The sequence below is a fragment of the Triturus cristatus genome, chromosome 1_1, assembly GCF_964204655.1.
Source record: "Triturus cristatus chromosome 1_1, aTriCri1.1, whole genome shotgun sequence".
Classification (NCBI taxonomy): domain Eukaryota; kingdom Metazoa; phylum Chordata; class Amphibia; order Caudata; family Salamandridae; genus Triturus; species Triturus cristatus.
Window position 1 is genome coordinate 242,707,250 of NC_140579.1, and position 144,179 is coordinate 242,851,428.

The window sequence follows — 144,179 nt, forward strand, 5'->3', positions numbered from 1 at the left end:
GTGCCCAAATACCCTGCAGAACAAGTACCATATGTGTGCTAGGCTGGGATTGCACACATGCATAGTGCGGAAAAGGGAGAATTACTCCCTGAAGGCATGGCAACATACTCAATACACAAGTACAGCGACTAGCAAGGATGGCACAGACGATGCATCCGGAGACACTGCTGAGCAGGCATGGCCATAGTTGAAGGGATCCATCACCAACAAAGGGAATGTATACACAGGTCAGCACAACAATTGTGCAACTCCCTGCAGGGAAGATGTCAGGTGCCACGGAGGAAGGGACACACCTTGGTACAATGTCTCAAAAACACAAATAACACACACAACCAAAGATCCTTTGCAGAGACCTTGTGATGGCACGCAGATCCCATGGCCCACCTCCTGACCATCAGACTCGAACCTTTGCCCGAAACATAACATATTACCACAACCCCAACTCCTGGAGCATCAGCACCAACATCAATACCTGAAATGCAATAGTGTGCAAAGTCAAAAGAAAATGCTTTAATCAGCATAAGATAAAAATTGTATCAACAACACTATATACAAAGGCCAATGGCCAGTCCAGAATAGAAGTCCTTGGGGGGGACACATGGGCATGTGTCTCCCCTAGCCTGCCTGCACATTAGAACCCTCAGGTTCGTCGACTGGCGGGGGGCATCATGTGGGGAAGGACCAGGCACCCCAGGGACAGGAAGTGGAAGGGTAGGTGTGGTGGGTGCAGGGCTGGACGCCTCCACCACAGGGGGTGGGGCAGCGCCAAAGGTGGAGGTGAGCTCGGCACTGCACACTTCTGCCAGGTCGTCCAGAGTATCCCCTGCACCGGAAGAAACCACAGGCACAAAGGAGGGGGTGGGGTCGGAGGGATGGGGTGCAGCGCTACTGGGGAAGGGGGTCGACAGGGGGGGGGGATCAACTCCCCTAACCGGGGAGCGCCTTGCCCGTTTTCGGGCTGGTGAGCCAGTGGGGCTGAGGCCCAGCAGAGCCAAGTAGCTCTCCTTGTCTGACTGTGTGGCAGGGGAGCCAAGGGGAGTGTCTTTGGAGGGACTGGGTAGTGAGGCATGCGGACTCAGACTGTGGCTGTGAGTATGCCTGTGTGCCCCAGACCCAGTGGGTGTGCCTTTATCCCCCTGAGTGTGCGTGCCAGGAGGTGTGTGCTTGCCCTTACGTGTTTGTGTGCTGCCTGTGTCTGGCGGGGTGCGTGCTTGGGAATGTCCGGGTGTGCATGGAACAGGCATGGGAGTGTGAAGTGTGGATGGTGCAGGGGTGGGGAGGACAAAGCGCTGCAGGAGACTCACTGCTGCCGTCAGTGAAGAGTCCATGGACCTCAGCAACATCCGTTGGTCAGAAATCGCTGCTGACATGCCCTCCATGAACGACACCATCTGTGTCAGCAGTCTGGTGTGGCCATGGAGGACATTCAGCATCGATGTCTGGCCAACCTGCAACTGCCGCTGAATGACCACAGACTCTGCAGTGAGGGCAGCAGGGGGGACAGGGGCAGGGGGTGCGGTGCTTGGCACGAAGGAGACACGGTGGTGCCCTGCACGGACAGAAGGGACCGGAGCAACTGGGAGGGCGGTGATGGGAATGGAGGAGGCGGTGACAGATGTTGTGCTACTGCCAGGTGTTGTAGCAGCCTCCGCCCCCTCGAGGAGTTCAGCCTCAGACCCGTCAGCGTCGTAGTCGGTGTCGCCACCAGACAGGTCCTCCGCCTGACTCCCCTCGCCCTCCTTGCCACTTGCTCCCGCATACTCCCCAGCAGTGGTGGCACCGGTGCTGGATCCCTCCTCAAGGTCCATGCAGGTGTCTCCCTCGGTGTCCTCCGATGATGCTGTGGGCAAGGTGAAGATACAGAAAATAATCAGTCACCTGTATACATCTGACACATGAGTCCCATAGGTCCCAGTGCATATCAGGAAAAGCATCATGAGTAACATCTACATTACTCCGCACATATGTAAACCCTGCACTCCCCAGTTGGTTGACCCACCATGCCACTTGGAAACAAGGAAAATTAGGACACAACAGCAAATGACTTGATATCGAATTATACTGAGAAGCTAGTGTCTGGGAACAGTTGAGCACAGCAATACTATGAAGACATGCCACCTCTTGTTTACTGTGAACGAAACAGTATTGGTGCACCCAAGGCTAAATAACAGACCGCAATGCTGAAGGTGTCCCCACAATCAGAGACCTGTGAGTACTTTGGAAACCCAAACGAAATACATTGTAATCCCTTGGGTATCACAACGCTTCACACAATCTACATGTTTAGAATGTGTGAATGGGGTTTCAGTAAATACATATACATGGCCCCACGGCGGTCTGGAATACTTGACACTCGTAAGTTTGTATCAGCAACAACCAAGGACTTTCCCAAATGCCACCACACTGTGGGAACATGGATATGTATTACCTTAAAAAAAGTGTTATTCGAACTGTGCCTTTCTTTAATATGTGCCAGCGTGTCCCCTGAAAGTGTAAAGATGGTTTCTTGTGCACTTCCGTGGGAGACATCTGTCATGCAGGCACATTATTGTCCTACACAACAAAACATCAAAGTCAAGCATTGAAAACATGAAGACATGTTGACAAGTGTAGTGAGTGCCAGGGTACAAGACTTCTTGACTAACAACTTGAATCATGCCACCTGTCACATGGCCATCCGTACCATGATGACACAGTTGCCAACACATCTGACCCACTGTCTGTCATGTGGAGTGGCACACATGTCCAAACACAGGACAATGCATAAGATAATGGGCCTGCAATTGTGTTGGAATAAGGAGCACCTGCAGTGAGGAGACACACTCATGACAAGCAAGAATGTCCACACAGATGTAACCACACAAAGAACAAACTACGTAGCATCTGGACCACACACTGGTGCCAAAAATGGATGAGCAGGAATCATGTATTTTAACTTTTGACACATGCAGCAAAGCACTGCACAACATGACTGGGTCACTGCATGTCGAGTGTCTGTCCAGACAATTATCACACACAGGTCAGACCTGGCAAGGAGCCATAAGGTTTGGGCATGTAGGCCTTGCCCGCACAAACCCCCCATACCTGACACAATGTGATTGAGACAGATCAAGAAGTTACACCTCTTAATCTGGGTTTACTCAAATGTGCATCAAGAAATCCCAAATGTACTCCACATCACCTCGTGAGGCTACCAAAACATATTTGTGACAAACAACCATCAACAGATAGTTGTACATAGACACACAGGCACTGCCCAGTGTGAGGATGCACAAGCCAAATGGGGTCACCCTGTCCAGTGGACACATGTAGCACACTTTACATTAATACAAATGAGGCCAGAGAACAATGCCACAGAGGCCAACCTATGCTGAACACACAGAGAATGGGCACAGTGTTGGATGACACACATGAATCAGAGGCAAGGGTGTCTCAGGGGACTGTAGTGGGCACACTGCTCCATGGTCTTGGAATTATCTGACTGTAACATGAGCAAACGTCCCAGCACTATGCATATCTCCCACTCATGCACATCATGTCTGAGGCCACAACATCGGTCCTGCATGCTGCAAGTCTGTTAATTTGAATCCTCACATTCCTATGTTGAGACTCCGCATCAGTGCCAACAAATATGGACCCCCAAATGACTGAACAGGACAGGGCACAGGCAAGGTACCCACACATGTCACAGACCACCCCCACACATGATGCAGAAAGCAATGTGCACGTGGATTAACTGGCAGCCTAGATGACCATGTGCAATAGTGTTTACACACAGACCAGGGAACACATGTCAAGGAGGGGAAGAGAGGAAGAACAGCACCGGTTGACTTGGGAGAAAAGGATATGCACTGCACATATACACCCTGGCAGTGTATCCAGGCGACTGAGCACTTCCAAAATCTGGTGACACACAACAAACACACATGTACCTACCCCCTTGCTGCTGCTGCTGTTTCTCCTGTAACCGTCCATCCATCTCAGGGAAGACCACCGCCAGGACACGCTTCATTGGTTGGGTCAGGCGTCGGCACCCGCCGTGGCGGTGTGGAGGTGAGTCCTCCAGCAGGACCCGGGCGATCCTCCGGGTCCAGCACCGGATGTCCTGCCACCGTTTTCTCACTTGTGCTAGGCGCCGACTGCGACCCTCCACCGATCTCACGGCCCTGACGGCCTGCTTCCAGATCTCCCCCTTGGCGTAGGCAGTTACCTATGAGGATGACAAAGTGAGATACCATCACTACACCTGCTCCATGTCAGAGAGACACACATATGAACATCTTTGAAATGTTGAACAGGGCATAGGATGCTGCCAAGAAATTGCATCTTAGTCGTATGGACATTGGCCTCTGTGGAAGCCCCAATGCACTACATGGCATGTAAAGTACACAGGTGGCATGAGGGGTGCGACACACTCCATGAACATGGCACACACTGTGCATCACAAGAGACACCAGGCTGATGGACAGCACCTCCAAGCAGTTACATGCCCCAGGCCACTGACGCAACCTCAGCAGAGTACACACACACACACACAGGCACAGATCAATCACATGCCATTGGCAACAGCGGATACAAACCTCACTCTGCACATGTGCCACTTGTCTGTGTGGTGTCACAGGTGTGGGGCTAGCTCAGCAAGTCAGACACACAGCACGGCTTACTTCTCACATCAGATGGGTAGAGCTGTTGCCTCCTCCATGCAGCTGTGGTGCAACACTTCACATAGATATTCACCAACATGACAAGGAACATTCACACACATCAATGTCCAGGGGGCGTACACATCACTTGGACACTCTCACCACAGCTCCACTCAACTCACACACATCTGTGGTAACAGTCACCTGTCACACCAGGGGGACCACTGAATCACCTCAGGACAATAGACAAAAAATGCCACAAAGGATTAGCCAGGCTGAATGTGTCATGCACTATGCAGTGAATGTCACAGTAATCACAATGCAAGTGAGTGCACACATGAACTACATCATGCTCTGCATGGGAGACATAAGCCATTCCCCCCCCTGGGACCCACTCTAAGCAACATTGCATGTCTGTCACACCAGGACACAATGCCAGAAGTGACAGTCACAAAAAAGGTGCACAGTCAAAGCTAGTGGAGTCAGCACTCACCTGCTCCCCTGGTCTCCCATACAGGCTGGGGTACTGTGGGAGGATGACATCCAGCAATGCCTCATTCTCCTCCTGGGTGAATGGCTGGGCCCTCTCCACAGACCTTGACATGGTGCCAGAGGAAGCACGGACAGCAGCAGTGTTGTCGACAGGAAATTTGTGCAGGCAAGTGCCCTCTCATGGGTTCTGGCTGACTTATATCTGTCTTGCTGAGGGGCATTCATTTGGAGGAGTACATAGTGATTGGTCAGATTCATTCGCATCTTACGTTTACTCCAATCCCTTTCCACATACACCAGTGACAGCATTTGCATCGTTCAAAATTTCTGAATCATGTCAAGTCAACAACCACTTTGAAACATTGTATTTTGTGGCCAACTGACTTTTCCAGGCCACCTGATGGAAAATTTGAACAGAAAACTCTGTATCCATGACAACCAGCATGCATTTAGTGCCTAATACTTGTCCCTTATGTGTCCCCTATGTAATTTTCAAATCCACACACAGATAGAGTGCGTTTCACATGTACCCCTATGGCACCAGTTGCACAGTGCCTTTGACACGTACGTGTAGGCACTGGTAGTACATGTATGTGTAGGCACTGGTAGTACACGTAGCATGACTTGATAGTCTACCTTCGTGACAGTCATCTCTAATGGTTAGTGGATTCTGATGAAGGCATCAATGTGTGTATAACTTCCCTCAGAAACATACGGGATGCTACGGGTGGACATGGTGTGGGACATCCCCATAACAGCCTCAATGGGGAATTGCAGCCTCTCTGTGTGCAGAAGGGGGTGTTTGGCTCATCCCCTTAACTTGTGTGCCAGGCCATTAGGATATACTACATCTGTGTTGTGAAGGGGGTGTCCAGTGTAGGTCCCACATGTTCAGCAAAATGACCTGTGTATCTGTTCATATTGATGCTTTTCCCTTAGTGTGAGCATGAGTAATAAAGGGGTTCCTCACCCTCCAAGGTGCCTCATCTCTGTCAATGCAGGTCTCTTGCCACTTTGCATGCGGCATCTCTGGCATAGTTGTCAAAGATTGTGCATATGAGTCTATGTGTAGTTTGGCTACATGCATGCAGGTCTTCATGGGTCAGAATCTCTATTGTGCATGAAGTCCATGGTTGTGTATGTATTTGGGCATGTTGGTCCCCACGACGGGCCGTCAACGCCTGCTGAGGGTGTGTCTCCTGTGCGCGGCTCGGCCTTCTGTTTTCTGATCCTGTGTCAGTCAACTTTGGAGATTGTGCATCCATGTTCTCTGGGTGTTCCATGGGTAACCGGACACTTCTTCCTTTACTTACGCCTGTTGCATTTGTCCTTTCTGACATCCTTGTCTTTGTGTGCTACTTTTGGCATAGTTTCAAGGACATACCACCTGCTGCTGCGGCACCTGCAGCAAGGGCCCACAAAGTGGCGGGATTCTGCAATACACATGCCTCAAAGATGCTCCTCCCTGCCTACCTCCAGCCATTCATTTGGCTGTCATCACCTTGTCTGTGCCATATTGGGTACACGCGGTGCCAAAGGCAGGACCGTCAGCACATGCAACGTGCACATTGCACGACCCTCATGTCCTTGCATGACCCACATCACACTACAGTCTGAGGTTGTAGCCACCCTCCAAGCAATGTCTATCCGAAACTCAACCGCCTGCTCTCAGCCATACCCTAAGCGCACACATGACACCTTTGCATGCACAGCTGCCTCTCCTTCCAGGCCCTGTCACATCAACCAGATCATGTCCCTCCTGCTCCACACCGGCTCCGTACACCAGCAAGGCCATGGGAGTGGGACTCAGGCCTTCAGCATGTGGTATAGTGGCGTCATCTGGCACATGGCCCAGGGCTCATCTCTCAGTGTGTCAATCTTCAATGTGTCCAGGACCCCCCTCTCCACCATCACATGCGCACACAACCTCATCATCATGTCGTATGCCATTGACACCCAGGTGCTCCTCACCCTCACCAAAGACCCAGCCATTGCCAGTTCCAACGTTCAAGAAGGCATGAGGTCCGTGGATGAATGGCTGAACATCAGCCACCTGAGGCTGAACTTGTACAGGACTGAGGTAAGCATCGGAGGATTGTCCCCTTACAGCTGGCTCAACTCCTTGTGTCCCACACGCAGGGTCCCTACACAAACACCCAGTGGCCACGCACACAAGATGTTGTGCATCATGGATTTGTCACTCACATTTGCCATGCAAATCACCATCATCTGTACCTCATGCTGCAGCACCCTCTGCATGATGCACAGGATCCTCTGATAGATCCACTCCAAGGAAAGACAGACCATCCCCCAGGTCCACGACACCAGCCGTGTCAACTACTGCCCCGCCCTCTACGGAGCAAGTACATCCTAACTCACGGGAAAATTGTCCACATCCAGGGTGCATCTGCACAACTCAGCTTCAACATGCCGCGGCCCATCAACATCACCGTCCACCTGAAATAGCTGCAAGGATCATTGTGTGCTGCAGGATGACCTTCACACTCCTCATACACACTCAGGAGGCAGTCAACAACCCCAGAGCCCAATACCAACCTTGTACGTCTGTCATCCAAGACCCCGTTGGCCCAACTCAATGCATCCGAACTTGGCCTGGCCACCATTCCTCACATCCACAACACTCCAGCATGAATGAGATGGGTCTCCCACCTGGCCAAACATACCTGGGACTCACTCCCCGGGAACCTTCACATGAGTCATGACCTGTAGGCCTTCTTCATCGTCTTCCTGATTGGTGTGTGCGCACAGTACTTCAAGCCCCCCCTCAGCAGCTTGAGGCCATCACGGGTGAGTATTGGGCTCGGTTGTATTGGATGATACATTGTGGCCCATGTGTGTCCTGTACCGGACTCAGATCCCAGGGTATGGATGGCTGGAGTTGGTTCCACACTGAGGCATAGTTTGACCTTAACACACACGTATGTTGTGGACTAATGCAAAATGACGTCAACATCTCACGACAAAAAAATAGTTTTATTCTCGGTGGGGTGCGTGTTTTGGTAGAAGACATAAGGTGCTCTAACGGGTGCATAGAATCCAAAGTTCACAGGGGGAGATGCTATCCTTGGCATTTGAAGGCATCAGAGTCAAGACCACAGTGTTGGTCATCATTGGTCAGACTGTGACCGGCAAGTCCATGTGGCAGAGAATGTCAGTGAATGATGTGCTGCTGTTGCGCATGAAGGCCAGGTGCCAGTCCAGGTGACCTGGGAGATGTGGATGGTACGCTGCCTCTCACGGTCTTTTCCGTGGACGATCCACCTTCCTCCGGGGACCCTCAGATGCAGGCCTTGACGATGTTTGGGACGCTCTGTCGGACAAATCCTCCTCCTCCTCCTCCCTCCCTGTGGCTGGTGCTGGTCTGCGCCTGGTGTCACAGGGAGGGTTGCCCATGCTTTGGGTGATCTGACGGAGTGATTGGCTCATGTCCCTGTGCACCGCCAGGAGCTCAGCCAGTCTTGCCTCCATCTGTCCTTGGTGTTGTTGATGACTGGCATGATGCTCGACCTGCAGGTTCTTAATGTCATCGAGGGTCCCCTGCATCTCGGAGAGTCTTGACACGACCTGGTTGATGCCTCTGGTGTCACGCCGGTATGAGTCCAGGATGTTGCGTATGTGTGACATACCGGGGTCCTGAGCTGGCTGGTCAGGTTTGCGCCTCTGCCTGCCTCCACTCCCACCACCCCTGCCAACTTGAGCCTGGCCTGCCCTTGTGGGCACATCGGGTCTACGGGACCCCTGAGGGATGGCATTTACAGGGTTGCCTGCCTCCTCCTGGGTGCCCGGAGAACCTTGTCCCTCCTGGTCAGACTGGCTCTGTTGTTCATTGCGATTTAATTATAGGTCTGGGGCGTGATTTGTGCACTGAAAAAGGTGCAATGCAGGGACCATAGAATCCAAAGTTCACAGGGAGATGGGATCCTTGCCATTTGAAGTCATCAGAGTCCAGACCACAGTGTTTGGCATCATTAGTCAGACTGTGACCAGCAGGTCCATGTGGCAGATGATGTCAGTCAATGAGGGGATGCTGTCGCACATGAAGGCCAGGTGCCAGGCCAGGTGACCTGGGAGATATGGATGGTCCGCTGCTTCTCACGGTCTTTTCTGTGGACGACCCACCTTCCTCCGGGGACCCTCAGATGCAGGCCTTAACGATGCTTGGGATGCTCCGTCGGGCAAATCCTCCTCCTCCTCCTCCTCCTCCTCCTCCTCCTCCCTCCCTGTGGCTTGTGGTGGTCTTCACCTGGTGGCACAGGGAGGGTTGCCCATGTTGTCAGCGATCCAATGGAGTGAATGGCTTATGTCCCTTTGCACCGCCACAAGCTCAGCCAGTCTTGCCTCCATCCGTCCCTGGTGTTGTTGACTGGCGTGTTGCTCGGTCTGCTGATTCTTAATGTCTGTGAGGGTCGCCACTACCTGACTGATGGCCCTGGTGTCACACTGGTATGCCTCCATGATGTTGCGGACGTGTGACATACCGGTCCCTTCAGCTGGCTGGTCAGGTTCTCGCCTCCGCCTGCCTCCACTCTCACCACCCCTGCCCACACGGGCCTGGCCTGCCGTTGTGGGCACATCGGGTCTACGGGACCCTGAGGGATGGCACTGTTGGTGTTGTCTGCCTCCTCCTGGGTGCCGGGTGAACCTTGTCCCTCCAGGTCAGACTGGCTCAGTTGTTCAGTGTGGGCAGGGCTACTGGGTGTCTCCTGCGATGTGGCAGGAATGGTGGTGGTGGTTGGCACAGATGTACCTGAAGCAGGTGCTGCAGGGGCTTGGACACCAGAGGGGCCTGGTGGGTTGGGGTCATCCGCGGAGTGTTGTGAGGTGTCGCTGCCGGTGGGATCAGGTTCCTCCCGAGCCTGGGACTGTGGTTCTTCTCCCCCATTGTTGGGAGGAGATCCATGACGTTGCCCTGTGTGTGAGAGAGAGACAATGTTAATGCTGTTTAATGCGACATCCATGTTTCACACATATTCTATTTGCCACAGTTCCTCAAGGAAGTTGTATGTGCCTAGCATTCACATCAATGTTCACTTGTGGATGGGTATGTTGCAGGGGACTGATTGAAATGTTCTCCACGGTGTTTGACATGTCGAATTTGGCCTTGGATGCTTCTTTGGCTGTGGCTTGATCTTGTTGTGTCACATGTCCATTGTGAAAGTGGGTAACTCCATGGGCTGCCCCGGGGGTGTGTGCTTGTGTAAGGGGTGAGTGATCATCCCCCAGCCCAACGCTGTTCAACATCCACATGGCCCCCCTCACACAAGTGGCCCGCCCCACCACCTCAAAACCATCTCCTACGCCGACGACACCCAGCTCATCCTCTTGTGGAAATATGGATTTTTATGGTCGGTTATGTCCCCTATCTTGGACCCCAGCGGTTTCATGTATAAGTTACAAGTACATGTATGTTCCCTCCAGTTCCAGTTATGAAGACGCAAACACATGTGCGTCCACCGTCAACATGTCCTCTTTCAGATCCGCCATGAATGGGCCGGATATTCTATTCCTAAGTATGAAAGGCCACCGGCATTATATGGTTCATTTATCCCATTTTACAGTCCAGGCGAGTAGGCCCTGATTCTGCCATTAAGCCTTTTCTTGCCTTCTGCCTCTGAAAGCTCCAGTCTGAGCTCGCATCTGTGACCATGAACTATGTCTTACTCCCTGCGCGGCCAACGGTGCCTGACTCGGCCTGTCTGCCTGCCAAAAACTGTATTTCACCTTCAAGATTATCTGCTCTGCTCCGCTCCTCATCCGATGCATTCCTGTCTAACAGTTTAGGTAAACATTCCTCCAGCTACCGTGCAAAGAGGCCAGGCCTCGCTGTCCTCATGCAAGTAATTCATAGCCCTGTTACCATGGAATATTCCTACCCCCTCGCATCTAGTGTAGACACTTAGACGCTTGTACACGCACTAACAGTCAGTATAGTCAGTATAGAATAAGATTCTATCCTAAGAGACCTCTCTTTTTGGATAACACAGTTCTTTAAACATAGGATATTAGATATGATTTGGGATTAGGTTGACATAACCCCAGACTTCTGTCTCCACATGTAGAGCTAAATGTCAAGTCCCTCTCTCCCCCTAGTTGCACGTCAAATCACACGTCATGCTGCTGCGCGCGCATCTCTGCCAAGTATTTTTGCTGACATTGCGAAATTCTTTCATGGAACCACCCATTTGTGACATCATACCTAATGACGTTCTTTAGTTACGCCTAGTTACACCCATTTTAGTTACGCATGTATGTCTTTATCTCTGTTATCAACTGTTACGCCTCCTGCATCTGTTTCACTGTAATGCCTCTTCTATAAAAATGATTACCTGTCAATAATGTATTGTTCCTTCCTTCCTGAACTTTCGTGGTGATGGAATAGAAGGCCCATAATTCGAATTATGTTCCTTTGTATAGGAATAAAGCCGTTCCGAATCTCTAATACCACGGATTCTGCCTCTTATTTTACTGAGCTATTCTTATTAATTTTCCGCATCAAATTAAGTACCGGTAATTAAATTATTTACCACATACATGGCGCCCGAAGAGGGACACTTTCTCATCTCACGCGCCGGAGGTGCGTTGCAGGCCCGGTCTCCTGCCACAGCTGGACGGACAACAACGCGTACCCACAGGATTTCCTGTATCTCCCTCCTGCCGAGTGGGGGTAACTGAGGCTGCGATCAACACCCAGACGAGGCGGTGAGAAGTGCGAAGTATCCCGACCAGAGCCTAGCTGAGAGAGCAAGATCCGAGGTATACAGAGGCCCACCAAGTTCCGAAGTTCCGAAGTATCGAGTCGAGTCCAGTCCGGTCCAAGTCCAGTTCAGTTCAGTTCCGAGGCCTTCCGTTCCGAGCTACCCGGTGAGTACCATTGCCGGGGAGGCGTTCTGACGTGCACATAGGTTGTGCCGGTCAAGACGGGTTTGGGTCCACAAATCCGGTCTGCACTGTTTCAGCAGTGTATCTGTACTGTTTAGCAGTATATCTAGTATGTCTAGTATATAATTCAGAATTACCTAGTTAGTGCCGAGTATTATGCTTAGTGACTAGTTCCCTAAATGGCCATCATTGTTGTTCATTAAATGTTAAATGTTTTAAATACGTTCAGCATATTGTGGTGTGAATGACTGTTCATTATTGTGTTTTGTTGTATTAAACGTGTTCAAAATTAGGTCTCAGATCAGTTCTCAATATGCCGCTCTTTTCGAAATTAAGACAGATCAAAACTAGAAAAGGGGTACTCGAAGAAGCTGTTCCCATTCCTCCTAGGGACACTCCAGGGTACTTCATGTATCATAAACATGGCCTAGACGCCATATTATTTCTTGATTTATGGGTAGACTACACCAAGGAATTACCAGAAAGTCAGAGGTGGCCCGCAGCTGGGACCTGGGATGCAGATTGCATCATGAAAGTAGAAGAAGAATTATGGAAAAAGAAAGCTAGACAATCACAGAAAGATGCCATTGAATTATGGCGTAAAGAATCATATAGACGTACAGAAAAAGCACTCAGACAGGAAGAGAAAAGTAAGGAGAATTCAAATAAAGTCCGAGAAAATCTATTAATTGAAGAAGGTACCCGAGCAAAAGCAGAACAAGTAGACAGACAAAGAAATGCCCTTATGAATGGTATGTATCCTCTTCTGGCCGAAGGGTTACCTAAGGCTACTCCGGAGATACCAAAAGACTTGCCACCTCCATTGTTTCCGATAAAAGCACATCCCAGAGGGCATCCCAGAACCGCAGAAGATGTTTTCCTTTCCTCTTATTTAGACGACGCAGCTCCCGAGTATGCTAATACTGCACCACATAGACCGCCTGCCGAGGGGGTTCAACGCCAAGACCCTCCGTCTGTACCTTCGCAACAACAAACTCCGACACAAGTTCCGGCAAGCACATCTGTTTCTACAGCTGTACCCACACCTATGGTTGCTATATCACGTTCAACGAATCCTTTCACATCCAGCACCCCAGGCGGTGCTACAGGAGGTACAACAAACATTTTTTCCACGCCACCCAGAGTAAATAAACTTTCCTTTCAAGAATTAGCCCACCAACGTACGCCCAAACTAGTAACTCCCGACATGCTTAAGGAACTTCTAGTAGATTGTAGATATGACCCTGTGCCCGGCAAAGAGGACGAAATGCTGCTGGCATCATTACGTATCCGACGAGCTGCAATATATTTAGGGAGGCTACCAGGAATGACTACACATTTAGAAAATATATATCACTTTGTCCAGTCAGGGCGAGATTCTGAAAGTATTAATAGAGCCATGGAGTACCAGAAAGTGGAGATACAGGGGGAACTGTTACGTTTCCTCATAAATTGTGTGATCAGAAATCAAGACCGACCAGGGGTAAATCCGGAAGAAATGCGAATTCTTACCACATGGAGTCGGAATATATCAGAGGGGAGACATGATAGACTATTAAGCATAGTAGCTATGTGCCGAAAGATCCGCAAAGAAGTAGAACGAATACACGAAGAAAGATTGGCGGTAGACCAGCTTGAACAAAACGAGGAGGAGGAAGAATTAGAACTGCCCACAGGACAGTTAGAAACCATGGCCTATGTAGGTAGAGGAAGATCTTGTAATAATACTAGATGCTTTACTGATCCGATACGTCCGATACGTCCAGATAATAACAGAAATTTCCAAAACCCTATAATAAATATAAGGTCCCCCGAACATTCGTTCCAAGCCGCTGACAAATTACTCCGAGAACGAAGGGGTTATCATATACTCGATTCTATGGACGAACAAGAATTAGCCAGGTCAGCCGTTCACTGGGTTGACAGTCCCGGAAAATATAGTGATGATACACTAGCACACACGTTTTTGAACCTCACCCCAGATGAACAGCGTTTAGCTGGTATCTACATGATTCAACAACTCCTTATATTATATAAAAGCCAACACTCCGATCCTAGTCCCTTACCTGATATATTGACTGAATTACTCACGAATAAATGGAGAGGTTCAGGTACTGAGTTAATTAGAGAAATACTGGAATCCAGAAAGCAGTACATTCTTTTTGTATGCCCCGAACATGTCTCACTGCCCATCAAGGAAAGAACGACGTATTATATGGATAGACAGAATCCCTTACGCGAAGTGCATCCGATAAAAGGTGATGACAATCAGTTTAAACGTGTGTTTGTATACACACCCATATCTAAAATAGAACTATTAGAAATGAAGAAAGTGGTACCCAGTCATGACAAAGACCCAGCGGGTTTCCACCGTGAAATTAAAGACATGCTGCTCATGGGAGAGTATACCTATCCCGACATTATGAAAATATTAAAGGTGTTAATGCCTGCGGGCATTTACGAAAAACTCAAGGAAAAGGATTGGGAGGTGGGAGACCAAAAGATAGATTGGACAGCATTAGAAAACGAAGAAACAGCTCGAGGTCCAGGTTTAGGGCTTGGGGAAAAGACCAAAATACTACCAGGTTTATTAGTACAGGTACTGCCACGTTTATTAACTACGAAAAAGGAAGACTGGGGTGCAATCTCAGTCTGTAAACAAAAGCAAGATGAAGACACTAGTGATTTCTATGCCCGATTCGAAAAATGTTTTGGTATAAATAGTGGAATAAAAGCAAGTAGCGAATCGTATCCACATCTGTTTGTGACAAAATTAGTTGAAAATGCCTTGCCCCAAGTTAAGAATAGAGTATTGAAATTCGAGAGTACCTGGCAAGGTAACACTCCGTCACAAATGTTACAAATGCTACAGTACCATCACAATAGAATTAGAGAGGAACAAGAACATGAACAAAGACGCATGAAAGACACGAAAATGAAAATGCCAGTTTCCCAGACAGTTCCAGCTGACGGTCATAAAAAGGGTATGACACAGTCCAGTGTTTCAGCAGGTTCTGTAAAAGGGACATGCAACTATTGTAAACAGCCAGGTCATTATGTACACGATTGTCCAGTTTTAAAACATAATATCGCCATAGGTAATACAAAAGAAAGACCACGGCCACTTAGACAGGATCAGAACCAACAAGGAGCCCCGCAGCATGCACAGTCCATGCCAGCTCCGCAACCGTCTATGCCAGCTCCACCACCGCAGCCTATTGCTGCCACACAAACAACCACACAACAGATGTACCAGACCGCACAGTATGACTATCCTGATTATCAACGATACTCATGAAACAGCCTAGAGAGGGAAGTTGGCTTACCCCTTATCGAGGTCCCTGTGGATCAAGAAGGACCTTATGTACACAGTGAACTATTAGGCCAAGATAGAAAATTTTTACTTGATACAGGGGCAAGCCGAACAACCATAAAACGTAGTGAAGTTCCAGGGGCACCCCTCTCAGGCTCACAGAATATTTCCCTTGGTTTTTCAGGAAAACCTATCATTAACGAAGTATCACAGCCTCTTCCACTTACGATTGGTCCCTTGACACGAACTACAGATTTATTACTTACTAAATCATGTCCAGAAAACCTGTTAGGTATAAAAACATTGAAAGCTCTAGGAGCTATAATATGTTGTTCTCCGGAAGGAGTAAGATTGTTTTTACGTGATTTCAAAGGGCACTATGTGTCCCGAGACATGGATCACCGACTGCAGACTTTACCCACACATTTATGGGCACAAGGCCCTACAGATGTTGGTTGCATGAACATTACACCATATCGAGTCACACTAAAGACAGGAGTGGTACTACCACGAATGCGACAATACAAGTTACCCCCAGATGCTGTAGTGGCTTTACTGCAAATCATTGACGAGCTTATTACCCAAGGAGTGGTTGTGGAAACCGACTCCAATGTATGTAATTCCCCGATAATTCCGATTCTTAAACGAACTGATCCAGAAGCCCCGCCAGTATATCGATTGGTTATTGATCTGCGCGAATTAAATAAATGTATCGTACCACAATACCCCGTAGTTCCAGACATTTCTTCATTACTGACAGCCATTGATTCCGAAGCAACATTCTTTACTGTAATTGATCTCAAGAATGCCTTTTTCAGCGTCCCAATAGATCCGGAAAGCCAATACTTGTTCGGATTTAGTTTAAATGGACGAAGCTTTAAATTCACACGCGCACCTCAAGGATTCACAGAAAGCCCCAGCATCTATAGCCAAGCACTGAAACGAGAACTTGACAGTATCCACATGCCAGTCAACACTGCCCTGCTTCAATATGTCGATGATCTGCTGATCACCGCTAGAAGCGAACCTGAATGTGAAAAAGCCTCACTGACGGTTTTACAATTTTTGGCCGAAAAGGGGCACAAGGTGTCCCCTTCTAAGCTGCAATTCTGTGTCCAGCGAGTTGTTTACCTTGGGCACTCGCTGTCCAAGGAGGGAAGGCAGCTTACGTCAGATCGCATCCAGTTAATTGCTAACATGCCAATACCCAAGACACAAAAGGAGGTACGGGCTTTTATAGGCCTCACTTCATATTGTAGGCAGTGGATCCCTCAGTATGCATTTCTAGCAAAACCACTCATTCAGTTGACAACACAGGAGGCGGCCACATCGACTGTCCTCCCTTGGACTCAGGAACATACACAAGCTTTTGAAAGCCTAAAGAAAGCTTTATGTCAAGCACCTGTCCTAGCAACACCATGTTACAGTAAACAGTTTACACTCTTTGTTACAGAACGCGAAGGTACTGCCTTGTCAGTACTCACACAGGAACAAGCAGGATCACACAAACCATGTGCTTATTTCTCTAGTACGTTAGATCCAGTAGCGCAGGCACTTCCAGCGTGCCTGAAATCAGTGGCAGCGACAGCTTTAGCAATCAGACAAAGCGATGCCATAGTGTTAGGACATCCATTGACAGTACAAGTACCACACGCAGTAGAGGTTCTTGTGAACCGAACGCAAACACAACACTTGACTATAGCAAGACTCACCGGTTACGAATTAACATTGTTCCAGCCACACATAGAAATCAGACGTTGTAGTACATTGAATCCTGCCACACTTTTGCCAGTAAACGGAACAGACCCACTAGCACATGATTGTATTGAAGTTATTACTATCACGACGAAACCCAGACAAGACTTGACAGACGTCCCATTGTCAGATCCAGACCTGACGTTGTATGTAGATGGTTCATGTATGAGAACAAGTACAGGAGAGCTAGTGGCCGCGTATGCAGTCACAACAGACACTGAAGTCATTGAAACAAATTGCATAAATACCTTGTCAGCTCAAGCAGCAGAGCTCATCGCTCTGACACAAGCCTGTATTCAAGCCACAAATAAGAAAGTCAACATATACACAGATTCACGTTATGCATTCGGAGTCGTCCATGACTTCGGCGTGCTGTGGCGAGAGAGAGGTTATTTAACTTCTCACGGTGCCCACATTCAGCACGGACCCCTCATTCATGCCTTATTAGATGCAATACATCTACCCACTGCAATATCAATTATGAAATGTAAAGCTCACACGAAAGTTACTGATATCATTTCCCAAGGCAATGATCTAGCTGATAGAACAGCTAAACAGACTGCTCAAACTCACACATCTGACATGACAAAGACAATAGTCCCGACACCAACACATTGCATGACGGTTAAGGATCCCGCTCTTGACGTAATTGACATACAGACACATGCTACACCAGACGCAATAAAGAAATGGACTGAATTAGGAGGGATCCAAACGAATCAAGGATGGATGACGAAGGAAAAATCTGTATGGTTTCTTCCCGACTCAATGGTCCAAGTTATCATTAATACAATACATAGTCCAGCGCACCTAGGAGAAAAAGCTATGCTAGACAGCATTCAACACATTTGGTTCAACAAAAATTTACGAGCAGCAGCTAAACAAAAAGTTCGTACCTGTATGATCTGTTGTCAGTTTAACCCAGGTAAAAGCATTCCCGTAGAACAGGGTGGATTTCAGCCTCCTGATCACCCTTTTGAAGTCCTCCAGATGGATTATATCCAGATGGAACGATGTCGAGGATTCAAATATGTTCTCGTAGTTGTCTGTGCTCTTTCCCGTTGGACAGAAGCATACCCGGTTTCAGATTACACTGCCCCGACTACTGCCAAACAGTTAGTTCGAGAATTCTTCCCACGGTACGGTTTACCACGTGTTGTCTACTCAGATAACGGCCAGCCGTTCTCATCCGAACTAATGAAACACGTTTCACTTTTGTTAGGCTATCAATGGAGATTTCACTGTGTCCGACACCCCGAGGCAGTAGGTCTCGTAGAACGACATAATCAAACTCTGAAAATTAGATTGTCCAAAATATGTAGAGAGAAAGGTGTCGATTGGGTAGTAGCCTTACCAGTTGCGCTCTTTTACATGAGAATGGTAGCACATTCTCGAACAGGGCTATCCCCGTATGAAGTGATCTTCGGTAGACCACCAAATATGTGGGGGACGCCTATACCACGCAAAATAACTGATGTTGACTGTAATATGCTGACAGATTACCTGGCTTCCTTGATGTCTGCACTACGATCTTGTCGTTCACAGGTAGCTGCAGCCTTTCCCGACAACACCGAGGTGAAACCCCATGACGTAGTTCCCGGGGACCTGGTGTTAGTGCGGAATTTCGACCGGAAGACTCAGCTGGATCCTAGGTGAAAATCGCCTCAACTTGTACTGCTCACCACGAGGACAGCCGTGAAGATCGAAGGTCGCAAAGGTTGGATACATTCAAGTCATATCAAGAAATTTCATGGACTACCGTCTGATGTAAACGTTACACCTCGCGTGTCTTCACCGATTGACTCAAAGCTTCCTTTGGTTGAACTAAGCGATAAGGAACTATACAAACTAAAAATACGGTCTAATAAGTCAGACAATTTGATTGTTTAAGTCCTCTCCAAGGTGAATCGGTCGAATTTGTCTCTGACATGTATCCCCTAGACCTGAATAGAGAAAGAAACCGAAAGATGGAGTTGAAAAAACATGCGTACTGTAAATCACTGCGTAGTCATTGCACAGTGACGTTATTAATTTTGTTTTTCTTAAGTCTTTTAATAATCACTGCAAGTATATTGTTGCACATATATTATCCTATTTCTAAACATGTTTACAATGTTACTGCTGAACATTCTTTTAGTGAATTACCCCCGCATGAGTTGTCCTATAGATTTGCGCTGCGCAATAACACTTTCATTAGTATGCTACATCATTCCCATCAAACCAGCAATGCCACAAATTGTTGGATATGTGGCCGACTCCCTCCCTATCAGAACTATAAGGGAGTTTTGCCCCTCTTTCCCTATCCGTTCACACACAATGGCTCCTGTGGAGCATGGTTTAGTTTGATCAATTCCCTAGATTCGGATTCCGCAGTTTATCAAGACAACTGGGTATGGGGAAACAGGAACTTAGTTTTGCTTAAAGTCTGCTACCCTAACAAGGAGGGACTTCCCAAAAGAACAGGAACTGATCTAGAAAATGAAGTATATGGATTAGGTAATTTTACACTTAACCTCATGATCCTGAACGTTGAATCTGAAGCTATACCAATCTTGTCCGCCATGTCCGTATTCCCAGTAAAAGGGGAACTATGTATAAGAAAGAATGGCTCCATACACATGGGCCATAGTAAATGCACCACTGTGATAAAATTCAGTGATCAAGGCAAGTCTACATTTAGAGCTTCTCGTCATTCCTACTTTATATGTGGCCAGACCGCATATATACGCCTACCTCTAGATTGGGATGGTACCTGTTACATAGCATTCCTCCTACCACCTGTTTTCCTAGCTCCTCCTGATTATCATAGAAATACTCATTTAGTACACAATAGACAGCAGAGAGATCTCCCAATCGTCGATTACACTGAAACAGCATGGGAAAAATACACAGATTTCAATAAAGGTTTCTTCCCCTATATAGGTACAGTCACTAATAGTAAGTTGATACGTAGATTAACCAGAACCCTTGAAGCAGTAGTGAACGAAACTATTTCCGCCTTAGGCAATTTAACAGAAGAGCAGTCTGCTATGCGGATTGTTGTACTTCAAAATCGTCTTGTCCTTGACGTCATCCTGGCCGATAGGGGCGGAGCTTGTAGGGTCATCGGATCAAGTTGTTGCATTTTCATACCAGAAAATTCGCCGTCAGTATATAAAGCTATAACCCGCCTTCATAAGATTGTAAGCCAGATACACCAGAGTCCAGGCACCTGGACTTGGTCCGGTTGGTTCTGGGGCGTGTTGTCAGCCTGGGGATGGAGAATGCTCTCCTTCCTAGGTATTGGCTTTCTCATACTATTCAGTTGCTGCTTATGTCTACAATGTGGGCCAGCGATTTGTGGTCTGTGTGCCACCTCGTGTATCCCACATCCAAGTTTTCATTCGAGATCCCGGAAGAAGAAAGAAGAACAAATGATGTTATATGAACAGATCGATGGATTGATGAAGATTGATATCTCCTAAGGGCCAGTAGGGGACAAGGAGGGAATGTGGAAATATGGATTTTTATGGTCGGTTATGTCCCCTATCTTGGACCCCAACGGTTTCATGTATAAGTTACAAGTACATGTATGTTCCCTCCAGTTCCAGTTATGAAGACGCAAACACATGTGCGTCCACCGTCAACATGTCCTCTTTCAGATCCGCCATGAATGGGCCGGATATTCTATTCCTAAGTATGAAAGGCCACCGGCTTTATATGGTTCATTTATCCCATTTTACAGTCCAGGCGAGTAGGCCCTGATTCTGCCATTAAGCCTTTTCTTGCCTTCTGCCTCTGAAAGCTCCAGTCTGAGCTCGCATCTGTGACCATGAACTATGTCTTACTCCCTGCGCGGCCAACGGTGCCTGACTCGGCCTGTCTGCCTGCCAAAAACTGTATTTCACCTTCAAGATTATCTGCTCTGCTCCGCTCCTCATCCGATGCATTCCTGTCTAACAGTTTAGGTAAACATTCCTCCAGCTACCGTGCAAAGAGGCCAGGCCTCGCTGTCCTCATGCAAGTAATTCATAGCCCTGTTACCATGGAATATTCCTACCCCCTCGCTTCTAGTGTAGACACTTAGACGCTTGTACACGCACTAACAGTCAGTATAGTCAGTATAGAATAAGATTCTATCCTAAGAGACCTCTCTTTTTGGATAACACAGTTCTTTAAACATAGGATATTAGATATGATTTGGGATTAGGTTGACATAACCCCAGACTTCTGTCTCCACATGTAGAGCTAAATGTCAAGTCCCTCTCTCCCCCTAGTTGCACGTCAAATCACACGTCATGCTGCTGCGCGCGCATCTCTGCCAAGTATTTTTGCTGACATTGCGAAATTCTTTCATGGAACCACCCATTTGTGACATCATACCTAATGACGTTCTTTAGTTACGCCTAGTTACACCCATTTTAGTTACGCATGTATGTCTTTATCTCTGTTATCAACTGTTACGCCTCCTGCATCTGTTTCACTGTAATGCCTCTTCTATAAAAATGATTACCTGTCAATAATGTATTGTTCCTTCCTTCCTGAACTTTCGTGGTGATGGAATAGAAGGCCCATAATTCGAATTATGTTCCTTTGTATAGGAATAAAGCCGTTCCGAATCTCTAATACCACGGATTCTGCCTCTTATTTTACTGAGCTATTCTTATTAATTTTCCGCATCAAATTAAGTACCGGTAATTAAATTATTTACCAGACTGGCTCAGTTGTTCAGTGTGGGCAGGGCTCCTGGGTGTCTCCTGCGATGTGGCAGGAATGGTGGTGGTGGTTGGCACAGATGTACCTGAAGCAGGTGCTGCAGGGGCTTGGACACCAGAGGGGCCTGGTGGGTTGGGGTCATCCGCGGAGTGTTGTGAGGTGTCGCTGCCGGTGGGATCAGGTTCCTCCCGAGCCTGGGACTGTGGTTCTTCTCCCCCATTGTTGGGAGGAGATCCATGACGTTGCCCTGTGTGTGAGAGAGAGACAATGTTAATGCTGTTTAATGCGACATCCATGTTTCACACATATTCTATTTGCCACAGTTCCTCAAGGAAGTTGTATGTGCCTAGCATTCACATCAATGTTCACTTGTGGATGGGTATGTTGCAGGGGACTGATTGAAATGTTCTCCACGGTGTTTGACATGTCGAATTTGGCCTTGGATGCTTCTTTGGCTGTGGCTTGATCTTGTGTCACATGTCCATTGTGAAAGTGGGTAACTCCATGGGCTGCCCCGGGGGTGTGTGCTTGTGTAAGGGGTGAGTGATCATCCCCCAGCCCAACGCTGTTCAACATCCACATGGCCCCCCTCACACAAGTGGCCCGCCCCACCACCTCAAAACCATCTCCTACGCCGACGACACCCAGCTCATCCTCTCCCTCACCAAGGACCCTCATACGGCCCAAAAATACATCCACAAGGGCTGAGGTCCATCGCCGACTGGATGCGGAGCGGCCTTCTGAAACCGAACTCGGACAAGACGGAGGTCCTCATCCTGGGACCCACACCCTCAGCCTGGGACGACTCCTGGTGGCCGACCGCTCTGGGGACAGCACCAACACCTACCTACCACGCACACAACCTAGGATTGATCCTCACATCCTCCCTCTCCATGTCCAAGCATGTCAACGCCGTCTCCTCCTCCTGCTACGGCACCCTACGCACGCTCCGCCGGATCGACTGGTGGATCCCGACTGAAACAAGTAGAACAGTGACACAGGCGCTCGTCAGCAGCTGACTGGACTACGGCAATGCACTCTACGCAGGACTCCCATCCAAACACCAACGGCGGATACAACGCTTCCAAAAAGCCTCCGCACGACTGATCAACAACGCCCCCCGCCACAGCCACTTCACCCCACTCCTGAGTGACCTGCACTGGCTCCACATCAACAAGAGGATCACCTTCAAGCTCCTCACCCACTCACACAAGGGACTCCACAACGCCGGACAAGCCAACCTGAACATCAGACTCAGCTTCTACAACCCCACCCGCCAGCTCCACTCCGGCAGCCTCACCCTCGCAGCTATCCCCCGCATCCAACGTACGACCGCCTGCGGGAGATCCTTTTCCTACCTCGCCGCCAAGACCTGGAACACCCTCCCAACCCATCTACGACTGACCCAAGACCTACTTGCCTTCAGATGACTCCTCAAGACCTGGCTCTCCGAGCAGTAGTGGAACCCTCCCCCCTCCCTCAGCACCTTGAGACCCTCACAGGTAAGTAGCGCACCTTACAAGTACCCTGATTTATTGTTGATTGATTGACGGTGCCTGCTGGTGGGTGTAGTGTGATTTGGCAGTGGGTCTCCCAGGTGATGTATCTGTCCCCCCATGGAGCATACTGCCATGTCAGTGAGTATGAGTTCCTGTCCTAGATATCTGAGCTGGTTGTGTTTGTGTTAGATTTTGCTGTTGTCACAGGAGGGCCTTGTGCTGGCTACAGCAGGGCCAAGTGTCAACTACCTTGTCAGTACTTTGCCAGTCCCTGTGAATTGCGCATGGTGCATGGGTATGTACCTGGGCCATATGGGCTGAGGGCAATGGTGTCTGTTTCTGAGTTGTACAATATGTTTAGTGATCCCCACCCTCCCAGCATCCCGGACATCCAGTCTTGGGTTTGTGGTTTGTGTAGGCTGGGACATGGCATGGCCTTGCTTTGTGAATGGGGCATACACATGTAAGTGGCATGAGCGTTGTTTTTGAGTGTGGTTGTGTCCGGTGAGGGCTTGGGGGTAGGTGTGTGCATTTGTTGTGGTTGGGGTGTGGATGCCATTAGCCCCATGTTATGTAAGTTGTTTATGTACTCACCAGGCTCAGCAACTCCTTTGACTCCGTGTAATCCCACCAACGGCGGAAGCAGGGCCATCACCTTCTCCTCCCAGGGATGGTAATGTACCGGTCTGCGGGGCAGCCCACCTCCTGTGATGTTACTCTGGGCGTAGTCCTCGTTCATTTTGTGCTTGACTGCCCTCCGCAGATCGTACCACCTGGCTTGGCATTCATTCCTGGTCCTTCTGATGGGCGCAACAGCATTCACCCGATCGACGATCCTCTGCCACAGGCGTGATTTTTCAGCTATACTGGTCTGTCTGACCAATGTTCCAAAGAGCTGTGGCTCGACTCTGATGACTTCGTTGACAAGGATGTCCAGCTCCTCCCTTGTGAACTTTGGATTCTTGTCTGTGGGCATGGTGTGGGGTGTGGGTGTGGATGGTTGTGGGTGTGTGGGTGTGAATGTGTAGGTGTGTGTGTGAATGTGTAGAGGGGTATGTGTGAAGGCGGTTGTGTGATGGTGTGTAAGTTAAGGTGTATGGGTGCAGTTGTTTGTGTGTGGTGTCTGTCAGCAGTGAGTCTGTTGCAAAGGCTCATGGTTTGTGAGTGTGGGCCCTTTTTATTGGTCCATTTGTGGGTGTGGCTGGGTTTAAAATTTTGGTGGGTGTGTTATAAGAGGTGGTTGTGAGTTTGGGCCTCTGTTTGCCTGTTTGGATGTGCCAGGTCAGACTTTTAGATGTTTTTAGTACTGTAGATGTGTTTTGTGGTGTTGTGCGATTCAAATTGACCCTCCTTGTGCTGTTTTGCAGTGTCCTGGTTCTGGAAGAGTCGTTTTAGTGTATGTAACATGCGTACATACGCGATGTTGTTGTACAGTGCTCACATATGCAATGTTGTTGTACGGTTCGTACATACGGGATGCTGGGGTACGGTGGTGGGGTACGGTGCGTCCAAGTACACGGCTGGGGTAGGGTGGTGGGGTACGGTGGTGGGGTACGGTGCATCCAAGTACGTGGCTGGGGTAGGGTGGTGGGGTACGGCGGTGGGGTACGGTGCGTCCAAGTACATGGCTGGGGTACGGTAGCGGGGTACGGTACGTACAAGTAAGGGGCTGGGGGACGGTGGTGGGGTACGGTGTGTACAAGTTAGGGGCTGGGGTAGGGTGGTAGGGTACGGTGCGTACATGTACGGGGCTGGGGTAGGGGGCTGGGATAGGGTGGTGGGGTACGGTGCATCCAAGTACGCGGCTGGGGTACGGTGGTGGGGTACGGTGCGTACAAGTATGGGGCTGGGAGATGGTGTTGGGGTACGGTGCGTACAAGTAAGGGGCTGGGGTAGGGTGGTGTGGTACGGTGCATACATGGGCGGGGGTACGGTGGTGGGGTACGGTGTTGGGGTACGGTGCCTCCAAGTACGCGGCTGGGGTACGGTGGCGGGGTATGGTGCATACAAGTAAGGGGCTGGGGGACGGTGGTGGGGTACCGTGTGTACAAGTTAGGGGCTGGGGTAGGGTGGTGGGGTACAGTGCGTACATGTACGGGACTGGGGTACGGGGCTGGGGTACGGTGGTGGGGTACGGTGCGTACACGTACGGGGCTGGGGTACAGTGTGGACATGGGGGGATACGGTGTTGGGGTACGGTGCCTCCAAGTACGCGGCTGGGGTACGGTGGCGGGGTATGGTGCATACAAGTAAGGGGCTGGGGGACGGTGGTGGGGTATGGTGCGTACAAGTTAGGGGCTGGGGTAGGGTGATGGGGTACGGTGCATACATGTACGGGACTGGGGTACGGGGCTGGGGTACGGTGGTGGGGTACGGTGCGTACACGTACGGGGCTGGGGTACAGTGTGGACATGGGGGGTACGGGACAGACATGTAGGGGGGGAGAGGGGGCTGTACGACTCGTATCCCGGGCACAAGTTTACCCGGATATGAGTGGTACAGCGTTCGATCCGTACGGAGCATTTCCCATGCGCTTGTGTTTTCGGACGGCCGGTACGGATCGTACTTGCGCGCTCGGACTTCACTTTTACAATTTATATGTAAAAATGTCCGGGGACATATCGTAGACTTTTCCTGAAGTCATTCGTATGGATTTTTCACATACGAATCGTACTTCGCCGTTTGTACGGGACTTGTATGATTCGTACGTAAGAAAATACGGATGCGAGTCGGACGGTAATTTTTTTGTACGGATCGGAATTGGCACCCAAATGTGCCCCTTGTGTAGAGTGAGTGGCGCTGGCAAGCACACCCACCCTAACCCAATACAGTAAATCTTGTCTGGGAGGTGGTGACACTTCCCTGTGACAGAATGCCTATTGTTCTGCCTTCCCCTGCTTGAGCTTGGCTCAGAAGCAGGAGGGCAGAATCGTGTCTCTGGTTGGCAGCAACCATTTTGTGCTGTCTGGGTCAAGAAGGCTGGTACCGGGAACACTGAGAGCCTAACGGAGGGCTCTTCCAGTGCTTGGAATCATACCTTGCTCGGAATCACACCTTTCACACCATTTATGGTGTGGGGGTATGATTTCAACATGTTTCATACCAAACATGATAGGATTTGTTGCAGTCAGTTTTGAGATGGTCATCGCATAATTATGTGGTGCCCCTCTATATAGTATATGGCTGCTTCACTTACAACCCGGGACAATGGACTCCGTAGGCTGTAGGGGTGTCCTGCTCATGCAGGGGCACCCTCACACTTAGAAACAAGCACCCTGCCTTCAGGATTGCAAAGGCCTGCTAAAGGGGTGACTTATAGGCCTTACTCAAGAAACCCAAGGCGGATCCGAGGGACCTCAAGAATTTCCGGCCCATCTCCCTGCTCCCGTTCCCCACGAAGGTCATCAAGAAGACCATCAATAGACAGCTGCCCTGCTACCTTGAGGAGAACAACATCCTGGACCTCTCCCAGTCCGGGTTCCGCAGCAACCACAGCACCGAGACTGCCCTCATCGTCGCCACCGATGACATCAGGGAATACTGGACCACGGTAAAACCGCGGCCCTCATCCTCCTGGACCTATCTGCCGCCTACGACACTGTCTGCCACCGCACCCTACGCACACCCCTCCACAACGCAGGGATCTGAGACAAGGCTCTGGATTGGACCACCTCCTTCCTCTCCGGTAGAACCCAGAGCGTCCGCCTCCCCCTTTCCGCTCCAAAGCCTCTGAGATCATCTGCGGCGTACCCCAAGGATCATTCCTCAGCCCGACATTTTTCAACGTCTACATGGCACCGCTCGCCCACGTCGTCCGACTGCATGACCTCAACATCATCTCCTACTCCGACGACACCCAGCTGATCCTCACCTAGGACCCCCTCACTGCCAAAACCAACCTCCATGAAGGAATGAAAGCCGTCGCCGAGTGGATGAAGAACAGCCGTCTGAAGCTGAACTCAGACAAGACAGAGGTCCTCATCATCGGATCCACCCCCTCAGCCTGGGACGACTCCTGGTGGGCGTTCGCTCTGGGAACAGCACCTGCACCCACCGACCATGCACGCAACCTGGGATTTATCCTCGACTCAATGCTCTCCATGACCAAGCAAGTCAACGCTGTCTCGTCCTCCTGCTTCAACACCCTCCACATGCTCCGCAAGATCTACAAGTAGATCCCCACCGAAACAAGAAGAAGGGTCACCCAGGCCCCCGTCAGCAGCAGACTTGACTACGGAAACGCCCTCTACGCAGGAGCCTCGGCCAAACTCCTGAAACGACTATAACGCATACAGAACGCCTCCGTACGCCTGATCCTTGACATCCCTCGCCACGGCCACATCACACCACACCTGAAAGACCTGCACTGGCTTCCCGTCAACAAGAGGATCACCTTCAAGCTCCTCACCCACGCACACAAGGCGCTCCACAACACCGGACCGGCATACCTCAACAGATGACTCACCTTCTACCCCCTGAACCGACAGCTCCGCTCCGCCGACCTCGCACTCGCCACCGTCACCCGCATCCGAAGAACGACCACCGGCGGCAGATCATTCTCCCACCTCGCCGCCAAGACCTGGAACACCCTCCCCATCCTCCTACGGCAGACCCAGGACCTACTAACCTTCAGGAGGCTCCTCAAGACCTGGCTATTCGAACAGTAGCAGCACCCCTCCCCCCCAGCGCCTTGAGACCCTCACGGGTTAGTAGTGTGCTCTACACATGTCTTGATTGATTGATTGATTAAGTGCAGTGACCCTAGATATAGGAAATCTATATCTTTAGTAAGTGGTGCCATATACTAGGGACTTATAAGGGTACCCCAGTAACCAAGGTACCTAAGTACTGAACATAGCAATTTAGGGAGAAAGCAGATAGACTGGGTTCCTGATTAGCACAATCTGAGTCAGACTAGTCAAATACAGCTTAGCACCAGACAACAAGCATTTACAATGCAATGGTCTCGGCATTGTTAAAGTTAGAGCTATTGGCATTGCTCATGACATTATTTTTGTTTATGTTTTTGTTTTTAAAACATTTAAAGAAACTGCATTGTTATTTACAATGTCAATAGCTTAATCACTCTCAAATGCGAGACCTATTGCATTTGCACCCACACACAGAGCCACACACACAAAGCCACCCACACACACAGAGCTATCCACACACACAGAGCCACTCACATAGAGCAACCCACACACAAATAGAGCCACCCACAGAGCCACCTACACACACACACACACACACACTTACCCACACACAGACAGAGCCACCACGCATAGTGCCACCTACAAAAAAAGCCACACACACACAGACACCCACACAGAGCCACCCACACACACATTGAGCCTCCCACACACACACAGAGCCTCCCACACACACACAGAGCCACCCACACACACACACACACACACACACAGAGCCATCCACACACACACAGAGCCACACACACACACAGCCACACACAGAGCCACACATACATACACAGAGCCACATACACACACACACACACAGAGCCACACACCCACATACAGAACCACACACACACATAGAGCCACACACACACACATAGATCTAGACACATACACATTGATCTTGGGAGCCAAAGCAGAAGTGGCACCCACTTCACCTCCTGTTCAAATGTTAACTGGTCTCTTTGTTGCTTATGGCTGCACTCGCGTGTTAAACTGGTACTAATGGTGTAAAACCTTTGTCCATGCAGTTTTAATATGTAAAAATGACAAACTAATTAAGCAATACCATCACAAAATGCACCGCATTATGATGGATAATGTGCCTTGTAGTGCCCCATAATTTAGTCAATCCTGCAACATAATTGGCTCCTTTCCTGTTGCATAATTCAAATGGCTTTGCAGGTACCATATTGCACCAACATCACTACGAGATTAGTGGGGAGCCTTAACCGTCCCAAATGTAATATTGGAATCTTTTTCAAGCAGATTACATAAAAAATAGCATGTACACTCTCGGCAGTGCCACTAAACTCACTAAGCTATCCCTGCACCATAAACTTCACAGAAGTTCTAAACTGCACTTTTTGTGCATCTGATTCCTGTCTTGTTAGTTTCAGTACCGTCTTTTCATCTCTTTGCTGATGTAAAGAAATACACATAAAAGCATGTTTTCTAAGAATTCTTACTGCATTTCAGAAAAGAAAGACATTAATTCTGAAACTGACAGGAGGTAGTAACATCCTGTATTTCAAGGCAGGGAAACAACACAACTTAGTATCAGCCTTGGCAACACAAAACAAAGCCCCCATTTGTGAGTGTAAATGAGGAAGGAGCTCTGACAACGCAGAGTAACGAACTGCCCCTTCTGTAAAGTGCTGCAGCGCCTCGCCAAGCGAAGGAAGCGCTATACACATTTTCATAGCATATAATCAAAGCTTGTCCCTTACTTCACACACCTACTCCTAGACGCCACCAACAGACCTGTTCAATTCACATCCCTCTGAATCAGTCCGTGCTGATAACGTTAGTCTGAGAAATTAGCACTTTGCGAACCCACTGTGTTGGGAGACGCACTTAATCTTTCAAAGCGCAATGTGTTGCATCAAATTCCCCATGAACATTTCGCCTGCATTTTAAAGGTGACGTTGTAATTAATGCACGAAGTTGCGTCGAAGCAGAAATAACCCAGGTAGAATGAAACTGCGCACTTCAGCCAGAGTAGGAAGAATCTTCCTAAATGGAAAACTAATTCAGTCTGATTAAACTGAAAACATAAAATAATAATACTTAAAAATAAAAATACACACATCGTCAATGGATGGCTGCAAGAGCGTTCCTCTTTGTGCAAATCAACTGAGAAACATATACACTGACTTGCACATTGTTGTAGAACAGTGAACAATGAACTGCTTCTTGGCACTTAACAGCTGGCACAGCATACGTAACTTTAAATTCCACACTATATTAATAAAATCGAAGGTGTAGCGCTAGGGTGCCAGTGGAAAGCGCGACGGGCGCTATATATATTAACATGAACAGAAGTAAATGGTAGTAAAAAATCCTACACCATGTACTCACATTGACCTTCATGTTGCTGCCTTGGTGCTTATTCCATAGTCCGGGGGACGCAATGGCTGCAGAAGACCCCATACAACACCCAAATTCGCCTTCAAGTTTCTGCGAGCCCTCTGAGCTGGCAGGCAGCCTGGAGGTGACCGGAGGGGACGGGACACTCCCCTTTCCCTCCCCTATTGAGCTCCGGAGCACGCACTGTAGGGGTTTGTTTGTGAATGAAAGGACCTAATGGCACTATAAATCCTCGCCGGCTTCCTCATTGGTTGTCGCTATCTAAATGCAAATGAAGGGCGGGGCTTACCACATGGCTCTTAGAAGCTACCTGATGGGAAGCCTGTAGGGGTGAGGAGGGGGGTCATCTGCCCCTCTGTTGTCATCACAAGCTGAGTGTACTTGGGGGCAGGAGCAGCCGCGCTTATTTCACCGGATGTCGTCGCCAAATGTGTCAGACTCAGTGCTCTGCAAGGCTGCCCGGGGGGGGGTTGCACAGCAGCCCCCCCCTAAAAGGGCGGCCGCCTTAGTGCCACAGGAAGGCACTGGAGGCACCAGTCTAGTCCCTGGGCCACGGCCAGGGAGGATGTCCGGTGGACCCACTTCCGGGGAAGGGGGAGGGGACAAGGGTATTTAGGCTGTCCCCGCGCGATGTTCGCCCTCTTGTCCCTCGACGTCTCGCCTTGCGCAGGTCGCAGCTCGATCGTCTCGCCGTCGCGGGTCGCAGGTTGTCCGTCGTGCGCCCAGCTTCCCCAGTACATCTGTTCGGTGAGTTTGCCGGTGACCTTCCGTCCCTGTCCCTGGGCAGCACCAGGTGACGGGGCCCTGTGGTCGGAATACCACGGGCGGGGGGGGGGGTTGCAGGCACAATGCCAGGCCCAAGTCGCGGGCCAGGGAGGTTGCGCGTGCGGCAGGGGGTGGGGCGCACGTGTGTGTATTTTCGGTCGGGCATCGGCAGTGCCATCATCTGATTTTCCCGTGCCTGGATGTGTAATGTAATTACGGTGCTTTGGAAAGCACTCAAATACCTTCGGGTCGAGTCCGCGCTGTAATGAGTCACTGTGGCAGAATGGTCAAGGCCTGAGACACTTACGTCCAAGGTTACAGGTTCGATTCGTTCTGTTCAGGTCTAGAAGAGAGCTTGTTCATCCCCACCCTTGCACCCCGCGTGCACACTTCTCTATAATAATAAACGGCACAGTCAATCCACAGCGCACCTCTCCACACGTGAGGGCCGTGTGCGATCTTGGTCATATAAACGGCTCTTTTGGTGCTGCGGGAATTGAAATCTTTGTACCAAATAAAGAAGGGGGTCTGGGAGTTATTAGGCAGCAGTTCATAATATAGTGAGATGTCGGTCGGTCGTTTCCTTGTGCTAGTGCCTGCTCCGAGACCCCTGTGGCTCGGTGGCCAGTTGGTAAGGCTTCGATCTCGAGTGACGATGTGGCCTTGGGCAGAGCTGCGGTCTGTGGCGCTGGAACTCACTGTTCGAGTCTCGGCTTCGGGGCTGCATGGGGTGATTCTGGGCAAATCACTCAAATGCAACTTGGGGAGGAGATGGGGTCCGTCGGCTGCGCTGCCGACCTTGGTGCAGGCAACCAGGGTTTGAGCGAGGTCGCGTCCACACTCTGGGATCCTTGGCATATCACTTCATCTCCCCGTACTTGATTGGGTAATGTAATTACGGTGCCCATGTCCAGCGCTCCAATCCTTCGGGTCGAGTCGCGCTAGTTAATAGATGTAAAAAAATAATAATAATAAAAAAAAAAATGCTTCTGTCTGACCCGAGGAATGTCTTCCCCCCCCCCAAAGGCTTCAAGATTGCATATGACCTTTGTGCGCACTCAGTTTTCTCGAAGCTCACGGGTTCGGACCCCGTCCGAGCCTCTATGTTGGCTTTGGGACGCGGCAAGTGGGATTCTGGCGCTTCTCTCGCGCTTTGCGAGTAAGGGAGAAGAGTTGGCTTAACGGATAGGGCGCTCTAGCACAGACCTGGGGACCGGGGTTCGAGTTCGGTTTTGACGCTGATCCTCCTGTGATTCTGGGCAAATCACAATCTCCCCGTGCCCAACATAATATGGAAGTTGCGTCCCCATGCAACGTAGCTGGTGCTATGTCAAGCGCCCTGATACCTGATTGGATCCCGGCAAGTTAGTGCTTTACACAACTGCACTATTACAGATATAACAAATGCAAGTTTTCGGCTACCCTACATGCTTTCCTAAGTTAGAATAAACTTTCATTGCGTCAGTGTCCGGGCAATTCACCCATCCAGTAAACGGTATCTAAAAATTTAAGTTACCACGAGCCTGCTGGCTAGTGGCAGTGATGCGACAGCTGCTTAACACTTGGTTTGTTTTACAGAATCGGGAACAGGCAACAGCAGACCATAAAGGGGGTCGCAGTTGAGTGACAGCGGGGTCGATATTTTCTAACGCGCACCAGTGTCTGGTGTGTGCCCCCTGGAGGTCGACACTCGGAGGCCTCCCTTCTCTTAACGTTTCTGTCTCTTCAGCAGGTCACGATCAACAGGTTGACTTTGACCATCGTTGTGCAGATTGACCCTCCCGAATCCCATTAAATATCCCTCGTCCTGTCCTAGGACGAAGAAATAGGTATGGATACCTTGGTAATACAAGCGGCGCAGTAATCAGGGCGTGATTAATGTGTGGCACGGCGTGCTAGCGCACACAAGGTGTCTCGACCTGCATAGCAAGGCACGTTTCCCGGTAAGAGGACCAGCTTTGTCCTTGGGGAGGCCTGGGTGCTTTAGGCACAATTACCCACTGGGGGAACACTGGTCATCATTCTTGTGTTCCCGATTCCACAAAGAACGAGCATGGGTAGCGGGTGAAAAATGCTCCTACCCGGCACCTCGGTGAGGTTTTTCTTTGCGGTTTTGGAATGACTCAAGGGTGCCTTGTCCATCGGGAGGCCGCATGCGTTTCTCTCCACAGTCGGCGGTTAATCCGACTATATTATAGGGTGTTGATTTATGCCTGTCATTTGGTTGCCAATCCCAAATTAATGCGTTCCACAAATGGGCAGGGTGCCAGTGCTGCGATCGTCAATCGTGTCCTCTGGGCAGCGCAGTGGGATTAGACTGGCTGGGCAGTCCTCAAAGGTGAGGCGGGAGGTTTAATCTGCTTGGGTCAGCACCCGCCTTGGGGGACTTTTGACATTTCAGTGTCAGCAATGATGTGGGCTCACCGTTAAATGGTTTACCGTTCATAATGAGCTTGGAGCCCCGTGTCCGCGCTACAGAAACTTCAGGCATAATTAAGTTGCTGTCGCGTCGCCCAGGCCTTTTGCCCATTTCCAGCCTTCTCCGGTTTCCTCCTTTAAGATATGGAAGACTGCAGGGGGAGGGGCTGTTAACCTTTCACCCTTGTCAACAAAGCCGCTGTGCTGCGCACTTTCCGGCTGTGCAGTAACGGCCTGCGCCCCAAGACCTTAAGGGTGTAAGGAAGGTCTGTGCTTCAGGGTCTCATAGGCAATGAGGGGGGCCCTGAGCGGCAGCCGGCTAGAAGGTGGTCGGCTTCACCGCCAGCGCAAGGATTGTACATCACCAGTCAGGCGTCATAATGGCTGTTGCTTTCCAGTGGGCCCACCGCACGTGCACATGTGACCCTGTTTTAATCCGATTCTGTTGGTTAAGCTGGTTAGCCAATAGATGGGCTTGTTGTAGGTAGTGCTTATTTTGTAGTTAATATAGGGATGCATGACATGTGCTCAGTATCGCATGTAACGGGAGCTCATGTTTTACGTTTCAACACCTGCTTCACATCATTTACATCTGTATAATTGAGATGTTTCTCAATGCGCGTGAGATTAACGCCATGAATGGTGATCAGTCAGGCTTTTTTAGGTGAGTGGGACACCTAGTAAAGGCGCGGTGTGCTGGTGGCCGGTCTGCTTGCCATAGTCATCGCCTGAGCAAGCTGTGTAGCCCTGCAGATTAGTTAACTTAAACGATCCTTGAAGCATGCGCAGGGCTCCCTCCGCTCCGTTGGTGTCTTTATATTAGCCGTTCACTTTGGGTGCCCGGTAATTTTATGAGTTAGGCAGTGAAACCGAGACCACTAGGGCTATCATGACGGTCTTTGTTGGATCCTGTTGAAGGTAGGAGTAGCCATTCTCGCAGTAACTGTGTGCTCCCCTGTGGTAGGATTTGGCTCGTCGGTTACATTCAGCTTTCCTCCTGCCCAGCTATCCTTCTAGCCTTGGGGGGGGGCGGGTTTGCCTCATTTGTCATCTTGGAGTCCAACGGAATTAGAGGCGTGTCAGCTCCCCTAGTTTGATAGCCACGTTGCTGCGCTTCATGACAGATATTGAATGTCTCCAGTCAAGTGCTGCTTGCAATTTCAGTTCACATTGGTTTGGGTGAACACTTTACCCTTTCACTTGCGGTCAGAGAACGTGCTTTATGTGGTTGGATTTAGCATTTCATGGTCTGGGACATGCCAGCGGCACTCCGGCTAGCATTAGGACTAATGCTCCGTTAGTAAGGGAACCCCCTGAGTTAGGCGTGCACGGCTAAGGCCTGAGGGTATCCAGCAAAGGCTTGCTTCCAAGGTTTGTGAAGTGGATCAGATGGGCCAAGCTGTGCTGCATAGCACCACGCATATTCTATAGGTCGCAGTTTGAATACTAGGTCCTATGCACAGTCACTGTTAGGTTCTGATTCCTACACGCCTGCACACCTTCGCGTATTGTCGTGTTGATTGAATGAGGAGAGCCGTCAACGCTTGGCATATCTGGGCAATTAGGAATGCCAGGCAGGATTCTAGCGAAGGCAGGGAGTGGTACTCATCGTGTATTGGATGTCGGTCTCGCTGGCAGGCGCCTTGCTAGGGGACCATGTACCTAGGCACATTTCAGGCAGTGCCAGGTTAACAGGGGCGGCGAGTACTAGAATACACAGGAGTGGTCCCACCTCGGTTGGTCTGATGGGATGCTGTCATAATTTCCTTGTCATTGGATCCCCAACATTCCTAACGTAAGCCGAGGATGCCTGCGTTGCTGTCAGACCTGCTATTAGTTATTAAAAAAAAACAGGTACTATGAATTACTCAGTTGTACTCTATTCTTAGGTAATTCAGGACGCATATGGTCCAACACATGTTCCTTTGGACAGGACTGCCCCATCTCGTTCCAGGGGAAGTAGACGTATAGGTAGGCTAACTTTGGCATGCACCATCTTGCCACGGCTCTGTCAGCGCCAGCAGGCCCCTAAGGTTCAGCGCGCTCAATTACACATCATGTTGGAGGTAGGTCCAGGATGAAAGGGTTGTGCTGAGTGAAGCTCAAATGCAAAGCGATTGTGGTAGCCTTCCGAGGAGCACATCTGGTTGGGCAGTAGGAAACTTTAAAGTACTACCAGGGAGCTCCTTCCCTTCTGTCATATCCTGCTATTGGTTGTTGCAGCAGAAGTTTGGGGGCAGGTAATGTGGCCCAACCTGGTGGGGTTGATGTTTGGTCAGGTCTATCGACCGAGTACAGCAAAGTTTGCTGGGTACCTCTGGGAAGGTAGGAAGGCCAGGCAAGAATTTTGCGAAATCGCGAAGGCAGGTAGGGTACTCATGGTGTAGGTGATGTAGTTTTCACTGGCAGGCTGTCAGACAGGGAGACATTGTACCTAGGTCACTTACATCAGGCAGAGATGCCCAGTGGTAGAATGTGGGGGGCTGCTCAGAACAGAATACGGCACAGGTTGGATGCCGGCAAATTGTGGCTGCACTTCTGCAGATGGCAAAGTAAACCTTACTGATTACAGGCGGGGTATGGTGGTGGTTGTGGTCCAACCTTTTTCTCAGGATCACTCCCTGTCTGTTTAGCGGTGCTCGTTATCCCACCATTAGCATCTGCAGCGGCGCTATAATCATATGGATGGGAGGGAGCACTATCCGGACAGCCACAAGAGCACATTTTGCAGTCACAGAAGGCTAGATTGATAATTGATGGCATGGTACCAGTTGCTTCGGTTATGCGCATTTTCCTTGGCAGTTGTCAGCGAACATTTTGAATGCAATGCTGGTGGTTAGCCTGTGTCATGCCTTTGAGAGGTGTTTTTTAGCGCAGGCATGGCCAAGCTTGGGTTAGATGCCTGTGGTCTGCCCTGAGATTCATGCTAACAGGCGGGTCGAGCGGCAGAACTTGGAGGGGCTTGGGTCCGACCGCTGGTCACAGGTGCAGATCCGGGTAGGTCCACATAGTATCCCGTCCTTGAGTTAGATTTAAACAGGTCCCATTGAATTGAGTAACGGTAACGGGTAATTTCCCTCGCCCGGCAACCTTGCCTGGCAGCGAGGCAGGTGTGGAAGTTGCCTTCCAACCGGGGCGACATGGTACATAGGTTTGGGGGGAAACGCAAGATGCAGTTGCTGGTAGGTTCACTTAGTATCCCGTCCTTGAGTTCGAGGAAACAGGTGCCATTGATTTGAGTAACGGTAACGGCTACTTTTTCCCGCCCTCCAGCACTGGCTGGCAGTTGTGCAGGTGTGGAAGTTGCCTTCCAACGGGGGCGAGTTGGTCCATAAGATTGGGGGAAACCCCTGGGTAACACGCTTGGGCTACAAAGTAGCAGGAGAACTATTGGCATTCCCAGTATCCAAATTGAGAGGTATTTTACATGTTGGATCTCCTCTGAGGTCACTCTGTCCTGTCTGCTCCCTGGTATACTAGCAGAAGTTTGGGAGGGCAAGGCTTCTCATAGGGTGGTGACTGACGGAATGCGATGGACATACTCCGACTAGTGCTAGACTCAGAATACTGAGTGTAAGAGGAAGTAAGGCGGGCTTGTCAACTCTTACCTCCTCCTGCACTGGCACTGCCTGGCAGGAGTGTCTTGTGAAAGGTAGTGTTCTTCAGCCATGCTAAGGTAACATTGGACCATCGCTTATTTTTAGGTTTCAGGTCAATTCAGTGAAAATTCCACGGGGAGTTAGAAAGGATGGGGGCACCTGTCCTGAAGGGGCATGCTGGCCTCCGCCGAACATGTTGGTGATTCACATGGGAGGGAACGACCTGTCCACATTAGGCAGAAGAGCCTTGCTCCAGGACATGAGGGACACATTAAGCCAGCTAAGCAGCATCATGGGGTCATGTGAACTCTGGTGGTCAGAGATGACACCACGTACTGTTTGGAGGGGAGCACGCTCGGGGGAAGCTATTGAAGTGTCAAGGAGGAAAGTTAATCGAGCCATGCGCAATTTCACAGAGCAAAGAGGTTTTGGCTTCATCAGGCATGGTCTTATACACGCCAAGTCCACAGGGTGCCTGGAGGGAGATGGGGTGCACCTCTCTAGTTTGGGCATGGATCTTTGCCTACTGGATCTAGGGGAAGCTTTGGCTGCAGTAGGTTGTAAGTAAATAGGTCTACCTTGGTGGGGGGCCATGGTAGTGACGGTGGCCACTCCCAAGGCTGTGGAGGAGTTACAGGGCGATCCAGAGTCTGCAGATACCAAGGGGTACTCCATGCAGCAGCACAGCGTGGTGCTAAGCCAGGATACCCAGGGATGTCTTAGGTTGTCCCCTGGAAGAACTACGGTGCCCCGTTAGTCCTACGGGCGGTTGTGGGTCTGAGCAACCGGGGGCTGCCATATACGCTCCGCCCACCTCTTTCGGGGGGGGCGTGAGTAAGCAAGTGGACTGGTGGTCCACGGATGGGAGGGGGTGGCCCCTCCCAAGATTTGGTATGCACCATTTGGCAACTGCCACGGTGTAATTTAGGCTTATCAGACGGGCAGGCGGCATAGGGGTTGGCCTGCCCTGGGATCGGATCGCCCATAAGATAACCCACCATGTTTGCATATTGGTTATGCTAATAAACCTGCAGCAATATTTCTCCACTTACAAAAGTGTCGTGTGGTTTATTGATGTATTATGTGTGTTATGTGACTACAGTTGCCGATATTGGCACTATGCAAGGCTGCCCGGGGGGGTTGTGCAGCAGCCCCCCCCTAAAAGGCGGCCGCCTTAGTGCCACAGGAAGGCACTGGAGGCACCAGTCTAGTCCCTGGGCCACGGCCAGGGAGGATGTCCGGCGGACCCACTTCCGAGGAAGGGGGTGGGGACAAGGGTATTTAGGCTGTCCCCGCGCGATGTTCGCCCTCTTGTCCCTCGACGTCTCGCCTTGCCCACCCCTCCGCTTACCCGGCAGCCGGAGGTACAAGGAGTGAGGGGGGGTTAGGTTTTCTAACATGTTATTTTGTGTTGCAGGAGGAGTTACAGGGCGATCCAGAGTCTGCAGATACCAAGGGGTACTTCATGCAGCAGCACAGCGTGGTGCTAAGCCAGGATACCCAGGGATGTCTTAGGTTGTCCCCTGGAAGAACTACGGCGCCCCGTTAGTCCTACGGGCGGTTGTGGGTCTGAGCAACCGGGGGCTGCCATAATACGCTCCGCCCACCTCTTTCGGGGGGGGCGTGAGTAAGCAAGTGGACTGGTGGTCCAAGGATGGGAGGGGGTGGCCCCTCCCAAGATTTGGTATGCACCATTTGGCGACTGCCACGGTGTAATTTAGGCTTATCAGACGGGCAGGCGGCATAGGGGTTGGCCTGCCCTGGGATCGGATCGCCCGTAAAATAACCCACCATGTTTGCATATTGGTTATGCTAATAAACCTGCAGCAATATTTCTCCACTTACAAAAGTGTTGTGTGGTTTATTGATGTATTATGTGTGTTATGTGACTACAGTTGCCGAAATTGGCACTATGTCTTGTTCCACGGTCGCCTCCTTTTAGTGCCCTGCTTAGCCTTTGCCAGGTCAATGGGGTGGGGGGTTAGTTTCTCCTTTATTTGTAGCCGTAATTTCTCCTGTTTAAAAGTTTCATATTGGCAATTTTATATAGAGGGAACTTGGCCCGAGGGCATCTGAGCGCTTCATGTCAGCACCAAAGTATGTCACACATGGTCAGATTAAGTTCCTGGGCACGTGGAGATTAACCGTTTTTTTTTTCCACGATCACAAGATGATGAGCGGTAGCCGAGACTCGAACTTGGTTCCAGGGTTCCAAAATTGACATATTGACTAATTTGCAAACACCCTGCCCGGACTGCTACCGAGGACAGTCTGGCAGTCTGGGGCGTGAGACCAGTGGGGAAAATAGAAGGTGGTGGAGCCAGGGACAGCCTATAGCCAGGGCTACTTTAATTATGCGGCAGGAAAAGACCAAAACATGCGGCAGGGTTGACCAACTTGAGAAGCAAGAAAAGGCAAAGTATGCAGCAAAACGTAGCATATTTTGCGTTAGTATCACCCCATTATTTTGGACTTTTTACACATATTAGCACCCTCTGGGCACAACACTGCCTCTCTCCTGGGCAGATGTTTCACTTAATTAGTACAATTTTAGCACCAAAATACAGAAATGAACAACAAAGGGGACCAGGTAGAAACATTTAATTTGTTTGCTTCAAATCTGCAGATTCTGCTACAGTTGATGGATTGTGTGGCAAATGCGGCAAATCCACATTGAAGGGGAAACGCAGCTGCGGCAATATTCAATAATTCCAATAGCCTTGCCTCTAGCCCACCTAGGTAAAAAGCACATGTCTAAGAGCACATGGTGCAGATCAGAGCCTCCGAATCCCCTCTACTTCCACGGACGGTATGATTTCACAGTCACACACACATACACACATCACACGCTGGTGGGGCCCATTACACCAACATTCACCCTAAATCACTCTATCCGCGCCCAGTAAAGGGGAAACACCTTTCACATGAACTCTATCTAATCTGCCTGTACTTTGAGGTCAATGCGACCAGCTAGTTGCTATAGATCTAACAAAATACATTTCAAAGAATACACAATAAAATCAATAAACATGACCAAAAATAATCACCCGAGACAGAAATTCAAACAGATTGTTCATTTATCTAAAATTTCAAGAAAAGCCAATTAAATGCAAATTCATTTTTTCTCATATTTACCTATTCTGTCTAAATGTCAGAATCGGTCCTCTGTAGAAGAATTATAGTTTTCTGCCGTCATGTAGAGTCATCGTCCTCTCCATCAGCATAGGGACCTCGCATCATCAGCTCGGGAAGAAGTGGCGCTAGACCTCTCTAGTCTACTATTATTTATACTAAAATCCACATTCTATAAAGTTACATTTCTTTATTCAGAACGGATGAATGGCGGAAATAATATCATCTTGGTACTTTTTCGATATTCTGCGAGATTTTCTCACACATAGATTGTCCCAAATAATGAAGAGCAGAATTGAACGTTCATGACTAATTCAATACTTTTACGGATGTCTCTACTAGGTGAATTTGTTTCAATAGTGGGTTCATAACAAGTTCGTATCAATTTTTCCGTCTTCCAGGGGCTCTTGGCAGATGTCCCGGGCTTGTCATCATGCTTATGGCTTTTCAGTTCATCGGAGGTGCAAGGTCACAGGCAGAGCGAAGCCTTTTTGTATATTTCCATCTACTCGAGTGCAGGCTGTAGATGGCAGCCATTTTCGGGTAGGCCACATTGGACAACTTAAGCAAAAATAAACATAAAACAGAATTACTGCACGGAAATGATTATACAGTGTTATTCCCCTGCTAATACCCTTATGTGTATGTATTTATCTAGCCATTTGCGACATCAAAAGCCATTAATGCATATTAATTATAAGCGCAAACACAATAACATCACATAAGCAACATCGATTTCTGTCAATTTGCTCACCAACTTAGTTCGCTTATTATTGTAGCCAGCAATAGCATTCCCACGTGTAATTCTCTTGTTAATACGGTTGATTAGACAACATTTGACAAACTTTTAATACTTAATAATTAATCAGTAGTACTTTTAGTTATAACATACAAAAGTGAAACAGGTATTCGGTTTTAAAGTAAAAACCCTGCTCCATCAATCCCCCCTTTGGTGATATATAATCACCACAAAAATCAAAACCCAAAAAAAAATCAATTTAGATTCCCCTTTTGGAAGAATTCAAAATATCTTCTTGTTCTTGTTCATGTTTCTAAACCCTAGTTTCCATCTCATCTTCCTTTTTAGTTTATATATACATGCTTTCTCTTAGCTCTTCTAGTTCTATTTCTTGTGGATCTCTTTCTGGTTTCTTTTGTCTCCTTTTAACATTTTCTTTTGTGATTTTCTTTTTATTTCTTCTATATCTACAACACATACATCCTAATATAAGGATCAATAATGCAACAATTACACATGTTAATGGAAATAATATTTTACCAAATATGGTACTACCTATTTTAGCTACAAAGTTTTTGATAGCAATCATCTTATTAGCCATTTTAGTCCAGATACTTTCAGCTTCCAGTGGTACTAATTCTTCATGCAAATCAGTAATATTTTTGATATAGACTTTTAGATCTTTACTTTCGTCAGGAATGTAAGTGCAACAATGTTGAACTTTCAACATTCTACAGACTCCACCCTCTTTTGCCAAAAGAATGTCAAGGGCAAGTCGATTTTGCATTGCCATAGCACGCAAAACAACCATTTCTGTATTAACCAAAAGAAAGCCTCCAGCGGTGCTTGTTGACAAGCGATCCACCACTGTTGACAGCTTCCGAATGCCAAATGCATTCAAAGAAATTCCCACTGCTGGAATTAAAGCTCCAAAAATATCCCCTACAATTTCTGTCCATGTTTCTCTTCTATAACGTGTTAATGTGTTAGAATGTTCAGCATCATCTACTCTATCCATGTGAAAAATCTTTGGAAAGACCAGGGCAACATATCATGTACCAAACCAATGGTCAGGCAAACGGTAATAAGCCTTGTTCCCACAAATATAATACACTCCCGGAAAAACGGGTTCTTCTCCTCCTCTGAAGCCCCATCCGGTTGCAATAAAGTATGTATCATGGCACTCACTAGTCCCTATGAAATAATAATCATATTGGGATCTCTTCCTGGTAATGCACAGTTTTCCTTTCTGTGGGGCATCTATAGCCATAGTTGGACTGGCTCCATTTTTCAACTCCTTTTCTTTCTCAATATCCCACATTGTGTCACTCATTTTATGCCCTTCTGCTTTCTTGTGCATGTTCAATCTTCTTCTCTCAACCATGTCTAGAAAATTCTTCTCTTCTCCCTTCAAACTGCAAGTTATATTATTTCTAAAAACACATTCTAAGGTTAATTCTTTGGTTCCTAGAAAAATCTCACCTAAAGTGTTAGCATCCTTTGCAGGATTCAGTGCTTTGTTCATAGGCAATTGCCCAAGAATATTATCTATATTAGACATATTGTAATCTAATTTCCCTAACTGATAAAATATACTAATCAACACACTACAGGAAATTCCATACGTAGCCGGAAGATGATGATAAGTCACTCCTTCCGAAACAGAGGCAGGTAACTGCATGCAGACGTAGCAATCCCTTACTTCCATTGTCTTTACGTACTCGTACAACAATTTAGAAAAAACAGTGCTAGAAAAATCGTTAATTGACCTATCTTTATGTATATGTACATTACTAGTTCTAGTTGGAACTACCTTTAATGGACTCTTCCCTATATTAGTCTTGTTCTCAGTATGACCTTCTAAAGTGTCTATAGTGACTCTAAATGAAATCAGTAGAGCAAGCACGCTCCAAAGCAGCATTAATAAACCTGTACAGCAGCAGCACATTTTGCACCATCTTTTCAGAAAGGTACATCTACTTTTATTCTCAGTGTTAGCCATTTTGTTAATTTGACCGTGTCTTTTGACTTAGCCTCTTCTACTCCTCTACTGAACTTTTAAGGGCAGCAAGTACCCAACAGATTATTACAATCTACTAATTTTTAGTATATCTTCTTCTTCTCTTCTCCAAGTGAATGTTCCTTGGATTTACTCAATTTGGATTTTCATCACTTTTCACTGTCTCTTCATCATCATCAAACTGTATCAGGTCCTGAACATCCGTCTCTTCTCCAATGTCGGTCAAGATAACTCTCAGGATTCCCACAGCTTCTTCTTCAGCAACCTCCTTCAGTAAAGCCTCCTCTGGACTTCCTTGGCTGTCTGCCTCTTCCCCTTGTTCAGGCAGTGCCACATACGTCCATTCCGGTGACTTGTACCTCTGGTTTGGTTTCCTTATTCTTTTAGTTCTCTCCGGTATCTTTGCTTCTTCTTCTTCTTTAGTTGGATTTTGACTTGACACTTCGTTCACTTGTTCAGCTTTCGAAGAGTTAACTCGTGTCAGTCTATACCTCAGTCTCTTTATCTTATTTGTCCAAAGATCTCCTTTAGCATTTCTCTTTTGCTTTCCTTCTTTATTGTTTCTTTCTCCAAGCCAAGTTCTCTTTCTCAGAACTCGTCCTCCATGTATCTCATTATCACTTTCATCAGACTCTGTTTCAGTTGCTTCTGGTTCGTTAACAGCTTTCTTTTCTCCAACAACTTCTTTTTCTCCAACAGTCTCTTTTCCCACCACTTGAGATTTCCCTACTTCTGTCCCTCCTCGGGTCTCCGACACGCAATCATCTTGCTGTCTACTTGTCCCTTCACCTAGCTTGTTGTTGATGTTCCCTACACCTCCTCGGGGTTTTTCCGCAATCTGTCCCTCTCTGTCTTTGTCTGTCCCTTTTTCTTCAATATTTATTTCAGGTGGAACTTGTCCAATTTCCTCATGTGATTCAGGTGTCTCTTCTGTTGGAATGTTCTTTTCTTTTCTTTCTTTCTTTTTGTGTTGGTCACTGTCAATTGGAACCTCAGGCAATTCTTCTGAGTCTGAACTTGCTTCTGCAGTTTGCACTGTTCTCTTCAGAACCTCTTCTGGTGGGATGAAAATTTCTCTTGACTCAGTTTCCCCACTTTCAGGATTCTTTTTCCTTCTTACTGCCTCACTGTCTGCATCGTCACTGGAATCTGATTCTTCAAAGTATTCTTTTCCAGTACCATCTCGTGGATTTGGAACTCTCAGTGTGTGGCTTGCATGTATCCAATTCTTCACACCAGCGCACTTCACAGCAGTCGTCGTGGTCAAAATGACTTGTCTTGGCCTTCCCCACCTTGGAACCAGGCAATTCCTTCTTCTGTGGACTTTTATTCTTACCCAGTCCCCTGGGCTTAGATCATCGGCTGGTTTCTTTTCAAGTGTGGTGGCGTCCTCTCCAACCTGGTGAAACACAGAATGAACTGCGTCAGCCAGGCCTTTGCAGTAATCCAAAATCATGTCATCAGTTATAGTCATCAGCTTGTTCACTGGTACATATGCATGCCTCATAGCACGTCCCATGATAATTTCATGTGGACTCAAACCTGTTGTTCTGTCTGGAGTAGACCTAATGGTCATTAAGACTAGAGGCAAGACATCGGGCCATTTCATTCCTGTGGCCAAGCACATTTTGCCAATTCTGTTTTTTATAGTACCGTTCATTTGCTCAACTACCCCAGAAGCCTCTAGTCGGTAGGCACAATGCAACTTCTGCTGTACACTTAATGCTTCACAAATTAGACCCATGATTTCATTATAAAAATGTTCTCCTCTGTCTGATTCAATGGTTACTGGGAACCCGTACCTTGGGATGAACTCTCTTAACAGTAATTTGGCCACTGTTATCCCATCATTTCTTCTTGTTGGGTATGCCTCCACCCACCTTGAGAACAAACAGACCACCACCAGGACATACCTCAATCTGTTGACTGGGGGCATTTCAATGAAGTCTATCTGCATTCTTGTGAAGGGTCCTCCCTCCCTGCCTATTGTCCCTAGGCTCACCACTGTTTTCTTTCCAGGATTGAATTGCTGACATATCAGACATCTCTGGCAGAGACTTTGTGCTATCAGTCTAAACTTTGGACTGTACCAGGTTTGCTTAAAGGCTCTTATCATAGCATCCCTCCCCAAGTGTCCTTGGCCATGATACATCCTTGCCATTGTTGACAACATGCTGTTTGGCATGACTGGTCTTCCATCCCTATAGACCCACACATGATCTTTTTATCTAGGTGCACAACCTGCCTTCACCCAATCTCTCATTTCATCATCTTCTGCCTCATCCTGCATCTGTTTTACTTCTTCCCATGTCCCCACTTCATTAGTAAACATTAATGAACAAGAAGACATTTCCCGTTCTTTACTCCTGTTAATTGAGTGATTGTTTCTGGCACAATATTGTGCAATGTCATTGGCAAACTTGTTACCCATTGTTACAAAATCGTCACCATGACCATGAGCAGCACATTTTACAACTGCTAGTTCTTTAGGCAGCTGTATTGCCTCTAGCAGTTTTCCAACCACTTCAGCATTCTTTATGGGAGTTCCACTTGAGGTCAGGAAACCTCTTTGTAGCCATAGCTGGCCAAAATCATGGACAACTCCGAAGCCATACTGGCTGTCAGTCATCACAGTCACTTTCACACTCCTCCCAATCTTGCATGCTTTTGTCAGTGCCACTAATTCTGCCACCTGAGCGGATTTAACTCCTTTCAAAGGTGATGCTTCCACAACTTCCGAGACTTTGCACACAGCATATGCAGCACTCAACACTCCTTCCTCTGTTCTCAGACAAGATCCATCCACAAACAACACATGATCACTCTCAGGCAGTGGTAGATCTCTTATGTCTGGCCTTGGCTTTGTACAGTAATCAAGTACATCCAGGCAATCATGATCAACATCATTTCTCACTCCCACACATTCAGCATCAGGCAACAGTGTCGCTGGATTCACATTTACGCATCTCTCCAGACTTACATTGGTTGCACCAAGAATGACTTTCTCATATTTAGTCAGCCGACTATGAGACATGAACCGTGTCCTGCTCCTTGTTAAAAGGATTGCCACATCATGAGGTACGAATACCCGTACAGGGTATCCCATTATGATTCCCTCACTTTGTTCCAGACTTTTACAGGTAGCAGCTACTGCTTTTAGGCAACCTGGCAAACCCACAGCTACTGGGTCAAGAGTTGCTGAGAAATAGGCAATTGGCCTCCTCAGACGTCCATGTTTCTGGATTAACACTGAAAGTGCACATCCATTTCTCTCACTACAGTACAGCTCAAATTCCTTTTCATAATCAGGCATTCCTAGGGCAGGAGCTTCACATAGTCTGTCTTTTAACTCTTTGAATGCAGCCATTTCTTCTGGGTTTAGTTCTAATGGGTCTTTCACCTCACTTTTAGTCAATTTGATCAATGGTTTGGCAATCAGGGAAAAATTACTTATCCACTGACGACAGTAACCCACCATTCCCAGGAACATTCTCACCTCTCTTTGTGTCATTGGGGCTCTCATTCCTCTAATGATTTTGATCCTGTCAATGGTTACTTTTCTCAGGCCTTTCTCAATATTATGTCCCAGATACTTGACTTCTTTCTTACAGAACTGCAATTTGGCTGGAGATACCTTTAACCCTCCATCTGCCAAGTGATTCAGTAATGCAATGGTATCTACTTCACAAGCTTCACGTGTTTTTGATGCCACAAGTAGGTCATCAATATATTGGACCAAGACTTAATTTTCAGGCATTGTCAGACTTTCCAGAGATTTCTTTAGCAATTGATTAAATATTGAGGAGCTCTCTGTATACCCCTGTGGAATTCGGCACCATGCCAAAATCCGTTCTCGAAATCTAAAAGAAAATATTGGCTTGCTGTCATGATGCAATGGGATTGAAAAGAAAGCATGACACAAATCAATTACCGTATACCATTCTGCATCATGGGGAATCTGATACAAAATCACTGATGGATTTGGCACAATAGGACAACATGGCACAACAATCTTGTTAATCTTTCTCAAATCCTGTACTATTCTGAACTTTCCATTAGGTTTCTTTAGTCCCATTATCGGTGAATTACATGGGCTGCTCAATATTTCTCTTAACACCCCTTGCTGGATCATTTTCTCAATTAAGGGTGTTATTCCTTCAATTATTTCAGGTGTAAATCTGTATTGCAGTATGTTTGGGTAGACCACTCCCTTTTTTACAGTAATCTTTACTGGATCTACATTTCTCATCAGACCCACATCTTCTCCAGTAAAATCCTAAACTGCTGCTTTCACTGTCTGTTTCAACTCTGGGGGTAATGCATCAGGATTAAATATTGCATATGTTCCCAAAGCCTCACATTCTCTGTTATCCATGGTCATTCTGTATAGAACATCTTCATCAGGTGTCTCAAAGGTTATACCATCTGGAGTACAGAAAATAGTGCAATTCATCTTGCACAGCAGATCCCTGCCTAGCAAGTTTACAGGACTTGTGTCACACACCACGAATCGGTGCATATCTGAAAATTTCCCTATTCTAACCCTTACTGGTTCAGTAAGTAGTGTTTTGATCTGTGTGTTAGACACACCAACCACTTGGATTGCTTTGTCCGAGAGAGGAAGATTCTTTATATCAGCTGCCCTGACAGTTGATCTCGTGGCCCCAGTGTCAACTAGAAAAGTGATACTTTCACCATTAATTTTCCCATCTACAAAAGGTCCTGCCTGGTCTATTTCTAGAGTTGCGCCAAGTACGCACTCCTCCTCCTCTCTTCGGCACCGTCAGAAGTCTCCCTCAGAGTCACTTCCCTCATTTTTCAGCCAGTACTGAGATACAGCGCTTGCGCGTTTTGGTTTGATTACCTGTTCTTCATCATAGAACCCCGATTCTTGGCTGTACTTCTGGGATTCTTTTCTCTGTGCAAGGGTGGTTTTGGCACCTGATTCTGCTGCTTATCAGCCTTCTGCTGTTGCCGATGCTGACCACACCCCTCACTCTGCACCTGCGAATTCAATGATAAATTATCGTCGTTAGTAGACGGTGGATTCTTACACTCGGATTTCCAGTGCCCCAATTTTCCACAGTTGTGGCAGGGGAACTTTTTCTTTGCTTCTTCAATATTCCCTTTTCCTTTTCCTGGACCAAACCTGGGTTTATTTCCTGGGTTATTTGCCTGTTCAACCAGCTGAGCTTCCTGTCTTTCTGCAACTTTCACCTGTGCCCACATTGCCTTTTCTTTTAGCTTTCTCTGCTTTGCCTCAATCTCATCACTGAAGTATTTTGCATGTCTCAAAATCTCATCAATCTTCTTACTCTGCCAGTCCACGGTGTGCTGCTGTATCATTTCACTGATTTCAGGCCGCAAACCGTACACAAATCTATACACAAAATGACTCAGATCCTTGTCACCCAGGTGTTCATCTCCACTGAACTGCTTAAAAGCTAGTATCAGTCTTTCATAGTAAGAATGGACTGATTCTTTCAATTCTTGATGTGTTCGGTCTATTTTAACCCAGTCTGTCTCCTTGGGGGGTACTTTATTTTTCAAAAAGGCCATAACCTCCTCGTACTTCTTCATTACCTCCGGGTCTGGAGCTCCTGTTTTTGGATCTCTCGGGTATTCCTTAGTGGGCCAGTCTATAACTATTTTACATTCTGCCCACAGGTCTGCTGGTACAATTATATCAAACAGACTATTTAGGTCAATCCACAGTACTTTTGGCAGTTTTACAAATCTGTCGACCTGTCTGTACCACTCAACAGGCTTTTCCCTTAGTCGGGGAAAATCATTCATAAATGATAAAATATCCTGTCTGGTCCATGGGACATGTACATACCCACCTCCTGGAATCTCTCTCATGGGGTAAGCTGTTACTGCCTTCTCTTTTTCTTTCAGGGGAAATGCCGAGTAAGTTCTATCTACCCCATCCTCTCGCTTTCGATACCATCTGTCTTTCCATCTTTCTACATCTCCCCATTTCTTCAACAAGGCAATCATTTCCTTAATCTGTCCTGTTCGGCCTGCATTGTTCAGATTCTCAATATCCTTGTCTGAAAAATCCACTTGGTAAGACTTCTGTAAAGCTTTCCCCTTATCCATGTCAATTCCCAATTCACTGGCTATTCCTTTCAACCTGTCGTGTATGTTCTTTGCTCTCCATGTGATACTTTTACACAGGAAGAGGATCTCCCCTTCCTGATAATCCTTTAGTGTTTCTGTAGGTATGGTTCCTACTATCAACTCTTCCATTTCCATACGTAGCCTAGCTACATCAATTCCCTGTGACTCTTTCTCCTTTTTCTGTAATGTTTTCAGCCAATCATTCAAATCCTCAGCAGTTATCACAGATTTTTCCGCACCCCCTGGTTCTGTCACCCTTTGGGGTTCCAAAATTGATCCTCTGTTCCCTTCCATACATCCAGAATTCAAACTTGAGTTAGTCTGCACACTCATTTTCCCTCCACATATGGTATGTCTCCACTGATTTTCTCCTGTTCTCCACTGTGTTTCTCCCGATCTCATTTCTGCCTGTTCCGGAGGTACAATCAGTCCATTGCCCACATATGGCACCGTCAAACCACTTTCGCCCGTCCTCTGTTTATCAAAAATCGGCATAACTGGGCCTATTGTCACAGGCACTGTAGCAGCCTCAAGATTTTTAGTCAGTTCCCTGATTTTCTCTGTTAGTTCAGAAGTAGTTCTCGCTAGTTCTCTGGACTTTTCATCTTCAAGTTCATTCTCTCTTTCTCTCGCTCTTTCTCTCTCTCTATCTCTCTCTCTTTCTCTTTCCGCCAGAGAACAACTGCTTTTCAACTCAGGGGCTGTAGCCTCTGTCTTTATAATCCGCAGGGTGTTTCTCATTGGGGTAACTGCTGTTCCTACCTCCGGTTCTCGTCTATACGGGGGTGGTCTTTTATAGAGCATGTCCTCTAAGACATCATCATCAGACTCATTTGCCCCATATCTTTTGGTCTCTACATTATGTTCTTTCTCTGTACACTTTCTCCCTCCTGATTCCTCTGCTGTTCTTACAGGATATAATCCCTCGGTCATACTGGCTTTACGCCATCGTCTCATTCGGTCATGATGGGTTTCACGATCATATTTCCGTCCAAACATGTACCTATAACTACCTCCACTCCTCTGTTTTTCTCGTTCATGCATTTCGTCTTCCCATTCAGTCAACGCCTCAAACTGCGTCGGCCTAGGCCGAGGCTCTAGATTCATCATCTGCTCCCGTAAGTTCCTCAGTATGGCCATGTTAGACGGACCGGGAGGGTCGGCCGAGGACAAGGGGAGAGGTCTCCGGGGAGAGCCGTCTCCAGCGATCGTACAGACGAGTAACTTCCCCCCCACAGATGTACACCACACGAAGATAAGGTTTAACGTTCTTTATAAGCAATCTTTAGGTACGATAGAATGGTACAAGGAGGTCAGGACTCAGGGGTCCCCTCGATTCTAGTCCCTTGGTTGGGAAAGGGGGTAGCGGGACAGTCTTGTTACCAATCTGGTAGATGCGATGATATGATGGATAGCTCACAATCCTCGAGCTCGGCGTTCTAGATGGACGGGCCGCGGCAGCGCCAGCAGGTCCCGAGATGATCGTAGGTAGTGACGGTCCGCGGCGGCGCCAGCAGGTCCCGGTGAAGGTGGTAGTTACAACGGTCCGCGGCAGCGCCAGCAGGTCCCGACGAGGATGGAGGATGCAGAAGGTTGCGGCAGCGCCAGCAGGCAGGACGATAGTTCGCAAGGCAGGGCTACGGCAGCGCCAGTAGTCCGTCAAGGATGAGTGTTTCACGGTGTCTCTCGACTCCAGGATACAACTGCCTTCCTGCTCTGGAGCTGCCCCAGTTATAGGTCTGGCGCCCTTTGATGGCCGGACCCTCGCACTTGGAGGTCGGGAGGTCCGGGATGAGGGAGTCCAGACACCCAGCAGGGGGGTGGAGCCAGCGCCCGGGGGAGCTGGGGGGCGATCGGCACCTGGCAAGGGAGAGCCATCGACACTTCTTTCTCCCATTGACCTGCCAAGTGGTCCGTTCACCTCCTGGGTGGATGGTGGTGCCGGGATGTCGGGGCCTGGCCAGGCCCAGGGTTAGGGTCGAGCTGAGGCCACGCGGCCTCGTGGTGAAGTGTCCAAGATGGCGGCCGGGCCGGGCGAGGGAGCCGGTAGTGGTTCGGCCCCATGATACAGAGATGTCCGGGGGCAGGAGTCCCGTATGAGACGGGGTGCGGGTTGCTTCTGTGGGTAACACCTGGAGGGCCGGGGCTCGGGCCCTGTCATGCGGGGAGGGAGCAAGCCCTTTATGTGGCCTGTCCAACATGCGTCCCCCCCAGCTGAAGGCGGGGAGAGTCACCCATCCTCTTGGGGACTCTCCTCGTCGAGGCGGAAAAAGCGTGACAGGCCATCCGCGTTGGCGTGGTCTTGGCCAGGTCGATGTTCCACAGTGAAGTCCATCCCCTGCAGGGAGATGGACCAACGCAATAGTTTGGGGTTTTCCCCCCGCATCTGCATTAGCCACTGCAGGGGCCGATGATCTGTTTGCACCCGGAAGTGGGTACCGAAGAGATAGGGCCGGAGCTTTTTGAGGGCCCACACCACTGCGAAGGCCTCCCTCTCGATGGTGCTCCAGCGCTGTTCTCGGGCCAGGAGGCGTCTGCTGATGAAGGCCACTGGTTGGTCAAGTCCCTCGGAGTTCAACTGGGAGAGGACCGCCCCGATGCCATGGTCGGAGGCATCTGTTTGTACGATGAATTCCCGACTGTAGTCAGGGGCCTGGAGCACAGGGGCAGTGCACATGGCGGCCTTCAGCTTCTCGAAGGCCGCTTGACAGTCTGGGGTCCAGTTGACCTTCTTCGGGTGGTTTTTGGATGTGAGTTCCGTGAGGGGCCCCACAATGCTGCCATAGTCCCTCACGAACCGCCGGTAGTAGCCGGTGAGCCCCAAGAAGGCTCGGACCTCGGTCTGCGTGACTGGAGGCTGCCAGGACTGGATGGCAGTGATCTTGAGTTGTAGAGGGGCCACCAGACCGCTTCCCACCTGGTGTCCGAGATAGGTCACGGACCCCTGACCAATTTGGCACTTGCTGGCCTTGATTGTGAGGCCGGCCCGTTGGAGGGCCTGCAGGACCTCTCGGAGGTGGTGGAGGTGGTCGGACCAGTGGTGGCTGTACACAGCGATATCGTCCAGGTAGGCGGCGCTGAACTCCTCGAGTCCCGCCAAGACCTGGTTCACCAGTCGCTGAAAAGTAGCTGGGGCATTCTTCATGCCGAATGGCATGACTTTGAAGTGGTAGTGGCCATCGGGGGTGGAAAAGGCGGATCGTTCTTGAGCCCGGGGTGTGAGACCGATCTGCCAGTAGCCCGCTGTCAGGTCGAAGATGCTGAGGTAGCGGGCAGCCCCCATGCGGTCGATCAGTTCATCCGCTCGGGGGATGGGATGAGCGTCGGTTCTGGTGACAGCATTCAAGCCCCGATAGTCGACGCAGAATCGGAGCTCAGGAGGGGTGCCGGGGGCAGCAGCTTTGGGGACCAGCACGACCGGGCTGGCCCAGGGGCTGTCCGAGGGCTCGATGACCCCGAGCGTGAGCATCTTTGACACCTCCTCTGGGATGCAGGCCCGTACCCGATCTGGTACGCGGTACGCCCGATGTCTGATAGGGGGACTGTCCCCAGTGTCCACGTCGTGCAAGCACCAGGGGGTGACCCCTGGGGTGAGGGAAAACAGGGTCGCAAACTGCAGCAGGAGGTCCCGGCAGCCTTGGCGCTGTTCCGGGGTGAGGGCATCTGAGAGTCGGACCCCGTCCACGGAACCATCTTTCTCACGAGTCTTTAGGAGATCAGGGAGAGGTTCGGAGTCTTCTTCCGCTCCACTGTCTGTAGCCATCAGGAGGCTGAGCTCCGAGCGCACAAAGTGGGGTTTGAGTCTGTTGGCGTGGAGGACCCGGAGGGGGTTCCGTGGAGATTCCATATCGATGAGATAGGTGACGGGGCTCTTGCGCTCGACCACTTTGAAGGGCCCCGTCCACTTGTCCTGCAAAGCACATGGTTCGGTGGGGGACATCACCCACACTTGTTGGCCAGGTTCGAATTCGATGGAGGAGGCATTTTGATCGTGCCATTTTTTCATGTCCTCCTGACTGGCCTCAAGGTTCGCTTTCGCCATTTCTCTGAATCGCCTGGTCTGATTGCGTAGGGTCAGGAGGTACTTGAAGACGTCTGGAGGGGTCTTTAGGGGGGCCATCTCCCAACCTTCTTTGACTAGGCTGAGGGGCCCTCGCACCGGGTGTCCGTACAAGAGTTCGAAAGGGCTGAAGCCGAGGGACTTCTGGGGGACTTCTCGATATGCGAAGAGGAGGCACGGAAGTAGCACATCCCACTGGCGACGGAGGGGCTCTTCCAACCCCCCAATCATTCCCTTGAGTGTGCGGTTGAACCGCTCGACTAGTCCGTTTCCTTGAGGGTGATAGGGGGTCGTGAATCGGTAGGTGACCCCGCACTGTTGCCAGAGGGACTTCATATATTTTGAAATAAAGTTTGTGCCTCTGTCGCTGACGACTTCTCGGGGGAAGCCCACCCGGGAGAAGATCCCCATTAAGGCCCGGCCGACCACCGGGGCTGTTACAGTTCGCAGGGGAACAGCCTCGGGGTAGCGGGTGGCGTGGTCCACCAGTACCAGGATGAACCGATGTCCTTGTGCTGTACGGGGGTCCAGGGGCCCCACAATGTCTATTCCCACCCTCTCGAACGGGGTGGTGACAACTGGGAAGGGTTGCAGAGGTGCTTTAAGTTTGCGGCCGCTCTTCCCGCTGGCCTGGCACGTGGGGCAGGACCGGCAGTGGTTGAGGACGTCGTTTCTCATCTTTGGCCAGAAAAAGTGGATCACCAGGCGACTGTAGGTTTTGTCCTGGCCCAGGTGTCCAGCCAGAGGGACATCGTGGGCCAAATTTAACAAGAAGTCTCTAAAACGGAGGGGCACCACCAGCACTCGACTGGCCCCTAACTCCGCGATTCTCTGTTCACTGTACAACAGGTCGTTGTCCCAATAGATCCAATGGGCTCCGGTGGTGTCCCCTGCGCTCTGGGCGAGGGCTTGCTGGCGGAGTCCCTCGAGGGAGGAACAGGTCTTCTGCTCTTGACGGAACTGTTCCTGGGTGGGCCCCCCTTCTTGACGCCACTGAGCCAGGTCGGGAAGGTCCTGGGGCTGAGCGAGCCCTTCGGGGGTTTGCTCTGGGGGGTCGGTATGGTCGGTGTCCTCTACTGGAGCGATCGGGGGAGGAGGGGCTGGCCATTCTGGTTCTTCTGGTCGGGGGATGGCACGGGCGGCCATGGACCGGGTGGTTACGCACGCCCAGTCCGGGAGGCCCAACATCCCCAGGTGCTCTCTTCTTTCTACGGCGGCCCACGGGGAACTCTCAAGATCATTCCCCAGGAGACAGTCCACGGGGGCATCATCTCGGACCGTCACCTTCAACATGCCGGAGACTCCTCCCCATTCGAAGGGGACGCAGGCCATCCGACATAGACTCTCCGAATTGTCGGCTGAACGGACGGGGCAGAGAATGTTCGGCAGGATCTGTTCTGGGATCACCAGGTGACAGCGGACGGCCGTCACACTGGCCCCCGTGTCACGTAGTGCTTCGGCCCTGCGTCCATTAATGTTCACCCACTGACTATATTTTCTGGTGTTGGCGGGTAGGGGAGCCCGCGGGACCATGTCTCTTCCCCCTAGGCACGCTAGAATCATGGCGGCCGGTTCCCACTCTTGTTGTTCTTGTTCGCATTCTTCCTGTTCTTCGGAGATTTGTTCTCCCCCCAGGGCGGCGGCAGCTACCTGGCGGGGTCTCGGAGTTTGGTTCTGTGGACAGTTCGGGTCATTGGCGTAGTGGCCGACTCGCTGGCATCGGTGACACGTGACATTGGCTCGGAACCCCGGGCGCATCGGGGGGTTGCCCCGGCTGGCCGGGGGCAGGGTGCTGGCAGTGGGGGCGGCCGGGACGGTGTCTCTTCCTCGTCCCTGGCCTCCTCCTCCTCCTCGGGGACGGTGCTGACCTTGGTTGTTCCGGTTCTGTTCGTGCGGCCCCCTCCGGCCTACTCGGGTGCTTTCCCACCGGTCAGCTTCGGCGGCGAGCTGCCGTGGGTCAGTCAATTTACTGTCGAGGAGGTGCTGCCGGAGCTCGACGAAGCAGTTGTTAGAGAGGTGCTCCCACACCATGAGATTAAAAAGTTGCTCGTAGGTCGTTACGTGGCTTCCCTTGATCCAACCCTCGAAGGCTCGGCTGAAATAGTTTACATATTCCACCCAAGTTGTACCCGGGATCCGGGTGCAGTCTCGGAACCTCTGGCGGTACATTTCGGGAGTGAGCCCATATCGGGTGAGGAGGGCAGCCTTCATGTGGTCGTAGGATGTCATCAGATGGTCTGGGAGCTGTAACAGGGCATCGCGGCCTTCATTGACGAACCTCCCCCATAGACCGGCTCCCCAGTCACTTCGATCGATCCGGTGGGAAGTCATGGCGATCTCGTAGGCCTTGAACCACTGTTGTATGTCGTCATCTCGGAAATACTCTCGAACGACATCCTTGGGGATGTGGACTTTCTTTTCTGTCGCTCCTGGGGTGCGCGGTTGCTCGGGCACCCCCAGTTCTTTGTTCTGCTTCCGTAGGTCTATTTCTGCCAGTTTGCGCTCGTGTTCGTACGCTAATCTCTTTTCTTCGAGCTCTCTCTGCCTCTGTTTTTCTTCCCGTTCTTCTCGGAGCCGCAGATGTTCTAGGTTCAGTTTTTGTTCGGCTAATTTTAGTTCACCGTCCATTTTGAGCCGTGCCATTTCTAACTCATGTAGTCTGCTTTTTTCTCTCTCTTGGATCTCTTCCTGCGAGAGACCCGTTCTTCGCTCCTCGGGAGCCGTGGTGTTCCTCTCTGATGCTGCAATGTTTTGGTCCGGGTGTCTGGCGGCCCCGGTTTCTGCCCACGACTCAATGGCGTGCTTGAAATCGTCTTTGGTACTCAGACCGGTGGTAGCAATGCCTAGTTCAATGCAGAATTGTTTCAACTCACGATGGCTGTACTCTTCCAATTACTCCATCTGGAATTTCTCGGTGGATCCGCTCTCTTTGGTTGTCATTGTGGTTTTGTCGTGGGGTGAGCTACTCTCTGTACGATTACGCGTTGATTCGGATCGCGCCGCTGGCCACCAATGTTAGACGGACCGGGAGGGTCGGCCGAGGACAAGGGGAGAGGTCTCCGGGGAGAGCCGTCTCCAGCGATCGTACAGACGAGTAACTTCCCCCCCACAGATGTACACCACACGAAGATAAGGTTTAACGTTCTTTATAAGCAATCTTTAGGTACGATAGAATGGTACAAGGAGGTCAGGACTCAGGGGTCCCCTCGATTCTAGTCCCTTGGTTGGGAAAGGGGGTAGCGGGACAGTCTTGTTACCAATCTGGTAGATGCGATGATATGATGGATAGCTCACAATCCTCGAGCTCGGCGTTCTAGATGGACGGGCCGCGGCAGCGCCGGCAGGTCCCGAGATGATCGTAGGTAGTGACGGTCCGCGGCGGCGCCAGCAGGTCCCGGTGAAGGTGGTAGTTACAACGGTCCGCGGCAGCGCCAGCAGGTCCCGACGAGGATGAAGGATGCAGAAGGTTGCGGCAGTGCCAGCAGGCAGGACGATAGTTCGCAAGGCAGGGATACGGCAGCGCCAGTAGTCCGTCAAGGATGAGTTCTTCACGGTGTCTCTCGACTCCAGGATACAACTGCCTTCCTGCTCTGGAGCTGCCCCAGTTATAGGTCTGGCGCCCTTTGATGGCCGGACCCTCGCACTTGGAGGTCGGGAGGTCCGGGATGAGGGAGTCCAGACACCCAGCAGGGGGGTGGAGCCAGCGCCCGGGGGAGCTGGGGGGCGATTGGCACCTGGCGGGGGAGAGCCATCGACACTTCTTTCTCCCATTGACCTGCCAAGTGGTCCGTTCACCTCCTGGGTGGATGGTGGTGCCGGGATGTCGGGGCCTGGCCAGGCCCAGGGTTAGGGTCGAGCTGAGGCCACGCGGCCTCGTGGTGCAGTGTCCAAGATGGCGGCCGGGCCGGGCGAGGGAGCCGGTAGTGGTTCGGCCCCATGATACAGAGATGTCCGGGGGCAGGAGTCCCGTATGAGACGGGGTGCGGGTTGCTTCTGTGGGTAACACCTGGAGGGCCGGGGCTCGGGCCCTGTCATGCGGGGAGGGAGCAAGCCCTTTATGTGGCCTGTCCAACAGGCCAGATTAAATGAACCATGTTCTGGGAACGCTAATACTCCATCGTCTTTGGTGTACTTCACCCAGTTATCTAACCAAATACAGGTATGATACCCATATTTTGCAACCATGAAGGATGCCGGGGTTCTTATCGGGGGCAATAACTGTCCTTCCCTTGTCACTATGTCTTTATCCTTGTCAAACCAGGTTTTAACCTTACTAAACAAGGATTTTTTCTTCTTTTCCTCAGCATGGTAATACATCTTTCTTATTTTCCACCAGCTGTTTACTCTTTCTACAACTGTACGATCTTTTGTCCAATTGCAGCGCGACTCACACCAATGCACCAATCCTGGAGCGTCTACGTCACTTACTCAGTCCACGAATCCCAGCGCGACTCACACTAAAGCACCAATCCTGGAGCATCTACGTCACCCTGTATGTCTCCCAATCCTAGCGCGGCGTACACTAGCACACCAATCTCTGCGATTCCACCGTTCTAACCCACTGTCCAATCACAGCGCGGTCTCCCTGACGTCAGCAGTCGCTGCAGCCGCTTCTGCTCCTGTCTTCTGTCTCTTTCGTCTACCCCTCCTTTACAAGACTACTTGGTAGACTTTGTTTCAATTTCTACGAGTTCGTTAGTTACAACATACAAACATCTCCATTGTCTGCTTCGCTAGCCACAGAACAGCAAAAGACCTTTCCCACGAGAATTCTGCCTTTCTAGAGAGCAGCGCTTACCTCTGCCCTACTACAGAATCGTTACTTCCATTGATAAAGTTGTGAGATGGACTAAGCCGCGCCCTATTTACAACACTAAGTTAGCATAACCGAGATCATAGTTAACAAGCTAGCTTGTTGTTTCTGCTGCGCTGCACACGACACTGTTGTTATGTGTTATTCATTTTGTAAAATGCTGACTCGACTTTGCCTTACAGAATAACAAACGGTTGTTATACATTCTTAACCGTGAAATGTGCCCTTGGTCTGTACATCATGCAAAGAACGCGTCTGGGTCACTAGAAGGTACAGAGTGTTGTGTTTAGATTGATCGTAGACACTTGTTAGACATATCATGCATACAGCTGCCAATGTTTGAAGGACAAGCGTCTTTAATATTGCAGAACAGTTTGGTTTTACATTCATTCGAACAAGAAGAGCTGATGCATGCTGTGAGAGCTGATCCTTTGATGTGATGCGACTAAGCTGATCTATATGGTATGGGGTCCCCCCTGTTAGCCTAAGAGACCTTCTAATAGTCTAATAATAATAATGTATTAGATTATAGTGAAAGGAGTGTGGCCGTATACCACTGTCATTAATAGTATGATTGCTCCTTTCATTCTATATGGTATTGTAATAATGCTCATGATTCTGATCTGTATTGTTAGGCTGCTAGTGTTAGCCAAAGTACTGCATCTTAGGACGCGAGGTTTATAAAATAAACTCTTTAAACTTTACCGTGTCTGTATTATTCCGTTGTGGACTAATAAATAAGTACGAACAGGTATTTCAGATTCCCACCACTCCTGAGAAATATCTAAGTCGCTTGTTCTGGTTTGTCTATACATTGGGACCACCTAGCTAGATCTAGGTTAACGAATGAGATACTAAGCTAGTCGGATAAGGGGTCTGGGTTCTGAGGGGAGTTTTCTGGTACACCACAATTCTCTGAGGTCCTGGTCTCCTGCGCATAGTTCTGTGCAAAAGCAGAATCCCTGCAACATGGCGCACCTAACGTTTGGTCTTAACGTCTGAGACGCTTTAGTAGTGCTGATTTTAGTCCACAACAACCCTCGCTCTCGTTTCCGGAAAACTTGGGTGACGGTTTAACCTACCTAGGTTTAGACTAAAGGTTCTATCAAGCTTGAAAATTAAAAAGGTTATAATTTTTGAGCCCAAGTGCTACTGAGTAAATCGTTGTTATTCTTTTAGGAGTCCTTATGGCGGTTAATATTCCCGCTCATAGGAGGGTTCCCCTGCGCGCTCATCTGAGGGCGTATGGGGTACCTGATGACGGGATGTCAGTAGTTTTTGTGGTCAGTGCTGATACCACCTACCCGTATGAGTTGTTTTACTCATGGGTGACCTTTGCGGAGGTGGATGCAGACGATAATTTGTTCCACGAATATTCAGCCTCGGCTGTACCTGCGGCTTATGCCCCATATCGGACTCTGGAAATTCCTATTACTGCCTGGCAGCATACAATTTGGTTTAATGGCGCCCTCCCCCATGAGGTCGTACCGGCAAGAATGGGCCCGTTATCAATTGCGGGAGCTACATGGCCGGTACTGGCCGGATATACTCCGCACCCACGCTACCTGACGGTGGGAGTGGGTGATTTACGAACACTACACACTGCTCTGATTACGGTCCATAGGGCTTTAGTGCAGTATGTGTCACGCACAGTTCAGGTGGGAACACCTGCGGTTGCTGGACACGGGGCGGATCACCATCACGCGGTGGTGATAAGCCCTGTTATGGTTAACGCGGTTGTCGGCAAGCGCCCCCTCAGTAAGGATGAATTTCCTTACTGGCTTGCAGAAAAATTTGATCAATTAGAAGCCGTGTTTCCAAACACTACACCTGTGGATAAACACAGGATACTCACCATTACTTTGCCCAAGGACCTGGTCCCTGAGTTTGTTGATTGTGACAATTGGGGCAAGATCTTTGCGGCGACATATTCGAAGTGCTACGGCACTCCGTCTATGGCTGTACTACCCTCCGTCATCAAGAAAGTTCAAGAAAGTCATGGTGCGGAGGCAGCTATTGAGTTGGGAATGAGGCTTGTCGACAGTTTCGATGTGGTTTGTTCCATGGTAATGGGCAACCTCAAAGGAGATGCCATGCAGTTCCAAGTTGGCAATATGCTGGAGCTTCTGGCTGATGAAGACAAGCCTCGGCAATTCGCAAAAATTATTGCGAAAGCCTACAGGATGGTTGCACGTAGTGCCTTAGGTGTAAAACCCACCATCAAAATTCCAGATGTAGTACAACAAACTAAGGTGAGTTCGTCTACAAAAGACGAAAAGCCCAACTTTCCTAAACAAAGTTGGCGAGCCAAAAAACAAGAGAAGCAGCAACAGAAACAGGTTTCTCGTCCTGCCTCACCAGTTCAGTCGTATAGTGAACGCACTTATGATTTGCGCGATCGTACTCGTATTAAGTCACCTGATAGGTTTCAGGTTTCTGAACAACGCTCTCCTCGTTCTTCACAGGAAACATCGACTTCGCACTCTGGTGGTGGAGAGCGTGGAAGAGGACAGGGCACTCAAGGTCGAGACCAGCCCCGCCAGACTGACGGTAAAGGCAAGCAGGAAGACGCTGCCAGACCGCGTCCACCGTTTCAGAAAAAGAAAGTTGCTGCTATCTCAGTGAGATATGCCTCAGATGGTCAGGACACAGCTTCGGAACCTGACATGGGCACTAACGCTGCTAGACAGCGCGGCGGAAGTTACAGTAGTGCCGGAAGCATTGCGTCCATTTCTGGAGGCGACAGCAACTGATATATATGTGACAGTTGAAACTGCTGATACTCGCGTAGCCCCCCCAGAGAGATTATTTGAAATAGTCCTTAATATTGAGGGTGACATACAACGCAAAATTAAAGCGTTTTTTTGGGATAATCTTACCACCACATATGATATTCTTTTGGCGGAGAAAGATTGGCCTCCGGCTTTCATTTTAGACGCCCCTAGGGGAGAGGAAGTTATACTTCCTTCCTTTGGGCACGCAGTGCCCACGGAGGAGTCTACTAGGTTGGCCGGGGAGTGGGCGCAGGTGCTTGCGCCTGCGTTATATCGTAATCAGGTTGGCTGGGACAAATGTTCTCCCAATCATGAGATTCCATTGCGATCAGCTCCCCAGCCTCAACCCCAATATCCCATGCGTCGCGAGGCTAGACCTCACGTCGCGTCAATCCTTGAGCAATTGGAATATCAAGGAGTAATTGAGACATGTGTGCTACCCATGAATAATCCTTTATTCACTGTAACGAAGCCTGACGGATCGTACTGCCTAGTTTTGGATTACCGGCCTTTAAACTCACATTGCCGGACGTGTGCGGTACAGAATACTCATAGTTCGGCTCTCGTAGATAGTCTTGTGAGAAAACGTTTCAAAACTACGCTCGACTTATCCAATGGCTTTTATTGCCATAATCTGGCCCCTCTTAGTTATGAGTGGACAGCATTTACCTCGGGTGGTAAACAAAAATTGTTCAAGAGGCTCCCGATGGGCTATAAGAACAGCCCTGGAGTTTTTGCCGCTCGCGTGGTCTCTCTCTTAGAGATGGTAGACCCGGAAGCGTACTCGTATGTCGACGATATCTATCTGACAGACGACGAGTTGCTTCCACACCTTGCTCGTGTGGATAACATAGTGACTATGTTTGCAGACTTCGGTTACAAGTTTAACTTTAAGAAGTCGCACATTGCTGAATTTACAGTGTTGTTCTTGGGGTACGAACTCAATAATGAAGGTCGAGGCTTGGCACCGCAGTTCCTTGAGAAATGCGCAAACCTTCGTATCCCTACGACACTGAAACAATTACAATCCTTGCTGGGTTTTCTGAATTTCGGTCGATCCTACATTCCTGATTATGCCCAGCGTATCAAGACACTTTATGCCTTGATACAACCAACTTATACCAGATCTTGCTGGCTGCCAGAGCACTCGTTGGCATTGTCTACTTTGCAAACTGATCTTCTTACAGCTAAATATCTAAAAACTCGTGACAACCATACCAACCTGGTCATTAGAATTGTTCCAGGCGCGGAAGGTTTCACGTACTTAGCGTTCAATGAGGGTGACACAGTCCCCATCGCTTACAAATCTCATCTGTACACTTCGGCTGAGCTGCGATTTTCCACTGTTTTAAAAGTTTTGACAGCAGTTCAGATGGCGAACCTGAAAGAACGAGCGCTATCATAAGGAAAGCGCATGCTGGTGGTAACACCGTTTCCTGCTCTTGAAGCAGTCACTAAAGCTAGTGTACCAAATTCTAAGGCTTTGCATCCGAGGTGGATACAATGGGCAACCTCCTTAGCTTCGCCCGACGTCGAATACATCTTTGACGCTGCGTTGCAGACTCAAGAGAGTTTGGAGTATGAATTCGTTCATCCAGCTCCACAGTCATTGCGCCCCATCGAGGAATACCATTGTGTCATATACACTGACGGGTCGACGCAACCCGCAACTGGATCAAGGCACGCTTATTCAGCGGCTTGCGCAATTGTAGTCGGTACTTTCGTGAATGGCGAGTTCAAATCTGATGCGGTGCATACGCAGTCATTGGGTGATTGTACCGCGCAACTGGCGGAGCTCCGTGCTCTGGTGCTTGCACTTGAGTTTGCTGATCACAGAGTCACTACTCTTATAGTGAGTGACTCTTACTACTGTGTTCAATCTTACAACGACAATATACTTTTTTGGATTATGAATGGTTTTCGTGACTCCAAAGGTTGCTCAGTAAAGCATAAGACAATTTGGGCTCGAGTGTCAGAACTCAAAGGGAGTTTGCCACTTGTGGATGTAATTCACACTCTTGGTCACCAACGAGTTGGTGTCCATGCTGTCGGTAACAGTTTGGCTGACGAGGCAGCTAAAACAGCAGTGGCAACATATTTAGTAGCAGCAGTTACAAGATCAAAATCAAAGATAGATGCAGACATCTTAGCAGCTATTGCGGCATCAGAGACAGGGAAAAACTTCCCTAGAGGTTTCCCTTCTCGATACCATTATCACTTAAGTCCTGATAACGTTCCGTTAGTGCGGATTAACGACGTTGGTGATAGATTGATTCCCAACGCGGACTGCAGACCAAATCTGATAACAGCTGCCCACGAAGGTGTTGCGTCTGCGCATGCTGGAGTGTCAGCAACTGTCTCTCTTTTGCAGCAACGATATTGGTGGTACGGTTTGTATAAACAAGCGCGGGCTTATGTACTTAGCTGTGACATTTGCCAGCAGATCAAACCTTCTTCTGTTGCGCGTCCACCTCCAACGCAGCTGCATATATCTAATCAACCACTAGCGTGTGTTTATTTAGATCACTGCGGTCCTTTTACCTCTGATATTGCGTACAAGTACATCTTGGTTGCAGTGGATTCGTGCACACGTTTTCTGTGGGTGTGGCCACAAAGGAGTGCTGATGCCAGGACTGTCATCAAAGCATTGCGTGTCTTTATAGGGAGTTTTGCGTGTTGTACCCTTCACTCTGATCGGCGCCCGGTGTTCGCCTCTAAGGTTTACAAAGAGGCTATGAGAAGTTTGGGGGTCCAAGTCAAATTTTCGTCTCCATACCGGCCTGAGGTCAATAGTGTTGTGGAACGGATGAACCGTGACCTAAAGCAATCGTTGACAGCCAAGGTGTTAGGTACAGGCCGGAACTGGCTTGCCCACTTGTATGACGTCCAACGTGCACTTAATAATCTCCCTAGAAGGTCTCTGGGTGGGAGGACCCCTTACATGATGCTCTTTGGAGTGAGAATGTTTGTTCCGGACCTTGATGGTCTAGACATGGCGGCGGCTGCCGCCCCTTTTGACCTCGATGACCACTGTGCTGTATTGCAGAATCTACAAGAAGCAAGAGACACTCTGGCAAAAGAACACGTGCCCTCTGCATCAGAAGAAGCGCTCCTGATTCCGGTGGTCGGCTGGCTGCCTCGAGTTGGTGATCTGGTCCGTGAGAAGGTGGAGAACAAGAAGGAGTTTGGCCCCTCTTATCGTGCACCAGTCCCAGTGCTTGGAGTATTGGGTACACGTACAGTTGTTTTACCACCACTTCCTGGTCGCAAAGAAAAAAGGTACATTTCAATTGAAAATGTCAAGCTACACAGGGTGGCCGATTCTCCATAGTATGACACCTTCGGTTTCCTGCCCTTCAATGCTGAGAAACTCTGTTGTGGTGCCACCCTCTGTCATCGTGCCTGAAGTATCCATTGAGATGATCACAGTTAATGATCCGCCACCTACTGCTGGTGGTTTGCCCGCTGATCCTGAGTATGCTTATCCTACAGAAGTTGCTTTGCCCCTTTTAAATCTGTCGTGTACCTGGGACACCTGGTGGGCGGAGGTAAGGTGCAACCCCTCCAGGCCAAAATAGAAACCATCTTGGCTTGGGAGCCCCCCAAGACCCAAACAGAGGTCCGAGCTTTCCTCGGCCTCACTGGGTATTACCGCTGGTTCGTCAAGGGATATGGTACCATCGTAACCCCCTTGGCAGAATTAAACTCGAAGAAGCAACCTCGCAAGGTCATATGGACAGCTGCTTCCAGGAGGCATTTGACACGCTGAAACATGCGATGTGTACCGCTCCAGTACTCGCAACCCCAGATTTCAGTAAGGAATTCATTGTACAGACAGACGCCTCAGAGCACGGCATAGGTGCGGTGCTCTCGCAACTCAACACCGAGGGCCAAGATCAACCTGTGGCCTTCATCTCCAGAAGACTCCTCCCTCGGGAACGGCGATGGAGCACCATTGAGAGAGAAGCCTTCGCGGTGGTCTGGGCTCTGAAGAAGTTGAGGCCATATCTCTTTGGAACTCACTTCCTAATTCAGACTGACCACCGCCCCCTTCGCTGGCTCATGCAGATGAGAGGCGAAAACCCCAAGTTGTTGAGGTGGTCCATTTCCCTACAGGGGATGGACTTTCGGGTGGAACATCGGCCCGGAGTTGACCACGCCAATGCTGACGGTCTCTCACGGTTTTTCCGCCTTAGCGATGAGAACTCCCTAGAGGTTGGGTAGCTCTCCCCTCTTTCGGCTGGGGGGGACGCGTGTTGGACCTGTCAGCCCTAGGGTGGTCTCCCCCTCTATTTTTGATCGTGCCTCATTTTTTCCACCCTCATTTTTATGTTGGACCTAGGTCTCCGGGCGCCTTTTCATTGCCAATCAGTGTTAGGGTGCAGGTGCTCCCTTCTCCCAAGATGGCTGCCACAGGCCCCTGCTACTGCAGAGTGGTCTTCATTAGTAGCACCCTAGCTGCCAGGAGCTGGCTGGGACCCCACAACAATGTTGCGACACCAGCCCGCCTTTTTTGTCCCATAGGTAGAATGGGGAAGCTCCTGGAATGTGCTGGAACCTTCTAGAAGGGAGATGTGGTTTTTACTTTTGCCGCCTTGGATAGAGGTCACCTGACCTAGGGATACTTAACAGAGGGAGGGAACTTTTTCTAGTTAGTTGGCCAGTGGGGTAAAGCAGAGCTGGAGAATCCACGCAGGAGTTTTAGGCGGTAGGGCCTAGCCAGGGACTTATGCCTCTGAGAGTGAGGATTTAGGTGCTGCCTCTTAAGTGAGTGAGGGATCCTGTAAAGCTCACTGATCTTGCCCAGCAGTAGGAGGACCCAGGGAACCTCTGCCCAGCCTGACTAGGAAGGACCTAGTCGCCAACTCAATCCCTACCCCCCAGGAACAGAACCCCCCAAGGGTGCCAGAAACATCTGCGCCATCAGGACTTCAGGTCACCCCTGAATGCTGAAACTGAATGCTGAGACCTCATGTCACGACTGCATGCTGAACCTGAATGCTGAAACTGAATGCTGAGACCTCATGTCACGACTGCATGCTGAACCTGAATGCTGAGACTTCAGGTCGAACCTGAACACTGAAACTTTACGCTAAAGCTGATTGCGGAACGGCTGGGGATCAACCAGGTACTAGCGCTGAGACCCCTGCGCTCCCTGACCTGGCCTGGGATCCCCTGCATCAATCCCCGTTGAGCGCGGAGCTCTCCCGCTTAATTTGATCCCCCCCTTTGTGTGCGGGGACCAGAGCGCGCTCACCGCCGCGGCCCGGAAGCCTGAAGTGTGCATCATCACCACAGCATGGCCCGCGGAGAAGCCCGGGGCCCCGTCGCTGCCGTGCATGCGGAGGTGTGGAAGGCCGTGGCCGGCCCCGTTGCGGAAGGATCTACTGCGGAGTCTGGAGCTGGGTCGGACGCCTCCAGACGTCGAGATCAAGGTAAGCCGGGAGGCTTGGGACGGACCCGGTGCGCCCCCTACAGACCGGGAGCGGCACCGCACCCCGATACCCGGATCCCCCCTCCGTGGGAGTTCCCCCCGTTCACCCAAGACTTTGACACCCCACCGAGGGATTGCCCCTCTCCCCCGAGACTGTTGAGCAGCGTTGTGCCCCACGAACTGCACAGAAGTACTTGAAGCTTGATTAGTACGAGTAGCGCTATGTTCGCAGGCTTTGCTCTGCAGTGTTCAATGCTTAATTATTATGAGTAACGCTGTGTTGGTAGGCTTTGCTCTGAAGTGTTCAATGCTTAATTATTACGAGTAACGCTGTGTTGGTAGGCTTTGCTCTGAAGTGTTCAATGCTTAATTATTACGAGTAACGCAGTGTTGGTAGGCTTTGCTCTGAAGTGTTCAATGCTTAATTATTACGAGTAACGCTGTGTTGGTAGGCTTTGCTCTGAAGTGTTCAATGCTTAATTATTACGAGTAACGCTGTGTTGGTAGGCTTTGCACTGAAGTGTTCGATGCTCAATTAGTACGAGTAACGCTATGTTCGCAGGCTCTGCTCACAAGGATTCACGGCGCAATTATCACGAGTAGCGCTGGGTTCGTGAGCACGGTTCAAGAGTGTACAAGGCCTGACTGGTGCGAGTAGCGCGGTAACCGCCCACTGAGGCGCTAAGGGTACCAGGAGGCCGGGAAGCCCGCGAAGTCGGTCCTGAGCCCCTACTAGACCCCAGGTGTGGCGCTACGATTCCCCGTCTGTACAACGGATGTCAAGGTTTACGAGTGTGGCCTAGGGCCCCAGGGGGAATTGCTGGTGAATATAGCGCTGAGGTCACCAGGTACTGCCTACAGCACCGTTATGTATGATTGGTGCAACAGATGCTAACCTATGTGGAGAAGGCCATTTACCTCTAGTGAACTGCATTTACATCTAATGAATTGCATTTACCTCTAGTGAACTGCATTTACATCTAATGAATTGCATTTACCTCTAGTGAACTGCATTTACATCTAATGAATTGCATTTACATATAGTGAGCTGCATCTACATCTAATGAATTACATTTACATATAATGAACTGTATTTACGCCTATCTGCTTAGATAAACTTGAGTTGTTTGCATAAACCCTACTGTGTGGCGTCCCTTATTGTGTGCGTTCCCTGCTTCAGAGGATGTGTGTGTTGTATGGTCGTTTTACCACCAGCAGGCACCGTCAATCAATCAACAATCGATCTGGGTACTTGGCGCGCAACTAACCTGTGAGGGTCTCAAGGCGCTGAGGGGGGGGTTACAATACTGCTCGAAGAGACAGGTCTTGAGGAGACATCAGAAGGCAAGTAGGTCTTGGGTCAGTCGTAGGTGGGTTGGGAGGGTGTTCAAGCTCCTTGCGGCAAGGTCGGAGAAGGATCTGCTGCAGGCGGGCGTACGTTGGATGCGGGGAACAGCTGCAAGGGCGAGGATGCTGGAGCGGAGCTTGCGGGTGGGGGTGTAGAAGCTGAGTCTGATGTACAGGTAGGCATGTCCATGGGTGTGGAGTGCCTTGTGTGCATGGCTGAGGAGTGTACAGGTGATCCTCTTGTCAATGTGGACCCAGTGCAGGTCTCTCAGGAGGGGGGTGATGTGGCGGGGGGCATTGACGATCACTTGTGCCGAGGCGTTGCAGAAGTGTAGTATCTGCCGTTGGTGTGTGGATGGGAGTCCTGCGTAGAGTGCAGTGGCGTAGTCCAGTCACCTGCTGACGAGGGCCTGTGTCACTGTTCGACTTGTTTAATTCGGGATCCACTAGTAGATCTGGCAGAGTGTGCATAGGGTGTCGTAGCAGGAGGAGGAGACGCCATTGACCTGCTTGGACATGGAGAGGGAGGATGCGAGGATCAATCCTAAGTTGCGTGCATGTTTGGTGGGTGTCGGTGATGTCCCCAGAACAACTGGCCACCAGGAGTCGCCCCAGGCTGAGTGTGTGGTTCCCAGGATGAGGACCTCCGTCTTGTCCGAGTTCAGTGTCAGATGGCCACTCCGCATCCAGTCGTTTATGGCCCTCAGACCCTCGTGGATGTGTGTCTTGGCGATGTGAGGGTGCTTGGTGAGGGAGAGCATGCGCTGGGTGTCGTCACCGTAGGAGATGTCTTAGAGGTTGGGGTGGCGGACCACTTGTGTGAGGGGGGCCATGTGGATGTTGAACAGCGTCGGGCTGAGTGATGACCACTCACCCCTCACACAAGCACACAAGCACACACCCCCGGGGCAGCCAAGGGAGTCACACACTCTCACAATTGACATGTGACACAACAAGATCAAGCCTCAGCCAAAAAAGCATCCAAGGCCAAATGCGACATGTCAAAGACCATGGATAACCTTTCAATCTGTCCCCTGCAACATACCCATCCACAAGTGAACATTGATGTGAATGCTAGGCACATACAACTACCTGGAGGAACTGTGGCAACCTGAACTTGTCTGAAACATGGATGTCGCATGAAAATGCATTAACATTGTCTCCCTCTCACACACAGGGCAACGTCATGGATCTCCCCCCAACACTGGGGGGGAACAATCACAGGCCCAGGCTAGGCAGGAAGATGATCCCACCAGCAGCGACGACTCTCAGCACTCTGTGGATGACCCCAACTAACCTGGACCCTCTGGTGCCCCAGCCCCTGCAGCACCTGCGTCAGGTACATCTGTGCCAACCACCACCCCCATTCTTGCCACATCCCAGGAGACACCCAGGAGCCCTGCCCGCACAGAACAACTGAGCCAGTCTGACCTGGAGGGACAAGGTTCTCCGGTCACCTAGGAGGAGGCAGACAACCCTGCAAATGCCATCCCTCAGGGGTCCGGTAGACCTGATGTGCCCACAACGGCAGGCCAGGTTTGTGTGGGCAGGGGTGGTGGGAGTGGAGGCAGGCGGAGGCGCGAACCTGACCAGCCAGCTGAGGGAACCGGTATGTCACACATACGCCACATCTTGGAGACATACTGGTGTGACACCAGGGGCAAGAGCCAGGTAGTGGGGAGCCTCACAGAGATGAAGGGGACCCTCGACGAGATGAAGAACCTGCAGGCCGAGCAACATGCCAGTCAACAACAACACCAAGGACGGATGGAGGCAAGACTGGCTGAGCTCCTGGCGGTGCAAACGGACATAAGCCGTTCACTCCGTCGAATCGCCGACAACATGGGCAACCCTCCCCGTGCCACCAGGCGAAGACCAGCACCAGCCACAGGAAGGGAGGAGGAGGAAGCGTCCCAAGCATCGTCAAGGCCTGCATCGGAGGGTCCCCCGAGGAAGGTGGGTCGTCCACGGAAAAGACCGTGAGAGGCAGCAGACCATCCACATCTCCCAGGTCACCTGGCCTGGCACCTGGCCCTCTGGCGCAACAGCAGCACCTCATCCAATGACATTCTCTGCCACATGGACTTGCTGGTCACAGTCTGACCAATGATGACCAACATTGTGGTCTGGACTCTGATGAACTTTGGATTCCATGCACACTGTATAGCATCCATTTGTCCACACTAAACAGGCCCCCCACCGATAATAAATCTCTTTTTCTACAATTACATGTTGTATTCATTTTGCATGAGCACACAACCTACGTGTGGGGAAATGTCAAACTAGGCATGAGTGTTGAACTAACTCCAGCCATCCATACACTGGAATCTGTGTCTGGGACAGGACACACATGGGCCACAATGTATCATACTATACAGACATGGAGCACAATACTCACCCGTGATGGCCTCAAGCTGCTGAGGGCGGGCATGCATTACTGTGCGGACAGACCAATTTGGAAGAGTATCCTGAAGGCTTAGAGGTCATGGCTCATGTGGAGTTGCCGGGGAGGGAGTAGCAGGTATATCTTGCCAGGTGGGAGAACTATGTCCAGCATGCTGGAGTACGGTGGATGTGAAGAAAGGTGCCCAGGGCAAGGTTGGATGCACGGAGTTGGCACAACGGGGTCTCGGATGACAGACGGCCAAGGTTGGTGTGGGCTCTGGGGTTGTGTCCTGCCTCGTGAGTGTGGGTGAGGAGTCTGAAGGTCATCCTGCAGCACACAGTGATACATTGCAGCTATCTCTGGTGGACGGTGAGGTGGCTGGGGCGCATGATGTTGAAGCTGAGGTGTGCACATGCAGGCTGGATGTGGACTGGTTTTCCGGGTGTTAGGATGTACTTGCTCCGTAGAGGGCGGGGCAGTAGTTGACACGGCTGGTGTTGTGCTCCTGGGGCATGGTCTGTCTTTCCCTGGAGTGGATCTATCTGTGGATCATGTGCATCATGCAGAGGGTGTGGCACCCTGAGGTACAGATGCTGGTGATTAGCATGGCAAATGTGAGTGACAATTCCATGATGCACACCATCTTGTGTGCGTGGCCACTGGGTGCATGTGCAGGGCTCTTGCGGGTGGGACACAAGCAGTTGAGCCACCTGTAAGGGGACAATCCTCAGATGATTACCTCAGTCCTGTACAAGTTCAGCCTCAGGTGGCTGATGTTCAGCCATCCATCAAGGGATCTCATCCCTTCTTGAATGTTGGAACTGTCAATGGCTGCGTCTTTGGTGAGGGTGAGGAGCACCTGGCTGTCAATGGCATGCGAGCTGATGAAGAGGTGCTCTGTGCATGTGATGCCGGTGAGGGGGACCTGGACACATTGAGGATTGACACGCTGAGAGATGATACCTGGGCCATGTGCCAGATTATGCCACTATACTACATGCTGAAGGCATGAGTCCCACTCCCATGGCCTTGCTGGTGTACGGAGCCGGTGGGGATTAGGAGGGACATTACCTGGTTGCTGTGACAGGGCCTGGAAGGCGGGGCAGCGCTGTGTAGGCATTTGGAGTTGCACAATCATCATGCAAAGGTGTTGTGTGTGCGTCTAGGGTATGGCTGAGAGCAGGCGGTAGCTCCTTGGATGGACAATGCTTGGAAGGTGGCTGCAACATCAGACTGTAGTGTGATGTGGGTCATGTAAGGACATGAGGTTTGTGCAATGTGCATGTTGCATGTGCTTAAGGTCCAGCCTTTGGCACCGCGTGTGCGCAACAGTGGCACAGACAAGCTGATGCCAGACAAATGCATGGGTGGAGGGAGGAAGGAAGGAGCATCTTTGAGGTGTGTGCGTTGCCGAATCTGTAAACTCTCAGTGCCCTCGCTGCAGGGGCTGCATCAGCAGGCGGCATGACATGGAAACTATGCCACTAGTTGCACACAAAGACAAGGATGTCAGAAAGGACTACTGCAACAGGCGTATGTAAAGGAGGAGTGTCCGGTTCCCCATGGCACACCCAGAGACAATGGATGCACAATCCCCAAAGATGACTGACACCGCATCATTAAACTGAAGGACGAGCTGCGCACAGGATACACACCCTCAGCAGGTGTTGACGGTCTGTTGTGGCAACCAACATGCTCAAATATATACACAACCATGGACATCATGCACAATGGATATTCTAATCCCTGAAGAACTGCATGCATGTTGCTAAACTACACATAGACTCATATGCACAATCTTTGACAACTATGCCAGAGATGCCGCATGCAAAGTGGCAAGAGACCAGCATTGACAGAGATGAGGCACCTTGGAGGGTGAGGTACACCTTTATTACTCAGGTTCACAAGTAGGGAAATGCATCCATTGGAACAGACTCCCAGGTCATTTGGGCAGAACATGTGGGACCTACACTGGACACCCCCTTCACAACACAGATGCTGTAGATCCATTGAACTGGCACACAAGTGAAGTGTGTGAGCCAAACACCCCCTGCTGCACACGGAGGGGCTTCAATTCCCCATTTATCCTCTCATGGGGATGTCCCACACTATGTCCACCCGTAGCATCCCGTATGTTTCAGAGGGAAGTTGTACACACATTGATGCCTTCATCAGAATCTACTGTCCCATCACAGATGACTGCTACAAAGGGTGACTATCAATACATGGGAGTCATGCAACATGTCATGTGCCCCATGGTGAGTCGACATGTATGTATAGTAACACAACATGCACAGGAGCAGTGCACACACATTACAAACACCTACCAACACCAAAATGCCGTGCAGCAATCCTTAACCAAATAGACTTTTCACCATGTCCGTGCATGGGACGCTGATTCAGCACACGTTGCAATATTCATGAGCAATAGCGGGAGCCCAACGATGACACGAGCAGACAGCATGCCAAACAACCTGAGGATGACAGAGACACAAGAAGTCAGGGAAGAGATTGTCATCCGCATGCATGGTTATTTACTCTACAGGAATAAGTCTGTCACCATGCTATATTACAATTGAGTGTCTAAGCTAAAATGTGTGGAAGGACATCATCACTCGAGTGACACATCTGAACACACATCTAAGTCACTTAGCATACAGTCAGCTGGACACACACATTGCAACACATGCCACACAAGGCTCCAGCCGTGCACACTCAGACCCATGGACTCACCATTATGAGAAGAAGTTGCGTATGAGCTGACTCCAGATGTCGTCGTCCTCCTCCTCCTCATCGTCACTTGCCTCGTGACCAAGCCCTTCATCCTCCACGGGCGGTTGTTCCTGCTCATCCGGATCCAGGATGAGTGGCACAGCCTTCTCCACTGCCATGTTGTGCAGCATGCAGCACACGAGGAAGATCTTGCAGGCCTTCACCGGTGCATATGGGAGGGACCTGTCTTGTGAAGGCACCGGAATCTGCTCTTCAGGAGGCCAAACGTCCTCTCAATCACTCGCCTGGTCTGCCCTTGTGCGTTGTTGTAAGGGTGATCTGCAGCTGTTCTGGGGTTGCGGAGGGGTGTCATCAGCCATGGCATGTTGGGATAGCCAGAGTCCCCTACATGAAAACATCATGTAAAGAAGTGGGTCAGGAGATGCCGTAAGGTAATAAAATAGCGCTAAACAGAGGACAAACAGAGTATACCCACCAACAAGACATGCTCGTTCGTTGTGCAGCCCCAGCATCATTTCTGGCACCCTGCTACGCCTCATGATGTAGGCATCGTGTGCTGACCCTGGAAAACGTGCACAGACATGGGAAATCAGCATGTTAGCAAGACACACCTCAAGGGCATTTATAGAGTGGTAATGTTTACGGTTGCGATAGGCCACCTCCTGTGCCTGTGGTGGTACCAAAGCCACTGGAGAAGTGTGGCTCACTGGTTAGAGCAGGCAGACCCTGAAGCAGAGGTCAGACCTGGGACCAGGGTTCAATTCCCTACGCGGCAGGGTCTTGAGCTCAAATGTCCATGGACTCGATAATTCTCGCTTCGGTGCCTGACCTAATCATGGGTTCACACTCTGCAACTCTGGGCATTAAGCTTGCTTAATCTCCACAACGGCCCCCCGCGGTGGGATGCCTGGCTTTCACCTTGGGGATGCTCTGTAGGGGCTATCTCACAGGGAAAAGCCAGGACGGGTTACCAAGGCAAGCGCGGAGATACCCCTTCGGGGGTCGATTCAGGCGCTATATAAGAAACATAATAATAATAATAATAATGTGTCCCATCAATAGACCCTATGACATGGAGCATCCCTCCCAGGGCATAGAACTCACCCTTGACCCTTGACACCTGTCAACTGCTCACGAGTTGGAAAATGGATGAATTCATCCAGGTGCTCCAACATGGCTTCTAAAAAATCATGCAGGACACGGATGAACATGGTCTGTGACATGCCACCAACATCAGCTATGGTGAATTGAAACGTACCGGTGGCAAAAAAATGTAGGGCTGCCATCACCTTCATCTTGGGGGTCAGCGCAGTAGGATACCTGTGTCGCGGTTGGAGGTGTTGTTCAAGCTTTGCGGTCAAGTCCTCAATCAACTGTTGCGAGAAGCGGTAACATCTTAGGCAGTCACGTTCCCTCATGGCAGCCAAGTCTGGCATTGGTCGGGGGAGAGGCGGTGCCCTGCAGAGAATTGGAAGGAAGACCGAAGAGTGAGTACCTAACAACATCAATGTCAATGAACTGAGCACATGCTCAACTGCTACTACACATCAGCGAAATACAGAGTCAGGTCTGTGCTACAGATCCAGGACACGTATGGCAGCCAGGTGATACTCCTACGACAAGCCAGCTACACCCGTTGATAATCACGTTCTACATGACATGGCCCGGAACTATCTGTGGCCAGTGTAAGTGAACAGCCAGAGACATCACAGGAGTGACATACATCCACAAATCTGCATTGGAAGGATGTCATCTCATACAGACTGCTGGCGGCAAGCTAGACGCACAGGTCACATGTCATTGGAAATGTACAGATCATACACATAGTGATGAAGGGGTACAGGTGAAACACGAAAACACAGACATGGATATGGCGCAGATATGTCCTCATGTCATAAAATCATCTTTGAAGCATCCAGACACACGTAACGTGTGAATACACATGTGGCATGGTGTGCGTATATGTGTGCCATGCCCATCTACACACAGACACATGTTGGATGCTGCAACAGCAAATGCAGTTGACGGAACAACACCAGCAAGCTCATGGGAACACATGACACACACAGGACATGTTCACATCGGGGCACGCTGTTACTTAGATGTCAGGTGTTAGTGTCCCTGTCCCTGGCATCAGGGGACATTTGCGGGTGTTGGTGACTGTGCCATACCAGTGATGCAGTGCTTGACACGTTTGTACTACATGCACACATGTGCATTGTGGGAAGGGGAAGTGTGCCACATACTACCCCATCACACATGACATGTGTACACAGGTCATCACACATCTATTGTGCTAAAACATGAGGAGACATGTGCCACATCACTGCCTGACACACCTAGGCCCTGCACATGTAGGACTGGAATGACTATGACTTGATGTACAGCCGGGCACGAGTCTGACACCTCCATTCCATTTGTGTGCGCCTCCTATCTCCTGTGTAAGCTGTGAAGTGCACCGTACACACGCTCTGAGGGCGTGTGAACGGTCCGTATGATCACACTGTTGTTCCTGCCGGAGTACGGGTGTGTGTACGGACCGTACACACGTACGTGTACGTCCAGTGTGTACACGTACGTGTACGACCAGTGTGTACACCTACGTGTACACACTGGTCCTACACGTATGTGTACACCCTGGTAGTCCACGTACGTGTATGCCCTGGTAGTCCACATACGTGTACACACAGGTAGTCCACGTACGTGTACACACTGGTAGTCCACGTACGTGGACTACCAGTGTGTACACGTACGTGGACTACCAGTGTGTACACGTACGTGGACTACCAGGGCGTACACGTACGTGTACGACCAGTGTGTACACATATGTGGACTACCAGTGTGTACACGTACGTGGACTACCAGGGCGTACACGTACGTGGACTACCAGTGTGTACACGTATGTGGACTACCAGTGTGAACACGTACGTGGACTACCAGGGCATACACGTACGTGTACGACCAGTGTGTACACCTACGTGTACACACTGGTCGTACACCTACTTGTACACACTGGTCGTACATGTATGTGTACGCCCTGGTAGTCCACGTACGTGTACACACAGGTAGTCCACGTACGTGTACACACTGGTAGTCCACGTACGTGGACTACCAGTGTGTACACGTACGTGTACGACCAGTGTGTACACGTATGTGGACTACCAGGGCGTACACGTACGTGGACTACCTGTGTGTACACGTACGTGGACTACCAGGGCGTACACGTACGTGTACGACCAGTGTGTACACGTACGTGGACTACCAGTGTGTACACATACGTGGACTACCAGGGCATACACGTACGTGGACTACCAGTGTGTACGCATACGTGGACTACCAGTGTGAACACGTACGTGGACTACCTGTGTGTACACGTACGTGGACTACCAGTGTGAACACGTACGTGGACTACCAGGGCGTACACATATGTGTACGCCCTGGTAGTCCACGTACGTGTACACACAGGTAGTCCACATACGTGTACACACTGGTAGTCCACGTACGTGGACTACCAGTGTGTACATGTACGTGGACTACCAGTGTGAACACGTACGTGGACTACCAGGGCATACACGTACGTGTACGACCAGTGTGTACATGTACGTGGACTACCAGGGTGTACACCTACGTGGACTACCTGTGTGTACACGTACGTGGACTACCAGTGTGTACATGTACGTGGACTACCAGGGCGTACACGTACGTGGACTACCAGGGTGAACACGTACGTGGACTACCAGGGTGTACACGTACGTGGACTACCAGGGCCTACACGTATGTGGACTACCTGTGTGTACACGTACGTGGACTACCAGTGTGTACACGTATGTGGACTACCAGGGCGTACACGTACGTGGACTACCAGTGTGAACACATACGTGGACTACCAGGGCGTACACGACCAGTGGACTACCAGTGTGTACACGTACGTGGACTACCAGTGTGTACATGTACGAGGACTACCAGGGCGTGCACGTACGTGTACGTCCAGTGGACTACCAGTGTGTACACGTACGTGGACTACCAGGGCGTACACGTACGTGTACGCCCTGGTAGTCCATGTACGTGTACACACTGGTCGTACACATACGTGTATGCCCTGGTAGTCCACGTAAGTGTTCACACTGGTAGTCCACGTATGTGTACACACTGGTAGTCCACGTACATGTACACCTTGGTAGTCCACGTACGTGTACACACTGGTAGTCCACGTACGTGTACACACAGGTAGTTCACGTACGTGTACACCCAGGTAGTCCACGTACGTGTACACCCTGGTAGTCCAGGTACGTGGACTACCAGAGTGTACACGTACATGGACTACCAGTGTGAACACGTACGTGGACTACCAGGGCGTACACATACGTGTACGACCAGTGTGTACATGTACGTGGACTACTAGGGCGTACACGTACGTGGACTACCTGTGTGTACACGTACGTGGACTACCAGTGTGTACACGTACGTGGACTACCTGGGCATACACGTACGTGGACTACCAGTGTGAACACGTACGTGGACTACCAGGGCATACACGACCAGTGGACTACCAGTGTGTACACGTACGTGGACTACCAGTGTGTACACGTATGTGGGCTACCGGGGCGTACACGTACGTGTACGACCAGTGGACTACCAGTGTGTACACGTACGTGGACTACCAGGGCATACACGTACGTGGACTACCAGGGCGTACACGTATGTGTACGCCCTGGTAGTCCACGTACGTGTTTACACTGGTCGTACACGTACGTGTACACCCTGGTAGTCCACGTACGTGTTCACACTGGTAGTCCACGTATGTGTACACACTGGTCGTACACGTATGTGTACGCCCTGATAGTCCACGTACGTGTTCACACTGGTAGTCCACGTACGTGTATCGTGGCTAACGCAATGTGCAACTGGTGCGGTAGGAGTACGTGTGAAACGCACCGTACCTGTGTGTGGATAGCTAAATTACATAGGGACACATGAGGGACAAGTATTGGGGCCTAAATACATGCTGGTTGTCATGGATACCGATTTTCAAGTTCACATTTTCTATCATGTGGCCTGGAATAGGCAGTTGGCAACTAAATACAATGTTGCAAAGTGGTTGTTGGCTTCACATCATGCTCAAATTTTGAACCATGCAAAGGCCCTCACTGGGGTATGTTTAAAGGGATTGGAGGAAACGTATGATGCAAATGAGACTGACCAATCACTCTGTACTCCTGTAAATGAAACAGCCCAGCAAGGCAGATATAAGTCAGACAGAACCCATGAGAGGGCACTTGCCTGCACTACCTTACACGCGACACCACTGCTGCTGCTTGTGATTCCTCTGGGACCATGTCAGGGACTGTGGAGAGGGCCCAGCCTTTCAGCCATGAGGAGAATGAGGCATTGCTTGATGTTATCCTCCCACAGTGCCCCGGCCTGTATGGAAGACCAGGGGAGCAGGTGAGTGCTGACTCCCCTAGCTTTGACTGTGCCCCTTTTTTGTGACTGTCACTTCTGGCATTGTGTCCAGGTGTGACAGACATGCAATGTTGTTTAGCGTGGGTCCCAGGGAGGGGAATGGCTTATGTCTCCCATGCAGAGCATGATGTAGTTCCTGTGTGCACTCCTCACTTGCATTGTGCTTACTGTGACATTCACTGCATAGTGCATGGCACATTCAGCCTACCCAATCCTTATTCCGATTTTTGTCCTATTGTCCAGATTCCCTGGCCCCTCCGGTGTGACAGGTGACTGTGCCCACAGATGTGTGTGAGTTGAGTGGAGCTGTGCTGAGAGTGTCCAAATGATGTGTACGCCCCATGGACATTGATGTGTGTGAATGTTCCTTGTCATGTGGGTGAGTGTCTATGTGGAGTGTTGCACCCCAGCTGCATGGAGGAGGCAACAGCTCCACCCATCTGAGGGGTTTAAGTAAGCCGTGCAGAGTGTCTGACTTGCTGAGCTAGCACCACACCTGTGACACCCCACAGGCAAGTGGCACATGTGCAGAGTGAGGTTTGTATCCGCTGTTGCCAATGGCAGGTGATTGATCTGTGCCTGTGTGTGTCTGTGTACTCTGCTGAGGTTGCGTCAGTGGCCTGGTGCATGTGACTGCTTGGAGGTGCTGTCCATCAGCCTGGTGTTGCATGTGATGCACAGCGTGTGCCATGATCATGGAGTGTGTTGCACCCCTCATGCCACCTGTGTACTTTCAATGCCATGTACTGCTTTGGGGCTTCCACATAGGCTAATGTCCCTATGAGAAAGGTGCAATTGGTTGCCAGCATAAAATGCCCTGTTCTAAATATCAAAGATGTTCAAATGTGTGTCTCTGTGACATGGAGCAGGTGTAGTGATGTTGTCTCACTTTGTCATCCTCACAGGTAACCGCCTACGCCAAGGGGGAGATATGGAAGCAGGCCGTCAGGACCGTGAGATCTGTGGAGGGTCGCAGTAGGCGCCTCGCCCAGGTGAGGAAACGCTGGCAGGACATCCAGTGCTGGACCCGGAGGATCGCCCGGTGGCAGCTCAAGGACTCACCTCCACACAAGCACGGCGGAGGCCGACGACTGACCCAACAGATGAAGCGTGTCCTGGCGGTGGTCTTCCCTGAGTTGGATAGGCGGTTACAGGAGTTGCAGCAGCAGGAAGGGGGTAGGTACATGTGTGTTTGATGTGTGTCACCAGCTTTTGTAAGTGCTCAGTTGGCTGGATACACGGCGAGGGTTAATTTGTGCAGTGCATATCCTGTTCCCCAAAGTCAAACGGGGCTGTTCCTCCTCCCTTCCCCATTTACATTTACATTACATTTACATTTAGACACATGTTGGATGCTGCAACAGCAAATGCAGTTGACGGAACAACACCAGCAAGCTCATGGGAACACATGACACACACAGGACATGTTCACATCGGGGCACGCTGTTACTTAGATGTCAGGTGTTAGTGTCCCTGTCCCTGGCATCAGGGGACATTTGCGGGTGTTGGTGACTGTGCCATACCAGTGATGCAGTGTTTGACACGTTTGTACTACATGCACACATGTGCATTGTGGGAAGGGGAAGTGTGCCACATACTACCCCATCACACATGACATGTGTACACAGGTCATCACACATCTATTGTGCTAAAACATGAGGAGACATGTGCCACATCACTGCCTGACACACCTAGGCCCTGCACATGTAGGACTGGAATGACTATGACTTGATGTACAGCCGGGCACGAGTCTGACACCTCCATTCCATTTGTGTGCGCCTCCTATCACCTGTGTAAGCTGTGAAGTGCACCGTACACACGCTCTGAGGGCGTGTGAACGGTCCGTATGATCACACTGTTGTTCCTGCCGGAGTACGGGTGTGTGTACGGACCGTACACACGTACGTGTACGTCCAGTGTGTACACGTACGTGTACGACCAGTGTGTACACCTACGTGTACACACTGGTCCTACACGTATGTGTACACCCTGGTAGTCCACGTACGTGTATGCCCTGGTAGTCCACATACGTGTACACACAGGTAGTCCACGTACGTGTACACACTGGTAGTCCACGTACGTGGACTACCAGTGTGTACACGTACGTGGACTACCAGTGTGTACACGTACGTGGACTACCAGGGCGTACACGTACGTGGACTACCAGGGCGTACACGTACGTGTACGACCAGTGTGTACACATATGTGGACTACCAGTGTGTACACGTACGTGGACTACCAGGGCGTACACGTACGTGGACTACCAGTGTGTACACGTATGTGGACTACCAGTGTGAACACGTACGTGGACTACCAGGGCATACACGTACGTGTACGACCAGTGTGTACACCTACGTGTACACACTGGTCGTACACCTACTTGTACACACTGGTCGTACATGTATGTGTACGCCCTGGTAGTCCACGTACGTGTACACACAGGTAGTCCACGTACGTGTACACACTGGTAGTCCACGTACGTGGACTACCAGTGTGTACACGTACGTGTACGACCAGTGTGTACACGTATGTGGACTACCAGGGCGTACACGTACGTGGACTACCTGTGTGTACACGTACGTGGACTACCAGGGCGTACACGTACGTGTACGACCAGTGTGTACACGTACGTGGACTACCAGTGTGTACACATACGTGGACTACCAGGGCATACACGTACGTGGACTACCAGTGTGTACGCATACGTGGACTACCAGTGTGAACACGTACGTGGACTACCTGTGTGTACACGTACGTGGACTACCAGTGTGAACACGTACGTGGACTACCAGGGCGTACACATATGTGTACGCCCTGGTAGTCCACGTACGTGTACACACAGGTAGTCCACATACGTGTACACACTGGTAGTCCACGTACGTGGACTACCAGTGTGTACACGTACGTGGACTACCAGTGTGAACACGTACGTGGACTACCAGGGCATACACGTACGTGTACGACCAGTGTGTACATGTACGTGGACTACCAGGGTGTACACCTACGTGGACTACCTGTGTGTACACGTACGTGGACTACCAGTGTGTACATGTACGTGGACTACCAGGGCGTACACGTACGTGGACTACCAGGGTGAACACGTACGTGGACTACCAGGGTGTACACGTACGTGGACTACCAGGGCCTACACGTATGTGGACTACCTGTGTGTACACGTACGTGGACTACCAGTGTGTACACGTATGTGGACTACCAGGGCGTACACGTACGTGGACTACCAGTGTGAACACATACGTGGACTACCAGGGCGTACACGACCAGTGGACTACCAGTGTGTACACGTACGTGGACTACCAGTGTGTACATGTACGAGGACTACCAGGGCGTGCACGTACGTGTACGTCCAGTGGACTACCAGTGTGTACACGTACGTGGACTACCAGGGCGTACACGTACGTGTACGCCCTGGTAGTCCATGTACGTGTACACACTGGTCGTACACATACGTGTATGCCCTGGTAGTCCACGTAAGTGTTCACACTGGTAGTCCACGTATGTGTACACACTGGTAGTCCACGTACATGTACACCTTGGTAGTCCACGTACGTGTACACACTGGTAGTCCACGTACGTGTACACACAGGTAGTTCACGTACGTGTACACCCAGGTAGTCCACGTACGTGTACACCCTGGTAGTCCACGTACGTGGACTACCAGAGTGTACACGTACATGGACTACCAGTGTGAACACGTACGTGGACTACCAGGGCGTACACATACGTGTACGACCAGTGTGTACATGTACGTGGACTACTAGGGCGTACACGTACGTGGACTACCTGTGTGTACACGTACGTGGACTACCAGTGTGTACACGTACGTGGACTACCTGGGCATACACGTACGTGGACTACCAGTGTGAACACGTACGTGGACTACCAGGGCATACACGACCAGTGGACTACCAGTGTGTACACGTACGTGGACTACCAGTGTGTACACGTATGTGGGCTACCGGGGCGTACACGTACGTGTACGACCAGTGGACTACCAGTGTGTACACGTACGTGGACTACCAGGGCATACACGTACGTGGACTACCAGGGCGTACACGTATGTGTACGCCCTGGTAGTCCACGTACGTGTTTACACTGGTCGTACACGTACGTGTACACCCTGGTAGTCCACGTACGTGTTCACACTGGTAGTCCACGTATGTGTACACACTGGTCGTACACGTATGTGTACGCCCTGATAGTCCACGTACGTGTTCACACTGGTAGTCCACGTACGTGTATCGTGGCTAACGCAATGTGCAACTGGTGCGGTAGGAGTACGTGTGAAACGCACCGTACCTGTGTGTGGATAGCTAAATTACATAGGGACACATGAGGGACAAGTATTGGGGCCTAAATACATGCTGGTTGTCATGGATACCGATTTTCAAGTTCACATTTTCTATCATGTGGCCTGGAATAGGCAGTTGGCAACTAAATACAATGTTGCAAAGTGGTTGTTGGCTTCACATCATGCTCAAATTTTGAACCATGCAAAGGCCCTCACTGGGGTATGTTTAAAGGGATTGGAGGAAACGTATGATGCAAATGAGACTGACCAATCACTCTGTACTCCTGTAAATGAAACAGCCCAGCAAGGCAGATATAAGTCAGACAGAACCCATGAGAGGGCACTTGCCTGCACTACCTTACACGCGACACCACTGCTGCTGCTTGTGATTCCTCTGGGACCATGTCAGGGACTGTGGAGAGGGCCCAGCCTTTCAGCCATGAGGAGAATGAGGCATTGCTTGATGTTATCCTCCCACAGTGCCCCGGCCTGTATGGAAGACCAGGGGAGCAGGTGAGTGCTGACTCCCCTAGCTTTGACTGTGCCCCTTTTTTGTGACTGTCACTTCTGGCATTGTGTCCAGGTGTGACAGACATGCAATGTTGTTTAGCGTGGGTCCCAGGGAGGGGAATGGCTTATGTCTCCCATGCAGAGCATGATGTAGTTCCTGTGTGCACTCCTCACTTGCATTGTGCTTACTGTGACATTCACTGCATAGTGCATGGCACATTCAGCCTACCCAATCCTTATTCCGATTTTTGTCCTATTGTCCAGATTCCCTGGCCCCTCCGGTGTGACAGGTGACTGTGCCCACAGATGTGTGTGAGTTGAGTGGAGCTGTGCTGAGAGTGTCCAAATGATGTGTACGCCCCATGGACATTGATGTGTGTGAATGTTCCTTGTCATGTGGGTGAGTGTCTATGTGGAGTGTTGCACCCCAGCTGCATGGAGGAGGCAACAGCTCCACCCATCTGAGGGGTTTAAGTAAGCCGTGCAGAGTGTCTGACTTGCTGAGCTAGCACCACACCTGTGACACCCCACAGGCAAGTGGCACATGTGCAGAGTGAGGTTTGTATCCGCTGTTGCCAATGGCAGGTGATTGATCTGTGCCTGTGTGTGTCTGTGTACTCTGCTGAGGTTGCGTCAGTGGCCTGGTGCATGTGACTGCTTGGAGGTGCTGTCCATCAGCCTGGTGTTGCATGTGATGCACAGCGTGTGCCATGATCATGGAGTGTGTTGCACCCCTCATGCCACCTGTGTACTTTCAATGCCATGTACTGCTTTGGGGCTTCCACATAGGCTAATGTCCCTATGAGAAAGGTGCAATTGGTTGCCAGCATAAAATGCCCTGTTCTAAATATCAAAGATGTTCAAATGTGTGTCTCTGTGACATGGAGCAGGTGTAGTGATGTTGTCTCACTTTGTCATCCTCACAGGTAACCGCCTACGCCAAGGGGGAGATATGGAAGCAGGCCGTCAGGACCGTGAGATCTGTGGAGGGTCGCAGTAGGCGCCTCGCCCAGGTGAGGAAACGCTGGCAGGACATCCAGTGCTGGACCCGGAGGATCGCCCGGTGGCAGCTCAAGGACTCACCTCCACACAAGCACGGCGGAGGCCGACGACTGACCCAACAGATGAAGCGTGTCCTGGCGGTGGTCTTCCCTGAGTTGGATAGGCGGTTACAGGAGTTGCAGCAGCAGGAAGGGGGTAGGTACATGTGTGTTTGTTGTGTGTCACCAGCTTTTGTAAGTGCTCAGTTGGCTGGATACACGGCGAGGGTTAATTTGTGCAGTGCATATCCTGTTCCCCAAAGTCAAACGGGGCTGTTCCTCCTCCCTTCCCCTAAATGACATGTGTTCCCTGGTCTGTGTGTAATCACTATTGCACATGGTCATCTAGGTTGGCAGTTAATCCAAGTGCACATTGCTTTCTGCATCATGTGGGGGGGGGGGTCTGAGACATGTGTTGTTACCTTGCATGTGCCCTGTCCTGTACAGTCATTTGGGTGTCCATGTTAGTTGGCACTGATGCTGAGTCTCAACATAGGAGTGTGAGTTTTCTAATGAACAGACTTGCAGCATGCATTAACAATGTTGTGGCCTCAGACATGATGTGCCTGAGTGGGAGATATGCATAGTGCAGGGACGGTAGCTCAGTTTACAGTCAGATAATTCCAGGACAATGGAGCTGTGTTCCCACTACAGTCTCCTAAGACACCCTTGCCTCTGAATCATGTGTGTCATCCAACACTCTGCCCATTCTCTGTGTGTTCAGCAGAGTTTGGCCTCTGTGGCATAGTTCCCTGCCCTCATTTGTATTTCTTTGAAGTGTGCTACATGTGCCCATTGTACATGCTGACCCCATTTAGCTTGTGCATCCTCACACTGGGCAGTGCCTGCGTGTCTATGTACAACTATCTGTTGATGGTTGTTGGTCACAAATATGTGTTGGCAGCCTCACGAGGTGATGTGGAGTACATTTAGGAATTTGTGATGCACATTGGAGTAAACCCAGATTAAGAGGTGTCACTTCTTGATCTGTCTCAATCACATTGTCTCAGGTATGGGGGGTTTGTGCGGGCAAGGCCTACATGTCCAATTCTTATGTCTCCTTGCCGTGCCTGACCTGTGTGTGATAATTGTCTGGACAGACACTCAACATGCAGTGACCCATTCAGGTTTTGCTGGCTTTAATGTTTGTGATTTGCAGCATGTGTCAAATATGGAATTACATGGCTCATGCTCATCCATTGTTGCCACCAGTGTGTGGTCGAGATGCTACGTAGTTTGGTCTGTGTGTGCTGACATCTGTGTGGACATTCTTGCTTGCCATGAGGGTGTCTCCTCAGTGCAGGTGCTCCTTATCCAGACACATTGCAGGCCCATTAGCTAATGCATTGTCCTGTGTTTGGACATGTGTGCCACTCCACATGACAGGCAGTGGGTCAGATGTGTTGCCAACTGTGTCATCATGGTATGGATGGCCATGTGACAGGTGGCATGATTCAAGTTTTCAGTCAATAAGTATTGTACCTTGGCACTCACTACACTTGTCAACATGTCTGCATTTTCCTATGCTTCTTTTTGCTAGTTGGTTGTGAAGGTCAATAATGTGCCTGTATGACAGATGTCTCCCAGGGAAGTGCAAAATAAAGTACTTTTACACTTTCCGTGGACACGCAGGCACATTTCACTGGAAGGCACAGTTTGATTACCACTTGTCTTCTGAATATACATATCCATGTTCACACAGTGTGTTTGCATGTGTGTAAGTCCTTGCTTGTTGCTGATACGAACTTACGAGTGTCAAGTCATCCAGACCACCGTGGTGCCATGTATATGTACTTACTTATACACCATTTCTTATTTACAGTGGCTTGTAAGAATTCGGCTGCCAGCTCATACAATGACTGTGTAAAAGTATTTTTGTGTGCACATCATTGTGTGACTTCTGTCATGCAGGCAGATGTGTCTTCTGTTCACAAAGTGGCACATTCACACATTCTAAACATGTACATTGTGTAAAGTGTTGTGAGTCCCAAGGGTTTGCAATGTTTTTGGCTATGGTTTCCTAAGTACTCGCAGGTCTCAGAGTGTGGGGACACCTTCAGTATTGAGGTGTGTTATTTGGCCTTGGGTGCACCAATACTGTTTCGTTCACAGTGAACAAGAGGTGGCATGGATTAATATTCTTGCTGTGCTCAACTGTCCCTAGACACTAGCTTCTCAGTATAATTCGATATCAAGTTATTTGCTGTTGTGTCATGATCCCCATTGTTTCCAAGTGTCATGGTGGGTCAACCAACTGGGGAGTGCAGGGTTACACATGTGCGGACTATTCTAGATGTTACTCATGATGCATTTCCTGACATGCACTGTGACATTTCAATTGTGACTCATGTGTCTGTTCTATACAGGTGACTGATTTTTTTCTGTCTCTTCACCTTGCCCACAGCATCATCGGAGGACACCGCGGGAGACGCCTGCACGGACGTGGAGGAGGGATACAGCACCACTGCCACCACTGCTGCGAAGTCTGCGGGAGCAAGTGGCACGGAGGGCGAGGGGAGTCAGGCGGAGGACCTGTCTAGTGACAACACTGACTACGACGCAGACAGGTCCGATGCTGAACTCCTCCAGGGGGCGGAGGCTGCTGCGACACCTGGCAGCAGCACTACATCTGTCACCGCCCCCTCCATTCCCATCACCGCCCTCCCAGTTGCTCCGGTCCCTTCTGTCTGTGCTAGGCAACACCGTGTCTCCTTCGTGCCAGGCACCGCACCCCCTGCCCCTGTCCCCCCCTGCTGCCCTCACTGCAGAATCTGTGGACATTCTGCGTCAGTTGCAGGTTGGACAGACATCGCTGCTGAATGTCCTCCATGGCCAGACCAGAATGATGACGCAGATGGTGTCGTACATGGAGGGCATGTCATCAGCGATGTCTGACCAACGGATGTTGCTGAGGTCCATGGACTCTTCACTGATGGCAGCAGTGAGTCTCCTGCAGCGCTTCGTCCCCCCCTACCCCTGCACCATCCACACTTCCCACTCCCATACCGGTCCCAAGCACACACAGACATTCAAAAGCACGCACCCCACCAGACACAGCCAGCACACCACCACGTAAGGGCAAGCGCACTCCTCCTGGCACGCAGCCACAGTCCGAGGCCGCATGGTGCACTAACCAGTCCCTCCAAAGGCACTCCCCTCGGCTCCCCTACCACACCTCCAGAGAAAGAGGCCTACTTGGCTGTGCTGGGCCTCAGCCCCTCTGTCTCTCCAGCCCGCAAACGGGAACGGCACTCCACGGGTAGGGGAGTTGAGCCCCCCCTATCCTCCCCTCCCCCAGTAGCGCTGCACCCCATCACTCCCACCCCCCCCCCTCCTTTGAGGCTGTGTTGTCTTCGGGTGAAGGGGAGACGCTTGACGACCTGGCAGCAGTGTGCAGCGCTGAGCTGACCTCCACCTTTGGCGCTGCCCCACCCCCTGTGGTGGAGGCGTCCGTCCCTGCACCCACCACACCTACCCTTCCACCTCCTGTCCCTGCGAAGCTTGGTCCTTCCCCACATGATGCCCCCCCCCCCCCAGTCGAGGAACCTGAGGGTTCTAATGTGCAGGCAAGCTAGGGGAGACGCGTGGCCATATGTCCCCCCCAAGGACTTCAGATCTGGACTGGCCATGTGCCTTTGTTAATAGTGTCGTTAACTACTTTTTCATTGAATGCTGAATAAAGCATTTTGTTTTCCGTTTGAACACATTTGCATTTCAGGTATTGATGTGGGTGCTGATGGTCCCGGAGTTGGGGTGGTGGTAATGTATTATGTGTCAGGAGAAAGTTGTCGTCTGATGCTAATGGGGTGGACCATGGTATCTGCCTGCCATCACAATGTCTCTGCAAGGTATATTTGGTCGTGTGTGCTATTTGTGTTTGGAGACATTGTCCCAAGGACTGTTCCTTCCTCTGTGGCACCTGACATCTACCCTGCAGGGAGTTGCACTTTTGTAGTGCTGACCTGTGTCTACATTTCCTTTGTTGGTGACGGATCCCTTCAACTATGGCCATGCCTGCTCAGCAATGTCTCCGGCTGCATCCTCTGTGCCATCCTTGCTAGTCACTGTACTTGTGTATTGAGTATGTTGTCATGCCTTAATGGCGACAAGCAGCATTTTCCACACTATGCATGTGTGTTATCCCAGCCTAGCACACATTTGGTACTTGTTCTGCAGGGTATTTGAGCAGCACCTGACTGACAATTGTGGGGATTGTATCTGTGGGAAGTCCACCCTATTCCTTCCATGAGGGGCAACATCTTGGTGGCTGTCCCAGCACCTGTACATTCCTATCAGTCCTGGGATGTGCGTGTCAGTGTGTGTTCCCTTTGGCTCTCTTATTGTAGTGGCCATTGACATGAGTATACAGTCTTGTGGCATGATCTCTGTGTGTGTATTGTGCTGCATCCGCCAGGGGTGGGTATGCATGTGTCATTTGTCCTCACACCCACATGTGTTGTGTCATGCAGTGGGGGAAGGACATCCATCCTCATGGGAGTGGGACACTGCTGTCAGTGATGTGTTGTTATGAAACTATCAACATAGTCGAACATTAGGGATGCGTACATACACCCATGGAGTTGTGCTCATCTGATCATGATGTACACACACCCATGTCTCTGTCCACTGCTGGGAGTCCTCTGCACCAACCCCTCACATGTCTCTTGGCACTGCTGGTATTCCTCTGCACCCACCCCTCACATGTCTCTGTCCACTGCCGGGAGTGATATGCACCCACCCCTCATATATCTGTCCACTGCTGGGAGTGATATGCACCCACCCCTCATATGTCTGGGCACTGCTGGGAGTCCTCTGCACCCACCCCTCACATGTCTCTGTACACTGCTGGGAGTCCTCTGCACCCACCCCTCACATGTCTGTCTTCTGCTGGGAGTGATATGCACCCACCCCTCATATGTCTGTCCACTGCTGGAAGTGATATGCACCCACCCCTCATATGTCTGTCAACTGCTGGGAGTCCTCTGCACCCACCCCTCACATGTCTGTCCACTGCTGGGAGTGATATGCACCCACCCCTCATATGTCTGTTCACTGCTGGGAGTGATATGCACCGACCCCTCACATGTCTCTGTCCACTGCTGGTATTCCTCTGCACCCACCCCTCACATGTCTCTGTCCACTGCTGGGAGTCCTCTGCACCCACCCCTCACATGTCTCTGGGCACTGCTGGTATTCCTCTGCACCCACCCTTCACATGTCTCTGTCCACTGCTGGGAGTGATATGCACCCACCCCTCATATGTCTGTCCGCTGCTGGGAGTGATATGCACCCATCCCTCAAATGTCTCTGTCCACTGCTGGTATTCCTCTGCACCCACCCCTCACATGTCTCTGTCCACTGCTGGGAGTCCTCTGCACCCACCCCTCACATGTCTCTGTCCACTGCTGGGAGTGATATGCACCCACCCCTCACATGTCTCTGTCCACTGCTGGGAGTCCTCTGCACCCACCCCTCAGATGTCTCTGTCCACTGCTGGGAGTCCTCTGCACCCACCCCTCACATGTCTCTGGGCACTGCTGGTATTCCTCTGCACCCACCCCTCACATGTCTCTGTCCACTGCTGGGAGTGATATGCACCTGCCCCTCATATTTCTGTCCACTGCTGGGAGTGATATGCACTCACCTCTCATATGTCTGGGCACTGCTGGCAATCCTCTGCCCCCACCCCTCACATGTCTCTGACCACTGCTGGGAGTCCTCTGCACCCACCCCTCACATGTCTGTCCTCTGCTGGGAGTGATATGCACCCACCCCTCATATGTCTGTCCACTGCTGGGAGTGATATGCACCCACCCCTCATATGTCTGTCCACTGCTGGGAGTCCTCTGCACCCACCCCTCACATGTCTCTGTCCACTGCTGGGAGTCCTCTGCACCCACCCCTCACATGTCTGTCCACTGCTGGGAGTGATATGCACCCACCCCTCATATGTCTGTCCACTGCTGGGAGTGATATGCACCCACCCCTCATATGTCTGTCCACTGCTGGAAGTCCTCTGCACCCACCCCTCACATGTCTCTGTCCACTGCTGGGAGTCCTCTGCACCCACCCCTCACATGTCTGTCCACTGCTGGGAGTGATATGCACCCAGCCCTCATATGTCTGTCCACTGCTGGGAGTGATATGCACCGACCCCTCACATGTCTCTGTCCACTGCTGGTATTCCTCTGCACCCACCCCTCACATGTCTCTGTCCACTGCTGGGAGTCCTCTGCACCCACCCCTCACATGTCTCTGGGCACCCTTGGTATTCCTCTGCACCCACCCCTCACATGTCTCTGTCCACTGCTGGGAGTGATATGCACCCACCCCTCATATGTCTGTCCGCTGCTGGGAGTGATATGCACCCACCCCTCACATGTCTCTGTCCACTGCTGGTATTCCTCTGCACCCACCCCTCACATGTCTCTGTCCACTGCTGGGAGTCCTCTGCACCCACCCCTCACATGTCTCTGTCCACTGCTGGGAGTGATATGCACCCACCCCTCAAATGTCTCTGTCCACTGCTGGGAGTCCTCTGCACCCACCCCTTAGATGTCTCTGTCCACTGATGGGAGTCCTCTGCACCCACCCCTCACATGTCTCTGGGCACTGCTGGTATTCCTCTGCACCCACCCCTCACATGTCTCTATCCACTGCTGGGAGTGATATGCACCCGCCCCTCATATGTCTGTCCACTGCTGGGAGTGATATGCACTCACCCCTCATATGTCTGGGCACTGCTGGGAATCCTCTGCCCCCACCCCTCACATGTCTCTGACCACTGCTGGGAGTCCTCTGCACCCATCCCTCACATGTCTGTCCTCTGCTGGGAGTGATATGCACCCACCCCTCATATGTCTGTCCACTGCTGGGAGTGTTATGCACCCACCCCTCACATGTCTGTGCTCTGCTGGGAGTGATATGCACCCACCCCTCATATGTCTGTCAACTGCTGGGAGTGATATGCACCCACCCCTCATATGTCTGTCCACTGCTGGGAGTCCTCTGCACCCACCCCTCACATGTCTCTGTCCACTGCTGGGAGTCCTCTGCACCCACCCCTCACATGTCTGTCCACTGCTGGGAGTGATATGCACCCACCCCTCATATGTCTGTCCACTGCTGGGAGTGATATGCACTGACCCCTCACATGTCTCTGTCCACTGCTGGTATTCCTCTGCACCCACCCCTCACATGTCTCTGTCCACTGCTGGGAGTCCTCTGCACCCACCCCTCACATGTCTCTGGGCACTGCTGGTATTCCTCTGCACCCACCCCTCACATGTCTCTGTCCACTGCTGGGAGTGATATACACCCACCCCTCATATGTCTGTCCACTGCTGGGAGTCCTCTGCACCCACCCCTCACATGTCTCTGTCCACTGCTGGGAGTCCTCTGCACCCACCCCTCACATGTCTGTCCACTGCTGGGAGTGATATGCACCCACCCCTCATATGTCTGTCCGCTGCTGGGAGTGATATGCACCCACCCCTCACATGTCTCTGTCCACTGCTGGTATTCCTCTGCACCCACCCCTCACATGTCTCTGTCCACTACTGGGAGTCCTCTGCCCCCACCCCTCACATGTCTCTGTTCACTGCTGGGAGTGATATGCACCCACCCCACATATGTCTGTCCACTGCTGGGAGTCCTCTGCACCCACCCCTCACATGTCTCTGTCCACTGCTGGGAGTGATATGCACCCACCCCTCATATGTCTGTCCACTGCTGGGAGTCCTCTGCACCCACCCCTCACATGTCTCTGTCCACTGCTGGGAGTCCTCTGCACCCACCCCTCACATGTCTGTCCACTGCTGGGAGTGATATGCACCCACCCCTCATATGTCTGTCCACTGCTGGGAGTGATATGCACCCACCCCTCACATGTCTCTGTCCACTGCTGGTATTCCTCTGCACCCACCCCTCACATGTCTCTGTCCACTGCTGGGAGTCCTCTGCACCCACCCCTCACATGTCTCTGTCCACTGCTGGGAATGATATGCACCCACCCCTCACATGTCTCTGTCCACTGCTGGGAGTCCTCTGCACCCACCCCTCACATGTCTCTGACCACTACTGGGAGTCCTCTGCACCCACCCCTCACATGTCTCTGTCCACTGCTGGGAGTGATATGCACCCACCCCTCACATGTCTCTGTCCACTGCTGGGAGTCCTCTGCCCCCACCCCTCACATGTCTCTGACCACTGCTGGGAGTCCTCTGCACCCACCCCTCACATGTCTGTCCTCTGCTGGGAGTGATATGCACCCACCCCTCATATGTCTGTCCACTGCTGGGAGTGATATGCACCCACCGCTCATATGTCTGTCCACTGCTGGGAGTCCTCTGCACCCACCCCTCACATGTCTCTGTCCACTGCTGGGAGTCCTCTGCACCCACCCCTCACATGTCTGTCCACTGCTGGGAGTGATATGTACCCACCCCTCATATGTCTGTCAACTGCTGGGAGTGATATGCACCCACCCCTCATATGTCTGTCCACTGCTGGGAGTCCTCTGCACCCACCCCTCACATGTCTCTGTCCACTGCTGGGAGTCCTCTGCACCCACCCCTCACATGTCTGTCCACTGCTGGGAGTGATATGCACCCACCCCTCATATGTCTGTCCACTGCTGGGAGTGATATGCACTGACCCCTCACATGTCTCTGTCCACTGCTGGTATTCCTCTGCACCCACCCCTCACATGTCTCTGTCCACTGCTGGGAGTCCTCTGCACCCACCCCTCACATGTCTCTGGGCACTGCTGGTATTCCTCTGCACCCACCCCTCACATGTCTCTGTCCACTGCTGGGAGTGATATACACCCACCCCTCATATGTCTGTCCACTGCTGGGAGTCCTCTGCACCCACCCCTCACATGTCTCTGTCCACTGCTGGGAGTCCTCTGCACCCACCCCTCACATGTCTGTCCACTGCTGGGAGTGATATGCACCCACCCCTCATATGTCTGTCCGCTGCTGGGAGTGATATGCACCCACCCCTCACATGTCTCTGTCCACTGCTGGTATTCCTCTGCACCCACCCCTCACATGTCTCTGTCCACTACTGGGAATCCTCTGCACCCACCCCTCACATGTCTCTGTCCACTGCTGGGAGTGATATGCACCCACCCCTCGCATGTCTCTGTCCACTGCTGGGAGTCCTCTGCACCCACCCCTCAGATGTCTCTGTCCACTGCTGGGAGTGATATGCACCCACCCCTCATATGTCTGTCCACTGCTGGGAGTCCTCTGCACCCACCCCTCACATGTCTCTGTCCACTGCTGGGAGTGATATGCACCCACCCCTCATATGTCTGTCCACTGCTGGGAGTCCTCTGCACCCACCCCTCACATGTCTCTGTCCACTGCTGGGAGTCCTCTGCACCCACCCCTCACATGTCTGTCCACTGCTGGGAGTGATATGCACCCACCCCTCATATGTCTGTCCACTGCTGGGAGTGATATGCACCCACCCCTCACATGTCTCTGTCCACTGCTGGTATTCCTCTGCACCCACCCCTCACATGTCTCTGTCCACTGCTGGGAGTCCTCTGCACCCACCCCTCACATGTCTCTGTCCACTGCTGGGAGTGATATGCACCCACCCCTCACATGTCTCTGTCCACTGCTGGGAGTCCTCTGCACCCACCCCTCACATGTCTCTGACCACTGCTGGGAGTCCTCTGCACCCACCCCTCACATGTCTCTGTCCACTGCTGGGAGTGATATGCACCCACCCCTCACATGTCTCTGTCCACTGCTGGGAGTCCTCTGCCCCCACCCCTCACATGTCTCTGACCACTGCTGGGAGTCCTCTGCACCCACCCCTCACATGTCTGTCCTCTGCTGGGAGTGATATGCACCCACCCCTCATATGTCTGTCCACTGCTGGGAGTGATATGCACCCACCCCTCATATGTCTGTCTACTGCTGGGAGTCCTCTGCACCCACCCCTCACATGTCTCTGTCCACTGCTGGGAGTCCTCTGCACCCACCCCTCACATGTCTGTCCACTGCTGGGAGTGATATGCACCCACCCCTCATATGTCTGTCAACTGCTGGGAGTGATATGCACCCACCCCTCATATGTCTGTCCACTGCTGGGAGTCCTCTGCACCCACCCCTCACATGTCTCTGTCCACTGCTGGGAGTCCTCTGCACCCACCCCTCACATGTCTGTCCACTGCTGGGAGTGATATGCACCCACCCCTCATATGTCTGTCCACTGCTGGGAGTGATATGCACTGACCCCTCACATGTCTCTGTCCACTGCTGGTATTCCTCTGCACCCACCCCTCACATGTCTCTGTCCACTGCTGGGAGTCCTCTGCACCCACCCCTCACATGTCTCTGGGCACTGCTGGTATTCCTCTGCACCCACCCCTCACATGTCTCTGTCCACTGCTGGGAGTGATATACACCCACCCCTCATATGTCTGTCCACTGCTGGGAGTCCTCTGCACCCACCCCTCACATGTCTCTGTCCACTGCTGGGAGTCCTCTGCACCCACCCCTCACATGTCTGTCCACTGCTGGGAGTGATATGCACCCACCCCTCATATGTCTCTGTCCACTGCTGGTATTCCTCTGCACCCACCCCTCACATGTCTCTGTCCACTACTGGGAGTCCTCTGCACCCACCCCTCACATGTCTCTGTCCACTGCTGGGAGTGATATGCACCCACCCCTCGCATGTCTCTGTCCACTGCTGGGAGTCCTCTGCACCCACCCCTCAGATGTCTCTGTCCACTGCTGGGAGTGATATACACCCACCCCTCATATGTCTGTCCACTGCTGGGAGTCCTCTGCACCCACCCCTCACATGTCTCTGTCCACTGCTGGGAGTCCTCTGCACCCACCCCTCACATGTCTGTCCACTGCTGGGAGTGATATGCACCCACCCCTCATATGTCTGTCCGCTGCTGGGAGTGATATGCACCCACCCCTCACATGTCTCTGTCCACTGCTGGTATTCCTCTGCACCCACCCCTCACATGTCTCTGTCCACTACTGGGAGTCCTCTGCCCCCACCCCTCACATGTCTCTGTCCACTGCTGGGAGTGATATGCACCCACCCCACATATGTCTGTCCACTGCTGGGAGTCCTCTGCACACACCCCTCACATGTCTCTGTCCACTGCTGGGAGTGATATGCACCCACCCCTCATATGTCTGTCCACTGCTGGGAGTCCTCTGCACCCACCCCTCACATGTCTCTGTCCACTGCTGGGAGTCCTCTGCACCCACCCCTCACATGTCTGTCCACTGCTGGGAGTGATATGCACCCACCCCTCATATGTCTGTCCACTGCTGGGAGTGATATGCACCCACCCCTCACATGTCTCTGTCCACTGCTGGTATTCCTCTGCACCCACCCCTCACATGTCTCTGTCCACTGCTGGGAGTCCTCTGCACCCACCCCTCACATGTCTCTGTCCACTGCTGGGAGTGATATGCACCCACCCCTCACATGTCTCTGTCCACTGCTGGGAGTCCTCTGCACCCACCCCTCACATGTCTCTGACCACTGCTGGGAGTCCTCTGCACCCACCCCTCACATGTCTCTGTCCACTGCTGGGAGTGATATGCACCCACCCCTCACATGTCTCTGTCCACTGCTGGGAGTCCTCTGCCCCCACCCCTCACATGTCTCTGACCACTGCTGGGAGTCCTCTGCACCCACCCCTCACATGTCTGTCCTCTGCTGGGAGTGATATGCACCCACCCCTCATATGTCTGTCCACTGCTGGGAGTGATATGCACCCACCGCTCATATGTCTGTCCACTGCTGGGAGTCCTCTGCACCCACCCCTCACATGTCTCTGTCCACTGCTGGGAGTCCTCTGCACCCACCCCTCACATGTCTGTCCACTGCTGGGAGTGATATGTACCCACCCCTCATATGTCTGTCAACTGCTGGGAGTGATATGCACCCACCCCTCATATGTCTGTCCACTGCTGGGAGTCCTCTGCACCCACCCCTCACATGTCTCTGTCCACTGCTGGGAGTCCTCTGCACCCACCCCTCACATGTCTGTCCACTGCTGGGAGTGATATGCACCCACCCCTCATATGTCTGTCCACTGCTGGGAGTGATATGCACTGACCCCTCACATGTCTCTGTCCACTGCTGGTATTCCTCTGCACCCACCCCTCACATGTCTCTGTCCACTGCTGGGAGTCCTCTGCACCCACCCCTCACATGTCTCTGGGCACTGCTGGTATTCCTCTGCACCCACCCCTCACATGTCTCTGTCCACTGCTGGGAGTGATATACACCCACCCCTCATATGTCTGTCCACTGCTGGGAGTCCTCTGCACCCACCCCTCACATGTCTCTGTCCACTGCTGGGAGTCCTCTGCACCCACCCCTCAGATGTCTCTGTCCACTGCTGGGAGTGATATGCACCCACCCCTCATATGTCTGTCCACTGCTGGGAGTCCTCTGCACCCACCCCTCACATGTCTCTGTCCACTGCTGGGAGTGATATGCACCCACCCCTCATATGTCTGTCCACTGCTGGGAGTCCTCTGCACCCACCCCTCACATGTCTCTGTCCACTGCTGGGAGTCCTCTGCACCCACCCCTCACATGTCTGTCCACTGCTGGGAGTGATATGCACCCACCCCTCATATGTCTGTCCACTGCTGGGAGTGATATGCACCCACCCCTCATATGTCTCTGTACACTGCTGGTATTCCTCTGCACCCACCCCTCACATGTCTCTGTCCACTGCTGGGAGTCCTCTGCACCCACCCCTCACATGTCTCTGTCCACTGCTGGGAGTGATATGCACCCACCCCTCACATGTCTCTGTCCACTGCTGGGAGTCCTCTGCACCCACCCCTCACATGTCTCTGTCCTCTGCTGGGAGTGATATGCACCCACCCCTCATATGTCTGTCCACTGCTGGGAGTCCTCTGCACCCACCCCTCACATGTGTCTGTCCACTGCTGGGGGTGATATGCACCCACCCCTCATATGTCTGTCCACTGCTGGGAGTCCTCTGCACCCACCCCTCACATGTCTATGTCCACTGCTGGGACTCCTTGGCAGACACCAACCTACCCACCCACCCACACCCTTGGTGCTGTACACTGCTGTTCTGGCCATGTACACACCCCAATATACTGGTTATATGCTGCACCAGGCCCTAAGCCAACATTCGTGGCGTGTGTACGCCTTGTATCACTAATGTACTGGTGCCCTAGAGGTACAGGTGATGCAGTCCGTACCCCCGCTCTGAGGGTGTGGGTACGGCGCGTACCCCTACATCACCACTCCAATGGTGGTACGGGCCGTACCCATGCCCTCAGAGCGTGGGTACGGCCCGTACCACCATTGGAGTGGTAAAGTAGGTGTACGCGTGGTACGGGCCGTACCCACGCTTTGAGGGCGTGGGTACGGCCCGTACCACCACTGCACAAAGAATGGAAAGGACTGACCTGGACACATCGAAACAGGCAAACAGAGGGGCACACTCACAGCCACCCTTTATGACACACCCAACAAAAATTCAAACTGAGCCACACCCACAAATGGACCAATAAAAAGGGCCCAAACACACAAACCATGAGCCTTTGCAACAGACTCACTGCAGCTAGAGAGCACACACCAACAACTGCACCCATCCACCTTAACATATACACCTTCACACAACCTCCTTCACACATACCCCCTCTACACATTCACACCCACACCGTCACATTCACACCCACACACCCACAACCATCCACACCCTCACCCTACACCATGCCCACAGACAAGAATCCAAAGTTCACAAGGGAGGAGCTGGAGATCCTTGTCATAGAGGTCATCAGAGTCGAGCCACAGCTGTTTGGAACATTGGTCAGACAGACCAGCATAGCTGAAAAATCACGCCTGTGGCAGAGGATTGTCGATAGGGTGAATGCTGTTGCACACATCAGAAGGACCAGGAATGAATGCCAAGCCAGGTGGTACGATCTGCGGAGGGCGGTCAAGCGCAAAATGAATGAGTACACCCAGAGCAACATCACTGGAGGTGGTGCGCCCCGCAGACCGGTACATTACCATCCCTGGGAGGAGAAGGTGATGGCCATGCTTCCGCCAGTGGGAGTACATGGACTCCAAGGAGTTGCAGAGCCTGGTGAGTACACAAACAACTTACGTAACATGGGGGTAACGGCACCCACACCCCAACTACACCAAATGCACGCAACTACCCCTAAGCCATCACCGGCCAGAACCACAGTCAAAAACTACGCTAATGCCAATAACATGTGTATGCCCCATTGAGAAAGCAAGGCCATGGTATGTCCCATGCTACATGAAGCACCAACCCAAGAATGGGTGTCCGGTATGCTGGGAGGGTGGGTGGCACAAAACGCATGTTTGAATCATAAATCAGACACAATTGCCCTCATCCCAGATGGCCCAGCTACATACTCATGCACCATGCGCAATGCACAGGGATTGGGAAAGTACTGACAAGATAGCTCACACTTGGCCCTGGTGTAGGCAGCACAAGGCCCTCCTGTGACCAGTGCAAACACAAACACCAAGACAACAAGGTCAGATATCTAGGACAGGAACTCACACTGACTGTCATGGCAGCATGCTCCATGGGGGGACAGCTACATAACCTGGGAGCCCCAGGGCCAAATGACACTACACCCACCAGCAGGTCCTGTCACACACACCCCTTACACAAGCAGACACCACCAGGACAGGCAATGGATTTACCCACTGTCACAATGGACATGCAACACAACAAGACCAATACATAGCCGAAGAAGCATCCAAGCCACACATCGACATGTCAAAGACTCAGGCAGACAACACCGCCACTGCCATCCCTCAGTTTTCCCGTAGACCCGATGTGCCCACAACAGCAGGCCAGGCTCGTGTGGGCAGGGGTGGTGGGAGTGGAGGACGGCGGAGTCGAGAACCTGACCAGCCAGCTGAAGGGACCGGTATGTCACACATCCACAACATCATGGAGGCATACCGGCGTGACACCAGGGAGTTCAGCCAGGTAGTGGTGACCCTCACAGAGATCAAGAACCAGCAGGCCGAGCAACACGCCAGTCAACAAGAACACCAAGGACGGATGGAGGCAAGACTGGCTGAGCTCCTGGCGGTGCAAAGGGACATAAGCCATTCACTCCGTCGGATCGCTGACAACATGGGCAACCCTCCCTGTGCCATCAGGCGAAGACCACCACCAGCCACAGGGAGGGAGGAGGAGGAGGATTTGTCCGACGGAGCGTCCCAAGCATCGTCAAGGCCTGCATCTGAGGGTCCCCCGAGGAAGGTGGGTCGTCCACGGAAAAGACCATGAGAGGCAGCGGCCCATCTACATCTCCCAGGTCACCTGGCCTGGCCCCTGGCCTTCATGTGCGACAGCATCACCTCATTGACTGACATCATCTGCCACATGGACTTGCTGGTCACAGTCTGACCAATGATGCCAAACACTGTGGTCAGGACTCTGATGACTTCAAATGCCAAGTATCCCATCTCCCCCTGTGAACTTTGGATTCTATGGTCCCTGCATAGCACCTTTTTCTGTGCACAAATCACGCCCGAGAGCGATAAATAAAAATTAAGACATGAAATGTTATGTTGCAGTCATTTAACATGAGTCCACAACATACGTGTGGGGATATGTCGAAGTATGCCTGAGTGTGGAACAAACTCCAGCCATCCATACACTTGGATCTGAGTCCGGTCGAGGACACACATGGGTCACAATGTATCACAAAATACAGACATGGAGCCCAATACTCACCCGTGATGGCCTCAAGCTGCTGAGGGGGTGCTTGCAATAATGCTCAGACAGACCAATTTGGAAGAGCATCATGAAGGTGTAGAGGTCATGGGTCATGTTGATGTGCCCGGGGAGGGAGTCCCAGGTCTGTTTGGCGAGGTGGGAGAACTATCTCCTGCATGCAGTTTTTATGTGGATGTGATGAATGGTGGTCAGGGCAAGGTGGGCTGCATGGAGTTGGGCCAACGGGGTGTTGGATGATAGAAATCCAAGGTCGGTGTTGGGTCTGGGGTTGTGGACTGCCTCCTGAGTGTGGGTCAGGAGTCTGAAGGTGATCCTGCAGCACACAGTGAGCCATAGTACCTACCTCAGGTGGACGGTGATGTGGCTGGGGCGGGGGATGTTGCAGATGAGGTGTGCGGATGCACCCTGGATGTGGACAACTTCTCCTGCAGTTTTGCTGTTGTTCTCCGTAGAGGCCGGTGCTGTAGTTGAGCCGGCTGGTGTCGTGGACCAGGGGGATGGTCTGTCTTGCCTTGGAGTGGTTCCATCTGTGGGTCATTTGCAGCATGTGGAGGGTGTTGCAGCATGAGGTACAGATTGTGGTGAGTTACATGGTAATTGTGAGCAATGGGTCCATGATGAACACCAGCTTGCGTGCGTGGCCACTGGGTGCTGGTGCGGTGCACAGACCAGTGGGACACAAGGAGTTGACCCAGCTGTAAGGGAACAATCCTCAGATGATGACCTCTGTCCTGTCCAAGGCCAGCCTCAGGTGGCTGATGTTCAGGCATTCCTCAACGGATCTCATGCCTTCTTGAAGTTTGGATCTGGCAATGGCTGGGTCTTTGGTGAGTTTGAGGAGCAGCTGGGTGTCAATGGCATACGAGATGATGATGAGGTCGTGTGCGCATGTGATGGTGGAGAGGGGGGTCATGGAGACATTGAAGATCGTCACGCTGAGAGAAGAGCCCTGTGGCATGGGCCAGATGACCCCAGTGTACTACATGTTGCAGGGTGGAGGCAGACACCCTGGGCCTTGCTGGTGAGCGACTTTCTGATTTAACCCTGGGCCCTCCTCTGGATACCAGTGTTGGAGATGTGTGAGCTGACAGTGTGGTAGCACATGGTGTAGAATGCCATTGAGAGGTTAAGGGTGGTGGCCTCACCATTGTTGAGCATGGCAAAGTTGTCGTTGGTGGTGGCAATGCTGACGGTTGCAGTGGTGTGATTACTGTGGAAGATGGTCTGGTGCCAGTTGCCTGGAGATGGTTGCATGGTGGAAAATTGTCATTTGCTTGTTGAGTGTCTTCCTGATGACATTTGCTGGGTAGGGAAGCAGGGTGATGTACCAGGAGATCCTGCGGTACTGCCGTCCGTTGTTTAAGAAGGGCCTGGGTCTCTGCATGCCTCCTGCACCCATGGAATGTGGCAAACTCAAAGGAGACATTCAGGACGCGCTGGACGTGGGCTTCAAGGATGTGGAATGATGTGGTTTAGATGTTGTATGGGAAGGGGCCTGATGGAGAGCCAGAGTGTATGTTGCACATGAGCCAGGTTGTGTCATTTCTGCTGATGGGAGTCCATAACCTGATGGGGGTTTGTCCTGCGGATAATAGTGCTGTCTGCCTCTGGGTGCCAAGGCTGTCGTGTATGCCCATGAGCTTGCAGTGGTGCAAAGTAGCAAGGGATGTGATCTGCCTTGCAAGGGTGGGGTGTCTTGGATGGAGATCTGCTGTCAGTTCACTCACAATGCTGATGAGCTCCTTGATGTCGTGTGTTTTTGTGTCTCGGCACTATCTGAAGGATCTCCACTTGTCCTTGCTGATGATATGGTGATGGCTGTGTGTGGTGTTTTCCAGGGCTGTAAGGCAAATGATGGCTCTTTGTGTTGCAAGGTTTGCACAAGAGTCCAGCTAAGTCTGTAGGAGTCCAGTAGATCTTCCTTGTCCCAGGTGCCTTAACTGTTGTTGTGCTTCACAGGAAAGTCCGTCAATGTGGCAAGATTGTTGGATCAGTTGCTGATCCAGTGCGTGAGGTTGCAGGGTGTGGCGGGGGTGTTGTTTTGAGTGTCCCACACAGCTTGTCTGTGGTGACTTACATCAAGCATCTTTGGGGGATCGGTAGCGGGGTGTGGGGCAGTGTGTTGCTTGTCGGAGAAGTGGATTCAAATGTTGCTGGACCAATGATGGATGGTGGTGTGCAAGAAGTTACTGTCCCCCAGCCACATGTAGCCCGTGGAGGTGAGGGCGTGCGTGCAGATGTACTGTTGATGGCTTAGCGGAATAGTGGATGTAGGCCTGCAGATCTGTAGAGGAGTGTTACACTGAGGGTTGCCATGGAGTTGCTGCAAACCCGGATTTGTGACTCTGAGGGTGTACTTGTGAATAAATAGCAATTCATCCCCCGGGATTGGTGTTGCCGTCCCTGTGGGTGGTCTTGTATCCGTCTGAGATGGCAATGAAGACGTCATGTGCTGAGGATGCTTTTGTCCAGGTTACTGTCATGAAGGTGATGTGTGGGGCTGTTGTGTTGAGGAGGTAACAGAGTCCAATGGCGTGCTGGTGGACGGAGCGGGTGTGGAGTAGGAGGCACATTACCTGGTTGTCCTGACAGGGTCTTGTAGGCTGGGCAGCGCTGTGTAGGCAGTTGGAGTAGCACACTCAGCATGCAAAGGTGTCGTGTGTGTGCTTAGGGGTTGCCTGATAGCAGGAGGATGATTGTCACGATGACATTGCTTGGAGAGTGGCTGCAGCATGAGCCTGTTGTGTGACGTGGGTCATGCAAAGACTAGAGGGTCGTGCACTGTGCATGTTGCAAGCGCAGACGTTCCTGCCTTTGGCATGGCGCTGGGGCTACAGTGGCACAGAAAAGCTGCTGCCTGCATTTCGAATGGGTGGAGGGGGAAGGGCAGAGCATTTTTGAGGCGTCCGGGTTGCAGAATCAGGGCACTCGGTGGGGCGGTGCCGCAGGTGAAGCAGCAGCAGGCGGAAGGGGTTAGAAATTAGGCAAAAAGTAGCACATAAAGACAAGGTCTGAAAGGCACAGTGCAACAGGTGTATGTAAAGGAAGGAGTGTCAGGTTACTCATGGGTCACTATGAGAAAATGTATGAACAATCACCATAAATTACAGCCACTGGATTAGGCAACAAAATGCGGAGATGCGCAAAGGAGACACACCATCAGCAGGCGTTCACGTCCCGTTGTGGGGAGCAACCTGCACAAATACATACCCAACCAGGTACTTCATGCACAATAAATATCATTAGCCATAAAGCACTGCATGCATGTTGCCAAAGTACACATACACACAGATGCTCAATCTTTGACAATTATGCCATATATGACGCACGCAAACTGTCAAGAGAGCTGCAGTGACAGAGATGAGGCACTTTGGATTGTGCTGAACACCTTTATTCCACATACACACACAAAGGGATATGCATCCATATTAACAGACTCACAGGTCAGTTGACAGAACATGTGGGACATATGCTGGACACCCCCTTCACAACACGGATGATGTAAATCCCAATGAACTGGCACACAAGTTAAGGGGATGAGCCAAACACATCCTGCTGCACACGGAGAGGCTGCAATTCCCCATGGAGCCTGTTGTTGTGATGTCCCCCACTATGTACACCCGTAGCATCCGCAATGTTTCAGAGGCAAGGTTTACACACATTGATGCCTTCATCAGACGCCACACTCCACTACAGATGAATGTCAAGAAGGGTGACTATCATGTCATGGGAGTGATGCTACATGTTATATGCTCCATGGTGAGAAGACATGTATGCATGGTACCACAACATGCACAGAAGCAGTCCCCACACATTCCAAACCAGTACCACCACAAAAAATCCTTGCTGCAAACCTTACCAAGACTGACTTTTCCACATGTCCGTGCATGGAACGCTGATTCAGCACACGTTGCAATCCTCATGAGGAATAGCAGGAGGACAACGATGACACGAGCAGACAACAGGCACAAAATACCTGGGAATGACAGACACACAAGAAGTCACCTAAAACAATTCACACCGCACACATGGACATTTACCAAACATGAACAATGTTTGACACATGTAAATTGCAAAGAAAGTCTCTCCGCAAAACTGTGTGGCATGACATCATCACTCGAGTGACACAGCAGAACACACATCCAAGTCACTTTGCATTCAGTCAGCTGGACATACACATTGCAACACATGCCACTCAATGCTACAAGCTTGCACACTCATACCCAGTGACTCACCATTATGAGAAGAAGTTGCGTATGAGCTGACTCCGGATATCATCCTCCTCCTCCTCCTCATCACTAGCCTCGTGAGCAAGCCCTTGATCCTCCACGGGTGGATGTTCCTGCTCATCCGGATCCAGGATGAGTGGCACTGCCTTCTCAACTGCCATGTTGTGCAGCATGCAGCACACGAGGAAGATTCGGCAGACCTTCTCCGGGGCATAAGGGAGGGAGCCGCCTGTCTTGTCCAGGCACCGGAATCGGCTCTTCAGGAGGCCAAACGTCCTCTCAATCACTCGCCTGGTCTGCCCGTGTGCATTGTTGTACCTGTGATCTGCAGCTGTACTTGGGTTGCGGAGAGGTGTCATTAGCCATGGCATGTTGGAATATCCAGAGTCCCCTACATGGAAACATCATGTAAAAAAGTGGGTCAGGAGATGGCGTAAGAGCCAAAGATACCGCAACACACAGTGCAGAGTATACCCACCAACAAGACATGCTCATTCGTTGTGCAGCCGCAGCATCATTTGTGGCACCCTGCTACGCCTCATGATGTAGGTATCGTGTGCTGATCCTGGAAAACGTGCACAGACATGGGAAATCAGCATGTTAGCAAGACACACCACAAGGGCATTTATCGAGTGGTAATGTTTTCTATTGCGATAGGCTTGTTCCTGTGCCTGTGGTGGTACCAAAGCCACATGTGTACCATCAATGGACCCAATGACATGGGGCATTCCTCCCAGGGCATAGAAATCACCCTTGACATCTGTCAACTCCTCAGGAGTAGGAAATGTGATGAATTCATTAAGGTGCCCCTACATGGCTGCTAAAACATCACGCAGGACACGGCTGAACATTGTCTTTGACATGCCACCAACATCAGCTATGGTGAATTGAAACGTACCTGTGGCAAAAAAATGTAGGGCTGCCATCACCTTCATCTTTGGGGTCAGTGCAGTAGGATACCTGTGTCGCGGTTGGAGGTGTGGTGCCAGCCTGTCGGTCAAGTCCTCAATCAACTGTTGAGTGAATCTGTAACGTCGGATGCAGGCACGTTCCCTCATGGCACCCAAGTCTGGCATTGGTCTTGGGACAGGCAGTGCCCTGCAAGACATTGTTTGTAAGAATGAAGATTGAGAGTCTGCCAATATCAATGTCAATGAACATAGCACATGCTACACTGCTAATACACATCAGGTAACTATGGAGTCGGGTGTGTGCAATACATCCAGGACACAGATGGCAGCTTGCTGGCACTCCTACAAAAAGCCAGATACACCTGTTGATTGTCAAGTCTACATGACATGCCCTGAAATGAGTTGGTGGCCAGTCTGAGTAAAGAGCCACAGATATCACCGGAGTGACACACAACCACATAGCTGCATAGGAAGGATGTCATCTCATCCACACAGCTGACTGCAAGGCACACGCACAGGTCACAAGGAATGTCAAATGTACATATCAAACACACTGCGATGAAGGGGTACACATGACAAGAGAAAGACACAGCCATTGAGACAACGCAGACATGTATGACTGGGAAAATATGATGTCCGATGCACACAGACCCTACAGCGGTGGGAATTCACATGTGGCATGGTGTGCGTAGATGTGTCCCATGCCCATCTCCACACAGACCTATGTTGGATGCACCAACAGCAGATGCAGTTGACGGAACACTGACATCAAGCTCATGGGAACACATGACACACACCTGACATAGTCACAAAGGGGCACGCAGATCGTGACATGTCAGTTGATTGAGTGTCCCTGTCCCTGGCATCAGGCGACAGGTGCAGGTGGTGATGACTGTGCCATCCCACTGCTGCTGTGCATGACACAGTTGGACTACAGACACACATGTGGCAAGTGTCAAGGTGATGTGTGCCACATAGCGCTCCATCACACATGACATGTGTACACAGGTCATCACACATCAATTGTGCAACTAGATTAGATGACATGTGCAATATCACTGGCTGCCACACCTAGGGCCTGCACATAACAGTATGCAATGACAAGTACTTGATGGAAATCCTTGTGCGACTGGTAGCCCTCCATTCCTGGCATGTGTACGCCTGTATTACCATTGTAAGCGTGTGAAATGCGTACCCGTACGTGTACGCCCTAGTAGCACACGTACGTGTACTACTATTGCGATCCCCTTACGGGTAAGCACTAGTAGTACACGTACGTGTACTACTAGTGCCTACCCGTAAGGGGATCGCACTAGTAGTACACGTACGTGTACTACTATTGCGATCCCCTTATGTGTACGCACTAGTAGTACACGTACATGTACCACTATTGCGATCCCCTTACGGGTATGCACTAGTAGTACACATACGTGTACTACTAGTGTGATCCCCGTATGGGTACGTACTAGTAGTACACGTACGTGTAGTACTAGTGCGTACCCGTAAGGGGATCGCACTAGTAGTACACGTAAGTGTACTACTAGTGCATACAGGTACGTGTACTACTATTGCGATCCCTTTACGGGTACGCACTAGTAGTACGTGTATGCAGTAGTAGTACATGTGTGTGTACTACTATTGCGTTCCCCTTACGGGTACACACTAGTAGTACACGTACATGTACGCACTAGTAGTACACGTACGTGTACTACTAGTGCGTACCCATAAGGGGATCGCAATAGTAGTACACGTACGTGGATCACACTAGTAGTACACGTACGTGTACTACTAGTGCGTACATGTACATGTACTACTAGTGCGTACACGTGCATGTACTACTAGTGCGATCCCCTTACGGGTACGCACTAGTAGTACACATACGTGTACTACTAGCGCATACAGGTACGTGTACTACTATTGCGATCCCCTTACGGGTACGCACCAGTAGTACACGTATGTGTACTACTATTGCAATCCCCTTACGGGTACGCACTAGTAGTACACGTACGTGTAATACTATTGCGATCCCCTTACGGGTACGCACTAGTAGTACACGTACGTGTACTACTAGTGCGTACACGTATGTGTCAAACGCACTGTACAACAGGTGCCGTAGGGGTACGTGTGAAACGCACAGTACCTGTGTGTGGATTTAAAAATTACATAGGGGACACATAAGGGACAATGCATGCTGGTTGTCATGGATACCGAGTTTTCAGTTGAAATTTGTCCATCAGGTGTCCTGGAAAAGTCAGTTGGCCACAAAATACAATGTTGCAAAGTGGTTGTTGACTTGACATGATGCTCAAATTTTGAACGATGCAAATGCTGTCACTGGTGTATGTTTAAAGGGATTGGAGTAAACGTACAATGCGAATGATTCAGACCAATCACTATGTACTCCTCAAAATGAATGCCCCTCAGCAAGACAGATATAAGGCAGCCAGAACCCATGAGAGGGCACTTGCCTGCACAACTCAAGAGTCGACAACACTGCTGCTGTCTCTGCTTCCTCTGGCCATTTCACGTGCTGTGGAGAGGGCCCAGCCATTCACCCTGGAGGAGAATGAGGCCTTGCTGGACGTCCTCCTCCCACAGTACACCAGCCTGTATGGGAGACCAGGGGAGCAGGTGAGTGCTGACTCCACTACCTTTGCCTATGCACCTGTTGTGTGAGTCAATATAGTGTCCAGGTGGGACACACATGCAATGTTGTTTAGAGTGTGTCCCGGGGAAGGGGGTCATGCTTATGGCTCACATGCAGAGCATGATGTAGTTCCTGTGTGCACTCCTTACTTGCATAGTGCTTACAGTGACTTTCACTGCATAGTGCATGACACATTCAGCCTGGCAAATCCTTGGTGGCTTTTTTTCCTGTTGTACTGAGGTGATTCAGTGGTCCCCCCGGTGTGACAGGTGACTGTACCCACACATGTGTATGAGTTGAGTGGATCTGTGGTGAGAGTGTCCAAATGATGTGTACGGCCTCATGGACATTGATGTGTGTGAATGTTCCTTGTCATGTGGGTGAGTGTCTATGTGAAGTGTTGCACCACAGCTGCATGGTGGAGACAACAGATCTACCCATCTGATGTGACAAGTAAGCTGTGCTTTGTGTCTGACTTGCAGAGCTAGCACAACACCTGTGACTCCCCATTGGCAAATAGCACATGTGCAGAGTGAGGGTTGTATCCGCTGTTGTCAATGACAGGCGAGTGATCTGTGCCTGGGTGTGTCTGTCTAGTCTGCTGAGGGTGCGTCAGTGGAGTGGGACATGTGACTGCTTGGCACGTGCTGGCCATCAGCCTGCTGTTGCATGTGCTGCACAGTGTGTGGCATGAACAGTGAGTGTGTTGCACCCCTCATGCCACCTGTTGACTTTCAATGCCATGTAGTGCATTGGCGCTTGCACACAGGGCTATTTCTTGTTGTGAATGAGGCAATTCATGTCAGCATCCTATGCCCTGTTCAACATTTCAAAGATGTTCTAATGTGTGTCTCCGGGACATGGAGCAGGTGTATTGATGTAGTGTCGCTTTGTCATCCTGACAGGTAACTGCCTACGAGAAGGGGGTGATCTGGAACAACGTCGTCAGGGCCGTGAGATCTGCGGGGGAGCGTAGTCGGCAGCTGCCCCAGGTGCGCAAGAGGTGGCAGGACATTCGGTGCTGGACCCGGCGGATCGCCCGGGTCCAGCTGGGGCTTGACAGTCCTCGCCCCCACGGCGGCTGCCGACGCCTGACCCCCCACATGAGACGTGTCCTGGCGGTGGTCTTCCCTGACCTCAATAGGCAGTTACAGGAGAGACTGCAGCAAGGAGGGGGTAGGTACATGGCTTTTGGTCGTGTTATGTGTCGCCTGCTTTTGAAAGTGCTCTTTCGCATGAATACACTCCTAGAGTTGATATGTGCAGTGCGTTTTCTGTTCCCCATTGTCACCTGGGGCTCTTTTTTATCCCTTCCCCTCCTTGACATGTGTCCCCTGGTCTGTGTGTAATCACATTTGCACATGGTCATCTACGGTGCCAGTGAATCTAAGTGCACATAGCTTTCTGCATCATGTTGGAGGGTGGTCTGTGACTTGTGTTGGTACCTTGCCTGTGCCATGACCTGTTCACTATGTTGGGGGTCCATATTTGTTGTCACTGATGATGATTGTCAACATAGGAGTGTGAGCTTTCAACTGAACCCCCTTGCAGCATGCATGACCAATGTTGTGGCCTCAGACATGATCTGCATGAGGGGGAGATATGCATAGTGCCATGACGGTTGAACATGGTACAGTCAGCTCATTCCAGGACCACGGAGCAGTGTGCCCACTACAGTCCCCTGAGACACCCTGGCCTCCTAATCATGTGTGTCATCCAACACTGTGCACATTCACTGTGGGTTCAGCATAGGTCTGCCTCTGTGGCATTGTTACCTGGCCTAGTTTGTATTTTTCAAATGTGTGCTACATGTGTCCACTGGACAGGGATACACCATTTTGCTTGTGCATACTCACACTGGGCAGTGCCGGTGTGGCTATTCACAACAATCTGTTGATGGTTGTTTGTCACAAATATGTGTTGCCAGCCCCACGAGGTGATGTTGTGTCAATGAAGCAAGTTTTCAAGCACAGTTATTGTAAACCTGAATAAGAGGTGTCACTTCTTGATCTGTATCAGTCACATTGACTCAGGTATGGGGGGGGGGTGCGGGAGGGGCATACATGTGCAACCCTGATATTTCATTGCCAGGTCTGACTTGTGTGTGAGAATTGGCTGTACAGAAAATCAACGTGCAGTGCCTCTGTGATGGTGGCCAGTGCTTAATGTTCGTGCTTTGCTGCCTGTGTCAGTTTTTTACAAACATGTATCGTGCTCATACATTTTTGGCACCTGTGTGTGGTTCAGATGCAACACAGTTTTGACTTTGTGTGCTGACATCTGTGTGTACATTCTGGCTTACCATGAGGGTGACGGATAGCCATGTGACAAATGACATAATTCAAGTTGTTACTCTAAATAAATTGTACCTTGGCACTCACAGCACTTGTCAACAGTTCTTCATGTTTTAAATGTGGTAATTTGATGATTTGTGTTAAGAACAATGATGTGCCTGCATGAAAGATATCACCCAAGGAAGTGCACACCAAACGGCATTTCCACTTTCTTTGAACACACTGGCACCTTTTCAAAGAAGCCACTGTTAGAATTAATTGGTGTTGCAGATTCTCCATATACATGTTCCCACTGTGGTCTGGATTTTGTGAGACTCCTTTGTTGTTGGTGATACGAACTAACGAGTGTCAAGACATCAAGACCTCCGTGGGCACATGTATATGTACTTTCTGCAACACCATTTATTTCTAACTGTGGCTTCTTAGAAAAGGTGTCAGCTTCTTCAATGACAGGGTAAATGTACTTTTGTGTGCACTGCCTTGTGCGACATATTTCATCCAGGCACATGAGTGTTCTTTTCACGAGATGGCGAATTTCCACATTCAAAACATGTCGATTGTGTAAAGTATTGTGAGTCTCAAGGGAACCACATTTTTTTGTTTTGTGTTCCAAAGTACTTACAGGTCTCTGAGTGTGGTGACACCTTGAGTATTGAGGTGTGTTAGTTTACTTTGGGTGCACCTCTTTGTATTTCTCATTCAAGTTGTGGCCTGGTGTGTTCTTTTTTTTCATGGTGTCCAAGTGGCATAGTGGGTCTACCAACTGGGCAGTACAGGGCATACATATGTGCGGAGTAATGTAGCTGTCACTCATGATACATTGCCGGATATGCACTGTGACCAATTGTGCTCATGTGTCAGATGTATACAGGTGACTGATGCATTTTGGTTTCTTATCCTTGCCCACAGCATCATCAACCGAAAACGAGGGAGACACCTGCATGGACCTGGAGGAGGGACCCAGCGCCAGTGCCGCCAGTGCTGTGGAGTCAGCAGGAGCCAGTGGCATGGAGGGCGAGGGGAGTCAGTTGGAGAACCTGTCTGGAGGCGAGAGCAGCTACGACACCGACGGGTCCGAGGCTGAACTCCCTGAGGAGGCAGAGGCTGCAACACCAACTGGCAGCATCCCCACATCTGTCCCCGTCTCCTCCATTCCCATCTCCGCCCTCTCAGTTGCTCCCGTCACTCCTGTCCGTGCAGCGTCCCACCGTGTCTCCTTCATGCCAGGCACCGCACCCCCTGCCCCTGTCACCCCTGCTGCCCTCAGTGAAGAGTCTGTGGGCATACTGCGGGAGTTGCAGGTTGGGCAGGCATCGATACTGAATGTCCTCCATGTCCACACTACACTGCTCACACAGGTGGTGTCGTTCATGGAGGGCATGTCAGCAACGATGTCTGACCAACGCAGGATTCTGCGGTCCATGGACTCTTCACTGACGGCAGCAGTTACTGCCCTGCAGCGCTCCGCCCCCCCTACCGCGGACTCACCCACACTGCCCTCTCCCATGCCTGCCCAACGCACACCCAGACAGTCACGGGCACACACCCCAACAGACACACCCACAAGTAAGGCACAGCGCACACATCCTGGCACGCACACTCAGGGGGATGTAGGCACACCCACAGGGTCTGGGGGAAGACGACAGACACGCAGCCACAGTCATAGTCCGCAGTCCTCACAACCCAGTTCCTCCAAAACCACTCCCCTTAGCTCCCCTGCCAAACTGTCACCCAAGGACAGCTACATGGCTGGTCTGGCCCTCACCCCCACTGTGACACCACCCCACAAATGTGCGAGGAAGTCCCCAGGCAGGGGAGTTGAGTCCCCCCCATGTCCACCCCCTCCCCAAAGAGCGCTGCACCCCATCCCTCGGCCACCACTCCCTCCGTTGGCCCTGGGGTATCTTCAGGTGCAGGGGTTAGGATGGAGACCCTAGCAGAAGTGTGCAGTGCCGTGTTCACCTCCACCTTTGGCGCTGCCCCACCCCCTGTGGTAGAGACATCCACCCCTGCACCCACCACACCTACCCAACCCCCTCCTGTCCCTGCGGTGCATGGTCCTGCCACAGATGATGCCCCTCCGGTCGACAAACCTTGAGGTTCGTTTGTGCAGGCAAGGTAGGGGTGGACGCGGTCCCCTATGTCCACCATTGGACTCGAGAAATGGACTGGCCATTGACCTTTGTACATAGTCTTATTAATTTATTATTTTTCTGTGCTGAATAAAGCCTTTTCTTTTACTTTCAACACTATTGCATTTCAGGTACTTGATGTTGGTGATGAGGCTCATGAAGTTGGTGTTCTGGTAATGTGTTAGGAATCTGAGATATGTTTTTGTATGATGGTCATGAGGTGGACCATGGTATCTGGGTGCCATCACAATGTCTGTGCAAATAATCATTGGTGGTGTGTGTTCATTTCCTTTGGAGACATTTTCCCAAGGAGTGTTCCTTCCTCTGTGGCACCTGACATCGTCCCTGCAAATAGTTGCACAATTGTTGTGCTGACCTGTGTCCACATTTCCTTTGTTGGTGACGGATCCCTTCAACAATGGCCATGCCTGCTCACCGATGTCTCCTGCTGAATCGTCTGTGCCATCCTTGCTAGTCACTGTACTTGTGTTTTGGGTATGTAGGAATGGCATCAGGGACAAATTGTCCATTTCAGTCCTATGCATGTGTGTAATCACGGCCTAACACACAAATGGTGCGTGTTATGCAGGGTATTGGGGCACCTGACTCACAATTGTGGGCATTGTATCTAGTGGCATTGAACCCTATTCCTTCCATGAGAGACAACATCTTGGTGGCTGGACCAGCACCTGGACATTCCTATCAGTCCTGGGATGTGCGTGACAGTATGTGTTCCCTTTGGCTATCTTAGTTTTGTATGCAGTTACATGACTATTCAGTCTGTTGGCATGAAATCAGGGAGTGTATTGTGCTGCACCCGCCATGGGTGGGTCTGCATGTGTTACATGTCCTCACACCCACATGTGATGTGTCATGCAGTGTGTGAAAGACATTCATCCTCCTGAGAGTGTGACATTGCTGGGAGTCCTCTGCACCCACCCCTCATATGTCTGTCCACTGCTGGTAGTGATATGCACCCACCCCCATATGTCTGTCCACTGCTGGTAGTGATATGCACCCACCCCCATATCTCTGTCCACTGCTCGGAGTCATATGCACCCACCCCTCACATGTCTGTCCACTGCTGGTAGTGATATGCACCCACCCCTCATATGTCTGGACACTGCTGGTAGTGATATGCACCCACCCCCATATGTCTGTCCGCTGCTGGTAGTGATATGCACCCACCCCCATATGTCTGTCCACTGCTGGTAGTGACATGCACCCACCCCCATATGTCTGTCCACTGCTGGTAGTGATATGCACCCACCCCCATATGCCTGTCCACTGCTGGGAGTGATATGCACCCACCCCTCATATGTCTGGACACTGCTGGTAGTGATATGCACCCACCCCCATCTGTCTGGACACTGCTGGTAGTGATATACACCCACCCCTATATGTCTGTCCACTGCTGGTAGTGATATGCACCCACCCCTCATATCTCTGTCCACTGCTGGGAGTCATATGCACCCACCCCCATATGTCTGTCCACTGCTGGTAGTGATATGTACCCACCCCCATATGTATGGACACTAATGGGAGTCATATGCACCCACCCCTCATATGTCTGGACACTGCTGGTAGTGATATGCACCCACCCCCATATGTCTGTCCACTGCTGGTAGTGATATGCACCCACCCCTCATATGTCTGGACACTGCTGGTAGTGATATGCACCCACCCCCATATGTCTGGACACTGCTGGTAGTGATATGCACCCACCCCCTTATGTCTGTCCACTGCTGGTAGTGATATGCACCCACCCTCATATGTCTGGACACTGCTGGTAGTGATATGCACCCACCCCCATATGTCTGTCCACTGCTGGTAGTGATATGCACCCACCCCTCATATGTCTGGACACTGCTGGGAGTCATATGCACCCACCCCTCATATGTCTGTCCACTGCTGGTAGTGATATGCACCCACCCCCATATGTCTGTCCACTGCTGGTAGTGATATGCACCCACCCCTCACATGTCTGGACACTGCTGGGAGTCATATGCACCCACCCCTCATATGTCTGTCCACTGCTGGTAGTGATGTGCACCCACCCCCATATGTCTGTCCACTGCTGGTAGTGATATGTACCCACCCCCATATCCCTGTCCACTGCTGGGAGTCATATGCACCCACCCCTCATGTGTCTGTCCACTGCTGGTAGTGACATGCACCCACCCCTCATATGTCTGGACACTGCTGGTGGTGATATGCACCCACCCCCATATGTCTGTCCACTGCTGGTAGTGATATGCACCCACCCCTCATATGTCTGGACACTGCTGGGAGTCATATGCACCCACCCCTCATATGTCTGTCCACTGCTGGTAGTGATATGCACCCACCCCCATATGTCTGTCCACTGCTGGTAGTGATATGCACCCACCCCCATATCTCTGTCCACTGCTGGGAGTCATATGTACCCACCCCTCATATGTCTGTCCACTGCTGGTAGTGATATGCACCCACCCCTCATATGTCTGGACACTGCTGGTAGTGATATGCACCCACACCCATATGTCTGTCCACTGCTGGGAGTCCTCTGCACCCACCCCTCATATGTCTGAACACTGCTGGTAGTGATATGCACCCACCCCCATATGTCTGTCCACTGCTGGTAGTGATATGCACCCAACCCTCATATGTCTGCACACTGCTGGTAGTGATATGCACCCACCCCCGTATGTCTGTCCACTGCTGGTAGTGATATGCACCCACCCCTCATATGTCTGGACACTGCTGGGAGTCATATGCACCCACCCCTCATATGTCTGTCCACTGCTGGTAGTGATGTGCACCCACCCCCATATGTCTGTCCACTGCTGGTAGTGATATGCACCCACCCCCATATCTCTGTCCACTGCTGGGAGTCATATGCACCCACCCCTCATATGTCTGTCCACTGCTGGTAGTGACATGCACCCACCCCTCATATGTCTAGACACTGCTGGTAGTGATATGCACCCACCCCCATATGTCTGTCCACTGCTGGGAGTCCTCTGCACCCACCCCTCATATGTCTGGACACTGCTGGTAGTGATATGCACCCACCCCATATGTCTGTCCACTGCTGGTAGTGATATGCACCCACCCCTCATATGTCTGGACACTGCTGGTAGTGATATGCACCCACCCCCATATGTCTGTCCACTGCTGGGAGTCCTCTGCACCCACCCCTCAAATGTCTGGACACTGCTTGTAGTGATATGCACCCACCCCCATATGTCTTTCCACTGCTGGTAGTGATATGCACCCAACCCTCATATGTCTGGACACTGCTGGTAGTAATATGCACCCACCCCCATATGTCTGGACACTGCTGGTAGTGATATGCACCCCCCCCATATGTCTGTCCACTGCTGGTAGTGATATGCACCCACCCCTCATATGTCTGGACACTGCTGGGAGTCATATGCACCCACCCCTCATATGTCTGTCCACTGCTGGTAGTGATGTGCACCCACCCCCATATGTCTGTCCACTGCTGGTAGTGATATGCACCCACCCCCATATCTCTGTCTACTGCTGAGAGTCATATGCACCCACCCCTCATATGTCTGTCCACTGCTGGTAGTGATATGCACCCACCCCACATATGTCTGGACACTGCTGGTAGTGATATGCACCCACCCCCATATGTCTGTCCACTGCTGGGAGTCCTCTGCACCCACCCCTCATATGTCTGGACACTGCTGGTAGTGATATGCATCCACCCCCATATGTCTGTGCACTGCTGGTAGTGATATGCACTCAACCCTCATATGTCTGGAAAATACAGGTAGTTATATGCACCCACCCCCATATGTCTGGACACTGCTGGTAGTGATATGCACCCACCCCCATATGTCTGTCCACTGCTGGTAGTGATATGCACCCACCCCTCATATGTCTGGACACTGCTGGGAGTCATATGCACCCAACCCTCATATGTCTGGACACTGCGGGTAGTGATATGCACCCACCCCCATATGTCTGGACACTGCTGGTAGTGATATGCACCCACCCCCATATGTCTGTCCACTGCTGGTAGTGATATGCACCCACCCCTCATATGTCTGGACACTGCTGGTAGTGATATGCACCCACCCCTCATATGTCTGGACACTGCTGGTAGTGATATGCACCCACCTCCTATATGTCTGTCCGCTGCTGGTAATGATATGCACCCAGCCCTATATGTCTGTCCACTGCTGGTAGCGATATGCACCCACCCCCACTGCTGGTAGTGATATGCACACACCCCCATATCTCTGTCCAATGCTCGGAGTCATATGCACCCACCCCCATATGTCGGTCCACTGCTGGTAGTGATATGCACCCACCCCTCATATGTCTGTCCACTGCTGGGGGTCCTCTGCACCCACCCCTCATATGTCTGGACACTGCTGGTAGTGATATGCACCCCCCCCATATCTCTGTCCACTGCAGGGAGTCCTCTGTACCCACCCCCATATCTCTGTCCACTGCTGGTAGTGATATGCACCCACACCTTCATATGTCTGTCCACTGCTGGTAGTGATATGCACCCACCCCTCATATGTCTGGACACTGCTGGTAGTGATATGCACCCACCCCTCATATGTCTGGACACTGCTGGGAGTCATATGTACCCACCCATCATATGTCTGGACATTGCTGGTAGTTATATGCACCCACCCCCATATGTCTATCCGCTGCTGGTAGTGATATGCACCCACCCCTCATATGTCTGGACACTGCTGGTAGTGATATGCACCCACCCCTCATATGTCTGGACACTGCTGGTAGTGATATGCACCCACCCCCTATATGTCTGTCCGCTGCTGGTAATGATATGCACCCACCCCTATATGTCTGTCCACTGCTGGTAGCGATATGCACCCACCCCCACTGCTGGTAGTGATATGCACACACCCCCATATCTCTGTCCAATGCTCGGAGTCATATGCACCCACCCCCATATGTCTGTCCACTGCTGGTAGTGATATGCACCCACCCCTCATATGTCTGTCCACTGCTGGGGGTCCTCTGCACCCACCCCTCATATGTCTGGACACTGCTGGTAGTGATATGCACCCCCCCATATCTCTGTCCACTGCTGGGAGTCCTCTGCACCCACCCCCATATCTCTGTCCACTGCTGGTAGTGATATGCACCCACACCTTCATATGTCTGTCCACTGCTGGTAGTGATATGCACCCACCCCTCATATGTCTGGACACTGCTGGTAGTGATATGCACCCACCCCTCATATGTCTGGACACTGCTGGGAGTCATATGTACCCACCCATCATATGTCTGGACATTGCTGGTAGTTATATGCACCCACCCCCATATGTCTATCCGCTGCTGGTAGTGATATGCACCCACCCCTCATATGTCTGGACACTGCTGGTAGTGATATGGACCCACCCCCATATGTCTGTCCACTGCTGGTAGTGATATGCACCAACCTTCATATGTCTGGACACTACTGGGAGTGATATGCACCCACGCCCATATGTCTGGACACTGCTGGTAGTGATATGCACCCACCCCCATATGTCTGTCCACTGCTGGTAGTGATATGCACCCACCCCTCATATGTCTGGACACTGCTGGGAGTCATATGCACCCACCCCTCATATGTCTGTCCACTGCTGGTCGTGATATGCACCCACCCCCATATGTCTGTCCACTGCTGATAGTGATATGCACCCACCCCCATATCTCTGTCCACTGCTGGGAGTCATATGCACCCACCCCTCATATGTCTGTCCACTGCTGGTAGTGATATGCACCCACCCCCCATATGTCTGGACACTGCTGGTAGTGATATGCACCCACACCCATATGTCTGTCCACTGCTGGGAGTCCTCTGCATCACCCCTCGTATGTCTGGACACTGCTGGTAAAGATATGCACCCACCCCCATATGTCTGTCCACTGCTGGTAGTGATATGCACCCAACCCCATATGTCTGGACACTGCTGGTAGTGATATGCACCCACCCCCATATGTCTGTCCACTGCTGGTAGTGATATGCACCCACACCTCATATGTCTGGACACTGCTGGGAGTCATATGCACCCACCCCTCATATGTCTGTCCACTGCTGGTAGTGATGTGCACCCACCCCCATATGTCTGTCCACTGCTGGTAGTGATATGCACCCATCCCCATATCTCTGTCCACTGCTCGGAGTCCTATGCACCCACCCCTCATATGTCTGTCCACTGCTGGTAGTGATATGCACCCACCCCTCATATGTCTGGACACTGCTGGGAGTCATATGCACCCACCCCTCATATGTCTGTCCACTGCTGGGTGTCCTCTGCACCCACCCCTCATATTTCTGGACACGGCTGGTAGTGACATGCACCCACCCCCATATGTCTGTCCACTGCTGGTAGTGATATGCACCCACCCCCATATCTCTGTCCACTGCTGGGAGTCCTATGCACCCACCCCTCATATGTCTGTCCACTGCTGGTAGTGATATGCACCCACCCCTCATATGTCTGGACACTGCTGGTAGTGATATGCACCCACCCCCATATGTCTGTCCACTGCTGGGAGTCCTCTGCACCCACCCCTCATATGTCTGGACACTGCTGGTAGTGATATGCACCCACCCCCATATGTCTGTCCACTGCTGGTAGTGATATGCACCCAACCCTCATATGTCTGGACACTGCTGGTAGTGATATGCACCCACCCCCATATGTCTGGACACTGCTGGTAGTGATGTGCACCCACCCTCATATGTCTGTCCACTGCTGGTAGTGATATGCACCCACCCCCATATCTCTGTCCACTGCTGGGAGTCATATGCACCCACCCCTCATATGTCTGTCCACTGCTGGTAGTGATATGCACCCACCCCTCATATGTCTGGACACTGCTGGTAGTGATATGCACCCACCCCCATATGTCTGTCCACTGCTGGGAGTCCTCTGCACCCACCCCTCATATGTCTGTCCACTGCTAGTAATGATATGCACCCACCCCTCATATGTCTGTCCACTGCTGGTAGTGATATGCACCCACCCCTCATATGTCTGGACACTGCTGGTAGTGATATGCACCCACCCCCATATGTCTGTCCACTGCTGGGAGTCCTCTGCACCCACCCCTCATATGTCTGGACACTGCTGGTAGTGATATGCACCCACCCCCATATGTCTGTGCACTGCTGGTAGTGATATGCACCCAACCCTCATATGTCTGGACACTGCGGGTAGTGATATGCACCCACCCCCATATGTCTGGACACTGCTGGTAGTGATATGCACCCACCCCCATATGTCTGTCCACTGCTGGTAGTGATATGCACCCAACCCTCATATGTCTGGACACTTCGGGTAGTGATATGCACCCACCCCCATATGTCTGGACACTGCTGGTAGTGATATGCACCCACCCCCATATGTATGTCCACTGCTGGTAGTGATATGCACCCACCCCTCATATGTCTGGACACTGCTGGGAGTCATATGCACCCACCCCTCATATGTCTGTCCACTGCTGGTAGTGATATGCACCCACCCCCATATGTCTGTCCACTGCTGGTAGTGATATGCACCCACCCCCATATCTCTGTCCACTGCTGGGAGTCATATGCACCCACCCCTCATATGTCTGTCCACTGCTGGTAGTGATATGCACCCACCCCCCATATGTCTGGACACTGCTGGTAGTGATATGCACCCACACCCATATGTCTGTCCACTGCTGGGAGTCCTCTTGTTAGAAAGGGTAGACGGACCGGGAGGGTCGGCCGGGGTCAGGAGGAGAGGTCTCCAGGGAGAGTCGTCTCCAGCGATCGTACAGACAAGTAACTTCCCCCCCCCACAGACAGATACCACACACGGATAAGGTTCAGGGTTCTTTATAAGCACTTCTTAGGGTACGGTTGAATGGTACAAGGAGGTCTGGACTCAGGGGTCCCCTCGATTCAAGTCTCTCAAAGCAGGGTAAGGGGTAGCGGGACAGTCTGTCTACCAGTCAGGTAGTTTGGATGAGATGATGATTAGCTCACAATCCTCGAGCTTAGTTGGTACGGGCCGCGGCAGCGCCAGCAGGTCCCGGTGGAGATGGTCGGTACACGGTCCGCGGCAGCGCCAGCAGGTCCCAGTGGAGATGGTCGAGGTACGGTCCGCGGCAGCGCCAGCAGGTCCCAGTGGAGATGGTCGAGGTACGGTCCGCGGCAGCGCCAGCAGGTCCCGGTGAGGATGGTCGTTACAACGGGCCGCGGCAGCGCCAGCAGGTCCCGACGAGGATGGATGTTGTAGAAGGCCGCGGCAGCGCCAGCAGGCAGGACGATGGTTCACAAGAGCGGGCTACGGCAGCGCCAGTAGTCCGTCAAGGCTGAGTTCTCTCGGTGTCTCTCGACTCCAGGATACAACTCCCTTCCTGCTCCGGAGTTGCCCCAGTTATAGGGCAGCCGCCCTTTGATGTCCGGACCCTCGCACTTGGAGGTCGGAGGGCCCGGGATGAAGGTGTCCAGACACCCAGCAGGGGGTGGAGCCAGCGCCTGGGGGAGCTGGAGGCGATCGGCACCTGGCGGGGGAAGAGCTCTTGACACTTCGTCCTCCCATTGACCTGCCAAGTGGTCCGCTCACCTCCCGGGTGGATGGTGGTGCCGGGATGTCGGGCCGGCCAGGCCCGGGGTGAGGGTCGGGGCTAGGCCACGCGGCCTCGTGGTGCAGGGCCCAAGATGGCGGCTTGAACCGGCCGGGGGAGCCGGTGGGGCTGGGCCCCGTGATGAGTAGAGGTCCGAGGGCAGAAGATCCGTCGTGAGACGGGGTACAGGTGCTTTTCGTGGGTTATGCCTGGTGGGCCGGAGCTCGGGCCCTGTCGTGCGGGGAGGGAGCAAGCCCTTCGCGTGGCCTGTCCAACATGCGTCCCCCCCAGCTGAAGGCGGGGAGAGTCACCCATCTCCTTGGGGACTCTCTTCGTCGAGGCGGAAAAAGCGGGACAGGCCATCCGCGTTGGCGTGGTCTTGGCCTGGTCGGTGCTCCACAGTGAAGTCCATTCCCTGCAGGGAAATGGACCAGCGCAAGAGTTTTGGGTTCTCCCCCCGCATCTGCATCAGCCACTGCAGGGGTCGATGGTCGGTTTGTACCCGGAAATGGGTACCGAAGAGATAGGGCCGGAGCTTTTTGAGGGCCCACACCACTGCGAAGGCCTCCCCCTCGATGGTGCTCCAGCGCTGTTCTCGGGCCAGGAGACGTCGACTGATGAAGGCCACCGGCTGGTCATGACCTTCGGGGTTTAACTGAGAAAGAACGGCTCCGATGCCGTGGTCGGAGGCGTCGGTCTGTACCACGAATTCCCGACTGTAATCGGGGGCCTGGAGCACAGGGGCGGTGCACAGGGCGGCCTTCAGCTTCTCGAAGGCCGCTTGACAATCGGGGGTCAAGTTAATCCGCTTTGGTTGGTTCTTGGACGTGAGACCCGTGAGGGGCCCCACGATGCTGCCGTAGTCCTTCACGAACCGCCGGTAGTAGCCGGTGAGCCCCAAGAAGGCTCGGACCTCGGTCTGGGTGACGGGGGGCTGCCAGGACTGGATGGCAGCAATCTTAAGTTGTAGCGGGGCCACCAGCCCGCTTCCCACTTGGTGCCCAAGGTAGGTCACAGACCCTTGGCCAATTTGGCACTTGCCGGCCTTAATTGTGAGGCCGGCCCGCTGGAGGGCCTGTAGGACCTCTTGGAGGTGACGGAGGTGGTCGGGCCAGTGGCGGCTGTATACAGCGATATCGTCCAGGTAGGCAGCGCTGAACTCTTCGAGCCCCGCCAAGACCTGGTTCACGAGGCGTTGAAACGTGGCGGGGGCATTCTTCATGCCGAAGGGCATGACCTTGAATTGGTAGTGGCCATCGGGGGTAGAGAAGGCTGACCGTTCCTGAGCCCTGGGTGTGAGGCCGATCTGCCAGTAGCCCGCTGTTAGGTCGAAGATACTGAGGTAGCGGGCGGCCCCCAGCCGGTCGATCAGCTCGTCTGCTCGGGGGATCGGATGAGCGTCGGTCCGGGTGACAGCGTTCAAGCCCCGGTAGTCGACGCAGAATCTCAGTTCAGGTGCGGTGCCGGGGGCAGCGGCTTTGGGGACCAATACAACCGGACTGGCCCAGGGACTGTCCGAGGGCTCGATGACCCCGATTGTGAGCATCTTGGCCACCTCCTCCTGTATGCAGGCCCGTACCCGATCTGGTACGCGGTAGGCCCGGTGTCGGACAGGGGGACTGTCCCCGGTGTCCACGTCGTGCAAACACCAAGGGGTGACCCCGGGGGTGAGGGAGAACAGGGTAGCAAACTGCAGCAGGAGGTTCCGGCAGCCCTGGCGTTGCTCCGAAGTGAGGGTGTCAGAGAGCCGGACCCCGTCCACGGAGCCGTCATTCTCCTGAGTCTTCAGAAGATCCGGGAGGGGCTCGGAGTCCTCCTCTGCCCCACTGTCCGTAGCCATCAGGAGGCTGAGTTCTGAGCGCACAAAGTGTGGTTTGAGTCGGTTGGTGTGGAGGACCCGAAGGGGGTTCCGGGAGGTCCCCAGGTCGATGAGGTAAGTGACGGGGCTTTTGCGCTCGACCACTTTGAAGGGCCCCGTCCACTTATCTTGCAAGGCACATGGTTCGGTGGGGGACATCACCCATACTTGTTGTCCAGGCTCGAACTCAACGGAGGAGGCATTGTGATCATACCACTTCTTCATGTCCTCCTGGCTGGCCTCGAGGTTCGCCTTGGCCATCTCTCTGAAGCGCCGGGTCTGGTTGCGTAGGGCCAGGAGGTATTTGAAGACGTCTGGAGGGGTCTTTAGGGGGGCCATCTCCCAACCTTCTTTTACTAGGCTGAGGGGCCCTCGCACAGGGTGCCCGTACAGGAGTTCGAAAGGGCTAAAACCGAGGGACTTCTGGGGAACTTCTCGGTAAGCGAAGAGGAGGCACGGGAGTAGTACATCCCACTGGCGACGGAGGGGCTCTTCCAATCCCCCAATCATCCCCTTGAGGGTGCGGTTAAAACGCTCCACTAGTCCGTTCCCTTGGGGGTGATAGGGGGTCGTGAATCTGTAGGTGACCCCGCATTGTTGCCAGAGGGACTTCATGTATTTGGATATAAAGTTCGTGCCTCGGTCGCTGACGACTTCTCGGGGGAAGCCTACCCGGGAGAAGATCCCCATTAGGGCCCGGCCAACCACCGGAGCTGTCACGGTCCGTAGGGGCACCGCCTCGGGGTAGCGGGTGGCATGGTCCACCAGTACTAAGATGAACCTGTGTCCTTGTGCCGTGCGGGGGTCCAGAGGCCCCACGATGTCTATCCCCACCCTTTCGAACGGGGTGGTGACCACAGGGAAGGGTTGCAGAGGGGCTTTCAGCTTCCGACCACTCTTCCCGCTGGCTTGGCATGTGGGGCAAGATCGGCAGTGGTTCAGGACGTCGTTCCTCATTTTCGGCCAGAAAAAGTGGGTCACTAGGCGGCTGTACGTTTTATCCTGGCCCAGGTGTCCAGCCAGGGGGACATCGTGGGCCAGGTTGAGCAGAAAGTCTCTGAAGCGGAGAGGTACCACCAGTACTCGACCGGCCCCCAGCTCGGCGATTCTTTGCTCGCTGTATAGCAGGTCGTTATCCCAGTAGACCCAGTGAGTTCCGGTGGAGTCCCCTGTGTTCTGGGCGCTGGCTTGTTGGCGGAGTCCCTCGAGGGAGGGACAGGTCTTTTGTTCCTGGCGGAACTGTTCTTGGGTGGGCCCCCCTTCTTGACGCCACTGAGCCAGGTCAGGAAGGTCCTGGGGTTGCGCGTCCCCTTCGGTCGTCGAGTCTGGGAGGCTGGCCTCGTCGTTGTCTTCTACTGGGGCGACTGGGGGCGGGGGTGCTGGCCATTCTGGTTCTTCTGATCGAGGGACGGCACGGGCGGCCATGGACCGGGTGGTTATGCAGGCCCAGTCCGGGAGGCCCAGCATCCCCAGGTGCTCTCTTCTCTCAACGGTGGCCCACAGGGAACTCTCGAGGTCATTCCCCAGGAGGCAGTCCACGGGGGCATCGTCTCGGACCGTCACCTTCAACAGGCCGGAGACCCCTCCCCATTCGAATGGGACGCAGGCCATTTGACACATACTTTCAGAGTTGTCTGCCGAGCGGACGGGGCAGAGAATGTTCGGCAGGATCTGCTCGGGCTTCACCAGGTGACAGCGGACGGCCGTCACACTGGCGCCTGTGTCACGCAAGGCCTCGGCTCGTTGTCCATTAATGGTCACCCACTGACCGTATTTCCTGGTGTTAGCGGGTAGGGGAGCCCGCGGGACCATGTCTCTTCCCCCTAAGCACGCCAGGACCATGGCGGCCGGTTCCCACTCTTGCTGGGCCGGCTCATACTCCTCTGGTTCCTCCAATGATCGCTCTTCCCCCAGGGCGGCGGCAGCTACCTGGCGGGGCTTGGGTGTTTGGTTCTGCGGGAAGCTCGGGTCATTGGCGTAGTGGCCGACCCGCTGGCATCGGTGGCACGTGACGTTGGCTCGGACCCCAGGACGCCACGGGGGGTTGCCCCGACCGGCCGGAGCCGGGGTGCTGGCCACGGGTGTTGCGGGCAAGGCGTCTCTCCCTCGCCCCTGGCCCCCTCCTCCTCCCCGAGGACGGTGCTGGCCTTGGTTGTTTCTGTTCTGTTCGTGTGGCCCCCTCCGGCCCACTCGGGTGCTTTCCCATCGGTCAGCTTCGGCGGCGAGCTGCCGGGGGTCAGTCAGCTTACTGTCGAGGAGGTGCTGCCTGAGCTCGACGAAGCAGTTGTTTGACAGGTGCTCCCATACCATCAGGTTAAAGAGTTGTTCGTAGGTGGTGACCTGGCTCCCCTTTATCCAACCCTCGAAGGCACGGCTGAAATAGTTCACGTATTCTACCCAAGTTGTACCTGGGATCCGGGTGCAATCTCTGAACCTCTGGCGGTACATCTCGGGTGTGAGGCCGTAGCGGGTGAGGAGGGCAGCCTTCATGTGGTCGTAGGACGACATTTGGTGATCTGGGAGCTGCAGTAGGGCATCGCGACCCTCGTTGATAAACCTCCCCCAAAGTCCGGCTCCCCAATCACTCCGGTCGATCCGGTGGGAGGTCATGGCGATCTCGTAGGCTTTAAACCACTGTTGTATGTCGTCTTCTCGGACATACTCGCGGACAACATCCTTGGGGATGTGGACTTTTTTCTCGATTGGCCCCGGGGTGTGTGGTCGCTCAGGCACCCCCAGTTCCTTATTCTGTTTCCGAAGTTCTATTTCCGCTAGTTGGCGCTCGTGCTCGAGCGTTATTTTTTTCTCCTCCAGCTCTCTCTGTCTCTGCTTCTCTTCTCGTTCATCTCGGAGCCGCATGTGCTCGAGGTTGAGTTTCTGTTCAGCTAACTTGAGTTCCCCATCCATCTTGAGTCGTGCCATTTCCAACTCGTGCAATCTGGTTCTTTCTCTTTCTCGGATCTCCTCCTGCGAGAGGCCCGTTCCCCGCTCCTCGGGAGCCGTGGCGTTCCCCTCTGGTGTGATGCTGCTTTGGTCGGAGGGTCCGGCGACCCCAGTTTCTGTCCACGACTCTAGGGCGTGTTTTAGATCATCCTTGGTACTCAGGCCGGTGGTAGCAATGCCAAGTTCTATGCAGAATTGTCTCAGTTCGCGGTGGTTGTATTCTTCTATTTTATCCATTTGGAATTTCTCGGTGGAGTTGCTATCTTTGGCTGACATTGTGTTTTTGTCGTGGGGTGAGCTACTCTCTGTACGATTACGCGTTGATTCGGATCGCGCCGCTGGCCACCAATGTTAGAAAGGGTAGACGGACCGGGAGGGTCGGCCGGGGTCAGGAGGAGAGGTCTCCAGGGAGAGCCGTCTCCAGCGATCGTACAGACAAGTAACTTCCCCCCCCCACAGACAGATACCACACACGGATAAGGTTCAGGGTTCTTTATAAGCACTTCTTAGGGTACGGTTGAATGGTACAAGGAGGTCTGGACTCAGGGGTCCCCTCGATTCAAGTCTCTCAAAGCAGGGTAAGGGGTAGCGGGACAGTCTGTCTACCAGTCAGGTAGTTTGGATGAGATGATGATTAGCTCACAATCCTCGAGCTTAGTTGGTACGGGCCGCGGCAGCGCCAGCAGGTCCCGGTGGAGATGGTCGAGGTACGGTCCGCGGCAGCGCCAGCAGGTCCCAGTGGAGATGGTCGAGGTACGGTCCGCGGCAGCGCCAGCAGGTCCCGGTGAGGATGGTCGTTACAACGGGCCGCGGCAGCGCCAGCAGGTCCCGACGAGGATGGATGTTGTAGAAGGCCGCGGCAGCGCCAGCAGGCAGGACGATGGTTCACAAGAGCGGGCTACGGCAGCGCCAGTAGTCCGTCAAGGCTGAGTTCTCTCGGTGTCTCTCGACTCCAGGATACAACTCCCTTCCTGCTCCGGAGTTGCCCCAGTTATAGGGCAGCCGCCCTTTGATGTCCGGACCCTCGCACTTGGAGGTCGGAGGGCCCGGGATGAAGGTGTCCAGACACCCAGCAGGGGGTGGAGCCAGCGCCTGGGGGAGCTGGAGGCGATCGGCACCTGGCGGGGGAAGAGCTCTTGACACTTCGTCCTCCCATTGACCTGCCAAGTGGTCCGCTCACCTCCCGGGTGGATGGTGGTGCCGGGATGTCGGGGCCTGCCAGGCCCGGGGTTAGGGTCGGGGCTAGGCCACGCGGCCTCGTGGTGCAGGGCACAAGATGGCGGCTTGAACCGGCCGGGGGAGCCGGTGGGGCTGGGCCCCGTGATGAGTAGAGGTCCGAGGGCAGAAGATCCGTCGTGAGACGGGGTACAGGTGCTTTTCGTGGGTTATGCCTGGTGGGCCGGAGCTCGGGCCCTGTCGTGCGGGGAGGGAGCAAGCCCTTCGTGTGGCCTGTCCAACACCTCTGCATCACCCCTCGTATGTCTGGACACTGCTGGTAAAGATATGCACCCACCCCCATATGTCTGTCCACTGCTGGTAGTGATATGCACCCAACCCCATATGTCTGGACACTGCTGGTAGTGATATGCACCCACCCCCATATGTCTGTCCACTGCTGGTAGTGATATGCACCCACACCTCATATGTCTGGACACTGCTGGGAGTCATATGCACCCACCCCTCATATGTCTGTCCACTGCTGGTAGTGATGTGCACCCACCCCCATATGTCTGTCCACTGCTGGTAGTGATATGCACCCATCCCCATATCTCTGTCCACTGCTCGGAGTCCTATGCACCCACCCCTCATATGTCTGTCCACTGCTGGTAGTGATATGCACCCACCCCTCATATGTCTGGACACTGCTGGGAGTCATATGCACCCACCCCTCATATGTCTGTCCACTGCTGGGTGTCCTCTGCACCCACCCCTCATATTTCTGAACACGGCTGGTAGTGATATGCACCCACCCCCATATGTCTGTCCACTGCTGGTAGTGATATGCACCCACCCCCATATCTCTGTCCACTGCTGGGAGTCCTATGCACCCACCCCTCATATGTCTGTCCACTGCTGGTAGTGATATGCACCCACCCCTCATATGTCTGGACACTGCTGGTAGTGATATGCACCCCCCCCCATATGTCTGTCCACTGCTGGGAGTCCTCTGCACCCACCCCTCATATGTCTGGACACTGCTGGTAGTGATATGCACCCACCCCCATATGTCTGTCCACTGCTGGTAGTGATATGCACCCAACCCTCATATGTCTGGACACTGCTGGTAGTGATATGCACCCACCCCCATATGTCTGGACACTGCTGGTAGTGATGTGCACCCACCCTCATATGTCTGTCCACTGCTGGTAGTGATATGCACCCACCCCCATATCTCTGTACACTGCTGGGAGTCATATGCACCCACCCCTTATATGTCTGTCCACTGCTGGTAGTGATATGCACCCACCCCTCATATGTCTGGACACTGCTGGTAGTGATATGCACCCTTTCCCATATGTCTGTCCACTGCTGGGAGTCCTCTGCACCCACCCCTCATATGTCTGTCCACTGCTAGTAATGATATGCACCCACCCCTCATATGTCTGTCCACTGCTGGTAGTGATATGCACCCACCCCTCATATGTCTGGACACTGCTGGTAGTGATATGCACCCACCCCCATATGTCTGTCCACTGCTGGGAGTCCTCTGCACCCACCCCTCATATGTCTGGACACTGCTGGTAGTGATATGCACCCACCCCCATATGTCTGTGCACTGCTGGTAGTGATATGCACCCAACCCTCATATGTCTGGACACTGCGGGTAGTGATATGCACCCACCCCCATATGTCTGGACACTGCTGGTAGTGATATGCACCCACCCCCATATGTCTGTCCACTGCTGGTAGTGATATGCACCCAACCCTCATATGTCTGGACACTTCGGGTAGTGATATGCACCCACCCCCATATGTCTGGACACTGCTGGTAGTGATATGCACCCACCCCCATATGTCTGTCCACTGCTGGTAGTGATATGCACCCACCCCTCATATGTCTGGACACTGCTGGGAGTCATATGCACCCACCCCTCATATGTCTGTCCACTGCTGGTAGTGATGTGCACCCACCCCCATATGTCTGTCCACTGCTGGTAGTGATATGCACCCACCCCTCATATGTCTGGACACTACTGGGAGTCATATGCACCCACCCCTCATATGTCTGGACACTGCGGGTAGTGATATGCACCCACCCCCATATGTCTGGACACTGCTGGTAGTGATATGCACCCACCCCCATATGTCTGTCCACTGCTGGTAGTGATATGCACCCACCCCTCATATGTCTGGACACTGCTGGTAGTGATATGCACCCACCCCTCATATGTCTGGACACTGCTGGTAGTGATATGCACCCACCCCCATATGTCTGTCCACTGCTGGTAATGATATGCACCCACCCCTATATGTCTGTCCACTGCTGGTAGCGATATGCACCCACCCCCACTGCTGGTAGTGATATGCACCCACCCCCATATCTCTGTCCAATGCTCGGAGTCATATGCACCCACCCCCATATGTCTGTCCACTGCTGGTAGTGATATGCACCCACCCCTCATATGTCTGTCCACTGCTGGGGGTCCTCTGCACCCACCCCTCATATGTCTGGACACTGCTGGTAGTGATATGCACCCCCCCATATCTCTGTCCACTGCTGGGAGTCCTCTGCACCCACCCCCATATCTCTGTCCACTGCTGGTAGTGATATGCACCCACACCTTCATATTTCTGTCTACTGCTGGTAGTGATATGCACCCACCCCTCATATGTCTGGACACTGCTGGTAGTGATATGCACCCACCCCTCATATGTCTGGACACTGCTGGGAGTTATATGTACCCACCCATCATATGTCTGGACACTGCTGGTAGTTATATGCACCCACCCCCATATGGCTATCCGCTGCTGGTAGTGATATGCACCCACCCCTCATATGTCTGGACACTGCTGGTAGTGATATGGACCCGCCCCCATATGTCTGTCCACTGCTGGTAGTGATATGCACCAATCTTCATATGTCTGGACACTACTGAGAGTGATATGCACCCACCCCCATATGTCTGGACACTGCTGGTAGTGATATGCACCCACCCCCATATGTCTGTCCACTGCTGGTAGTGATATGCACCCACCCCTCATATGTCTGGACACTGCTGGGAGTCATATGCACCCACCCCTCATATGTCTGTCCACTGCTGGTAGTGATATGCACCCACCCCCATATGTCTGTCCACTGCTGATAGTGATATGCACCCACACCCATATCTCTGTCCACTGCTGGGAGTCATATGCACCCACCCCTCATATGTCTGTCCACTGCTGGTAGTGATATGCACCCACCCCTCATATGTCTGGACACTACTGGTAGTGATATGCACCCACACCCATATGTCTGTCCACTGCTGGGAGTCCTCTGCACACACCCCTCGTATGTCTGGACACTGCTGGTAAAGATATGCACCCACCCCCATATGTCTGTCCACTGCTGGTAGTGATATGCACCCAACCCCATATGTCTGGACACTGCTGGTAGTGATATGACACCCACCCCCATATGTCTGTCCACTGCTGGTAGTGATATGCACCCACACCTCATATGTCTGGACACTGCTGGGAGTCATATGCACCCACCCCTCATATGTCTGACCACTGCTGGTAGTGATGTGCACCCACCCCCATATGTCTGTCCACTGCTGGTAGTGATATGCACCCATCCCCATATCTCTGTCCACTGCTCGGAGTCCTATGCACCCACCCCTCATATGTCTGTCCACTGCTGGTAGTGATATGCACCCACCCCTCATATGTCTGGACACTGCTGGGAGTCATATGCACCCACCCCTCACATGTCTGTCCACTGCTGGGTGTCCTCTGCACCCACCCCTCATATTTCTGAACACGGCTGGTAGTGATATGCACCCACCCCCATATGTCTGTCCACTGCTGGTAGTGATATGCACCCACCCCCATATCTCCGTCCACTGCTGGGAGTCCTATGCACCCACCCCTCATATGTCTGTCCACTGCTGGTAGTGATATGCACCCACCCCTCATATGTCTGGACACTGCTGGTAGTGATATGCACCCACCCCCATATGTCTGTCCACTGCTGGGAGTCCTCTGCACCCACCCCTCATATGTCTGGTCACTGCTGATAGTGATATGCACCCACCCCCATATGTCTGTCCACTGCTGGTAGTGATATGCACCCAACCCTCATATGTCTGGACACTGCTGGTAGTGATATGCACCCACCCCCATATGTCTGGACACTGCTGGTAATGATGTGCACCCACCCTCATATGTCTGTCCACTGCTGGTAGTGATATGCACCCACCCCCATATCTCTGTCCACTGCTGGGAGTCATATGCACCCACCCCTCATATGTCTGTCCACTGCTGGTAGTGATATGCACCCACCCCTCATATGTCTGGACACTGCTGGTAGTGATATGCACTCACCCCCATATGTCTGTCCACTGCTGGGAGTCCTCTGCACCCACCCCTCATATGTCTGTCCACTGCTAGTAATGATATGCACCCACCCCTCATATGTCTGTCCACTGCTGGTAGTGATATGCACCCACCCCTCATATGTCTGTCCACTGCTGGTAGTGATATGCACCCACCCCTCATATGTCTGGACACTGCTGGTAGTGATATGCACCCACCCCTCATATGTCTGGACACTGCTGGGAGTCATATGTACCCACCCATCATATGTCTGGACATTGCTGGTAGTTATATGCACCCACCCCCATATGTCTATCCGCTGCTGGTAGTGATATGCATCCACCCCTCATATGTCTGGACACTGCTGGTAGTGATATGGACCCACCCCCATATGTCTGTCCACTGCTGGTAGTGATATGCACCAACCTTCATATGTCTGGACACTACTGGGAGTGATATGCACCCACGCCCATATGTCTGGACACTGCTGGTAGTGATATGCACCCACCCCCATATGTCTGTCCACTGCTGGTAGTGATATGCACCCACCCCTCATATGTCTGGACACTGCTGGGAGTCATATGCACCCACCCCTCATATGTCTGTCCACTGCTGGTAGTGATATGCACCCACCCCCATATGTCTGTCCACTGCTGATAGTGATATGCACCCACCCCCATATCTCTGTCCACTGCTGGGAGTCATATGCACCCACCCCTCATATGTCTGTCCACTGCTGGTAGTGATATGCACCCACCCCCCATATGTCTGGACACTGCTGGTAGTGATATGCACCCACACCCATATGTCTGTCCACTGCTGGGAGTCCTCTGCATCACCCCTCGTATGTCTGGACACTGCTGGTAAAGATATGCACCCACCCCCATATGTCTGTCCACTGCTGGTAGTGATATGCACCCAACCCCATATGTCTGGACACTGCTGGTAGTGATATGCACCCACCCCCATATGTCTGTCCACTGCTGGTAGTGATATGCACCCACACCTCATATGTCTGGACACTGTTGGGAGTCATATGCACCCACCCCTCATATGTCTGTCCACTGCTGGTAGTGATGTGCACCCACCCCCATATGTCTGTCCACTGCTGGTAGTGATATGCACCCATCCCCATATCTCTGTCCACTGCTCGGAGTCCTATGCACCCACCCCTCATATGTCTGTCCACTGCTGGTAGTGATATGCACCCACCCCTCATATGTCTGGACACTGCTGGAAGTCATATGCACCCACCCCTCATATGTCTGTCCACTGCTGGGTGTCCTCTGCACCCACCCCTCATATTTCTGGACACGGCTGGTAGTGATATGCACCCACCCCCATATGTCTGTCCACTGCTGGTAGTGATATGCACCCACCCCCATATCTCTGTCCACTGCTGGGAGTCCTATGCACCCACCCCTCATATGTCTGTCCACTGCTGGTAGTGATATGCACCCACCCCTCATATGTCTGGACACTGCTGGTAGTGATATGCACCCACCCCCATATGTCTGTCCACTGCTGGGAGTCCTCTGCACCCACCCCTCATATGTCTGGACACTGCTGGTAGTGATATGCACCCACCCCCATATGTCTGTCCGCTGCTGGTAGTGATATGCACCCAACCCTCATATGTCTGGAAACTGCTGGTAGTGATATGCACCCACCCCCATATGTCTGGACACTGCTGGTAGTGATGTGCACCCACCCTCATATGTCTGTCCACTGCTGGTAGTGATATGCACCCACCCCCATATCTCTGTCCACTGCTGGGAGTCATATGCACCCACCCCTCATATGTCTGTCCACTGCTGGTAGTGATATGCACCCACCCCTCATATGTCTGGACACTGCTGGTAGTGATATGCACCCACCCCCATATGTCTGTCCACTGCTGGGAGTCCTCTGCACCCACCCCTCATATGTCTGTCCACTGCTAGTAATGATATGCACCCACCCCTCATATGTCTGTCCACTGCTGGTAGTGATATGCACCCACCCCTCATATGTCTGGACACTGCTGGTAGTGATATGCACCCACCCCCATATGTCTGTCCACTGCTGGGAGTCCTCTGCACCCACCCCTCATATGTCTGGACACTGCTGGTAGTGATATGCACCCACCCCCATATGTCTGTGCACTGCTGGTAGTGATATGCACCCAACCCTCATATGTCTGGACACTGCGGGTAGTGATATGCACCCACCCCCATATGTCTGGACACTGCTGGTAGTGATATGCACCCACCCCCATATGTCTGTCCACTGCTGGTAGTGATATGCACCCAACCCTCATATGTCTGGACACTTCCGGTAGTGATATGCACCCACCCCCATATGTCTGGACACTGCTGGTAGTGATATGCACCCACCCCCATATGTCTGTCCACTGCTGGTAGTGATATGCACCCACCCCTCATATGTCTGGACACTGCTGGGAGTCATATGCACCCACCCCTTATATGTCTGTCCACTGCTGGTAGTGATGTGCACCCACCCCCATATGTCTGTCCACTGCTGGTAGTGATATGCACCCACCCCTCATATGTCTGGACACTACTGGCAGTCATATGCACCCACCCCTCATATGTCTGGACACTGCGGGTAGTGATATGCACCCACCCCCATATGTCTGGACACTGCTGGTAGTGATATGCACCCACCCCCATATGTCTGTCCACTGCTGGTAGTGATATGCACCCACCCCTCATATGTCTGGACACTGCTGGTAGTGATATGCACCCACCCCTCATATGTCTGGACACTGCTGGTAGTGATATGCACCCACCCCCATATGTCTGTCCGCTGCTGGTAATGATATGCACCCACCCCTATATGTCTGTCCACTGCTGGTAGCGATATGCACCCACCCCCACTGCTGGTAGTGATATGCACCCACCCCCATATCTCTGTCCAATGCTCGGAGTCATATGCACCCACCCCCATATGTCTGTCCACTGCTGGTAGTGATATGCACCCACCCCTCATATGTCTGTCCACTGCTGGGGGTCCTCTGCACCCACCCCTCATATGTCTGGACACTGCTGGTAGTGATATGCACCCCCCCATATCTCTGTCCATCGCTGGGAGTCCTCTGCACCCACCCCCATATCTCTGTCCACTGCTGGTAGTGATATGCACCCACACCTTCATATGTCTGTCCACTGCTGGTAGTGATATGCACCCACCCCTCATATGTCTGGACACTGCTGGTAGTGATATGCACCCACCCCTCATATGTCTGGACACTGCTGGGAGTTATATGTACCCACCCATCATATGTCTGGACACTGCTGGTAGTTATATGCACCCACCCCCATATGTCTATCCGCTGCTGGTAGTGATATGCACCCACCCCTCATATGTCTGGACACTGCTGGTAGTGATATGGACCCGCCCCCATATGTCTGTCCACTGCTGGTAGTGATATGCACCAACCTTCATATGTCTAGACACTACTGGGAGTGATATGCACCCACCCCCATATGTCTGGACACTGCTGGCAGTGATATGCACCCACCCCCATATGTCTGTCCACTGCTGGTAGTGATATGCACCCACCCCTCATATGTCTGGACACTGCTGGGAGTCATATGCACCCACCCCTCATATGTCTGTCCACTGCTGGTAGTGATATGCACCCACCCCCATATGTCTGTCCACTGCTGATAGTGATACGCACCCACACCCATATCTCTGTCCACTGCTGGGAGTCATATGCACCCACCCCTCATATGTCTGTCCACTGCTGGTAGTGATATGCACCCACCCCTCATATGTCTGGACACTGCTGGTAGTGATATGCACCCACACCCATATGTCTGTCCACTGCTGGGAGTCCTCTGCACACACCCCTCGTATGTCTGGACACTGCTGGTAAAGATATGCACCCACCCCCATATGTCTGTCCACTGCTGGTAGTGATATGCACCCAACCCCATATGTCTGGACACTGCTGGTAGTGATATGCACCCACCCCCATATGTCTGTCCACTGCTGGTAGTGATATGCACCCACACCTCATATGTCTGGACACTGCTGGGAGTCATTGCACCCACCCCTCATATGTCTGACCACTGCTGGTAGTGATGTGCACCCACCCCCATATGTCCGTCCACTGCTGGTAGTGATATGCACCCATCCCCATATCTCTGTCCACTGCTCGGAGTCCTATGCACCCACCCCTCATATGTCTGTCCACTGCTGGTAGTGATATGCACCCACCCCTCATATGTCTGGACACTGCTGGGAGTCATATGCACCCACCCCTCACATGTCTGTCCACTGCTGGGTGTCCTCTGCACCCACCCCTCATATTTCTGAACACGGCTGGTAGTGATATGCACCCACCCCCATATGTCTGTCCACTGCTGGTAGTGATATGCACCCACCCCCATATCTCCGTCCACTGCTGGGATTCCTATGCACCCACCCCTCATATGTCTGTCCACTGCTGGTAGTGATATGCACCCACCCCTCATATGTCTGGACACTGCTGGTAGTGATATGCACCCACCCCCATATGTCTGTCCACTGCTGGGAGTCCTCTGCACCCAACCCTCATATGTCTGGACACTGCTGGTAGTGATATGCACCCACCCCCATATGTCTGGACACTGCTGGTAATGATGTGCACCCACCCTCATATGTCTGTCCACTGCTGGTAGTGATATGCACCCACCCCCATATCTCTGTCCACTGCTGGGAGTCATATGCACCCACCCCTCATATGTCTGTCCACTGCTGGTAGTGATATGCACCCACCCCTCATATGTCTGGACACTGCTGGTAGTGATATGCACTCACCCCCATATGTCTGTCCACTGCTGGGAGTCCTCTGCACCCACCCCTCATATGTCTGTCCACTGCTAGTAATGATATGCACCCACCCCTCATATGTCTGTCCACTGCTGGTAGTGATATGCACCCACCCCTCATATGTCTGGACACTGCTGGTAGTGATATGCACCCACCCCCATATGTCTGTCCACTGCTGGGAGTCCTCTGCACCCACCCCTCATATGTCTGGACACTGCTGGTAGTGATATGCACCCACCCCCATATGTCTGTGCACTGCTGGTAGTGATATGCACCCAACCCTCATATGTCTGGACACTGCGGGTAGTGATATGCACCCACCCCCATATGTCTGGACACTGCTGGTAGTGATATGCACCCACCCCCATATGTCTGTCCACTGCTGGTAGTGATATGCACCCAACCCTCATATGTCTGGACACTTCGGGTAGTGATATGCACCCACCCCATATGTCTGGACACTGCTGGTAGTGATATGCACCCACCCCCATATGTCTGTCCACTGCTGGTAGTGATATGCACCCACCCCTCATATGTCTGGACACTGCTGGGAGTCATATGCACCCACCCCTCATATGTCTGTCCACTGCTGGTAGTGATGTGCACCCACCCCCATATGTCTGTCCACTGCTGGTAGTGATATGCACCCACCCCCATATCTCTGTCCACTGCTCGGAGTCATATGCACCCACCCCTCACATGTCTGTCCACTGCTGGTAGTGATATGCAACCACCCCTCATATGTCTGGACACTGCTGGTAGTGATATGCACCCACCCCCATATGTCTGTCCGCTGCTGGTAGTGATATGCACCCACCCCCATATGTCTGTCCACTGCTGGTAGTGATATGCACCTACCCCCATATGTCTGTCCACTGCTGGTAGTGATATGCATCCACCCCATGTGCCTGTCCACTGCTGGGAGTGATATGCACCCACCCCTCATATGTCTGGACACTGCTGGTAGTGATATGCACCCACCCCTCATATGTCTGGACACTGCTGGGAGTCTTATGCACCCACCCCTAATATGTCTGGACACTGCTGGTAGTGATATGCACCCACCCCCATCTGTCTGTCCACTGCTGGTAGTGATATGCACCCACCCCTCATATATCTGGACACTGCTGGTAGTGATATGCACCCGCCCCTATATGTCTGTCCACTGCTGGTAGTGATATGCACCCACCCCTCATATCTCTGTCCACTGCTGGGAGTCATATGCACCCACCGCCATATGTCTGTCCACTGCAGGTAGTGATATGTACCCACTCCAATATGTCTGGACACTAATGGGAATCATATGCACCCACCCCTCATATGTCTGGACACTGCTGGTAGTGATATGCACCCACCCCCATATGTCTGTCCACTGCTGGTGGTGATATGCACCCACGCCTCATATGTCTGGACACTGCTGGTAGTGATATGCACCCACCCCCATATGCCTGGACACTGCTGGTAGTGATATGCACCCACCCCCATTTGTCTGTCCACTGCTGGTAGTGATTTGCACCCAACCCTCATATGCCTGGACACTGCTGGTAGTGATATGCACCCACCCCCACATGTCTGTCCACTGCTGGTAGTGATATGCACCCACCCCTCATATGCCTGGACACTGCTGGGAGTCATATGCACCCACCCGTCATATGTCTGTCCACTGCTGGTAGTGATATGCACCCACCCCCATATCTCTGTCCACTGCTGGTAGTGATATGCACCCACCCCCATATCTCTGTCCACTGCTGGGAGTAATATGCACCCACCCCTCATATGTCTATCCACTGCTGGTAGTGATATGCACCCACCCCTCATATGTCTGGACACTGCTGGTAGTGATATGCAACCACCCCCATATGTCTATCCACTGCTGGGAGTCCTCTGCACCCACCCCTCATATGTCTGGACACTGCTGGTAGTGATATGCACCCACCCCCATATGTCTGTCCACTGCTGGTAGTGATATGCACCCAACCCTCATATGTCTGGACACTGCTGGTAGTGATATGCACCCACCCCCATATGTCTGGACACTGCTGGTAGTGACATGCACCCACCTCCATATGTCTGTCCACTGCTGGTAGTGATATGCACCCACCCCTCAGATGTCTGGACACTGCTGGAAGTCATATGCACCCACCCCTCATATGTCTGTCCACTGCTGGTGGTGATATGCACCCACCCCTCATATGTCTGGACACTGCTGGTAGTGATATGCACCCACCCCCATATGCCTGGACACTGCTGGTAGTGATATGCACCCACCCCCATTTGTCTGTCCACTGCTGGTAGTGATATGCACCCACCCCTCATATGCCTGGACACTGCTGGGAGTCATATGCACCCACCCGTCATATGTCTGTCCACTGCTGGTAGTGATATGCACCCACCCCCATATCTCTGTCCACTGCTGGTAGTGATATGCACCCACCCCCATATCTCTGTCCACTGCTGGGAGTAATATGCACCCACCCCTCATATGTCTATCCACTGCTGGTAGTGATATGCACCCACCCCTCATATGTCTGGACACTGCTGGTAGTGATATGCAACCACCCCCATATGTCTATCCACTGCTGGGAGTCCTCTGCACCCACCCCTCATATGTCTGGACACTGCTGGTAGTGATATGCACCCACCCCCATATGTCTGTCCACTGCTGGTAGTGATATGCACCCAACCCTCATATGTCTGGACACTGCTGGTAGTGATATGCACCCACCCCCATATGTCTGGACACTGCTGGTAAAGATATGCACCCACCCCCATATGTCTGTCCACTGCTGGTAGTGATATGCACCCAACCCCATATGTCTGGACACTGCTGGTAGTGATATGCACCCACCCCCATATGTCTGTCCACTGCTGGTAGTGATATGCACCCACACCTCATATGTCTGGACACTGCTGGGAGTCATTGCACCCACCCCTCATATGTCTGACCACTGCTGGTAGTGATGTGCACCCACCCCCATATGTCCGTCCACTGCTGGTAGTGATATGCACCCATCCCCATATCTCTGTCCACTGCTCGGAATCCTATGCACCCACCCCTCATATGTCTGTCCACTGCTGGTAGTGATATGCACCCACCCCTCATATGTCTGGACACTGCTGGGAGTCATATGCACCCACCCCTCACATGTCTGTCCACTGCTGGGTGTCCTCTGCACCCACCCCTCATATTTCTGAACACGGCTGGTAGTGATATGCACCCACCCCCATATGTCTGTCCACTGCTGGTAGTGATATGCACCCACCCCCATATCTCCGTCCACTGCTGGGATTCCTATGCACCCACCCCTCATATGTCTGTCCACTGCTGGTAGTGATATGCACCCACCCCTCATATGTCTGGACACTGCTGGTAGTGATATGCACCCACCCCCATATGTCTGTCCACTGCTGGGAGTCCTCTGCACCCACCCCTCATATGTCTGGACACTGCTGATAGTGATATGCACCCACCCCCATATGTCTGTCCACTGCTGGTAGTGATATGCACCCAACCCTCATATGTCTGGACACTGCTGGTAGTGATATGCACCCACCCCCATATGTCTGGACACTGCTGGTAATGATGTGCACCCACCCTCATATGTCTGTCCACTGCTGGTAGTGATATGCACCCACCCCCATATCTCTGTCCACTGCTGGGAGTCATATGCACCCACCCCTCATATGTCTGTCCACTGCTGGTAGTGATATGCACCCACCCCTCATATGTCTGGACACTGCTGGTAGTGATATGCACTCACCCCCATATGTCTGTCCACTGCTGGGAGTCCTCTGCACCCACCCCTCATATGTCTGTCCACTGCTAGTAATGATATGCACCCACCCCTCATATGTCTGTCCACTGCTGGTAGTGATATGCACCCACCCCTCATATGTCTGGACACTGCTGGTAGTGATATGCACCCACCCCCATATGTCTGTCCACTGCTGGGAGTCCTCTGCACCCACCCCTCATATGTCTGGACACTGCTGGTAGTGATATGCACCCACCCCCATATGTCTGTGCACTGCTGGTAGTGATATGCACCCAACCCTCATATGTCTGGACACTGCGGGTAGTGATATGCACCCACCCCCATATGTCTGGACACTGCTGGTAGTGATATGCACCCAACCCTCATATGTCTGGACACTTCGGGTAGTGATATGCACCCACCACCATATGTCTGGACACTGCTGGTAGTGATATGCACCCACCCCCATATGTCTGTCCACTGCTGGTAGTGATATGCACCCACCCCTCATATGTCTGGACACTGCTGGGAGTCATATGCACCCACCCCTCATATGTCTGTCCACTGCTGGTAGTGATGTGCACCCACCCCCATATGTCTGTCCACTGCTGGTAGTGATATGCACCCACCCCCATATCTCTGTCCACTGCTCGGAGTCATATGCACCCACCCCTCACATGTCTGTCCACTGCTGGTAGTGATATGCAACCACCCCTCATATGTCTGGACACTGCTGGTAGTGATATGCACCCACCCCCATATGTCTGTCCGCTGCTGGTAGTGATATGCACCCACCCCCATATGTCTGTCCACTGCTGGTAGTGATATGCACCTACCCCCATATGTCTGTCCACTGCTGGTAGTGATATGCATCCACCCCATGTGCCTGTCCACTGCTGGGAGTGATATGCACCCACCCCTCATATGTCTGGACACTGCTGGTAGTGATATGCACCCATCCCTCATATGTCTGGACACTGCTGGGAGTCTTATGCACCCACCCCTAATATGTCTGGACACTGCTGGTAGTGATATGCACCCACCCCCATCTGTCTGTCCACTGCTGGTAGTGATATGCACCCACCCCTCATATATCTGGACACTGCTGGTAGTGATATGCACCCGCCCCTATATGTCTGTCCACTGCTGGTAGTGATATGCACCCACCCCTCATATCTCTGTCCACTGCTGGGAGTCATATGCACCCACCGCCATATGTCTGTCCACTGCAGGTAGGGATATGTACCCACTCCAATATGTCTGGACACTAATGGGAATCATATGCACCCACCCCTCATATGTCTGGACACTGCTGGTAGTGATATGCACCCACCCCCATATGTCTGTCCACTGCTGGTGGTGATATGCACCCACCCCTCATATGTCTGGACACTGCTGGTAGTGATATGCACCCACCCCCATATGCCTGGACACTGCTGGTAGTGATATGCACCCACCCCCATTTGTCTGTCCACTGCTGGTAGTGATTTGCACCCAACCCTCATATGCCTGGACACTGCTGGTAGTGATATGCACCCACCCCCACATGTCTGTCCACTGCTGGTAGTGATATGCACCCACCCCTCATATGCCTGGACACTGCTGGGAGTCATATGCACCCACCCGTCATATGTCTGTCCACTGCTGGTAGTGATATGCACCCACCCCCATATCTCTGTCCACTGCTGGTAGTGATATGCACCCACCCCCATATCTCTGTCCACTGCTGGGAGTAATATGCACCCACCCCTCATATGTCTATCCACTGCTGGTAGTGATATGCACCCACCCCTCATATGTCTGGACACTGCTGGTAGTGATATGCAACCACCCCCATATGTCTATCCACTGCTGGGAGTCCTCTGCACCCACCCCTCATATGTCTGGACACTGCTGGTAGTGATATGCACCCACCCCCATATGTCTGTCCACTGCTGGTAGTGATATGCACCCAACCCTCATATGTCTGGACACTGCTGGTAGTGATATGCACCCACCCCCATATGTCTGGACACTGCTGGTAGTGACATGCACCCACCTCCATATGTCTGTCCACTGCTGGTAGTGATATGCACCCACCCCTCAGATGTCTGGACACTGCTGGAAGTCATATGCACCCACCCCTCATATGTCTGTCCACTGCTGGTGGTGATATGCACCCACCCCTCATATGTCTGGACACTGCTGGTAGTGATATGCACCCACCCCCATATGCCTGGACACTGCTGGTAGTGATATGCACCCACCCCCATTTGTCTGTCCACTGCTGGTAGTGATATGCACCCAACCCTCATATGCCTGGACACTGCTGGTAGTGACATGCACCCACCCCCATATGTCTGTCCACTGCTGGTAGTGATATGCACCCACCCCTCATATGCCTGGACACTGCTGGGAGTCATATGCACCCACCCGTCATATGTCTGTCCACTGCTGGTAGTGATATGCACCCACCCCCATATCTCTGTCCACTGCTGGTAGTGATATGCACCCACCCCCATATCTCTGTCCACTGCTGGGAGTAATATGCACCCACCCCTCATATGTCTATCCACTGCTGGTAGTGATATGCACCCACCCCTCATATGTCTGGACACTGCTGGTAGTGATATGCAACCACCCCCATATGTCTATCCACTGCTGGGAGTCCTCTGCACCCACCCCTCATATGTCTGGACACTGCTGGTAGTGATATGCACCCACCCCCATATGTCTGTCCACTGCTGGTAGTGATATGCACCCAACCCTCATATGTCTGGACACTGCTGGTAGTGATATGCACCCACCCCCATATGTCTGGACACTGCTGGTAGTGACATGCACCCACCCCCATATGTCTTTCCACTGCTGGTAGTGACATGCACCCACCCCCATATGTCTTTCCACTGCTGGTAGTGATATGCACCCACCCCTCAGATGTCTGGACACTGCTGGAAGTCATATGCACCCACCCCTCCATATGTCTGTCCACTGCTGGTAGTGATATGCACCCACCCCTCAGATGTCTGGACACTGCTGGAAGTCATATGCACCCACCCCTCATATGTCTGTCCACTGCTGGTGGTGATATGCACCCACCCCTCATATGTCTGGACACTGCTGGTAGTGATATGCACCCACCCCCATATGCCTGGACACTGCTGGTAGTGATATGCACCCACCCCCATTTGTCTGTCCACTGCTGGTAGTGATATGCACCCAACCCTCATATGCCTGGACACTGCTGGTAGTGACATGCACCCACCCCCATATGTCTGTCCACTGCTGGTAGTGATATGCACCTACCCCTCATATGCCTGGACACTGCTGGGAGTCATATGCACCCACCCGTCATATGTCTGTCCACTGCTGGTAGTGATATGCACCCACCCCCATATCTCTGTCCACTGCTGGTAGTGATATGCACCCACCCCCATATCTCTGTCCACTGCTGGGAGTAATATGCACCCACCCCTCATATGTCTATCCACTGCTGGTAGTGATATGCACCCACCCCTCATATGTCTGGACACTGCTGGTAGTGATATGCAACCACCCCCATATGTCTATCCACTGCTGGGAGTCCTCTGCACCCACCCCTCATATGTCTGGACACTGCTGGTAGTGATATGCACCCACCCCCATATGTCTGTCCACTGCTGGTAGTGATATGCACCCAACCCTCATATGTCTGGACACTGCTGGTAGTGATATGCACCCAACCCCATATGTCTGGACACTGCTGGTAGTGACATGCACCCACCCCCATATGTCTTTCCACTGCTGGTAGTGATATGCACCCACCCCTCAGATGTCTGGACACTGCTGGAAGTCATATGCACCCACCCCTCATATGTCTGTCCACTGCTGGTAGTGATATGCACCCACCCCCATATCTCTGTCCACTGCTGGGAGTCATATGCACCCACCCCTCATATGTCTGTCCACTGCTGGTAGTGATATGCACACACCCCTCATATGTCTGGATACTGCTGGTAGTGATATGCACCCACCCCCATATGTCTGTCCACTGCTGGTGGTCCTTTGCACCCACCCCTCATATGTCTGGACACTGCTGGTAGGGATATGCACCCCCCCTCATATCTCTGTCCACTGCTGGGAGTCCTCTGCACCCACCCCCATATCTCTGTCCACTGCTGGTAGTGATATGCACCCACCCCTCATATGTCTGGACACTGCTGGGAGTCATATGCACCCACCCCTCATATGTATGTCCACTGCTGGTAGTGATGTGCACCCACCCCATATGTCTGTCCACTGCTGGTAGTGATATGCACCCACCCCCATATCTCTGTCCACTGCTGGGAGTCATATGCACCCACCCCTCATATGTCTGTCCACTGCTGGTAGTGACATGCACCCACCCCTCATATGTCTGGACACTGCTGGTAGTGATATGCACCCACCCCCATATGTCTGTCCACTGCTGGTAGTGATATGCACCCGTTCACCCACCCCCATATGTCTGTCCACTGCTGGTAGTGATATGCACCCACCCCCATATCTCTGTCCAATGCTGGGAGTCATATGCACCCACCCCTCATATGTCTGTCCACTGCTGGTAGTGATATGCACCCACCCCTCATATGTCTGGACACTGCTGGGAGTGATATGCACCCACCCCCATATGTCTGTCCACTGCTGGGAGTCCTCTGCACCCACCCCTCATATGTGTGGAC